This window comes from Acinonyx jubatus, chromosome B3 (assembly GCF_027475565.1).
Source record: "Acinonyx jubatus isolate Ajub_Pintada_27869175 chromosome B3, VMU_Ajub_asm_v1.0, whole genome shotgun sequence".
Lineage (NCBI taxonomy): Eukaryota > Metazoa > Chordata > Mammalia > Carnivora > Felidae > Acinonyx > Acinonyx jubatus.
Genome location: NC_069386.1, coordinates 30301037 through 30432073, shown reverse-complemented (window position 1 = coordinate 30432073; position 131037 = coordinate 30301037). Strand labels below are relative to the sequence as shown.

The window sequence follows — 131037 nt, the reverse complement described above, 5'->3', positions numbered from 1 at the left end:
CCTGGGTGGCTCAGTCAGTTAAGCTTCCGACTCTTGATTTCAGTTCAGGTCATGATCTCACAGGCATGAGATCAAGCCCTGATCTCTTGAGCTCTAAGCTGAGCATGGAGCCTGCTTAAGATTCTCTCTCTCTGTGGCGCAAAAACAGGCAGATCAAAGGAGATCCCAGAAATGGACCCACAAACGTATGGCCAACTAATCTTTTACAAAGCAGGAAAGAATATCCAGTGGAATTGAGACAGTCTCTTTAGCAAGTGGTGCTGGGAAAACTGGACAGCGACATGCAGAAAAAAATGAACCCGGACCATTTTCTTACACCGTACACAAAAATAAACTCAAAATGGATGAAAGACCTCAATGTAAGACAGGAAGCCATCAAAATCCTCGAGGGGAAAGCAGGCAAAAACCTCTTTGATCTTGTCCGCAGCAGCTTCTTACTCAACACGTCTCCGGAGGCAAGGGAAACAAAAGCAAAAATGAACTCTTGGGACCTCATCAAAATAAAAAGCTTCTGCACAGCCAAGGAAACAATCAGCAAAACTAAAAGGCAACCGATGGAATGGGGAAGATATTTGCAAACGACATATCAGATAAAGGGTCAGTATCCAAAATCTATAAAAAACTTACCAAACTCAACACCCAAAAAACAAATAATCCAGTGAAGAAATGGGCAGAAGACATGAATAGACACTTCTCCAAAGAAGACATCCACATGGCCAACCGACACATGAAAAAAATGCTCCACATCACTCATCATCAGGGAAATACAAATCAAAACCACAATGAGATACCACCTCACGCCTGTCAGAATGGCTAACATTAACAACTCGGGCAACAACAGATGTTGGCGAGGATGCGGAGAAAGAGGATCTCTTTTGCATTGTTGGTGGGAATGCAAACTGGTGCAGCCACTCTGGAAAACAGTATGGAGGTTCCTCAAAAAATTATAACAAGAACTACCCGGGGCGCCTGGGTGGCTCAGTCGGTTAAGCGTCCGACTTCGGCTCAGGTCACGATCTCGCGGTATGTGAGTTCGAGCCCCGCATCGGGCTCTGTGCTGACTGCTCAGAGCCTGGAGCCTGTTTCAGATTCTGTGTCTCCCTCTCTCTCTGACCCTCCCCCGTTCATGCTGTGTCTCTCTCTGTCTCAAAAATAAATAAACGTTAAAAAAAAATTAAAAAAAAAAAACAAAAAAACAAGAACTACCCTACGACCCAGCAATTGCACTACTAGGTATTTATCCAAGGGATACAGGTGTGCTGTTTCGAAGGGACACATGCACCCCCGTGTTTATAGCAGCACTATTGACAATAGCCAAGGTATGGAAAGAGCCCAAATGTCCATCGATGGATGAATGGATAAAGAAGACGTGGTATATATATACACAATGGAGTATCACTCGGCAATCAAAAAGAATGAAATCTTGCCATTTGCAACTACATGGATGGAACTAGAGGGTATTATGCTGAGCAAAATTAATCAGAGAAAGACAAATATCATGTGACTTCACTCATATGAGGACTTTAAGATACAAAACAGGTGAACATAAGGGAAGGGAAGCAAAAATAATGTAAAAACAGGGAGGGGGACAAAAACATAAGAGACTCTTAAATATGGATAACAAACTGCAGGTTACTGGAGGGGTTGTGGGGGGGAGGGGCTAAACGGGTAAGGGGCATTAAGGAATCTACTGAAATCATTGTTGCGCTATATGCTAACTAACTTGGATGTAAATTTTTAAAAAATACATTAAATAAAAATTTTAAAAAAATTTACAAGGTATACAAAGAGACAGGAAAGCATAACCCATTCAAAAGAAAAGATAAATGGAGAACCTGGGTGGCTCACTTGGTTGGGCATCTGACTCTTGACTTTTAGCTTAAGTCATGGTCCCCCAATGCAGGGCTCAAATTCATGACAGGATTGAAGTTGGCACTGGCACCATGAAACTCACAATGCCATCACGGCCCTCCATTGAGAGTGGACCTGTAGAGGGCTGGTAATAAGTGAAGCCCTGGGCGAGGTCAATCTCATAGTGGATCTAAGGGAATCATAGCTCCACCTTGTTGTCACCTTTCTTCTTTCTAAACAATTGAGATAAGTATGCCTAGAACTAAGAGTGCTCCCTTTTATTCTCTGACCTGTGGGTGGGAGCCATTATAGTAGGATGGGCCAAGTTAAAGTCTGGGAAACTGTCCCCTCCCCACTGCCAAGAGCAAGACGGTATTCCAGGTGGGACTGCAGAGATTACTGCCACCCTCAGCAGTGATCCCTACTTTACGCAGCATACTTCCATTTCCCTGCTCCTGTCCTTTATACTATCCTTGCCACTGCTTTACTTCTACGCTTGTTACGTAAATGTAAAACCCACAGCATATTGTTATTACTTTTGCTTTAAACTGTCAATGTTTTTTAGAGATCAAAAATGAGAAAATGTTATCTTTTACATTCTTCCATGTATTTGTAATTTCAGTGCCCTTCATTCTTTTGTGTAGATTTCCATCTGGTATCATTTTACTTGTGACTGAAGAACATTCCTTATATGCAGGTCTGCTGGTGATTATCTCTGCTTTTGTGTGAAAAACTTTGTTTTGCTTTCATCACTATTTTTTATTTATTTTTAAACTATTTTTTAATGATGATTTATTGATTTTTTTTTGAGAGAGAGAAAGAGATAAAGAATGAGTGGGGGAGGGGTAGAGAGAGAAGGAGAGAGAGAATCCCAAACAGGTGCACACTCAGCATAGAGCCCAATATGACCTGAGCCGATCAAGAGTCAGGTGCTTAACCGACTGAGCCACCCAGGCGCCCCTTGCCTTCATCTTTATGTTTTTTAATATTTTTTAGAAAGAGAGAGTGTGCTAGTGGGGGAGAGAGGCAGAGGGAGGGGAAAAGAGAAAGAGAACATTCTCTCTGAATGTTGAGCAGGCTCCACACTCAGCGCAGAGCCCGACATAGGTCTCAATCCCACAACCTGAGCTGAAACCAAGAGTCAGACACTTAATCAACTGAGCCACCCAGGCACCCCTTGCCTTCATCTTTAAAACATTTTTTTTTTGTGGAGGTGCTTGAGTGGCTCAGCTGGTTAAGCGTCCAACTTCAGCTCAGGTCACGATCTCTCAGTTTGTGAGTTCAAGCCCCATGTCAGGCTCCGTGCTGACAGCTCAGAGCCTGCAGCCTGCTTCAGATTCTGTGTCTTCCTCTCTCTCTGCCCCTCCCCTGCTCGTGCTCCATCTCTCTCGCTCTCTCTCTCACTCACAAAAAAACAAACACTGAAAAAAAAATTTAACATTTTTTTCTGACTATAGAATTCTAAGAAGATTTTTTTTTTTTTTGCAGCACATTAAAGATAACATTAAACTATCTTTTAGCTTACGTAGTTTCTGAGGGGAAGTTTAATGTCATTTTCATTCATCTGTGCATTATAGGCCTTTACTCTCTACCTTGTATAACGAGATTTATTACTTTTTTTCTAAGCAATTTTACCATAATATGCCTTGGTATGTTTCTCTTCTCCTTGCAGTTTATTGAGGATCTTGGATCTGTGTGATTACAGTTTTCATCAATTTGGGGAAATTTTGGCTATTTCTTTAAATACTTTTCTCTGCACTCCCTCTTTCTTTCTTGGATTCCAATTCAATGTATGTTAGTCCACTTGATATTGTCTCACAAACCACTGGTGTTGTCTTCATCATTTTCAGTCTTTTTTTTTTTCTATCTTTCATTTTGGAAAGCTTCTATTCAAGTTCACTGTCTTCAGCTTCATTGACTTTTTTTTTTTTTTTGCAGTATGAATCCGTTAATCCCATGTACTGTTGGGGCACCTGGGTGGCTCAGCCGGTTAAGTGTCCAACTTCGGCTCAGGTCATGATCTCGCTGTTCGTGAGTTCGAGCCCCACGTCACACTCTATGCTGACATCTCAGAACCTGGAGCCTGCTTTCAATTCTGTGTCTCCCTCTCTCTCTCTGCCCCTCCCCTACTTTCAATCTGTTTCTCACTCTCTCTCAAAAATAAATAAACATTAAAACATTTTTTTTAATCCTGTGCACTGTTGACTTTTTTGTCTCTAGAAAACCCTTTTTTAAAATGTATTTTTATTTTTATTTTTATTTGAGAGAGAGAAAGTGCAATCAGGGGAGATGGTACAGAGGGAGGGAGGGAGAAAGAGAGAGAGGAGAATCCCAAGCAGACTCCATGCTCAGTGCACAGCCTAATGCAGGGCTCGATCTCACAACCCCTGGGATCATTACCTGAGCTGAAATCAAGAGTTGGACGTCTGCTTACCTGACTGAGCCACTCAGGAGCCCTAGAAATTCCTTTTTAAAATATCTTCCATTTATCTCTTCTCATCATGTGTAGGTTTTTCTCTACCTTCTTGAACACATGGCATATATTTATAACCACTACTAAAATTTTTTTAATGTTTATTTATTTTTAAGAGACAGAGTGCGAGTGAGGGAGGGGCAGAGAGAGGGAGACACAGAATCCAAAGCAGTCTCCAGACTCTGGGCTGTCAGCACAGAGCCAGACACGGGACTCAAACTCACGACTGTGAGATCATGACCTGAGCCAAAGTCAGATGCTTAACCGACTGAGCCACCCACGCGCCCCAATATAACCACTATTTTTGAATGTCCTGTTAATTACATCTCAAACATTTCAGGGCCTATTTCCATGGACAGATTTTTCTCCTGGCTGTAGGTCGTATTTTATTCCTTCTTTGCATTCCTGGTAATTTTTGACTAGATGATAGATGTGATTTTGATGTTGTGGATGCTGAATTTAGTACTTTTCTTTTAAATAGTTTTGGACTTTGTTCCCACATCATTGAAGTTACTTAACATTAGGTCTATTCAAAGCTTACTTTCAAGCTTTGTTAGGACAGTTTCAGAGCAGCCTTTATCCTCCTGTAAACTAAAGTTAATTAAAGTTCTCCTTTATCCTCCAAGCATTCCTGTTAAGATAAAACTTCTGTTCAGTGTCCTGTGTATTAGGAGGTGTTTCTATTCTGGTTAGTGAAAATAGGAATTATTTCTAGTCTCTTGTAAGCTCTGGGAATTGCTTGGGCTTCTGCTTTCTAGTTTTTTAATCTTACACTTGTTTCCTCTCACATGTGTATATGTCAGTACTGAGCCAAATACTTCAAGAATCTTTGTATTTTTCCAGAATATACTCACTCATGCTATCTTTCTGAAGCACTGTTCTCTCTGGTATTCTGCCTCACAAATTCTATATTTGTTGACCTTCCTAACCTCTAGTCTCCCATCTGAACTCAGCAAGAGAGTTGGGCATTACTTGGATTCCCTCTCCCTGGGTGGGAGCCTGTTAGTTGCTTTCAGCAATAAACTGAGGAAGCTGTAAGTTTCACCTTCTTTTAGAAATCACAATTCTGATCTATCTATTGTCTAATGTCTAAAAGTTGTTGTTTTATATATTTTGTCCAGTTTTCCTCATTGCTCAAGAAGGGAGGGAGTCCTAGTACCTGTTACACCATAATGGCCATAAGTAGAAGTTTCTCCATTTAGTTTTTTTTCAATTTTTTATTTTTTAATTTTATTTTTAAATTTTACATCCAAGTTAGCATATAGCGCAACAATGATTTCAGGAGTAGATTCCTTAATGCCCCTTACCCGTTTAGCCCCTCCCCCCCCACAACCCCTCCAGTAACCCGCAGTTTGTTATCCATATTTAAGAGTCTCTTATGTTTTTGTCCCCCTCCCTGTTTTTACATTATTTTTGCTTCCCTTCCCTTATGTTCACCTGTTTTGTATCTTAAAGTCCTCATATGAGTGAAGTCACATGATATTTGTCTTTCTCTGATTAATTTTGCTCAGCATAATACCCTCTAGTTCCATCCATGTAGTTGCAAATGGCAAGATTTCATTCTTTTTGATTGCCGAGTGATACTCCATTGTGTATATATATACCACGTCTTCTTTATCCATTCATCCATCGATGGACATTTGGGCTCTTTCCATACCTTGGCTATTGTCAATAGTGCTGCTATAAACACGGGGGTGCATGTGTCCCTTCGAAACAGCACACCTGTATCCCTTGGATAAATACCTAGTAGTGCAATTGCTGGGTCGTAGGGTAGTTCTTGTTTTTTTGTTTTTTTTTTTTAATTTTTTTTTAACGTTTATTTATTTTTGAGACAGAGAGAGACACAGCATGAACGGGGGAGGGTCAGAGAGAGAGGGAGACACAGAATCTGAAACAGGCTCCAGGCTCTGAGCAGTCAGCACAGAGCCCGATGCGGGGCTCGAACTCACATACCGCGAGATCGTGACCTGAGCCGAAGTCGGACGCTTAACCGACTGAGCCACCCAGGCGCCCCGGGTAGTTCTTGTTATAATTTTTTGAGGAACCTCCATACTGTTTTCCAGAGTGGCTGCACCAGTTTGCATTCCCACCAACAATGCAAAAGAGATCCTCTTTCTCCGCATCCTCGCCAACATCTGTTGTTGCCCGAGTTGTTAATGTTAGCCATTCTGACAGGCGTGAGGTGGTATCTCATTGTGGTTTTGATTTGTATTTCCCTGATGATGAGTGATGTGGAGCATTTTTTTCATGTGTCGGTTGGCCATGTGGATGTCTTCTTTGGAGAAGTGTCTATTCATGTCTTCTGCCCATTTCTTCACTGGATTATTTGTTTTTTGGGTGTTGAGTTTGGTAAGTTTTTTATAGATTTTGGATACTGACCCTTTATCTGATATGTCGTTTGCAAATATCTTCTCCCATTCCATCGGTTGCCTTTTAGTTTTGCTGATTGTTTCCTTGGCTGTGCAGAAGCTTTTTATTTTGATGAGGTCCCAAGAGTTCATTTTTGCTTTTGTTTCCCTTGCCTCCGGAGACGTGTTGAGTAAGAAGCTGCTGCGGACAAGATCAAAGAGGTTTTTGCCTGCTTTCCCCTCGAGGATTTTGATGGCTTCCTGTCTTACATTGAGGTCTTTCATCCATTTTGAGTTTATTTTTGTGTACGGTGTAAGAAAATGGTCCGGGTTCATTTTTTTCTGCATGTCGCTGTCCAGTTTTCCCAGCACCACTTGCTGAAGAGACTGTTTCAATTCCACTGGATATTCTTTCCTGCTTTGTCAAAGATTAGTTGGCCATACGTTTGTGGGTCCATTTATGGGTTCTCTATTCTGTTCCATTCATCTGAGTGTCTGTTTTTGTGCCAGTACCATACTGTCTCGATGATTACACCTTTGTAGTATAGCTTGAAGTCCAGGATTATGATGCCTCCTGCTTTGGTTTTCTTTTTCAAGATTGCTTTGGCTATTCAGGGTCTTTTCTGGTTCCATACAAATTTTAGGATTATTTTTTTCTAGCTCTGTGAAGAATGCTGGTGTTATTTTGATAGGGATTGCATTGAATATGTAGAATGCTTTGGGTAGTATCAACATTTTAATAATATTTGTTCTTCCTATCCAGGAGCGTGGAATCTTTTCCCATTTTTTTTTTTTTGTGTCTTCTTCAATTTCTTTCATAAGCTGTCTGTAGTTTTCAGTGTATAGATTTTTCACTTCTTTGGTTAGATTTATTCCTAGGTATTTTATGGGTTTTGGTGCAATTGTAAATGGGATTGATTCCTTGATTTCTCTTTCTGTTGCTTCATTGTTGGTGTATATGAATGCAACCAATTTCTGTGTGTTGATTTTATACCCTGCAACTTTGCTGAATTCATGAATCAGTTCTAGAAGTTTTTTGGTGGAATCTTTTGGGTTTCCCATATAGAGTATCATGTCATCTGTGAAGAGTGAAAGTTTGACCTCCTCCTGGCTGATTTGAATGCCTTTTATTTCTTTGTGTTGTCTTATTGCAGAGGCTAAGATTTCCAATACTATGTTGAATAACAGTGGCAAGAGTGGACATCCCTGTCTTGTTCCTGACCTTAGGGGGAAAGCTCTCAGTTTTCCCCATTGAGGATGATATTGGGTCTTTCGTATGTGGCTTTTATGATCTTGAGGTATGATCCTTCCATCCCTACTTTCATGAGGATTTTTATCAAGAAAGGATGCTGTATTTTGTCAAATATTTTCTCTACATCTATTGAGAGAATCATATGGTTCTTGTCCTTTCTTTTATTGAGGTGATGAATCACATTGATTGTTTTGCGGATATTGAACCAGCCCAGCATCCCAGGTACAAATCCCACTTGATCGTGGTGAATACTTTTTTTAATGTATTGTTGAATCCAGTTGACTAATATCTTGTTGAGGATTTTTGCATCCATGTTCATCATGGAAATTGGTCTGTAGTTCTCCTTTTTAGTGGGGTCTCTGTCTGGTTTTGGAATCAAGGTAATTCTGGCTTCATAGAAAGAGTTTGGAAGTTTTCCTTCCATTTCTATTTTTTGGAACAGCTTCAAGAGAATAGGTGTTAACTCTTCCTTAGGTGTTTGGTAGAATTCCCCTGGAAAGCCATCTGGCCCTGGACTCTGGTTTTGGGGGAGATTTTTTATTATTAATTCAATTTCTTTACTGGGTCTGTTCAAATTTTCTATTTCTTCCTGTTTTAGTTTTGATAGTGTATATGTTTCTAGGAATTTGTCCATTTCTTCCAGATTGCCCATTTTATTTGCATATAATTGCTCATAATATTCTCTTATTATTGTTTTTATTTCTGCTGTGTTGGTTGTGATCTCTCCTCTTTTATTCTTGATTTTGTTTATTTGGGTCCTTTCCTTTTTCTTTTTGATCAAACTGGCTAGTGGTTTATCAATTTTGTTAATTCTTTCAAAGAACCAGCTTCTGGTTTCATCGATCTGTTCTACTGTTTTTTTGGTTTTTTTGTTTTTTTTGGTTTTGATAGCATTAATTTCTGCTCTAATCTTTATTATTTCCTGTCTTCTGCTGGTTTTGGGTTTTGTTTGCTGTTCTTTTTCCAGCTATTAAGGCGTAAGGTTAGGTTGTGTATCTGAGATCTTTCTTCGTTCTTTAGGAAGACCTGGATTGCTATATACTTTCCTCTCATGACCACCTTTCCTGCATCCCAGAGGTTTTGGGTTGTGGTGTTATCATTATCATTGGCTTCCACGAACTTTTTAACTTTCCCTTTAACTTCTTGGTTAGCCCATTCATTCTTTAGTAGGATGTTCTTTAGCCTCCAAGTATTTGTTACCTTTCCAAAATTTTTCTTGTGGTTGATTTTGAGTTTCATAGCATTATAGTCTGAAAATATACACGGTATGATCTCTATCTTTTTGTACTTGTTGAGGGCTGATTTGTGTCCCAGTATGTGGTCTATTCTGGAGAACGTTCCATGTGCACTGGAGAAGAATGTATAGTCCACTGCTTTAGGATAAAATGTTCTGAATATATCTATTAAGTCCACCTGGTCCAGTGTGTCATTCAAAGCCATTGTTTCCTTGTTGACTTTTGACTAGATGATCTGTCCATTACTGTGAGTGGGGTGTTGAAGTCCCCTACTATTATGGTATTACTATCAGTGAGTTTCTTTATGTTTGTGATTAATTGATTTATATATTTGAGTGCTTTCACATTTGGTGCATAAATGTTCACAATTGTTAGGTCTTCTTGGTGGATAGACCCCTTAATTATGATATAATGCCCTTCTTCATCTCTTGATACAGTCTTTAAAGTATAGATTGTCTGATATAAGTATGGCTACTCTGACTTCTTTTGTTGACCATTAGCATGATAGATGGTTCTCCCTCCCTTTATTTTCAATCTGTAGGTGTCTTTAGGTCTAAAGTGGGTCTCTTGTAAATAGCATATAGATGGATCTTGTTTTCTTATCCATTCCATTACCCTGTTTTTTGATTGGAGCATTGAGTCCATTGACGTTTAGAGTAAGTACTGAAAGATATGAATTTATTGCCATTATGTTGCTTGTAGAGTTGGAGTTTCTGATGGTGTTCTCTGGTCCTTTCTAGTCTTTGTTGCTTTTGGTCTTTATTTGTTTGTTTGTTTTTTCATCTTTTCTCCCCTCAAAGAGTCCCCCTTAAAATTTCTGGCAGGGCTGGTTTAGTGGTCACAAACTCCTTTAATTTTTGTTCGCCTGGGAAACTTTTTATCTCTCCTTCTATTTTGAATGACAGCCTTGCTGGATAAAGAATTCTTGGCTGCAGGGGCGCCTGGATGGCTCAGTCAGTTAAGCATCCGACTTCAGCTCAGGTCATGATCTCGTGGTCCATGAGTTCGAGCCCTGTGTCGGGCTCTGTGCTGACCGCTCAGAGGCTGGAGCCTGTTTCAGATTCTGTGTCTCCCTCTCTCTCTGCCCCTCCCCCGTTCATGCTCTGTCTCTCTCTGTCTCAAAAATAAATAAACATTAAAAAATTTTTTTAAAAAAGAATTATTCGCTGCATATTTTTCTGATTCAGCACATTGAATATATCCTGCCACTTCTTTCTGGCTTGCCAAGTTTCTGTGGATGGGTCTGCTGTGAACCTGATCTGTTTTCCCTTGTAGGTTAAGGACTTTTTTTCCCTTGCTGCTTTCATGATTCTCTTCTTGCCTGAGTATTTTGTGAGCTTGACTATGATATACCTTGTTGATGGTCAGTTTTTGTTGAATCTAATGGGACTCCTCTGTGCTTCCTGGATTTTGATGTCTGTGTCTTTCCCCAGGTTAGGACTTTTCTGCTACGATTTGCTCATATAACCCTTCTACCCCTATTTCTCTCTCTTCCTCTTCTGGGACCCCTATGATTCTGATGTTCCTTTTTAATGAGTCACTGATTTCTCTAAGTCTTAAATCGTGCCTTTTTGCCTTAATTGCCCTCTTTTCTTTTTCTGCTTCATTATTCTCCATAAGTTTGTCCTCTATATCACTGATTCTCTGTTCTGTCTCATCCATTCTTCCTGCCGTGGCATCCATTAGAGATTGCAGCTCAGTTATAGCATTTTTAAATTTCATCCTGACTAGCTTTTACTTCTTTTATCTCCGCAGAAAGGGATTCTAATCTATTTTCGACTCCAGCTGGTATTCTTACTGTTGTGATTCAGTTCAGACATCTTGCTTGTATCTGTGTTGGTTAAGTCCTTGGCTGTCATTTCTCCCAGCTCTTTCATTTGGGGTGAATTCCTTTGTTTCATCATTTTGAAGGGAGAAAAGGAATTTTGAGGTAAAAAAATTAAAATTAAAAAAATATTAAAATTAAAAATTAAACACGCACACACACAAAATAGAATAAATGAAGCTAGATGGTAGGTATGTTTTGGTCTGGGTGTTGAAGGGGGCTTGATAGATTAGAGAAAAAAGGGGAAGAAAAAAAAAGGAAATCATTTAAAATTTTGAAAAAATGAATACACTGAAGTAGACTAAAATGAAATGATGGAAGTAAAATAAAATTTGAAAAAGTTTACACAAAAGTAAAAAATATAGTAGAAAAAATTAAAGAAAATATTTTTAATGTTTTTTATTTATTTTTTTGAGACACAGAGAGACAGATAATGAGCGGGGGAGAGGCAGAGAGAAAGGGAGGCACAGAAGCAGGCTCCAGGCTCTGAGCTGTCAGCACAGAGCCTGACGTGGGGCACGAACTCATGGACTGTGAGATCATGACCTGAACTGAAGTCAGATGCTTAGCCGACTGAGCCACCCAGGCACCCCTAAAGAAAATATTTTTAATAAAAATTGAAAATAAAAATGAATTTTTTCTCTTTCTATATTCAAGAAAAAGAAAAGAAACAAAAAAGAAAAAAGAAAAAAGAAAGGAAAAAAATTGAATAGATCGACTGGTGAACAGACTGAAATACTACTGAAATTACTTCCTTTTCCCCTAGAAGTCTAACTATGAAGCACTTTATAGTCCATAAACTAAGCAGGCAGAGGGACTTGTGTTTCTGAAGAGCGGGGTTGGCCCACTTGGGTGGGGTTTAGTGTAATGGCTCCATTTTCCAGTAGATGGTGCTGCTTAGCTTACTGGGGTGGATTGTTGTGACACTTGTAGGTGCATATGCGCATGTGCGGGAGCGGTGAAAATGGCCATCACCCAGCTACCCAGTCTCTAGTATTGGAACTCTGTTCTCCCCGATCAGCAATTGTGCACCCATCCTTTGTCTTTGGCTTCCTTCTATTCCCCGCTTTTACACAGTCCATGACCAAGCCCCAGGCAGCACCTCCCTACTGAGTTTTATCTCAGATGCAGCTGTTTTTCTGACCCCTTACTTCTGAGGGACTGTGGCTTTGACCCGTTATTCCCCTCTGCAGGTGGGTCTCAGCAAGCAATGGCCAGGTGTCAGCCACACCCAAGAACGTTTGCAGGACTGTGCTGCTGCTGATGCCCAGAGACTGTGGCCGGGTGCCAGCCCACCCCAGGAAAATTTCATGAGATAGTGTAGCAACAGCATTTCAGGGATTATGGAAAATCACAACACACATCTGGCACCAGGCTTCACCCTTAATGACCTTGTTTCAGCACCAGTGAATGTGGTTGTTCTCCCAGGTCCACTGGGGCCTTGCCTTTGGGGGACCCACACAGCCTCTACCAGGTGTTCTCCCAGCAGGGGAGCTGCCTCTCCCTGTGTGGCCTGAAGAACATTGGACTCCACTCTGCTCCTGGGAATTCTCCCTTCCCACCAGAGCACCAGCAGGTATCGAGCTGCAGAGTTGCAGACTCTGTGCTCCCCCTGTTTATAGTCTTTTTTTTAATTTTTTTTAACGTTTATTTATTTTTGAGACAGAGAGAGACAGAGCATGAACAGGGGAGGGGCAGAGAGAGAGGGAGACACAGAATCTGAAACAGGCTCCAGGCTCTGAGCTGTCAGCACAGAGCCCGACGCAGGGTTCGAACTCACAGACCGTGAGATCATGACCTGAGCCGAAGTCGGACGCTTAACCGACCAAGCCACCCAAGTGCTGCCCCCCCACCCATTTATAGTCTTAATGGAATTTAAACCCTCTTCTTTCTCCTTTCTCCTTTCTCCCTTTTTAGTTCAGTCCCTGTGGCTGCTTCCACTTTTCCACTTTCTCTCCAGCTGTTTTGGGGGGGGATGACTTTTCCTGTATTCTCCCCCAACACCCATACCCCTGTTGCTGTCCTCTCTCCACCTGCAAAAGTGGCTCTCTGCCCTCTAAAGCTTCTCTCTCCCCCAGTTCACCTTTCTGCACCATGTACATCCTGAATTCTGTGGTTCAGGTTGTGCAGATTGTTGTATTAATTCTCTGATCAGTTTTCTAGGTGTGTAGGATGGTTTAGTGTTGGTTTGGCTGTATTTCATGGATGCAAGACACACAAAAAACTTCCATGATGTTCCGCCATCTTGGTTTCTCCCTCCATTTAGTTTTAATCTGTGTCTTTCTTGTCAGTGAATTTGAACATTTTTTTTTTATGTGTCAGGAGAATTTGCATTTCTTTTTCTTTGAAGTTTTATATGTCTTTCCAGTTTTTCTTAGAATTATTCGTCTTTCTTTTCTTTTTTTAGCATGGAATGAATAATAGCACTCCTACTGTGACCAAGATGGAATATTGATTATAGCCTCCCATCATAAAACTAAAAAGCTGAACAAAATATATACAGAAATTATCTTCAGGCATTGGGCAACAGACAGTGCAAGTTTACAATCTCTGAGAGAAGGGAATAATATGAAGTGAATTTTACATCTTTCTGCCTGGAAGACATTTCCAAGCCCCAAATGATGGCATAGGGAAGTGGAGTTCAGGTAGAGAGCATCAGAGTTCAGGGCTGCTAAAATGCATATGGTAGAGTAGCAGAAAGGAGTTACAGAGAAGGGGCCCCAGAAATCTTACAGAGCTTCTCCTCAGGTCCTTGGTCAAATCCTAAACTCTGAATGTGTGGACTCAGACTCTGCAAGGGCTAGCAGAAAACAGCTGCCAGGGCGCCAAGGGCAAAACAGATACTTCCGAGGTCACAGGATACTAGAGACACAATGGAGCTCTGACCCAACCAGAGTGGAGAGGTCTTCATAACCATCCCAGACAGTCACATGAGGGCCTAGAAAGTTATGCTTTTGGAGTAAGGAAACTTCTTTAGGAATCAAGGAAAAATGGAAAAAGATGCACACTAACAAAACCTAAAACCAAGCCTTGACATATATGATCAAGTTAATCCATCAGTAATTTAATTGCCTTCCGGAACAAAATTCAACACTATTTAGAGTGAGATAATAGAATCCAAATTTTGGGGCACCTGGGTGGCTCGGTCGGTTAAGCATCCGACTTTGGCTCAGGTCATGATCTCACGGTCCGTGAGTTCAAGCCCCGTGTCGGGCTCTGTGCTGACAGCTCAGAGCCTGGAGCCTGTTTCAGATTCTGTGTCTCCTTTTCTCTCTGATCCTCCCCCGTTCATGCTCTGTCTCTCCCTGTCTCAAAAAGAAATAAACGTTAATATAATCCAAATTTCTACAATGTACATTCACAATGTTCAGCATATCAAAAAATATTTACTAGACATGAAGAAGAAAGGATATTCAAAAATTAAGAGAAAAACCAGCCAACACATGCAGACTTGTAAATGGTCCAGATATTAGAATTAGCAGACAAGGGCTTAAAAAGACAACTATTTAAGTACATTAAAGAATTTTCAGGAATAATATTTTAGTATAAGTATATCCCATTAATTATTTGGGATATACTTACACTAAAAATTATTCCTTGTTTATCAGAAATTTAAATATCACTGGGCATCCTGTATTTTACTTGGCAACCCTATCCCAAATGCCAAGCAGAAAGAAGAGTCCGAAGTCCCAGCCTCCTGCAAGTGGTCTGGCCTAGAGCATGGCCTCATGGGGACAATTGTGCATTGGATGGATTAGTGATAGTCATGGGGGCGCCTGGGTGGCTCCGTAGATTGGGCGTCCGACTCTTGGTTTTAGCTCAGGTCATGATCTCATGACTTGTGAGGCTGAGCCCCGCATCGGGCTCTTCAAGCCTGCTTGGAATTTCTCTCTCCCCACTTCTCTCTGCCACTGCCAGACTTGCTCTGTCTGTCTGTCTGTCTCTCTCTCTCTCTCAGTAAATAAACAAACATAAAAAATTATTTTAAAAAAGAGATGCTCAGTCATTTACTATGTCAAAATTGCCAGACCTTCATACTGCCAAGTACTATTTTTTACTAAATCAATTCTTTTTCATCTTGAAATCATTATAGATTCAGGAGAGATTTCAAAGATAGTGCAGGGAGGTTTCATGTATTCTTCACTCCATTTCTTCCAATGGTTACATTCGACAGAAACATAGCTCAATATGAAAACAATGTCAAATGTACAGTTCTACACCATTTTATCCCATGTTTAGGTTCATGTGGCCACCTGTAATCAGGATACAGAACTGTTCCACCACCACAAAGAGTTCCCTCTGCTACTCGTTTGTAATCACACCTCCCTCCTCCCTCCCACCACCCCTTCCCCAGCAACCACTGCTCTGCTTCCCATCTCTATGATTTTGTCATTCCAATACTGTGATATAAATGGAATTATATCCTATGTGACCTTTTGAGATTGGCCTTTCTCCCCTCACTCTGCATAATACCCTTGAGATCTATCCAAGTTGTTGCATATATCTATAGTTTGTCCCTTTTTATTGCTGAGTAGTATTTCATAGAATGGATGTCAAACAGTTTGCTTGACTGTTCACCATTTGAGGGATATTTGGTTGTTTCCAGTTTGAGATTATTACAAATAAATCTGCCATGAACAACTGCATATAGGTTTTTGTGTAGACATAATTTCTCTTTTTTTCCCCTGGGATAATTGCCCAAGAATGTAATTGCTAGGTCATATAGGAGGTATATATTTATTTTTTTATTTTTTTAATGTTTATTCATTTTTGAGAGTGAGAGAGAGACAGTGTGAGAGGGGGAAGGGCAGAGAGATGGGGAGACACAGAATCTGAAGCAGGATCCAGGCTCTGAGCTGTCAGCACAGAGCCCGACACAGGGCTTGAACTCACAGACCAAGAGATCATGACCTGAGCTGGAGACAGATGACCAACTGACTGAGCCACCCAGGCACCCCAAGGAGGTATATATTTACCTTTTTTTTAAAGTGTATTTATTTATTTTGAGAGACAGCGAGCAAGCACAAGCAGGGGAGGGGCAGAGAGAGAGGGAGGAGAGAAAAAAACCCAAGCAGACTCTGCACCATCAGCACAGAGCCCTACTCGATGTTGGAACCCTTGAAGTGCAAGATCATGACCTGAGCCAGTCAAGAGTCAGTCGCTCAACCAGCTGAGCCACCCAGGCGACCCCAGGTACATATTTAAAGAAACTGCCGAACTATTTCCTAGAGTATCTGCACCAATTTACATTTCCAACAGAGATCCATTTTTTAAGTTTATTTATTTATTTATTTTGAGACAGAGAGAGAGAGAGAGAGAGAGCATGAGCAGGAGAGGGGCAGAAAGAGAGAGCGAGAATCCAAAGCAGGCTCCCTGTTGCCAGCACAGAGCCCGAGGTGGGGCTCGAACTCAGGAACTGTGAGATCTTGACCTGAGCCAAAATCAAGAGTTGGCTCCTTAACCAACTGAACCACCTGGGTGCCCCCAGAGATCCAGTTTTAATGGCATCTGCACCAGGATTTGGTATTATCACGACTTTTTAGTTCAGCTGTTCTGATAGGTATGTAGTAATATCTTACCATGGTCTTAATTTGTATTTCCCTAAAAGCTAGTGATGTTGGACATCTATTTGTGTACTTTAAATCAACTCATTTCTAACACCTAAACCAATGTATTTAAAAGGCAACCAAATTTGTGGTTCTCCATGTGTGGTCTCTGAGCTGCCAGCATGGCAGTTTGCTTGACTATCATTTACTATATATAGAAGGTATCATTTACTATATATAGAAGGTAACTGTAAATATCAATTATTTATGGTATACCACCTGAAACCATCTTGCGAACCTACAGGTTCACACACCACATTCAGGGCAGGACACGTTCATTGCCCAGTTCTGGGGGTTCCATGCCCACAGATTATGATGTGAATTCCCCTCCCCCTGGAATTGTGCAGTACACAGCCTATACAGCCTTATGTGACAATTCTGACTCACAGACACTGATCTAGTCCTACTCACACCTCTTCCAGCCCTTAATTTGACACACACACACACACACACACACACATGGTAAGACTCCTCTTCCAGTGCTCTCACCCCTGCTAGGACTCAGGGCAGGGCTAGCACAATTCCTAGTGTGTTCAAAGCCTGCCCCTAGTCATTGCTGAGTGAAAAATCAGGTTCCAAAACAGAATACAGGGTAAGATACCATTATGAAATTTATATTAATAGTTGATAAAACAGACAATACACTGACATCAAAGGTGTTCCTCCACCAATCAATTCTCCAACACTGGCTGAATGCCCTACAATTCAATTCAATTCAATTCTGACACTGTCTACCTAGAGTTAGCATCAGAGCCCACAGGTTAAGGGCTCAGTCCCACAAGACTGCCCGCACTTCAGACAGCAATTGGAAGCAGTGGGTTCTCTGGTTACCCCCACTTCTGTCTGGTTTGGCAACAAATCAGGGTTTTCACAACCCTCTCAAGTTAATTTGCTACAACATGTAACAGAAATTAGGGAAACATGCCCACCAGTTTACTACATAATAAAGGGTACAAATGAACCGTCCTATGAAGAGATACTCAAGGCAAGACCTGAAAGGGTCCCGAGTGCACGACTTCTGTCTCCATTGAGTTGAGACATGCTACTTCCCAGCACATGGATGTGATCACAACCCGGAAGCTCTCTGCAGTTCAGAGGTTTTTATGGAAGCTTCATCATGTAGACATGATCAGTCATTAACTCAGTCTGTAGCTCTTCTCCAAGCTTCCAATCATGGCTTGGTCTTCCTGGTGACCAGCCCCATCCTGAAGCTATCCAGGAGCCCACCAAGAGTCAAGGGACTCCTATTACTAGGAAACTCCAAGGGATTTAGGAGCTCTGTGTCAGGAACTGAGGGCAGAGACCAAATATATATTTCTTATTAGGTCACAGTTGTGTACGTATGGAAAAAAGCCAGAAAGGGCTGTTAGAGAAGTTACCTGGGGAGAGAAGGGCTTTGCTAATTTTTTGTTGCTTTAACTTTTCTGTATTTTGTGATTTATTTACATGCCTTTTTGTGTTTATTTCAAAATGAATTACTATTTTAGGTTTTTATGTTAATCACCCAGTGCTCATCATGACAAGTGCACTCTTTAATCCCCATCACCTGTTTTACCCATTGTCCACCCACCCACCTCCCCTCTGGTAACCATCAGTTTGTTCTCTATAGTTAAGAGTCTGTTTCTTGGTTTGTCTTTCTTTTTTTTCCCTTTGCTCATTTGTTTTGTTTCTTAAGTTCCACATGAGTGAAATCATATGGTATTTGTCTTCCTCTGACTTATTTCACTTAGCATTATACTCTCTAGCTCCATCCATTGTACATTGCAAATGACAAAATTTCGTTATTGTTTATGGCTGAGTAATATTCCACTGTGTATGTGTGTACACACATTTATACACACAAACACACACACACATCCCACATCTTATCTGCTCATCAATCGATGGACACTTGACACTTGGGCTGCTTGCATTTGGATGCTTACAATTTGGCTATTGTAAATAATGCTGCTATAAACATAGGGGTGCATGTATCCCTTTGAATTAGCGTTTTTGTATTCTTTGGGTAAATACCTAGTAACGTGGTAAATTGTAAAGCTAGTTCAAGTAACATTTTGAGGAAAAGTATTTCTAATGTGTGTTGAATTAGAGAGAAACCCTGTCAATGTTTGACAGGGTGATAAAACTGTAATCTTTGGGGTTATTTTTTCTACTAGACGGAAATCTGTAATTTAACATATAACCTTTCAGGTACATTTTCCTACATTAGTGGTTTTCAAAGTATAGTCCCCAAAGGGGAAGCATCAGTATCACTTGGGAACTTGGTGGGAATTGCACATTTTCGGGTCCCATCCCAGACCTGTTTAATTAGAAACTCCGAGGGTGGGAACCACCTCTGTTTGCCCAAGCCCTGCCAGTGGTCCTGATGCACTGTAAAGTTTGAGAACCACTGCTCTAAATAGTCAAATAATCTTTACTTGTGAAAAAAATCCGAGACAGTGCTCCAGTATGACATTAAAAGGACACACCACCCACCTTTTTGCCTTGTTTCCAGATTTAAATAATTTGTCTGGCTGATGCTAAATTTCATATTTGCTCTTTCGTTTTTCAAATACCCTATCAACTTAAGGCAGTTTCCACCTATTCCCAAATTCTCTTTTTAATCAAAACTGGTTTTGATTAAACAGTCTATCAACTGTTTTCTTCTGTAACCTACTGATATGATGAAATAGAAATTGAGCCAGTCTTATAATGCTTAAAATGTAAGTTTTCTTTGACATCGTGTAGTATTTTAAAACACTATTGACTTAAACATGCTGATGTTTATGATTTTCAAAAAGCTCTTTATAAATGAGATCGATTTTAGCATGAATTGGGAAAGCTTTCCATCTTTTTCTATTTATGGAGAGTTTAATTGCGATGGGTTGTCCTTTGAAAGTTTGAAAGGCTGCAACAATAAAACCAGCTGGGCCTGGCTTATGGGGGCGGGATATGTCATTGAAGAGAGCTCTCAAATTGTTCAATTTCTTCTTTGGTTATTAGTCTATTCTCTAGGGTATTTTCGGTGCTGTTGCTGTTTTGTTTTTTGCTTTTACCTCTTTAAGTGAATGTTGGAAACTGTTCCTAGTTCATCCCTTGCTCAAACTCACCAGTAAGCGGACTAATGCAACTTCAAACAACTTATTCTCTTCCCATTAGAAAAACTAAGGTATAACATCTAACGTTGGCGAAGCCACAGGGTAAGTTCTGAGCATATCAATTGTTACAGCCAATTGTAACGAAGGCAACTAAAGGGAATTCATCAAAATGAAATAAAATACGCAGGCACTCGAGGGAGCTGGGAGGGTGCTGGTGACGTGGGCTGTACAGTTTATGAAAATTCATTAAGCTTTATACTTACAGAGTGTACAATTTTCTTTTTTTTTTTTTCAACGTTTATTTATTTTTGGGACAGAGACAGACAGAGCATGAACGGGGGAGGGGCAGAGAGAGAGGGAGACACAGAATCGGAAACAGGCTCCAGGCTCTGAGCCATCAGCCCAGAGCCTGACGCGGGGCTCGAACTCACGGACCGCGAGATCGTGACCTGGCTGAAGTCGGACGCTTAACCGACTGCGCCACCCAGGCGCCCCACAATTTTCTTTATGTGTATCTTATTTCAGTGAAGTTTTTAAACTGTCTTTTGCCGCAGCCCACAGCTACCTATAACGGCACGGCTTACTGGCGGCATACACGGAACGACCTGAACCCCCCCCCCCTTCTCAAGAGTATCATCGCAAGTGCCAAAAAGGGCTCCCGGACTCCTGGTCTCTTAAGTTGAACACATTCAATGGCTCCCTGTCCCTCTCTTCTAGCTAAACTGGGGGCCGGCGCCGGCAGTTCCGGGAAGAGGTTCCGGGGAGACACGGAACTCATCGCCAGCCACCTGCAGCTCCGGACGCGCACACGCGCGCCCGTCCCCGTCCCCGTCCCCGCCCGCAGAGGCCCCGCCCCGCGTCACGTGAGCGCCAAGTCAGCTGACCAGGCGCGCAGGGAGGAGAAAGGCCGGGCGGCTTTCTGGCGCGATGGTGAGGGCCGCGGGGTGTCGGGAGGCGGGGCCCCGGGGCGGGCCCCCGAGTCTTGTGGCTGCGGCCGCGGGCGGACGTCGGGACGGGCAGGTGGAGACGGTCCCGGCCCCTCGGCAGACACCTGGGTGCGGTCGTGAGGGCCGAGCGTCCGGCTGGCAGGGCGGGCGGGCGGGCGCCCTGCGGCCTTGGTGTCCAGGGTGCTTCCTCGGCGGAAAGGAAGGGCCCGCACCCCCCGGACAGGAACTGGGCTTGCCTGCGGCGGGAGGTGCCCGCTTCCCGGCCCTCCTGTGAGACCTGGAGAATAATTTGCTTGGAATTAGGCTGAGTCTTCCGCACTGTTAGGAAGCCCCTTCGCCCTTCCCAGAACCAGACAGGACTAGACGTGGGATTGAGGCTTCTCCACTCCTCCATCCATTCATTCCTTCGACAGCTTCGAGTGACTACTCTGTACCAGGCAGGGTGCCAGGCGCTGGGACTTCAGCTACAGGGGGCCTGAATTGGCGGTCATAGTTAGGACTTGAGGGGACGGGACCTAACGTGTGTAGTGTTAGGAAGGCTTCCTGAGCCTGACAGCAACCTGAGGAGGCGGGGGCAGGGAAGAAAGCTGGCTGGCTGCAGTGCAGTTTGTGTACCAGAGGTTTGGAAGCTTTGCGGGTGGGGGCTGTATCTTCAGACAGAGAACAGCATGTTTAAAGACTTCAGGGGAGAGAGAGCAGGGCTCCCTAGGTAGATGCACTTCACCTATCTGGAAGGGGACCAACTGGAGGTTAGTGAAACATGAGGCTCAACAGGTAAGCAAAGACCATATCTTGCTGGGTCTTGAGAGCTGGGAAAGGAGTTTACTTTAAGAAGAGAGCACTGAGAAGCTAGGAAGATCCTTTCCAGCAGAAATTAGAGATATTTTCCTATTTTCGGCTGACTTGTGGTGGGAGCAGGAGGGGCGCAGAGGGCCCCAGTTAGGGCAGCAGAACCCCCAGGAAATGGTGGTAACCTGAGTTAGAGCGGAGAGAGTGGAGAAATCATCAGGGCCTAAGGACCAGAGGCTTGAGGGAAAAGGGAGAGGCAGGTGTCTGGGCTTGGTTCCCAGGTGGCTGTGCTCAGATGGGAAACCCAGGAAGGGGAGCAGGCTTCAGTGGGAAGAGCACATTTTGCCAAGCGCTGTGGGAGGTGTCTGTGGGCCACCAGGTGCAGCTGGGAGAAGACCGTCTAGATTTCAGGGGCTAAAGCTCAGAAGAGAATCTACAGTGCAGTTATAAATTTAGGACTCATCAGCACCAAGGTGATCACGGTAACCCTAAAAACAAGTAACCTGAGTGATGTGAGTTGGGAAGAGAGGACCTAGAGCAGAACCTTGAGAAATGCCAGCATTTTAAGAAACGAACACAAGAAACACATTCTTGTAGTAAAAAAATGTAAATAATACAGAGATGGTGGAAGACTTCTGTGGGTAGAAGTCAGGGGCCCATGAACTTAGGAGAAATCTCACATCTTAATTTTCACTAACTTCAAACTGAAATTCAGCATGGCCTTCAATCATGAAGGTCGGCAATAAGCCCCAATATTAGCACCTCTGACTTTGTCACCAATAGAAATGAGAGATATCTGCCTATCACATTACAGTTGTTGACATTGTTCATGTATTTATGTTCATTTGTAAATTACAGTGGATATCAGACTTGAAACATACACCACATCACCAATTTATTTGAAGATTTTGATAACTTAGTTTCCTTTGCAATCCTATGTATTTTATGCATTTAAAAACATTGTTTTGAGGGGCACCTGGGTGGCTCAGTCGGTTAAGCCTCCAACTTCGGCTCAGGTCATGATCTCACAGTTCATGGGTTCACGGGTCCAAGCCCCATGTCAGGCTCTGTGCTGACAGCTCAGCCTGGAGCCTGCTTTGGATTCAGTGTCTCCCTCTCTCTCTGCCCCTCCCCGCTCATGCTCTGTCTCTCTCTCTCAAAAATTAATAAACATTTAAAAAATTAAAGTAAAAATAAAAACACTGTTTTGAGAAAGGCCTGTAGGTTTTGGCAGATGCCAAATGAGTCTATGGCACCAAAATGTTAAAAACCCCTGAAATAGAGACGAGTGCAAGCCTGTCACTGTCCTTAACACCCCATCACTTCACCAACTGGTCCAGGCTCCTGCCCCAGAGTAATGGCAGCAGGTGATGTGCAGAGATCACTATTTGGGGGTGGGGGGAGGAGGGTGAGCCAGCGAATGAGACCAAGGCCAGGACCGGGAGAAGTCCAGAAGAGTATGCTGTTTCACCAGGAAGGACGGGTTTGTGTCAGATGTCACTGAGGAGTTGAGGAAGAGGAAGGCCAGATTTAGTGACAGTCATTTGTGACCACGGCTATGGGACTTCACTGGAGGCCCATATAGAAGCATCAGTGCAGTAGGGTCAGGTGAAGAGGAGTAAGAGGGTTGGAGGTTGAAGGGTCGTGGAGCAGGTCTGAAGTGTCTGAGAAGGTGACTGGGGGGGCCAAGTAGAGGACATGGTGTTTCCAGGCTGCCTGAGGGTCCAGTGGGATCAGGAGAGCATGGGTTTGCGGTGTCCTCAGTTTATGCGGTTTTGTTCCCAGCAGCAGGAAGCTGCCAACAGGTAAGAGGCATGGAAGGATGGACGTGGATGTTGCTGTGCACTAGAGTCCTGCCAGGCAGACAGGAGCTGGTCTGGGGAATGGAGGGTATGGGCAAGATGTGGTTGACAGAGTGGGTTTGCATTCTAGCAGGAGACAGACCTCAAATAGGTAATAAAACCTGTCTGCTGTGATAAATGCTGTGGAGATCAAGAAAGAAGGATAGAGCAATGCCTTGGGTGGCTCAGTTGGTTAAGCGCCTGACTTGATTTTGGCTCAGGTCATGATCTCACAGTTCCTGAGTTTGAGCCCCACGTCGGGCTCCATGCTGAGAGCGCAAAGCCTGCTTGGGATTCTCTGTCTCCCTGTCTGCCCCTCCCCCACTTGTGCCCCCCCCTTCACAAAAATAAATAAATATTAAAACAAAATAATAAAAAGGATAGGGGCTAGAGTATGATGGAGAAGAGGTATTTTATTTATTTGTTTGTTTTAAGTTTATTTATTTTGAGAGAGAGAGCACGAGCAGGAAGGGGCAAGAGAGAGAGGGAGACAGAATTCCAAGCAGGCTCCACAATGCCACAGAGCCTGAGGGGGGGCTCCAACTCAGAAACCATGAGATCATGACCTGAGCCGAAATCAAGAGTCAGACACTTAACTGACTGAGCTACCTGGGAGCCCCAACTATTTTATTAACAGCTTAACTGAAGTAAAGTCAGTAATATACATCTGTAAATGTACAGTTCAATAAGTTTCAACAAGTATATGTTCCTGAAAACTTTACCACAATCAAGATCACTGGGGCACTGGCCCCCAGAATTGCCTTGTGTAAGGGGCTGTTTTAGAAAGTATGGTCAGAGAATGCCCATTTGAGCAGAGACCTGAATGAAAGATGAGAGAGCAGGGTGCGCAGAGGGGGTGGCAAGGACACGGGAGAGCGCCCGTTGTAACAGGAGTAGCAGGGAGGACAGCGTGGCTGGAGCTGGAGAAGGGAAGGAGGAGGAAGTGAGAGGTCATGACGCCCTGACAAGGACTTTTTCTATGCTGTACCCCCAGCACTTAGAGCAGGATCTGCCACAGAGAAGTTTGCCACAGTCACTGCTGAGCACATGAACACCCAGGACAGGCATCAGAACTAGGCTTGGTGGCGGGTGGGGTCAGTGAGAGGGTTCCCTAAATGGCCTGGTAATCGGAGAGAACAAGTGGCCAGACGGCCTCCATCTTGGACAGGGAGCAGGGGTCCCTAAAGAACAGAATGTGGGAGACACCTGGCCACACCTCGGCACCCCACCCCCACCCCCTGCCCCAGCCTGACCACCTGCCTCACTCTTGTGCAGAGGTTCCGGTTCTGCGGTGATCTGGACTGTCCTGACTGGGTCCTGGCGGAGATCAGCACGCTGGCCAAGATTGTTGAGTGCATGGGATCTTTTTGAGGGTGGGAGGAGCAGGGATGGGGGATGGGGGCTTTGGGGATGAAGGGTGGTGAGGTCACTCAGAGGTTGGGGCCTCAGTGCCCTCAGCTTCTCCTAGCCTGCTGTATGACTCTGATCATGTGGCCAGCCCTCTCTGAGCCCGCCCCCCCAGCATGGAGGGGTGAGGTGGGACACTTTGACTAATGCAAGGCCTTCCCCTCCAGTCCTCTGTGAAGCTGAGGCTGCTGTGTAGCCAGGTGCTGAAAGAACTCCTGGGACAGGGGATTGACGTGAGTGCCGGGCCCAGCACCCCACTGTCCCATGAGCCTGTGACCTCTACTGCCCTGAAAGTGCACCAGACCCAGGGAGGCGGGTGATCAGGACCCTGGCTGGGGTGCAAGAGGCTGGTGAGCAGGGGTCTGGCACCCCCTGAGGGCCTCCTTTCCCCATAGTACGAGAAGATCCTGAAGCTCACTGCCGATGCCAGGTTTGGTGAGTACCCCACTGAGTCCACAGATGTTTGGGCCACTCTAGGTACTAGGCCTGGGGGTTAGCACAGAGGCCCCTCCTCCCAGCAGTCTGCCCTGATGCACTTGCCTCAGTAGAGGCGCATGAGGGGAAGAAAGGTGTTGACATCCTCCCCCCCCCCCCCCCCCCCCCGCTCGCCAGTGTCCTCTTCCACTTCCTGGTGAAGCAGTAACAGTGCTCATGGGCTCAAGCAGGCCCAGGGGCTCTGAGCTGAAGATAGTAGGGCAACAAGGAGCTGGCCGAGGCCACAGTGACACCCCCTACCCCACCCATGGGTCCTCCCAGAGTCGGGCGATGTCAAGGCCACGGTGGCAGTGCTGAGTTTCATCCTCTCCAGTGCAGCCAAGCACAGCGTGGATGGCGAGTCCTTGTCCAGCGAACTGCAGCAGCTGGGGCTGCCCAAAGGTATGGGTGTGCAGGCAGCGGGCAGGTAACCTGTGTGCCAGAGGCTGCTGGGCAGCAGGCAGGGCCGGGTGGCCCTGAGAGGTTCCCTGTGAGCAGTCTGAGCCCCTACCTGCTACTTCAGGGGACCTCTATTCTGCCCCCAGAGCACGCAGCCAGCCTCTGTCGCTGTTATGAGGAGAAGCAGAGTCCTCTACAAGAGCACCTGCGGGCCTGCAGCCTGCGTGGTGAGTGTGGGGGGTGGGGTCTGGCTTCCACTCTAGAAGGTGCCTGCTGCCCGAGAGGTGCTTGACCTCAGGAAGGAGACTTGACCCTGGTCACATGTGGAGGAGTTACAGAGCCCAGGACTCCTGACTCCAGCCCAGATTTCTTTCCTCTGAGATCTGTGGATAATCTATCTAGCTTCTGATTGTGGTGTGTCTGCCCTGGATCAGAGGGATGAGAGCTTCTCAGAGATCACGCAGCTTTGAAGGGTTGAGAGCTGACCCAGGTGTGGGCTAAGGGCTGTGTGGCTCACCAGCCTGTGATCCTGAGAGCCCCACCCCACCCCGCAGTGAATAGGCTGGCGGGCGTGGGCTGGCGCGTGGACTACACCCTGAGCTCCAGCCTGCTTCGGTCCGTGGAAGAGCCCATGGTGCATCTGAGGCTGGAGGTGGCAGCTGCCTCGGGTGCCCCGGCCCAGCCTGTGGCCATGTCCCTCTCAGCAGACAAGTTCCAGGTCCTCCTGGCAGGTGAGACTCAGCTGTACCCAGAGGGGTAAGGGCCCCTCCCAGACCCCACCCCAGTGCTGCCCACCTACCCCCGCCTCTTCCTCCCGCAGAACTGAAGCAGGCTCAGACCCTGATGAGCTCCCTAGGCTGAGGAGAATGGTGTTTGGGGCCCCTGTGGAGCCGCCTTGCCCGTGTCGAGTTGCTGCCCCCCAAACTCTTGAGGGGTGGCTCCAGCTCCAGGACCCTGGAGGCCTGGCCTCCCAGATCTCTGGCTTGCCAGGTTACCACTTGAGAATTCAGCATAAGGATTCTGAGGATTTTTCCAGCATTGCCCTCCCTCCCCCACGAGAGGCACTTGTCAACAGTTTTCACAAGCAGGAAGAATAAACAGAAGTGTAAAGGAGTGTGTGCACAGGTTTCTTTTTGGGTTCAAATGAAAGGTTTTTGTGAGAGAAGCCAAGCAACATACAGATGTCCCCGGCCCATCACTCTTTTTCTCTTTCTATCTGCTGGTTGAGGCAGGTCAGGGGTGAGGCGGAACAAGGACCAAAATGAAACAGCTTGTCGGTAGACCAGAAAATCAGGGTTCTGGTTCCTAGTCCCGTGACACTCGTGGCACTGCCCTCTCAGGCTGGCAGCAAGCACGTGGCCATAGTGCCAGATGCCCCAAAGAGAGAAAGGAGAGAGCCCTGCTCTTCCTGCTGTGTCCATTTAGAAGAGAGGAAGCCTGCACCCCCTCAAACCACTCATTGTCAAGAGGAGTGGGGTAGGGACTGAATGTATGTGTCCTCCCCCCCCACCCCAGATGAAGCCTTAACTGCCCAATTAGATGGTTTTAGGAGATGGGGCCTTTGTAGAGTGATTAGGTTTAGATGAGGTCATGAGGGTGGGACCTTCATGATGGGATTAGGAAAGACAGAGGGACTCTCTCCACGAACATGTACTGAGAAAAGGCCACATGAGAACAGCAAAGCAGGAGAAGGCCCACCAAGAACCAAATCTTCTGGCTCCTTGATCTCAGACTTCCCAGCCTCTGGAACATGAGAAATAAATGTGGTTTGAGCCACCCAGTTTGTATTTTATTACAGCACCTTAAGCCTAAAACATCTTAGGGTGCAGGAAAGCCATCAAAGAATATTCCTGTCAAAAGGATCCAGCATGTCCCACTGGCCAAAGATGGTTCCATTTAAGCATCAGAAAGTTTAAGGACCGACCACTCCTGACTTCTGCTTCTGGGAAAATGGAGCATTTTTTCCTCCCACTAAGTAGAGCTGAAAACCTTGGACATTACTTACGAAACAAACATAAGACTCTAAAAGGTGAAGAGAAGGCAGACTGGCTAGGATCCTCAGGAACTGAAGGATCACAGCAGAGTAGATCTTAGATTTCCTTTTGCTTTGTGTGTCCCGGCCTGGAGGCGGGAGACTGGCAGCCTGGGACACACCAGCACACAGAAAACCCTGACAAGCATCCTCTCTTGAGCCAAAGGACCAGGAAAGGGGCCAACCAACAAGACGGGAAACTACAGATACTCACTGTTGGCCTCCAGTCACAGCACAGAGAAACTGCAGTCCCTTTTCCACCCCTGCGCCAACCCCCCCCCGCCCCTGCAAAGGCTGAGTGGGTGCCTAGATTCCCACCCCACATGGCAACAAGGAAGTGGCATTCCCTCCTCCTTTCCTCACTGGTGCTGTGTCTGGGAAGCCCTGCTAAAAAAGAGGATCTAAATAAGATCCAGAGTCTCAATACCCCAAATGTCCAGGATTTAAAAAAAAAGCCAAGAACCAAGAAACTTTCAGTTTGAATGAGAAAAGACAACAGATGCCAACACCAAGAAAATACAGACTTGTGTGCCAAAGATTTTATTTTTTTTTTAATGTTTTTATTTATTTATTTTGAGAGAGCATGTGAACAGAGGGAGGGCCAGAGAGAGAATCCCAAGCAGGCTCCATGCTGGCAGCACAGAGCCCAACACGGTCATGAGATCATGACCTGAGCCAAAATCAAGAGTCTGACACCCAACCACCTGAGCCACCCAGGTGCCTCTATGCCAAGAACTTAAATTTTTTATTTTTTTATTTAAAAAATTATTAACACATCCATTTTTTTTTTGACAGAGACAAGAGTGTCAGTGGGGGAGGGGCAGAGAGTGAGGGAGACACAAAATCTGAAGCAGGCTCCAGGCTCTGAGCTGTCAGCACAGAGCCTGACGTGGGGCTCAAATTCACAAACCTGAACCAAAGTCAGCCCCTTAACCAACTGAGCCACCCAGGTGCGCCTCTGCCAAGGATTTTAAAGCAGCCAATGTAAAAATGCCTCAAGTCTTAATAGAAGATACAAGGAAGCAGATAATAAGTTTTAGAACTGAAATCTGTAGTAATCAAAGTGAGAAATCAATAGATGGACTTATTAGAAGAAAGAATCCATGGATTTAAAGATAAATCCTAGAAATTATCCAATCTGAACAACAGCAGATAATTTGGAAAATAAGCACACAGAAACCAATAAAACAGAGTCTCGGACCTGCAGGACTGTAACATAAGCTCTAATATTCATGCCTTCAGAGTCTCAGAACGTGAGGAGAAAGAGGCTAGGACAGAAAAAAAATATGCAAAGAAATAATAGCTGAAAATCTCCCCAACATGGCAAAAGTTCCCTAAACCTGCAGAGTCCAGAAGCTGAATGAATCCCATGTGGGTCGGACCCAAAGAAATCCATGTTGAGCTACATCATACAATCAAACCGCAAGCTAAACAAGAGAAAAAAAAAAATCTTGAAAGCAGCAAGAGAGCAATGACACTTTACCTTATGGGGGGAGAAACTGTTCGAATGATCGTGGACTTCTCACCAGAAACCATAGAGGCCAAGTGGAAGAAGCACATTTTTCAGGCCCTGAAAGAAAATTTCAACCGAGAAGTCTATATTCAGCAAAAATCACCTCGAGAGTAAAGGGGGAAATCAAGATATTCTCCGATGAAGGGTAACTAATATAAGTTGTCACCAGCAGACCTAAAAATAAAAAGGCGAAAGGAGGATCTCTAATCAGAAGGGAAATGATGAAGGAATCTTGGAACATCGGGGAGTAAGAGCAATGGAAGGAGTAAAACTATGGATACGGTTAGACTTGAGCATTTTCGGTTCCGTTTGACAGTTGAAGCAAAACGTGGAACACTGATGGATGTGGTTTTCAGAGTATTTAGAGGGAATATTTCAGGTTATTATAAACAGGAGAGGGTAAGGGGAGGTAAGGTTTCTACACGGCACTTAGACAAAGCGTCGATACCAGTGAACCATGACAAATACGTGTATCGTATCTAGAACAACTAGTTCAGAGGCTGTGCAAATGTAATACACTCAAAAGCAACACCAAGTCAAAGTGGAATTCGAAACATTCAGGTGGCCCACGGGGGAGCAAGAAGACAAAAATGGAGAAATCGAATAAACAAAAATAAGGTGGCAAAAAGTCACAAGGAAGTTCAAAGTCTCCTCAAACGTTTAATATAAGCTTGATTTCCCAGGTAGCATTCCATCCTCAGTGGGGTCACAGAATCCCACAGGTACTTCTCTCATGGCCTTATAACATGGATTGTAATTTTGTGTTTAGTCATTTGCCTCTTTTATCATTCTGAGTTTGTTAAGGATGGGAATTGTATTCCCATGTTTGTATAGCCCCAGTGCCTAATAAAGTACTCCTCCAATAGATGGGGGAAAAGATAAAGACTTGAACAGATTTAAAGATGTTGAATGTAAAAAAATCCTTGGGGCGCCTAGGTGGCGTAGTCGGTTAGGCGTCCGACTTCAGCCAGGTCACGATCTCGCAGTCCGTGAGTTCGAGCCCCACGTCGGGCTCTGGGCTGATGGCTCAGAGCCTGGAGCCTGTTTCCGATTCTGTGTCTCCCTCTCTCTCTGCCCCTCCCCCGTTCATGTTCTGTCTCTCTCTGTCCCAAAAATAAATAAACGTTGAAAAAAAAATTTAAAAAAAAAACAAAAAAAATCCTTGAGTCTGTAATAGAAGAGTCTATAAAAGATGCAGTCCATCCCCCCAAAAGCCAAATCAGTCCTGATTTGTCACCATTGGATGTTATTGGACCAAATTTTTAGCCTGAAAATTGATAGTTAAAGGGAAAGAATTCAGATCTCTCCTGTGTTTTTAGCATTTCAGGATAACCAGATAACCTTAGTCAATGAGGTCCAGCTCTTCTTTACAGGAGATTTCTAGCTGAGGTAGAAGGAATGACAGAAAAACACCATTTTGTGACTTCCAGTTAAATACTTGATTGAAGCAAGGATCATCAAGGATAATAAAGCCATAAAGTGAAATGTTTATGTGATGTGAAACTGGTTATTTTGTGGTGCTAAAGAATCCCCTCCCATAAACAACCCAACCTCCTCAGTTGGTAAATGGTTGAAAACACTGGCCCAGCTACACAGTGGAATACTACTCAGAAAAGAAAAGAAAAGAAAAGAACTGATAATCATAATGACACAGATGGATCTCAAATGTACTATGCTAAGGGGCACCTCGCTGGCTCAGTTGGTGGACCTTGTGACTCTTGACCTCAGGGTAGTGAGTTCCAGCCCCACGTTGCACGTAGAGCCTACTTAAAAATGAAGTAAAAATATTTTAAAAATGCATTATGCTAAAAAACCAGACTCAAAAGACTACCTACTGAAGATTCCATTTATATGGTGTTATGGAGAAGGCAAAAACTATAGGGACAGAAAACAGATCAGTGGTTGCCAGCAGATGGGGTGGAAGTGTTGACCAATAAGGTGTATAGGCAAATTTTGGGTGATGGAAATGTGTTATCTTTTGACTGTCGTGATGGTTATGTGAGTGTATGTATTTGTCAAAACTCACACTTTAATAGGGTGAATTTTACTATATATAAATTATACCTTAATTTAAACAAAACAACCAACAAATAAATCACCCCGTAGATTGCTTAGTGGGCACAAGGTGTGAAACATACCTTTACAAAGCAGAGGTCTGGTGACCACCTCACCTGTGATCAATTTCAGCTGCACTAAAGTGGGACAACCAGATGTTGGGTGCCTCCTAATGTGAAGCAATTTTGGAGTACAGAGCAACACCTAAGAGAGATCTATCTAAGAAAACGTTCAGACAAATCCAGAATATGATGGGGCATCTCAACTGGCTTAGACTCCAGGAAGATCAAAAAAGAAAAAGAAAAAAGGGTGAGGTGGGTGGAAGAGGGTGGTTCAGTCCAGATCAAAAATGATTAAAGCTGGCCGCCTGGGTGGCTCAGTCAGTTAAGCGTCCAACTCTTGTTTTCCGCTCAGGTCATGATCTCGAAGATCGTGAGTTTGAGTCCTGCCTTGGGCTTTGTGCTGACAGCACAGAGCCTGCTTGGAATTCTCCTTTCCCCCTCCCCTCCCAGCCCTTCCCCCACTCCTCTCTCTCCTTTTCTCTCTCAAAATAAATAAATAAACCTTAAAAATGATTAAAGAGTCATATAATCCTTGATCGGACTCTGCTTTAAACAAACTAGCTATACAAGTCATTTTGGGGACAATTAGGGAAATCTGAATGTGGACTAGGTATTAGATGGTACTAATTTTATTAGGTATAGTAAACGTATTGTGGCTTTGTAGGATATTGCTTTTTAGAGATGCCTGTTGAGGTATTAGGGATGAAATGTCGTATTTTCCCCAGTTTACCTCAAAATACTTCCACCAAAATAAATGAGTAGATGGAGGAGGAGGAAGCAGAAGTAATAGGCAGGGGCAAATCAGGGCTATGGGTCAGGCACCTGTGCCTGCTCCACTGACGATGGAACGCAGGCTCCTTACAGAGGCCTCTTGAGACCAGACCTGACCTGACCTCACCTTGCTGTGTGTCTGTCCTCACCTCCCAGCCCTCCCCCCAGCCCCACCCCAGCCACACATGCCTTCTTTCAATGGGCCAATCCCTTTTCTGCCTGCAGGCCTTTGCAATGGCCTTTCCTTCCTTCTGGCATATCGTCCTGTCCCCCCCCCAGCCAGCTGTCTCCTGAGGACTCAGCCTAAGCGTCACCTCAGAGAGTCCCTCCCCCACAGAACCATCTGAAGTGGGTTCTGCTTCTCTGCCCGCATTTTGTTGCTCGGCTGCACTTGCCACCGGGCAGGTGGTGATGATGTTTCTGTTTATGTGTTCTGTCTGTACGTTGGCATTTAGAGGCCACCACCGGGTCCCCAGGGTCTGCGTTTATCACGCACGGGTGCGCGCCCAGCGCCCAGCTGCAGGCGCCTCGGCCTCGGGCCCTTGCTGCTGTTTCCTGCTGGCAGTGTCGACCCAGTCCGGGACTAGCCGGGTGACTCTCCCCGCCCCCGCCGGCCACGGAGACAGCTGCAACCCGAGACATCAGACCTGACCCCGCTGCTCGGCGCCGGCGGGAAGCCAGTTTTCCTCCTCCACCTCCCAGCCAGGTGACTGCCCCCAAACCTTTCCCGCACCCGGGGCCCCCAGCCCACCCCGCCCAGCCTCTGCCCTTCCCGAGAAACTACACTTCCCAGCAGGCGCGGGAGCGGAGACCTCAGCTCCCAGCGTGCTCTTAGGCGCGGCCCGGCCCCCGCGTTAACCCCTCAGTGGCCGCGGGCTGGCGGGAGCGGCGCGGGGCGCAGGTGTCCGGGGGCGTGGGGAAAAGCGGAGCTGAGGAGGGGATGAGATTAGAGGCCCTTGGGAAGGAAGGGACCTGGGGTTAGCCGAGGACGGGCAGCGAGGAGGAGGGTGAAGGGGAGGCGAACACTGCGGAAATTAGGAATCTGGACATTCACCTTTTCCCGAAAAACGAAACTTTTCTTTTCGGGTGCCAGCCCCCGACGGCGCTGAGGAGGTAAGGGAGTCTGCCCTAGCTAAACGGCCGCCTCTGTCCCACACACAACTTCGCCTTGATCTCGGCACGTCCAGAAAGAGGAGAGTGGCCATCTCCACTCCCTCGGCCCGGCAGGAGGGGGCGAGGGTGGGCGGGTGGAGTTTGCGTCCCTCCGCCCCGGGAGCTGACCTGGGCGTTTTCCTGTGACCCTCCTGGACCATGGCCTGGAGCTCGGGAGCCCTTCTTGTCACCCCTGTCCTCCCTCTGAGTCGTGGGGACCTGGTTCCAGCGCAGATGTGCCTGGAGATTCCTGCCTTCCCTCCTCCTTGTCCTCGCTCTGGTCCTGACCAGTAGGTGGTGGCAGGCTGGCCAAGCCCTGCCGGGGGGGGGGGGGGGGGGGGGGGTGGGGGGGGGGTGGGGGGGTGGAGTCTCTGGGGCCTCTTTATCCCAGCCCTGGCCTCCCAGGAAGGGTCAGGTTCACTCCCTCAGTAGTTGTGGACCAGATGCAGGCCAGGTCCTAAGAAGCGGAGTCATGGGCGAGTAGAGCTTGCACTCTGGGGTGGGAGTGGAGGTAGAGCCAGACAACAAGCAAGATAACTTCATATTCTGGGAGTGCCATGAAGAAGAGAACACTCTTAAGTGTCCCAGACAGAAGGGCCAGCAGAGGCAAAGACATGGGGATGGGAAGACAGTGTGCTTGGAGCAAACGAGTGAGGGGGAGTCTGGGAGGAAGTGACATGACCGTGTGGGCCCAGGAAAGATCCGGACTTTATTCTAAAAGCAGTGGCAGCTCATGAGAGCCCCAGGAGAGTGTTAAATAAGGCAGAGTCGCGCTTCCCCAGCCTGAGCTCCACAGTGCCCAGGGCTTCCCCAGCGCTTTCGGGTGGGACCCCGGGCCAGTCCTCGCTGGCCGCCTCCCGCTCTGACCCCCACGGCTCTCCTTTGCAAAATGGGCTGAGAATTTCCACCTCACAGGGGGACACTTGACCCAACCTGCTGTCATCTTCCCCCACCCACAGGGCCCAGCCACCCCTCCCACAGAATGCCTGAGGGCCCCGAGCTGCATCTGGCCAGCCGCTTCGTGAACGACGCGTGCAGGGGGTTGGTGTTCGGCGGGTGTGTGGAGAAGTCACCCGTCAGCCGCAACCCCGAGGTGCCCTTTGAGAGCAGCGCCTACTGCATCTCATCCTCAGCCCGTGGCAAAGAGCTGCGCCTGACCCTGAGCCCCCTGCCTGGGGCCCAGCCCCCACGGGAGCCACTGGCCCTGGTCTTCCGATTTGGCATGTCCGGCTCCTTCCAGCTGGCGCCCAGCGAGGCACTGCCTGCCCACGCCCACCTGCGCTTCTATACAGCCCCACCTGGCCCCCGACTCGCCCTCTGCTTCGTGGACATCCGCCGCTTCGGCCACTGGGACATCGGGGGCGAGTGGCAGCCAGGCCGCGGGCCTTGTGTCTTGCTGGAGTATGAGCAGTTCAGGTAGGCCCAGCACCAGGTGTGATGAAGTCTTGGGCTCCGGGCCTGGCTCTCTAATTAGCGCCTCGCTGGCCCGTGAGGGGCGAGTGTAGCCCCCTCTGGCCCTCAGTCCCTTCCTGTGTAGACCAAGACGGCGTCCTTTCCTGGGACAGCTCTCTGAGCTAATGGATGTGGAACCCCCAAACTGGTATGGGGGTGGGCAAGAGGATGGCTAGGCATACCCTGCGGACATATGGCCAGTTCGAGTCAGAGCTGGGGATCAGCATCCCACTCTTGTTTCTTGGTGCTCTCAGGAGGCTAAGAAGAAAGGTGAAGGGGCTTTAACAACCTGGTAAGAAGGGAGGCTGAGAAGGAAGGAATGGCTTCAAGGGGGTGGGCAGGGGACTGCCTAATGACATGGTTTCTGCATCAGGTTTTGTGGTCTCCCACATTCTGCCTGCCCACTGGTCTGTGACAGCCCATGGTCTCCTCTGTGGGAGGGGTAACACCAGGATGTAATGCATGTCACAGAGGATGACATGGTGGCAGCCCTTCCCTTCCTCTAAAGGTGAACTGTGTATGGGTTTCTGTTTCATGCCAAGCTCTCTTCTAGGCATTGGGCGTACAGCAATGATCAAGATGGATGTGGCCCCTGCTCCCACAGAGCTAAAGTTCAGATGGGCCAGGGGGGACAGGAGACAAAGTAGATGAATTCACATAGGTACACGCCTGAAGAAAAATCCAAGAGGTAGAGAATGACTCTAGGCTGGGTATGCGGGGGGGCGGAGGGGTGGCGGGGGTTGGCCACTCTAGGTGACATTTGAGCTGAGGCCTGCCTGATAAAAAGGAAGGAGCCGGGCTTGCAGAGTTCTAGAGGAAGAGCAATATAACAGACAAGCACCACAGACACGAAGGCCCACAGTGGACCTGGCAAGTCCTCCCTTCCTTGGGGACGGCGTGCTTTCTGTTGGCCCTCAGACTTGGTTGCCCGTGGGTCAGGGCGTCTCTAGCACCACAGAAGCCACTTGACTCCTGGCCTTTCCAGGCATGACCCCCAGTGCTCCCCAGGGAAGTGTCTGTCCTGGTCCTGGATTCCTCCCATCTTATCTTTCCTGGGAAGTCATGACACAAGTTAACTCTTTGCCAGCTGGCTCTGAAGTTCCTGTCACACGAGGAGGCATATTGGCCGTTTCTTTGGTCTCACAGCTGGGGAGCCTGCAGGGATCTGCTCCTCTCAGTGATCTGACCACCTAGGCTAATGTCCACTCTTACCTTCACCCCACACTCTGTCTTCTGGCCCCTACTTCATATGCTCCTCATGCCCATTACTGAGTCAGTCTTGCCATGGTCCTTCCCCACAAAGAAACAAGATGCATTTCCTCTTCGTGGTGGTGAGAAAGGATCCATGACCCCTGGAGGTGGGGTGGGGGCTGCTGGGACACTCACTAGCCAGGACTTGCCTTACACACCTGCTACACAGAACCAGTCCCAGCTTCCTTGGAGATCTTCAGGGTCTTGAGAAAAGTTGACCCCACCAAAGTCAAATCCTCAGAGCTAACCAATCAGAAGTTCTAGACAGGGAGTTTCAGACTGCAGGCAGAGTCTTGAATCTGAGGACTTTGGTGATATACCCACAACATATACAGACTCGTGTATTTCCTTGAACACATTGCTTTTGATTGGTACTTTTCACCTTTCATTGTGAATTACAGTCTTATTCTGATGTTCCCATTTAACGGATAGGAAAATGGAGGTTCCTGCTGCCAAACTAGCACTGAGGTTGGGGAAAGGGGAACGGGGACTCCCGTGTTCCTTCCTCTTGCACCCAGGAATAGACACTCCCAGCCCCTCTCCCCTATCCTGCAGCAAGGCATTAGGGATGGGGGTAGAGAATGGGTCTCACGGGCCCAGGCTGTGTTCCTCCAGGGAGAATGTGTTGCGAAACCTAGCGGACAAGGTCTTTGACAAGCCCATCTGTGAGGCCCTCTTGGACCAGAGGTTCTTCAACGGCATTGGCAACTATCTTCGGGCAGAGATCCTGTACCGGTCAGCAGGCAAGCCACGAGGACTAGGGAGGGCTGGGTGCACCCACATTCCCTACTACTTAGCCTGGCTCCCTCTCCACCCCACTTCAGATTGAAGATACCCCCCTTCGAGAAAGCCCGCGAGGTTCTGGAGGCGCTGCAGCAGCACAGGCCGGTGAGAGTGCAGGAAGGAATGTGCATGTACCTATCAGAGCAGGCCAACAAGTGTATGGCTGGGTCAGGTGTCTCCAGCTTAGCTCAAGTACATCCTTTCTTGGCTTTGGGTCCATTTCCCTTTCCCTGCAGTGTGGGGGGTAGGGGGTTGGGCGGGGGGTTGCTGCTAAGGCATGGTCTCTGAGTCCTGTCAAGCTCAGGGGTTCTGCTCCCCGGGACTCAGCTGCCTTCTCAGTGGTCCTGCGTCAAGCTGACAGCCAGGTCCTGCCCTGCCCCTTCTCCAGAGCCCGGAGCTAACCCTGAGCCAGAAGATCAGGGCGAAGCTGCAGAACCCAGACCTGCTGGAACTGTGTCACTCAGTGCCCAAGGAAGTGGTCCAGCTGGGTGAGGCCTGGGAGGCAACGATGGCTAACTACCTGTGCTTCAGCATGTTGTGTAACCTCAGGGCAATTCCTGCCCCACCTGGGGCATGGATGTTTGTAGATCTAGTTGTTGCTGAATGGACTAGGCCTACTCACTTGTCAGGTATCTGTATCCTCTGAGGTGCCCATGAGGCAGGCAGGACAAGGATTACCAACCCCACTCCAGGTTGGGAAAGCCATGGCCCAGAGTGGGGAAGACACCAGCCCGAGGGCATGCACAGCTGGAGGAGGGAGAGCCTCGGCCCTCTGACTCAGCCCATCAGCTATATAGCTGAGGTCTGGGCCAAGTTGACCAGGCTCCCCCTTCTCTCAGCCCGAGTCAGCCCTCTGACTTCCGCCTGGTTCCTCTGTCCCACAGGGGGCAAAGGTTACGGGCCGGAGAGCGGAGAGGAGGACTTCGCTGCCTTTCGGGCATGGCTACAGTGCTATGGCATGCCGGGCATGAGCTCCCTGCAGGACGGGCGTGGCCGCACCATCTGGTTCCAGGTTTGGGCCCTAATCTCACACAGTCAAATGGAGATCCCAAGGAAGCTAGTGGGGCAGACAGATCTGGGGTCACAGTGGGGCAGGAGCTGGGGTCTCCGAAGTGGAGATGCCCAGGGCCTGTCATGACCCCCAAGGATCACATTGTTCTGCATGGTCTATGTCTTCCCTGTGTTATGCCCCTCCCCTCCTCAATCCAAGGTCCCAGCTAGTACAGCAGCCCAAGGCACGGTGGCCTTGTTGGTGTCCTTCACCTGGGGAAGAGGGGGTGGTCAGAGAGGATTCTCACCTGAGGAGAAGCTCCACCGATCTGGAAGGATGGTGAGCTCTGCCTCTCCAAGAGAAGGTACCCCTGCCCCAACCAGGTTGATTCCTCAATTCTCCTCATTCCATTTCAGGGGGATCCCGGACCCCTGGCACCCAAAGGTAGGCTACTCCTATTGTAACAAGCTAGGACAGCACAAAGAACTAGATGGCCTGCAAGAACTACCTCACCCTTCTCCACCCCAGTCCCCACTCCACTCCCAGAGTGGGAGAGTCTGCAGAAAGGGGGCTGAGGCCGCAGGTCCCTCCAAGTCCAGTGTCAATGTCCTGCAGGGGGCAAGTCCCGCAAGAAGAAATCCAAGGGAGCACAGCAGGGTCCTGAGCACGGATCAGAGGTATGGCTCTCTCCTCTGCCGTGGTAGCAGCTCCCAGGTGCCCTCCCTTGACAATGGGGGGCAGTGGTGGGTCCTCATCAACCTCTGAACTGCTCACTGAGCCCCTTGAGGACCTGGCTGTCCTCTACTCAGGACCCTCTCCTTCCAAGCACGGCCCCTTCCAGAACACGTGGGGCACAGAGAGGCCTTTCTGAGCAAACTACAGCCTGGCAGCCCGAGGGGACCAGCCTCTCGCAGGACCCAGAAGTCCCCCTAGTCCCTAAGAAAGGAAGAAGGAGGGGGAGACCAACAACCTCAGGTGGGCAACAGGCCTTCCTCAGCATTGTCCTCTGGGGAGAGGAGGGGCACCACCAAATGGGCTGTACAGGAGGCAGGGGCGGGGGGGGTTGGGGGGAGTCCTCAGCCTGTGGTCTGAGCTGCCATCTCACCTGTCCTCCTCCCAGGCCCCCGCAGACCCCAAAAGATCAAAGCTGAGAATGGGGGGACCTGAGCCTCTTAGCAGGAGGGTCTCCCTGCTTGCATCCACCCCTTCCCTTTGCCTTGCCCTGGATCGAGGGGCCTGTGTAGCTTGCTGGAAGCAGGCTGGAGCTGAAGGTGCCTGGATGCCCCTGTGGCTGTTCCCTGCACAGCTATGATGTTTTACTGTACCCCACCTTCCCCATTTTTTAAGCCCATGTGAAAGATACTGTAATTTTTTTATAAACTAATAAACTTGAGCTTCTTGGCACTTCTTGGGCTGGCTGCAGAAGGCCAAGTTGGGAGGACCTGCTGCCTGACCCTGGAGACAGGAGAGCCACTGGGGCAAGGCAGACTGAGCCCCATCCCCGTCCTCAGGGCCCTGGCCCTCACGCAATAGTCTGCCTCTGCAGGTACAACCTGTCAGAGGTAGCACAGAGATCCCGGCCCTCAGCAGGCCCTCCAGTCCAGAATTCCCAGCACTGACATTGGTCAGTGCTCCTCTCCTAGTGGGTGGCTCATCAGAAGCCCTGGCTTCCTCCCCAGGGGAGGAACTTCTTCTCACAGATCCCCTAGCCACCCTGTGGCCACTGAAATCCCAAATCTCTCCCAGGGGCTGCAACCCAGACCCTGTAGATCTTGCCCTTGCCCCCAAATGCCTGGGGAAAAGTCTTCCTCCCTTGGGAGTCTGGGGATAGGCCCTTTGGGAGTGCAGGGACTATAGCAGGGTTCCTGAGTCAAGGGTTTATTGTTCAAGAGGTGATGAATCAGGCTGGGGAGGTGGAAGTGAGCACCGCCCCCCCAGGCCTTCCACAAACAAAACCCCACCCTCAAGAGGCTCAGTTTGGTGGGGGTTGCAGCACCAGCAACAGGGACTGCACTTGGAAGGGAGAAAAGGTGAGCTTCAGGCGGTCGTCCTGAAGGGGCAGGTGGCCAGCGGGGTCGCGCCGCTCCAGGAGGTCGCAGCTGGAGAACAGGAGGGGTCACGAGGTCCCCGCGAGGGCAGGACTCCTACCCCCACCCCACGCCCCCACTCACAGGACGGCCTCCTGAACCGGCAGCGACGTGTGCAGCCAGCAGTCGACGTGGCTGCCGTGGGCCTCGTACAGCCGGAGGACCAGCGAGCGGCCCTGGGGGCTGGTCTCCGCCTGCGGAGGGAGGCGGGCGGTGGGCGGGGCCGAGGGTGGACCCAGCCGGGGACCCCGCCCCCGGCGCCACGCGGCCCCTTGCCTGTTTGACCGTCTCCAACACTACCGCAGGCGAGGACACCGAGAAGGCGCTCCAGGCGGCAGCGGGTGCCGGGCCCGGGGCAGGCAGCGCCAACAGGGGGAAGTTGAGGCTGTAGGCAGCGGGGATAACGCCAGCGTCCTGGAATGAGCCTGGAGATGGGGGTACGGGCGTGAGTGTGCTGGCGTTTTCCTCACCGGCCGCTGCGAGAAACCGGCTCAGAGAAGGGCAGAGAAGCGCCCGGCAGCAGCCCTCACCTTTGTGCGGCATCAGCGCATAGGTGAACTCGTGGCGTCCCATGTCAGCGGTGGCGTCGGGGGCCTTAGGTGCCCGCAAGCTGGGGTGGAGAGGGTGGGTATGGGCCGGGCTGGAGCTGCTTCAGCTAGGAAGACCTGCGCCCCCACACCAGCACCCCGGGCCTGGCGGGCACTCCACTCACAGTGAGAGGCTGAGGACGTTGCCTCGGACTGAGGCGCCATACTTGCAGTCATTGAGCAGGGCCAGCCCGAAGCCGTGCTCCGACAGATCCATCCAGCGGTGGGCCCACACCTGGAGGGCAGACCCCAGACTCACTTGGTGGCCCTGCCTCCTCGTGCTCCAGAGCTCCTGTCACTACCCTGAGGGCCAGCCCTGGGGACCACAGGATTGAATTCCAGCTCTCACTACGGGAGACCCTGGGCACACCACCCAACCTGTCCGGGCCTCAGTTCTTCCTCTGCGAAATGGGCCTACCAGAATTTACCCCACCAAATGCGCATGAGTGTCAAACTAAACAAAGCATTTAGCAACAATGCCTAGCACAAAGTAGGAGCCAGCAAATCTTGATCACGGTTTGCTGACCCTACACCACACAACCACGCCCTCCCCAGCCGGGCAGGATTCAAACCCCCACCCCACCCCATGTCAGACCTCAAATCGAGCCCAGTCCCAGGAGGTGTTGTGGTGGGTGGGCCGCTGCAGATGCCCGAACTGGACCTCATAGGTGGCCTGGGGGCTCCGCACACGGGCGGGGAACTCCACCTTCAGGAACTTGTGGGCCTCGTGCCAGTGCACCTGGAGTGGGAGGCCAGACGCACACAGGCCTGGGCGGCTCCCCCCTCACCAGCCACACTGGGGGAGGACGCCCACCATGCTGCCCTCTGCTACCTCGGTGTGGAAGCGGACGTAGGGGCAGCCAACATCCAGCACAACCTCCTGGCTGAGCCGACTGTTGGGGCCGATCTGCAGCAGGAACCAGGCACTGCCCCGCATGCCACCCTCGATGCCCACTGCCAAGGTCCCTGCCTGGCCCCGCACTGGCTTCCTGTGGGGCGGTGTGGCAGACCTGAGCCAGGGCAGGCTGATGGAGGGGGCCCACCACCGCCCGGGTCCTGCCCATGCCGTACCGTGTCTCCAAATGGTAGTCCATGACATCCCATGCATCCCAGTACAGGGGGACATCATCGAACAGCACAAACTGATTCCCCACGGTGCCCTCAGCAATGGCTTCCCTAGAAGGACACGGGGTTGGTGCTTTCGAACTTTATGATCTTGGTCTCTCCAGCTGCTTAAAGTGGGGTGGGGGCAGGGAGAGTAGGCCCAAAGGACAAGGGGATTCCTAGCCCAGTCTGCCCTGCTTCATGTGTGGGTTGCAGTCCAGACCCACTGAAGGGCTGCCGTGGGTAGTGCTGTGGCCAGGAGACAGAGGGAACAGGGTCTGGGGTCTACTTGTCAGGCACTGGAAGAGGGCAATAGGAGTTGGCACCTGCCAGAGGCCACCAGCACCAGGGACGTCAGGCAGCCGGTTGGGTCCAGCCTCACCCGGATGATGCCGTTGTCCAGAGTCACAGAACCGTCAGTCTTGGTGGGAGGGGTCCTTGAAGCTGAGTCTGCAGGGGCTTCCCACAACCAACAGCACCCCCAGCCCAGCCCCACCTCACCACTTGCTCCAGGCTGGGGAGCTCAGCATCCCCATGTTGTTAGGGACGGCCCAGGACGGGCCCTGCCCACCAGGACGTGCCTACACTTACCTCTTGCACTACAAACACGGGCTGCTGGGGCGGCAGGGGCTGCAATGAGGTGGGGGCAGGAGCATAGCCCATGCTGGGCACTGTCACCAGGGCTGGGGATGAGGCGCAGGTATCAGTGCAGCCTCCCTGCCCTTCTACGAGCCTTGTTCAGGGGGGCGGGAGGAGGGGCAGATACTTCCACTACTATTCTCCAGCCTGGGGCACCCCAGGGCAGTGACCCCCAGGGCAGCGTCCCCAACTCTGGGTCGGGCCTCGGTCCCTCCTACTGCAGTGGCAGCTTTTCTCTCCAGCTCATACCTAGGCTGTGGGCCCCACCAGGCCTGGGCAGGGCCAACACTTCAGTGCGCTTCCAAGGCAGCGTGTTGACAATGAGGAGGCCCTCAGGACCTGGCTCCCCAGCACACAGGGCTGTGGCTGCAGCACTGAGCAGTGTGTTGCCATGGGCACGGATGTCTGAGGAGAGACTGGCTGGTCACGGGTGGGCAGTGGGTCTGAGACGACCCCTGAGTATCCCATAGGACACCCTCAGGGCTCCACCCTTGGCATCGGGGACAGCGGCGGGAATGTCATCAGCCTCACCTTCATAGTGGCACATGGCTTCCTCTGCCACCAGCTCGATGCAGCTGCCGGTCACCACATCATGGAACTGGTTCAGGAGCAGGAGCCTGCAGGAGCCAAGGACAGGGATGGGGAAGGCCGGGAAGGGTGGCCACAGAGGTGTCGGGGAGGAGGTCAGGTTGGTGGCAGGGGCCAGAAGCCAGGCTGACCTCCAGAGGTCCTGCAGCTGGGCTGCCGGGTACAGGAACTGGGCGCTGCGGGCCACGGCCAGGCTGCTGAGCAGCTCCACGTCATGCAGGATCCGCTCACACTCCCGGTTTCCCTTCTTGATCTGAGCAGGGATGGGGGGGATCTGTCCCAGGACACCTTCCAAGCCCTCCCCTGCTCAGAACCTGAGGCTCCCCAGGGCCTTCCGGATAAAGCCTCTTGTGGCTGACCTGCCCCGCATGCCTTCATCCTCTCCCCTCAGCCCACACCCACCCTTCTTCAGGGACACCCAGCCCTGTCTCTCCTCCAGGCCCCTGACCCATTCAGCTCCGGTACTTTTCTCCCCTCAGCGCCTCCCTGGAACACAAACCTCCTCCCCCAGGTCTAGACTAGACTCTATCCCCCACTTCCTCCTCTAACCCTCTGCAGACCCTCCCCGCTGGGCTCAATGACCAGCTCCTGACCTGGGCATGGGTGGTGTAGGTGCCATTATGTAACTCCAGAAAGAGCTCCCCAACCCATGTGCACAGCTGCCCTGAGTCGGTCTCCAGTGCCGAGAAGAGTCTCCCCGGAGAAGACAGCTGCACCCTGAGGGGGACCACAGCCTGGGTCTCCCAGTCTTGGGGCTACTACGTGGCTCACCCTTCCTCCACGCCAGAGTGGACAAGAGATCCAGCCCCAACAGAAAGGAGCCACCCCCAGAAAGTTCCCTGTCCACACAAAGCCAGTTCTGGACACGCCAGGAGAGTTCTCTCTCTGGTAGGTTTAAGCTCCTTCCCACCATCAGCTTTTTCCCCACCTCTCCCCCAGGGTGGGAGCTGGGAAGGGCCAGTGGTCTGGGATTGGAGCAGGATAAGGTTCAGTGGAGGAGTTGGACCCAACGTTTGAGCAGAAAGCAGGGCTGCGCAAGGGTAGAGTGAACAGTGAGGGCTGCCGGAGGGCCAGGTCCAACCTGGGCAGCCCATCTGTGTTGTGCAGCCGCTTCAAGCGGTCCACCATCATCTGGGTGGGGCCACCACCCCCATCCCCAAAGCCGAAGAGGAAGGCACTGTGGTTGGTCCGCCCCTTGTCCCTGTTTTTGACCACGGTCTTCAGCACCTGGACAGGTGGGGATAGGTCAACATGGGTCAGCTGAGAACAGGACACCCAGCCCTCTCCGGCCTGCCGCCCCCGCCCCCCCCCCAACCTCAGCCACTAGGTGCCCTCTCACCTCCTCCACACTGCCCTGCATCCCATATGAGTCGCCAGGTGGGAAGTGGGCCAGCACACGGGAGCCATCCAGCCCCTCCCAGAAAAAAGTATGGTGCTGCGGGTAGGGAGATAGGAGAGCGGCCAGAGTCAGGGCATTCTGGACCTGTCCTACCTTTGTGTAACCCTGGGGAGGCACGGCCTCTCTGGGTGGGGGTTGGGTGGTCTGTCCAGGACCCCTTAATGAGGGCGAGATGAACGTTCCATGTGGGGCCCCTGGCCCCTGAGGTCTGCTCACCGGGAAGGAGTTCACCAAGTTCCAGCTCAGTTTTTGGGTCAGGAAGTGCCGGATGCCACAGCTGCGCATGATCTGGGGGAGCTGTGCCGAGTAGCCAAACGTGTCTGGCAGCCAGAACTGCGGGGAAGAGGGCCTCTGGGACAGGGGAACCAGGGCTCTTGGTGGAACAGCCCCAGCCTCAGCCTCTCAAGGTCAAGCTCCAACCCCATCTGCCCGCAGGTGCAGCAGCTCCCAGCCTACCTCAGAGCACATTTTCCCAAACTCCTGCAGGAAGAAGTTCTGGCCCTGTAGGAACTGCCTCACCATGGCCTCTCCACTGGGAAGGTTCCCATCCTGGCAGTGAGTGAAGACGGAGGTAGCCAGCGTCAGCATAGATGGGGAATAGGCCGGAGATCTGGCCACCCCCACCTCACGTGTAAGAGAAACCGCGGCTGACATAGGGGTTACAGCCAGTGCCCAGAGGGGTCCATCTCCTCCCATCAGGCGCAACTGTCTGCCTGCTGGAAGGGGAGGTATCCAGGGTGGAGTCACGAAGACAGCCCGCCACAGTACTTGAGGCCCTCCTCCCCCTTGGGGTCCCGGGCCTTGGGATTCCGTGGACTAGTAAGTGCTGCCACAGAGGGGGTATGAAGGGCATGCAGAAAGCCACCTACCGGCAAGGCCGAGTGGGGAAGGCTATTTTGACAGGGTGGCCTGAGGTGGAGGGGGCGCAGATGGTACTTACCATCTCCACCCAGGTGCCCCCCACAGGCACAAACTGCCCGCGGCAGGCGAACTCCTGGAGTCGGGCATGCAGGCCAGGATAGTGGCTCTTTACCCACTCGAGCTGCTGCGCCTGTGGGCAGATGGAGCCCGAGCCGGTCTGAAGTGACCAGGACACCACCCGGGCCTGAGCGTCTGGAGCCAGTGGGCAGCTGAAGGTGGGGAAGAGTCCTCCTCCTCAGAAGCCCTCAGAACCTCACCCTTGGCCCTACTGGGCTCCAGGTGCCCCCACACGGCTGTCCCTCTGACCTGGGAGCAGGCAAAGATGAATTCAGGGTTCTGCTCCATGAGCTGCACAGCTGTCACCCAGCTCCGGGCACATTTTCGCACAGTCTCCTTGAAGGGCCAAAGCCAGGCTGGACAGGAGGGGAGGGGCGCAGAGGTGGAGGGAGAGCAGCAAGGTCCACAACTCCTCACAGATCTCCAGCCTCATCCCTGGCTCCCAGCACCAGACCAGGCCCAGCCTGGGCCTCCGGAGGGCTGTCCCCCCACCACCCCAGGCCCCTTTCCCTGCAAGGCCCTGTGGCACCCCTCCTGAGCTCTCAGTTCAAAACACACCAGCAAGGTGCAAGTAGGGGGTGGGGAAAGGAGGCTGTCAGCTTTATAGGTCAGGAAATGGAGGCCCCACACCCTGAAATAGCCTCACTCTGAGGCTGAGACCCCACCCCACCCCTGAAAGGATTCTATAAAAGGTGGCAGGGTGTTAACACATTGAGGGATATCCCAGAACAGGGGGCCACAGCATCCCGAGATGGACCTGCTGGGACCAGCTATCCTGCATGAAGCCCTCCAGCCTCCTGGCCTCTAGGCCTCAGATCCTTCCTTACCAGCCCAGAACCCCCACACTCCACTGCAAACCTTGGCACAGCAGAGAAAGCCCTTGTTCTGTGGTTCAGAAATGTTAGCTGCATCGGAATCAGTACCTTGGGGAGCTTGTAAAAATGTAGATTTCCCACAAGCCTCACAGATGCTGCAAACTCATCAAGTCCAAAGCTAGAAGCCTGCCCCTGCGCTTGAGCCCCTATCTTAATTACTTCTAGGCCAGTCCTGTCTGAGTACTTGGACACTCTTGTCAAACTTACTCATTCTCACTCAGTTCCAAGATCACCTCCTACAGGGAGCCTCTCTTGAGTTCTCCTGACCTTCCTCCGTTATGGCCCCATCTCTGTCTGCCTATTTTATAGTCACCAGTCTCTATAATCCTACCTCCCACTATCTGGCAGGGGGCCACATGGGGCATCAGATTTTGTCGAAAGAATAAATGAAGCGACACAGTCCAGGCCCCTGACCCCATTTTACAAACGGGGAAAACTGAGGTCCAATAGGGGTAAGAATTTGCTGGGGATGACACAGTGCTTCCAGCGCACATCCAGGGCTTCAAGGGCACTCCTGCTTCCCCCACCAACCTGGCCAGCTGCTGCCCTACCTGTATCAATGTGGCAATGCCCCATGGCATGGATGGTATGTTGACTTTCTCCTCCACGTTGGCCAAAGAACCTGGAGGCCAGGGCCTGCGCCACTGGGAAGGTCTCAGGCTGGGCAGGGTCACACACGTTCACCATCTGGTTGGCTGTGTACAGGGCCTGGAAGCTGCGCTGGTTGTCCTCCCCAAGGCCCTGCAGCAGGGTTCGGTCCCTTAATCCCAGTCTCAACCAAGTTGAGTCTCCAGAATTAGGCCCTGGCTGACCTCTCAATGGCTCTCAGCACAGCTCCTCCCTACCTCTGACCCTTTGCTCCTTCTGGTTTCCCCTGCTTAGCACTGTCTCCCTCCTCCCCTTTACATAGGGAAATCCTTTCAATACTCAAGCAGGCAGAAACACTCTCCCTAATCTGGATTCCCAGACTCCCAACTATCTGACACAAGAAATAACCTGCTCCTGGGGGCCAGGAAGGGCTCTAGAGTGACTAGGTGAGACAGGGGTGTCGATTACCTTGGCTATGCCCAGTAGCAGCTCTAGATCCACCAGGAGCCTGTGGACATCCCGGCGGAACACAGCCAGCTCAGCCCGGCTCACCTGGAACATCTTCTCTGGGTCAGGGGCTGCGATCATGCTTCCTTTCCCGGCCCCCAGGAGCCCATTGCAGGCTACTTCCACGTAGAGGGTCAGGCTACGAATGTGGACAGGCAACCTCAGGCCAAGGGACTAGCAGAAGATCCTGGGGGCTTGGGGAGCCAGAACCAAGGGAGCATCCATCTGGCCTCTCCCTGTTCGCCTCCAGGATCCACTACCCAGATCCCACAGTATCTGAGGTGTGTGGACAAGAAGGTCATGTTCTGCTGATGAGGGTCCTGCTTTAGGCAGGGACAATGAGTAGCCAAGTTCGGAACTGTGTGAATTATGCTGCTGCTTAGCCTTTTGTTTCCATTTCCACAGCTGTCTTTACAATACACGCCCTTGGTCTCAGAACCCTCTTTGCCGATTAAAAACGTGTTTGGATCCTCCAGGTCCAATCCTTCAGAGCAAAGAGCCAGCAGCCAACATGGGGCAGGGCCATTCTTTGGAGTGACACAGTAGTCTGTGTTGTGGTTCTACTTAGACTTCAGTGAACAAACACGACTTCCTTGGGGAAGCCTACCCTAATCCACCTCCCACCCCTCTCCTAAATCTGGAACAGCTTTCCCATATTGAGCTCCCAGTATTTGCATTCAGAGCCGCCATTGGTTTTGTAATTTTGTAAGTATCTGTGAGTCCCCCTTGCTGTCAAGGACCAGATTACTCGCTAACCCTGTCCTAGTATCTGGAAGCATCAGATACAGTGTTCAGTAAACATTAGAGGGGCACCTGGGTGGCTCAGTTAGTTAAGCATCCAACTCTTGACTGTGGCTCAGGTCATGATCTCATGGTTCGTGAGTTCAAGTCCTGTGTCAGGCTCTGCTCTGACAGCACCCTGCTTGGGATTCTCTCTCCCTCTCTCTCTGCCCTTCCCTCATTAGACGCATATGTGTGCGCACACTCTCTCTCTCAAAATAAATGAACATATTAAAAAAAAAACAAACATAAAATAAATAAAAATAGGGGCACCTGGGTGGCTCAGCCAGTTAAGCATCCAACTTTGGCTCAGGTCATGATCTCCCTGGTTCGTGGGTTAGAGCCCTGTGTCAGGCTCTGTGCTTATAGCTCAGAGCCTGGAGCCTGCTTGGGATTCTGTCTCCCTTTCTCTCTGCCCCTCCCCCACTCACCCTCAGTCTCTCTCTTTCTCTAAAAAATAAATAAAAATAAAACAATAAAAATAAATATTAGAAAATATAATAATATTATGTTGGAGTTTTTAATGGTGACATAAAATGCCCATGTTATAATATGGGATGGAAAAAATCAGAATGCAAAATATCAAAGAAATACAACCTTAACTAGTAAGAACTATGCCTGAATGAGTTCCTGTGGTGAAGGCTGAAATGTTAATAACGGTCATCTCTAGGTGATGGGATAATGGGAGTCATTTACTTCTTTGTGCTTTCCTGTATTTACCACAAGAAGGCAGATATTATCTTTCTAGGCAGGAAAAAAAATCCTATTCTTTAAAAACTGTGAGATTTGAGGATGCTTGTGTTGGAGGTTGGCGTTTCTGGGTCACGCTGGACTTCAGCTCTTCCTCAACCACTGGTGGTCAACTAGAGCACAGGAACTCACTCACCTCCGGGGGTCTCCTTCTTCCAGCCTGTCAGTCAGGACATAGCTGGTCTTCTCTCCCTCTTTGGTCAAACCCTTATGGGGAATGAAGTGAGAGACAGGGCCTGAGGCTTTTGAACAGTTCAGGTGAAGTTTAAGCTGAGGGAGGCCAGGCCTCTCTGCCTAGTCCTCAGCCCTGGCTCCTCTCTCCCATGCAAGGCCAGGATTGACAAATTGGGGACCCCTGATAGCCAGTGCCCAACCTCTACAGAAGCTGGAGTGCCATGAGCACGAATGGCACCCGTTTACCAGCAGAAAAACCCCTGGTCTTATGGGAAGAGTCCTGGGCAGGTATTAGGATGTCTGGGTATGGCTTCTGGTGGCCTCTGTACCACTGAATAAGTATCTGAAGGGGAACTCTATGAAGTCAGATGCAGGGTTGCCTCATTCCTTGCTAAATCCCCAGTGCTTAGTACAGGGCCTGGCCCAGAGAGGGCACTCAGGAGACATCTGCTGAGCCAATGGAAGGAGAGAGAGAGGGAGGGAGGGGTTTGCCATCTTTCCATACAAAAACAACAAGAGTCCTAACCTGAGACAGGAAGTTAGTCTAATTGGAATGGAGGCTGAGCAAGTGAACTGACCGCTAGATCTCAGTTTCTTCATCTGTAAATGGGCATAAAGACCCACCACATAGGACTGTAAAGATTAAACCTGATATGGGTGGATGCATAAACAAGACAGTCAATAGTTATATCTGGGGAACTGGGAATGGTGTGGCAGGGAGAGAGCCATTACTTCAGGGGAAGAGGACTTGCATTTATACTTTATACCATCGAGAACCATTTGAAAGTCTCCCCTCGTAAGTATATGCTACATATAATAAAAACTAGGTTATGAAAAACTTAAAAGTGTTATGGTCTGCAAAGCCAACAGTCTTGGCACCTGGCACCTAGTAGAGGGTTAATAAATGGATCTGCTGTATTTATTATTATTGTACTTGATTAGCAACTATATTCAGCCCAGAATGGGAAGGTGGCCAGTCAGTGGCAGCTGTTGGTTTAGCACTAATTGTGTTAGGACCTAAAACCATCCACTGAACTTCCCACTATGAGAGGGACCAATTACACTGGGGCCCAAGTGGCAACTTCCCCAATCCTGATATCCTGATACCACCCTGCAGGCAGAGCCACTAAGCTGTGGCTTCTTCACAGACAAGGGCTGAAATGGGGCCCTACCTATCCCTAGGGCAGGGCTCCTCACCTGGACAGGCTCTCCATCTCTCCACACCAGGCCTTCTCCATCACTTTCCCAGCGAAGGTGAACTTCCTGACCCACCCATGCCTCCGGAATGGTCAGCTCCACCCGAAACCAACAGGTCCACCATCTGCAAGACAGCCATTGAGATGGGCCTAGGGGGTCGAAGCCCTGTCCTTTTGCCACACTTCCTCGGATTAAGGGTCAGCAGGGACTGGAGACTGTCTCCAAGCATCTGCAGCGTCACAAGGTAGTCAGCTTTGATCCACAAGAAAGGAGCAACAAGGTGTGCAGCAAGGTGAGGGGAAAAGGCAGAAGTCAGGGGTCTGTAATCCGTGCTAGAGTGCCTTTCCTAACGGGTAGGCTCTAGGTACTGGGAGGAGGGAGGGGCGGGGGATGAAAACTCTCCCACGGAAACTGAGAGACCAGGGAGCTGTTTCCAGCAGAGGGCGCTGCTCCTCCCCAAGCGGCTGTCTAGGACCTAGGGCCGCAATGGAGGTGTGGCCCTTAGAGGGGGTGAGCGAGAGGGGAGGGGCGCTGCCCACTGGCCCCACCCTGCCCCCGGGCGTTACCCACGTGGGTCCAAAGCTGTCGCCGATCTGCGCTGGGCGGAACTCCTGCCGGACCGCCTCCTGGTACGGTAGCCTCTCGGGCGTCTGGAAGCTGGAGAGCGCGGCCACCGGGCAGCTGTCCCCGAAGAGCCTGGGCGGGAGGGACGGGTGGGCGCGGGCTCGAGGCCGCCCCTTGCCGCCCGTGGGCCAGTCGGCGGATGGGGACGCGCGTTCCCTTGACCCGTCGCCGAGAAGGCTGCCCCACAGCACAGCGTCTCCCGACCCCTCCTCCCGGGCCCTTGCCCAGTCGGCGGCGGGCACTTCATCCCTCGGCCCCGGTGGCCGCAGCTTGAGTTTCCCCCCGGAAGGGAAGGCTGAGGCGCGCGGCCGCGGCCGGCCGGCGCCCTGGGCGGGAGGAACCCCACCTGCCATGGAGGTTACAGTCGGTAAAGTAGAGCGGCGACACGAATTTCTCCACCCGCTCCAGCGTAGTGCGCCAGTGCTTCAGGGCCGGCGCCGCCATCGTCGCGCGCCCACTCCTCTCCCCGGAAGGCCCCTGTCGTTGCCGGCGCGGCCCACGGTCGGGAACCAAAGGTTCCGGGGCCGAAGGGCGCCTTCCAGCCCCGGGCAGCTTTTCTTGGAACACTGGCGGCTCTCGGAAGTCCCGCTACACTGAATCTTGAACGTGCAGCTGAGAGCCAAGCAGCGGCTTCCGAGGCTATCTCGTCTGAACCGGCAGGCCACTGGGCAAATCCCTCAATAAAACGCAAGTTTGACGCCGCTTAGATTCTCCGAAAGAACCGAGACAGAGACCGGGGATTTTAGGCACGACGGGTGGGAGCCTCGGCTGTTGCAGACGCAGGTCACCAGGGCTTAGAAGCAGCGAGTGGGAACTGGCTAGTTCTCCACGCCTAGCCCGACTTCTGGCTCTGTCTTCGAAAACCTGTTGTCTGCTTAACGTGTGAAGAGCCAGGAGCCAGGGCTGGTGCTTTGACGCTAATTGGCAGACATCTGTTTAAATAGGGAGGGCTTTGCACCCCCAGTAACCTGAGCTTCCTCTCCTACATGTTTTGTGCATATAGCTGTCAGTTATCACCAGAAACCCTGGGAGTATTTTGATGTGAGATGGCAGATCAGTCATAGCATTCAAAATCCTAATTGAATAACGTATTTCACCACACAGGACTGGAGAGTTCAGAAAAGCCTGATCCAAGAAACACCTCCAGTTTCATCCTTACCTTAGTAGCCCACTGGTATTTTTTTTTTCCTTCTAGAATTGCCAGGCAGTGCTTGTCTATAAAATCATTACTAAGAAAAATTACATACACACTAGCCCTGATATTTTTTAATGGAGATACTGACCAAGTTCACATTTCAAGTGTAGGTCACAGGGAAAAGTGACTAGGTGCAGAGTACCAAACGTGATTTAAAATAAAGACAACTCACTGCTACAATACAGGCTGGGTTTAGAGTTTGGAGCTCAATTTTCAGAAGGCAGGAGGGATAAAGATGGGGCTTGTGAAAACCCTGGGTGTAGGTGAGGCTCCCTCCTTTTTTGGTTGCACTGGTGGGTTGGGTTTTCTCCTGAACTGACCCTGAAACCCTATCCTGACCTGTAAGCAGTGCAGGGACAGCAACAGCTGGGGCTACCCCTGGTCAGACCCCATCAATTTCCTCCACAATTCCAGGTTAACACAATCTTTCTTGAGTGAGCAGAGGGTGACAGGTGAGCTATTGCTGGAAAAAGCTGGAAGAGCCTTCCCCTCAGTATGTGCCTGTATGTGCCTCCAGGTTTGGCATTGGCTCAGCTTCATCCTAGAATCTGCTGCCACAAGGCTCTTTGACCACCCCCTACACTTCCGGGTTCAGAGTCTCCTGTTACCTCTGCAACAAAAAAGTCTAAAAGCAGAGAAATCTATACCATGTGTTTTTAAAGTTCAGAAGCCAAAAAATTTGTAGTTTGTGGTGGTGGTGGTTTTAATTAAGCAAACAAGTCCACACAAAACATGTTGGTTACTTTATAACTAAGACTAGGGTAATGGTTGATGGAGAAAAATCTACCAGACTACTGGGAGGGGTTCAGTATGTCTTTGTTCATAAACTCCAGGCTGAAGACAGAAAAATCCTAATCAGTTTATCTGGTTTGCTAGTCTAAATTTATGCAATTATATATATATAATATATAAAAGTCCATTTGCAGTTGCTAATAATGTAGCAAATTTTTTCTCTCCCAACCCTATTTAGGCCATACACCTTGTACATATTTCTTTTAAATACTGGTTTTGTGTTTAAGTTGTTCACTCCCATTTCCAATTAAGGAATATATATATATATATATATATATATATATATATATATATATATAGACACACACATACACACAGAGAAATGCAAATAGCTGGACAACTTGCCGAAATACAAAATATTTCCAAACAGTTGAAATAAGGGGAAAAACATGTACTAAAAGAATTAAGTATTCTATTTGAAAATTTTGGAATATTTTGATTTGGGACAAGTGCAATGAATCGCTATTTAAAGCAAATTCTTGTTTGTGCTGAGGATAAGGAACTGAAGCCCAAATCCCTACTCCACAATAGTTCTCTGGTGAGGACAAGGGACTTGGGTTGAGAGTTCATTCCTTAAGTAAGAACCAAGCTTTATTTATTTACAAAAAAACCAAAAAACAAAAAACCCAAGAAAGAAAAAAAGAAAGACAAAGAAAAAAGAAAGAAAAAAAAAAGTTGGGGCAAGAGGGAAGACAAGTTTTACACAAAAGTACTACAACGGTAACTCCCTTTGGTAAAAAGTGTAATAAATGTCTTGTACATCTGTTCATAGGTACTAAATCTGAAGCCACATAGAACTATGGTACACAAGAAGCTAGAGCAGTTATGCTAGCACATCAAAGCATATTTCTTTTAATAAAAAATCGACAGTATGTACATTATTTACAAAAAAAAAAGAAAAACCAAGTTAAAATTGTGTGTGTGTGTGTGTGTGTGTGTGTGTGTGTGTGTGTGTGTCAGAGAGTAAAGCTGGTGGATGGCACTAGGGTAGACTAGTAAAGAAGCAGGTACAAAACAGTTCCACGGGAGCTAAAAAGGACGACGGATTTGAACTTGCTGAGGTTGAGAACCAGAGGAGAGAGTAAAGGGTGGGCAGCGAGGGATTCGTCAGGAAAAACCCACAAGATGATCAATCCCAAAGCCAAACTGCAGGTCCCAGATAAAATCTAATGGGTGATCTAGATGTGCTCGAGTGACCAGGAAAAAAAAAAAAAAAAAATCAAATCCAGTTTTTTTTTCCTTTTGGGGGGAGGGGAGAGGAGCAGTGACCATCAGAGTTACAATCCATCTGAGCGGTGAGTCCTTCCCCAGTCTGTCAGTGCATGCCCATCCAGTCAAGGTGTGAACAGCATCTGGCTCCTTCATCGAAGGTCAGGCCCCAGGAGACTCCAGTCTTAGCTCTGCTGGTGTGTGCAAGCAAGCTGCATGTCTCTGTGCTTGCATGGATTTCCTTCCCCTCCAGAGCAGGGTGATACCCCAAACCCCTTGGGAAAAGTTCCAGCTCCGGCTTTGTAAGGTATCCACGTTCCTTATATGTAGCCCACTTGGTGCCAGGTTGCACCAGCCACACACTGATCAGGTGGCCATGTCCCAGAGAGGCCCAGTGAGGCTTGAAAGGCATCTTCCTTGTTTCTTCAGTGTGTGTGAGTGCAAGTGCTCCCCACACACACCCCCCTCAAGTTATCTGCTCTGGCTTTGCAGTTATGGGGCTTTGAACACTGTGCCATATTTGACACGGTACTTGTTAATGCTCACAAAGTGCAGGGTCTCTGTGTCACAGGTGGTGGTACAGGGCACCAGGCCCTCCAGCCCCTCACCCATGAGCCACTTGCTGGTCTCTGCTGCCATTTCACGGGGCACATGCTCCTTGGTCCATTTATCTACCCAGGCCTGGAACCTCTGATGTAGCCGCTTGCTTACACGCTCATGGGACTGCAAAACAGAACAACGAAAAAAAACCATGAACTAAGACAAACAAAACAAAACAAAAAACAAAACAAAAAACCTCTTCAAATACAAAGCCTAATTTTTTTCTAAAGTAGCAGAGGAAAAGGTGTGGGGTCAAGCCTTGATACCTCTGGTTAGTGAGGAGTCCCTGTTTAAAGAAGAAAATTGAAAGAGATTAAGAACATGGAGTATATAAAGAGTTGGAATCCATAAAGCCCCTAAAGAAATGCCAACATGGGGTCTGAGCAGAACTAGCTCAGCACTTCTCGCTTTTAGCATTCATCAGGATCAACTAGGGAACCTGATAAAAACACAGATTTCCTTGTTTCCATCAATCTGCATTGAAAAAAAAAAAAAAAACTGAGAGGGCACGTAAACAGGGGAGGGGTAGAGAGGGAAAGCGAGAATCCCAAACAAGCTCTGTGCTGTCAGTGCAGAGCCTGACACAGGGTTCGATCTCACGATCAAGAGTTAGACGCCTGGGACACCTGGATGGCTCAGTTGGTTAAGCGTCTGACTCTTGGTTTCAGCTTAGGTCATGATCTTGCAGTTTCGTGGGTTTGAGCTCCACACTGGGCTCTGTGCTGACAGTTGCAAAGCCTGCTTGGCATTCATTCTCATTCTCTCTCATTCTCTCTCTCTCCCCTCCCTCGCTCCCTCCCTCTCTTTCTCTCTCTCTCTCCCCTCTCTGTCCCTCCCCCCACTTGCACTGTCTCTCTCTCAAACTTTTAAAAAGGAGGGGCGCCTGAGTGGCCCAGTCAGTTAAGCGTCCAAATTTGGCTTTGGTTAGGGTGTTATGGTTCACAAGTTTGAGCCCTGCATCGGGCTCTGGGATAGTTCAGAGCCTGAAACCTGCTTCAGATTCTGTGTGTCCCTCTCTCTCTGTCCCTCCCCCACTTGTGCTCTCTCTCTCAAAAAGAAACAAAGATGCTTAACTGACTGAGCCACCCAGGCGCCCCCCGCCCCCCATTTTGAAACTAGCATCACAGGTGCTTCTAGCATACCCTGAATGAGACCCTATGAGTTGCAGCTGTTAGGTCACCCTGGCAGTGTGACCATCCACTTCTAAGTAAAGCAGTGCAAAGGCAAAGGGCTTAAAACCCACTTTCTCTTCACAGTATTACCCCACCCTGCCCAGCAGAGCATGAGGACACAGCAGATCTTCAGGGGAGGTTTATGCTTTCACCTACCCATCTAGTAAATATTTATTGGGGCCTATGTGCAAGGCAGAGTAGGGGATACGAAGATGAATTAGGTGTTACTTAGCTCCCCAAATAATCTGGCATCAAACATACAACACACAGCATCATGAGAGAAGTCCACTAAAACACCCATCCAACATTCTCCTGCTTGAACTGTAGTCCTTTCAAAAAAAATTTTTTTTTAACATTTATCTTTGAGAGACAGAGAGTGACAGGGCACAAGCAGGGGAGGGGCAGAGAGAGAGAGAGACACAGAATCCGAAGCAGGCTCTAGGCTCTGAGCTGTCAGCACAGGGCCTGACACGGGGGCAAACCCACGAACCATGACATCACGACCTGAGCTGAAGCTGGATGCTTAACCGACTGAGCCACCCAGGCACCCCTGTAGTCCTTTCAAACATAACCAGTTCAGGGGCGCTTGGGTGGCTCAGTCGGTTAAGCATTAGACTCTTGGTTTCAGCTCAAGTCATGGTCTTGGCGGTTAGTGAGACTGAGCCCCACGTTGGGGTTGACAGCACGGACCCTGCTTGGGATTCTCTCTCTCCCTCTCTCTCTCTCTCTCTGCCCCTCCCCTGCTCTCTCTTTCAAAATAAATAAATAAACATTAAAAAAAAAAACCAAAACCAGTTCAAAACACAGTGCCTTATATGCCCCCTAACCCACCTCCGTATTAACAGATTGTATCCCTAAACTTCTGATTTACTCAAGCAAAAACAAAAACCAAAAAAACAAAAACCACCAGGCATCATCCTTGATGTTCTCTTTTCTCTTACCTTCTCACATCCAATCATGACCACATCCTGACAATTACATCTCCAAACTGATCTAATTCTTACAATTCCACTGCCACCCTGATAGCCCAGGTCACCATCACATCTCATTTGGACAAGAGCAGTCTTTCAAGCAGTCTCTGCCTTTCCAGCATCATGCCTCAAGTCACCCCACTGTCCTCACAGCAGTTCGAGCCATCTTTGTCAACAATGTCCCCATGTACCACAAACAAAATCCCAACCATGGTCTATGAGACTAGCAATGATGTCTTCCCCCACCCTTCGACCTCAAACATGCCACTCTCCCTATGGCTCAAGGCACACTGATGCTTCTAGCTTCTCAAACATGCCGAGTCCTTTCCTCCCTTCCAGCGTTGCATTTGCCTGTTTCCTTTGCCTGGAAACTACCAACCTCTGACTCTTCCCCAGGCTGGATCCTTGTCATTGTTCAGGCCTCAAGCGTTTCCTCTTTAGAGAGGTCTCCCCCAACAAAAACAGGGCCTGTGTGCCAGTTACCCACGATCACTTCACCCAGTTTCTTTCTCTCATAGTGCATATATGCTCTACTCCTTGGTTGTGTCCCAGGGCCTAGCACAATACCCGGTATATAACTGCATCAGGAAGCTTCACAATTGAGACAGCATGTGAAAACGGATAGAATTCAAATAAGCAATACCACTTGAAATATAAATGCTGGGAGTAGCTTCATTTCACTGAGGTGCCACCAGCTGTTATGGGGTGAACTGTGTTCCCTGCAAGTCACTGTGTTAAAGTCTTCACCCCAGTATCTGAGAATGTGACCTGAGAAATAAGGTTGTTGCAGATGTAATTAGTTAGGACAGGTCACACTATAGCAGGGTGAACCCATAGTCCAGTATGACTGGTACCCTTTAAAAAGGGTAAATTGGGTTCGTGGGTTCGAGCCCCGCGTTGGGCTCTGTGCTGACAGCTCAGAGCCAGGAGCCTGCTTCAGATTCTGTGTCTCCCTCTTTCCCTGCCCCTTCCCCACTCATGCTGTATCTCTCAAAAATGAATGAACGTTAACAAAAAAAAAATTTTTTTAAGGGTAAATTGGAGGCACCAGGGTGGCTCAGTCAGTTGAGTGTCTGACTCGATTTCTGCTCAAGTCACAATCCCAGAGTTGCGGGATCAAGCCCGACGTCCACACTCAGCATGGAGCCTACTTGGGATTCTCCCACCCCCCCCCCGCGCCCCTCTCCCCAGCTTGCACTCTAACCATAAAAATTTAAATAAGTAAATAAATAAATAAATAAATAGGGTGAATTGGACACAGGCACATAGGAAAAACACCATGTGAAGATGAAGGCAGAGGCCTGAAAGCCAGGAAGGCCAAAGACTGCCAGCAAAACACCAGGGGCTAGGAGAGGAGGCAGGGAGCAGATTCTCCTTCACAGCCCTGGTTCAGAGCAACTCTGCCAAACGCTTCAATTTTTGACTTCTAGCCTCCAGAACTGTAGGACAAAAAATTTCTGTTGTTTAAGGCGCAGTCTGTGGTTCTTTGTTTGGACATTTTTTTTAAGTTTATTTGTTTACTTTTAAGAGAGCAAGCAAGTCAGCAAGTGGGGGTGGGGGGTGGGGCAGAGAGAGAAGGAAAGAGAGAATCACAAGCAGGGTCTGTGCTGTCAGCATAGAGTCCAAAGTGGAGCTAGACCTCAGGAACTGTGAGAACAGGACTTGAGCCAATTACCAAGAGTTAGACACTTAACTGACTGAGCTACCCCGGTGCCCCCTGATATCTTTAATAGACTAATACACCTGCTTACTCAACAATTCTCAAATCTGCGAGGTGGTTTTCATAAAGGGAGAGAAGCAGTCAGAAGCCTCTGGGGTAGGTCTGGGCCTGGCTGGGGAAGGAGGGGTGTGGAGAAATTCAGTTACTCGTTCTTACCTGGTGAGCCCGGAGCAAGGCAGTTCTCCGATACATGTAGTCCTCTGACTTGATCACATACACCATCTTGTAGGAATTCAACTTGAATCTACACTCCAGTTTATCCAGGCTATCCACATTCTCCATGGTCTTCTTGCTGTTTCCTTCCTTCCCTTCCTTTTCCTGCTGTTCTCGACCACGCTGACATTTCCGGATCCGCCTCAGATTCCTACAATGCAGAGAAGCCATGCCGGATGAGAGCTCATCCAGACGCAGATTCCCAGAAGTCCCCTCAGAGGGGTTTTCCTTATCATATATATGTCTTCATAGCACTTACCAGGATTTTACATATAATGCCCAATGGTTTCATTGTAAAAAAAAAAAAAAAAAAAAAGTTCAAATGCAGAGATACATAGAATAAAAACCAGGAATCTGTAACCATCTCCTACCCCTGATTTTCCAAATCCCACGTGCCTTGGCAGAGATAGCCACGGATAGCAGTTTTTGATTTAAAAACTTCTAGGTCTCTCTGAATCAGTAACATATGTAATCACTTGCTATAGTTCCGTTTTGGGATTTGTTTTTTAAGACAAAACATGATCATACTATAAATATTATTCTCAACTTTTCACTTAATGTGAAGATATCGTCAATTCATCACACAAAGATTTGTCACATTTTCTTGAACTGCTGCAGAGAACATGCCTTAACCATTCCTTAACAAAAATCAATTAGGGCTCCTCACCTGAACCACAGACCAAAGAAAATTATTTGAATGCCTATTTTTTCAATTACCGCAAAGAGAGTACTTAATTCCTGCTATTCTACACGCATAGTTAAGAAGACAATTCATATCAGTGGATGTCTTGGCAGGTATTTAGTGCTGAATCCTCTCTGCCAGTAAGCAGAAAGACTATCAGCTAGACAATTCTATTGTTTCCAATACTATGCTATGAAAAACACTGCTTCAGTGAGTATCTTTGTATACATGTATTTCTGCAGGATGGCAGTTCTTTGGTCCAAGGACCTCTGCGGGTTCCAAGACACTTTTTAGGAGGTCTAGGAGATCAAAACTATTTTCATAATAATACTAAAATGTACTAACACGGAAACATGTATAAGAAAACCTTTTTTTTCCTAGGGCACGTGGGTGGCTCAGTCATTTAAGTGTCCAACTTTTGATTTCGGCTCGGGTTGTGATCTCACAGGTGTGAGATGGAGCCCCGCTTTGGGCTCCACCCTTGGCATGGAGCCTGCTTAAGATTCTCTCTATCCCTCTCCCTCTCTCAAAAAAATGAAACTTTTTTTTTTCCTGTGTTAACATTTGCACTGGCAGTGAAAAAGGTAATGGTGAATAAAAATGCTGGTGGCACTAAACTGTCTTCAGGAATCTTTGTGTTCTCACTGGCCATGCTCTGGCAGTTGAAAGATTCCCATCTTTTTCATACGCTGTGCAATAAAATGGGAACTACACATAAAGCACCCTAGTGTGCCAAAACACAATGGGATTCTTACAGAAAAGCACTCGACCACTGCTTGAGTCGCAAATGGATCACTATTTTTACCTGAAAGAACAATGGGCTAGCCAGCCTGGAGTATCTGGTAGCTATTTTCTCAAAAAACATACAATGAGGTCTGGCACTTCCAAGAAAACAACTGAAAATGTTGGCTGCCAGTGAGAAGGTTTAACCTTTCAAGTAAAACTTTAAAATTTGGTAAACTAGCATTGGCCACCACAAGCTGACAGCTTCCTACTACTTACAAATGTGTTTGATGAGGTCAAGGGTGATATTAATAAACATGAGGTTTTTATGGGGGGAGGAGGAGATGGTAAAATGAACATGTGTCAACATCTGGTAGGTCTGCATCACTTAGTGAATTAATATTTTCCAAATAACCAATCGCATGAACTTACAAAAAATCATGCATGAAAAAAAGATTCATTCAAAGTACAAGGTAAACCCACAGATTCTGACCTAACTGTATGAAAAACTCATTGATATTTTCACTGATACTGCAACAAACCTTTAAGAAACTACCACTTGGAAGAGTTTTGATGTCATGTCAAAGAATATCCACAATTACCTGAAAGCATATGAAAATACTTTTTTCCAGCTACATATCTGAGTAAGGCCACATTTTCTTCACATATTTCAACCTAACATACTGCAACAGATTGAATATAAAAGCAGAGATGAGAAACCAGCTGTTTTTTTATTAAATCTGACATGAAACAGATTTGGAAAAATGGAAAGCAATGCCACTATTTGTACTAATTTTTGTTTTAAAATCGCTTTTCATTAAAATATATTTTTTTAATTTTTAAAAATTATTTATTTCTGAGAGAGAACGAATTCTTTATTTCAGCTCATGCACGAGCTGGGGAGGGGCAGAGAGAGAGAGAGAGAGAGAGAGAGAGAGAGAGAGAGAGAGAGAGAATCTGAAGCAGGCTCCAGGTTCTGAGCTGTCAGCACAGAGCCCGACACTGGGCTTAAACCCACAAACTGTGAGATCATGACCTAAGCCTAAGTTGGACATTCAATCGACTGAGCCACCCAGGTGCCCCATCATTAAAATATTTATGATAATATATAATGGATTTAATATTTTTCAAATAACATTTTAAATATTTCTGTTCTAATTTTGAACATAAATATTACTAAATATAATCCACATAAACAAAAGATTTTTGGGATATTCCTTTTCTAAGAATATAGGTCTCACTGAAAACCTTAGCTAGAATAGCTGTAAGGCAAATTATTAGAAACCAAAGTTATAGGGTAAAGGTCCCATACAATCTATCTGCCCTGACCCTAGAATGATTCTATCAATTCATATTCCACCCCCCACCCCGCCCACAGTATATGAAAGTGCTTTCCTTCCACATACCCTCTACTATACAGGTTACAAATATTTAAAAAATTTGGCTGACCTGTGAGAAATACATGATATGTTTATTGTACTATTTCATAAACATGGAAACTAAGTCTGTTTTGTTGAAGAGTGGCCTGGCACAGAACAGCTGCTCGAAGTCTGCTGAATGAATCAAGGAATGGAAGAGCCTGGCGGGGCCCTTCTGCTCACACCCTTTTCCATGTTTTATTTAGGACTAAGTCTAATAACACACATCTTCCTGGACTTAGGGGCTACATCCTGATAAGTAGTTGAAAATACTGTATGTCAAAAATGCATTTTATAAGCCTAAACCTACTAAACATCATAATTTGGCCTAGCCCACTTTAAAGTGCTCAGAACACTTACTTTAGCCTACATTTGGGCAAGATCATCTAACACAAAGCCTATTTTATAATGAAGTGTTACATAACTCATGTAATTTATTGACTACTGTAAAGAAAATGAAAACAGGGGCGCCTGGGTGGCTCAGTTGGTTGAGTGTCCGACTTTGGCTCAGGTCACGATCTCATGATTCTTGAGTTAGAGCCCTGCACTGGGCTCTCTGCTGTCAGCACAGAGTCTCCTTCACATCCTCTGTCTCCCTCTCTCTCTACCCCCTCCCCCACTCACATTTTCTCTTTCAAAACTGAACAAACATTAAAAAGAAAGAAAATGAAAACAAAGTGATTGTATGGGTACAGAAAGATTGTATCAATTCTTGACCCTCCTCCCAGTCATCATGAAGCGGACTGGGAGCTGCAGCCCCTGCCCAGCATCTTGAGAGGGTCGTACCACAGATCACTAGCCTGGGAAAAGACCCAAATTCAAAATTTGAAGTATGGTTTCTATTGAGTGTGTATCGCTTTCACATCATTGTAAAGTCCTATCATTTAAGACAAACTATCATAAGTCGGGGATCGTCTGTATTGGGATAATACATTTCTGGAAATGTAAGATGTGAGATTTCAATTCCAAGCTCTTGGGAAGGAAGAGAGTCACTCTACTACAGCAAAACCTCTTTCCTACTTCTGAAACTCCACTTTCATCCTCAGAAAGAAGACCAACAATATGCTTTGCCCATAAATAGGGAGATTTTTAAAAATTCTGGAGTGAATGCAGCAGGCCTAAGACTTCTATCTTTGAGTTTTTTCCTATCATCATCAGAAGAGAGCTCTAGTTTCTTACTATTTTTCAACCTTAATTCTGGTATAGGTAACATACAGGGTTGTATTAGCTGCAGGTGTACTGCAACTAATAGTTCACTATTAGTGAACTAATCACTAATAGCGCATCACTAACAGTGACTCAACAATTCCATATAACACTCTGTGCGCATCATGACAAGTGTACTCCTTAATCCCTATCACCTGTTTCACCCAATCCACCCACCCCTCCCCACTCACATAACCATCAGTTTGTTCTCTATATTTGAGAGTTTATTTCTTGGTTTGTCTTTTTTTTTTCCTTTGGTCATTTGTTCCTTAAATTCCACATGAGTGAAATCCTATGGTATCTGTCTTTCTCTGAACGACGTCCTTCACTTAGGGTAATACTTTCTAGCTCCATCCATATCATTGAAAATGGCAGGATTTCACTCTTTCTTGTGGCTAAATAATAATCTGTTGTACATTTATACCACATCTTTTCTTTATCCACTCATTTATCAATGGGCAATTGGGCTGCTTCCAGATCTTGGCTCTTGTAAATAATGCTGCAATAAACATAGGGCTGCATGTACTCCTTTGATTGTTTTTGCATTCTTTGGGTAAATACCTAGTAGCACAATTACTGGATTGTAAAGTAGTTCTATTTTTAACTTTTAGAGGTACCTTCATACTGTTTTCCATAGTGGCTGCACCAGTTTGCATTCCTACCAACACTGCATGAGGGTTCTTTTTTCTCCACATCCTGGCCAATACCTGTTGTTTCTTGTGTTGTTGATTTTAGCCATTCTGACAGATGTGAGGTGATATGTCATTGTAATTTTAACGTGCATTTCCCTGATGATCAGTGATGTTGAGCATCTTTTCATGTGTCTGTTGGCCTTCTGTATGTCTTCTCTGGAGAAATGTCTATTCATGTCTTCTGCTCATTTTTAACTGGATTATTTGTAGGTTTATTTTAAGTTTATTTATTTTGAGTGAGAGAGAGAGAGAGAGAGAGAGCGCGCGGCGTGCAAGCAGAAGAGAAGCAGAGAGAATCCCAAGCAGGCTCCATGCTATCAGTGCAGAGACCGACACGGGCCTCGATCTCACAAACTGTGAGATCATGATCTGAGTCCATATCAAGAGTTGGATGCTTAACCAACTGAGTCACTCAGGCACCCCTGAATTATTTGTTTTTTAGGTGCTGAGTTATGCAAGTTCCTAATATACTCTCGATACTAATCCTTTATCAGATATGTCCTTTGCAAATATCTTCTCCCATTCTGTAGGTTGCCTTTGAGTTTTGTGGATTATTTCCTTCACTGTGCAGAAGCTTTTTATTTTGGTATAGTCCCAATAGTTTTTCTTTTTATTTCCCTTGCCTCATGAGACATATCTAGAAAAATGTTGCTATGGTCCATGCCAGAGAATTTACTGCCTGTGTTCTCTTATAGGATTTTTATGGTTTCAGGTCTCAGGGTTAGGTCTGAAATCCATTTCAAATTTGCTTTTGTATATAGTGTAAGAAAGTGGTCCAGTTTCATTCTTTGTCATGTTGCTGTCCAATTTTCAACACCACTTGTTGAAGAGACTTTTTCCCATTGTGCATTCTTTCTTTGTCGAAGATTAATTGACCATATAATCATGGATTTATTACTGGGTTTTCTATTCTGTCCCACTGAGCTATTTGTCTATTTTTGTGCCAGTACCATACTATTTTGATGCCTATAGCTTTGTAATAGAACTTGAAGTCTGGAATTACGAGGCCTCTAGCTTTGCTTTTCTTTTTCAAAACTGCTTTGGCTACTTGGGTCTTTTGTGATTCTGTACAAATTCAAGCATTTTTTTTTGTTCTAGTTCTGTGAAAAATGCTGGTAGTAGTTTGACAGAGGTTGCATTAAATCTGTAGACTGCTGCAGTATAGACACTTTAACAATATTTGTCCTTCCAATCTGTGAGCATGGAATATCTTTCCATTTCTTTGTGTCTTCTTCAATTTCTTTCATCAGTGTTTTATAGTTTTCAGAATACAGCTCTTTCACCTATTTAGTTACATGTATTCCTAGGTATTTTACTATTTTTGGTAAGACTGCTATCTTTTGAAAGCCCCACTTTCAAGGTTGTCCCTTGCTTGGGTTCTGGAATCTTGAATCTGGGGAGAGCTTCCGCTATTCCCTAAACAATAAAAGTGGTTCACTGTACCCCAGCTGTTTCGTTTATGCTGAAAACCTGCTTTCTTTCTGGGAGTCTGGCCTATATGACTAGCACCCAATAAAAAACCTTGGCACTGAGTCTCCTAATGAGCCTCCGCTGGTAGACAGCGTTTCAAACATATCGTCATAATTTGCTGCTGGAGGAATTAAGAGCGTCCCGTGTGGCTACAATGGAAGAGGACTCTTGGAAGCTTGCGCCTGGCTTCCTTGAATTTTGTCACAGACGCCTTTCCCCCTTGCTGATTTAGCTCTGCATGCTTTTGCCATGATAAATCATCACTGGGAATATGACTACACGTGGAGTCCTTGAGTCTTTCTAGTGAATCATCAAAACTTGGAGACTCCGACACACAGTCCTATCCGACATAGGCAAATTACTGCTACATCTCTAAAACTCTCACTTCTCTGATGCTTCTTTGGCACATGCTCCAGGTAAGCTCATGGTGTAACAGCCATAGAAACCTTGAATTAGTGTCCTCAGTGTCCCCGCTGTCCAGCAGACAGAGCAATGAAGTGAGTGAAAACCAAGGATCTGAAAGCCATTTCACTCTCTGTTCCTCAGCCGTGTACCAGTACATATTGCCAACCTGTGACTTCGTTCACTCACCTCGGGAGAAATACTGGTTTCCGTGCCAGATGCTCACGCAGCTCAGGAGAGGTAGTATCAGAGTTCATGTATCGCTCCACATAGTCTGACCAACGCTAGGATTATAAACACAAAATGGGGGTGGAGAGAGAGCACAAAAACTGGACTCCACCCTCCTCAGGTATTCTAGCAAATTCTACGACTAACATGTCAGAAATCCTTAAGTTTTAAGATCAAAAAAATCTTGCCATAGTGACATGCTGGTACGTATTGACACACAGCTTCAAAATTCTGGTACATAACAAACCCAAAGTTTGTCTGAGATGCTTAAAAGTTACCAGAAGTCATAAATGGGTAGAAACTGGCTCACTGACAAGTTTTATTTCACCACAGAGGGTTTTGTTAAAGAACAAAATACACAGTGGCAAATGTTTGAAAATCGGGATCTTTCACATTACAACCTGGCCTTCCGGCATCTCAAATTTTTTTTTCCCCAAAGATTTGGCACCCAGGAACCAATATTCCCACAGAACAACAATCTCCCCTCCCTATCTCAACATCATACGCATGGCTTGCATCTCTCATTAACATTACCTGCCAGGCCCAGCTAGGATAACCAACTCACTCTACCCACTCTGCAGGCTTGAGAGCTCCTGGCTTCACCTAGCCCAATAAAAAGTAAACATGACACAGAGTCAGGATGATACCAGGCAGATGGCACCTCATTTGTTGTTTCTTATACTTTAAAAGAAAAACAGGAAAGCTGCCAAACAGGACATTTCCTGAGAGATGGATTTACTGAGAGCTAGATGAGACTGCCATCAACCCTAAGTATCTACCACCAGGCAGCCCCCTTCTCTTCTGCTGAACTGGCCTATACTTCAGGCATCAGGTTCTGACCCTTAACAGGTCTGAGGCTGTCTTGGCCTTCTAGAAGATCATCCCTAGGCAGAGCCTCAGGACATGACGGCCCTCTAAGCACACGGTTTCTGTAATATACTTGTCCATACCTCTGCTTCTACAGGGTCATCCGAGTTCTCCTCTTCTGTGTCCAGGAGCTCAATGGTCAGCTGAACCTGGCCTTGGCTCTGAATAAACATAAGCTGCAAATAAGAAACCAGGGTGTAAACAAAAGACCATCTCCAAAGCTGTAATAATCTAGCTGCTCAAGGGTTGGGAGGTAGGGAGGCAATAAACTTATAAAACTTTGCTCTGATTGAAGGGATGAGGCAGACACTCCAAAGCTTAGGAGGCAGATGATAAAAAAGGCAAAAGTCCAATCTTGCTACCAGCAAAATGAAAGGTTAGAGCAAAAAGTATCATTCCACGTTTCATACTTCTTATATTAGCTAAAACAATAGTCAATGTCAAGAATGCTTTAAAATTATTTTGTTCGTTAGAAAGAAATATAGCATAAAGCCAGATCCGTAAAACATCAATGCCATTTCACCTGATAATCCCATTTCTGGAACACAATACAAAGATGTTAATGACCCTCTAGCATTAAAGAAAGAGAAGAAAAGAAAAATGAAACAGAAAGGAAGGAAGGGAGGGAGAGAGGGAAACTTCTAACAGAAAGTGAAGTGGAAAACATCAAACCCAACAGAGAGCAGCAATCACATTTTTACAGCAGTAAAGACTCCCCAAGGAGGTGCCTGGCTGGCTCAGTCAGTGGAGCATGTGACTCTTGATCTTGGGATTGTGAGTTTGAGCCCCACGTTGGGTGTAGAGATTACTTAAAAATAAAATCTAAGAAAAAAATAAAAAGACCACCCAAAGCATCACAAACTCTGTGGTGTAAGGAACACAAAACATCAACATATTAATAAGTGATCTGCTGTAATGGTATCAATCATATTTGAGGTTCTTAATATTTTGAGTTCTGCGAACTTTATTTCTGAGAGAGAGAACACATGAGCATGAATCTGGGAAAGGCAGAGAGAGAGAGAGACAGAATCTGAAGCAGGCTCCACACTGTCAGCATAGAGCCCGCTGCAGGACTCAAACTCACAAACCATGAGATCATGATCTGAGCCAAAGTCATAGATGCTTAACCGACGGAGTCACTCAGGTGCCCCTTAAAAATTCATATTTAAAAGCAATACACTGACAGGGGCAAAAAAAAAGTCATATTTTGCACAAAAGAACTATGAAATGGTGGTGGCACATGGGATCTCCCCGTCAGAATCCCAAGACTCTCAATGCCCTTACCCTAAAGGCTTGCTGCAGACAAGCTCACTGTCCAAATCACAAGGAGAAGAGCAGAGCATATAAAGAAGCTTGAGAATCATTTATTTCAACCTTCTTCATTTTACACAGGGAAAAACCTAAAGTTCAGAGTTCTGACTTCTCAAGGCCACACAGCCAGTAAACAAACAGGACCAGAAGCCAGTTCTGATTCCCAGTGCTCTTCCAAAGCAGCTTTAAAAACTCCTATCTGTGGAGCACCCAGGGGGCTCAGTTGGTTAAGTGTCTGACTTTTTTTTTTTTCTTTTTTAAGGTCTATTTTGAGAGAGAGAGAGAGAGTGTATGTGCGCACACAAGAGAGAGAGAAGAAAGAGCACAGGTGAGCACTCTCTCTCGCAAAATAGATTAAAAAAAAAAAAGCCCTATCAGGGGCACCTGCGTGGCTCAGTCAGTTAAGCCCCTGACTTCGGCTCAGGTCATGGCCTCATGGGTCGTGAGTTCGAACCCCACGTAGGGCTCTGTGCTGACAGCTCAGAGCCTGGAGCCTGCTTCAGACTCTGTCCTTCTCTCTCTGCCCCTCCCCTGCTCATGCTCTCTCTCTCTCTCTCTCTCAAGAATAAATAAACATTAAAAAAAAAAAATTCCTATCCACTAGTAAAATTTAGAACATGGCAGAAACATAATACACGCAACATAAATATAAAACCACAGTTATCTCTAAAACATTTCAAAAACACTGCCCCTAGGAGTTTGCTCCCCACCAACACCCCAATCTAGGATGACCTAGAGTATCAAGATTTGTTCTACTTCTTAACGAACTCACCCTTTGAAACAATACTAAAACCATCTCCTCTCTACTTGAAACTGAACTTCATTTCACCTCAACAGGCTCCTCCACCTGCCACCTGTCTTCTTAGGCCCTTTACCAGGTGTTTACCCTGGCTCTCTGCACTCTGCAACCACTCCCCAGTTCTTGACTAGCTTTATTATCTGACTGCCCACATCCATAACCCAAACGGTAACTACCTACAGTTGTAAACATACCTCTGGTTTCTCCACTCCTCCTTTCTCAGGGCTACCATACTGATCTTCCTGAAAGCTCAAATCCAGTGGGACATTTAGTCCCTAAAAATGCTTTACCGCTTACCAACCACAAGAAACTTCACACCTTTTACTTAGTATGGCCGAGGATCCTCATTTGGACCCTCGTTCTACACACCTCCTTCACCAATATTCTATACTTCAGTCACTCAACATGTGGTCATTTAATGTGTATCCTCAGGCACCTATAGAAGAGAACACAGTTTCTAGCTTGGAGGAGCCCAATTTAGTAAAGGAAACAGGAATATAAAGAGCTATATTTATGGGGCACCTGGGTGGCTCAGCTGGTTAAGCATCTAACCGGCTCAGGTCACAATCTCTCGGTTTGTGGGTTTGAGCCTGGCATCAGGCTCTGTGCTGACAGCTCGAAGCCTGGAGCCTGTTTCAGATTCTGTGTCTCCCTCCCCTCTCCCTCTCCGTGGATCTCTCTCTCTCAAAAATAAACATTAAAAAAATATTAAAAAAAAATAAAAGAGCTATTATTTACATTAAAACTAAGGTAACTACTGGGGCACCTGGGTGGCTCAGTCGGTTTAGGCATATGACTTCGGCTCAGGTTATCATCTCATGGTTTGTGGATTCGAACCCCTCGTTGGGCTCTGTGATTACAGGACGGAGCCTGCTTCAGATCCTCTGTCTCCCCCCTCTCTCTCAAAAAAAAAGAAAGGAAAAAAAAAAAACTAAGGTAACTACCAAGGTACTATTCTAGAGACATGGGCAATACCCCGTGAGAATAAACAATTTCTCCTCAGTGAGCTGAAAAAGATTTCACATCACTGAAATGGCACTCAGGTGGTCACTGAAGGATAGGGGAATACCAATCCATTTCAGAAAAACTACAACAGAGAAAACCCTATTTTTAAAAGTACATAAAAAGAGGGGAGGGCTGCCATGTTTGGCTCAGTCAGTTAAATGGCCCACTCTTGATTTTGGCTCAGATCATGATCTCATGGTTCATGAGTTCGAGCCCCGAGTAGGGCTCTGCACTGGGTGTGTGCAGCCTGCTTGGGATTCTCTCTCTCTGCCCCTCCCTCATGTTCTCCCTCTTTCTCTCTCTCCCTCTCAAAATATATAAATAAAACTTAAATAACTTTACACCCCTTCCAAAACCAGGGTGAAGGATATGAACATGCAATACACAGAAAAAGAAATGGGCAATGGCAGAAAACAGGAAAATATGAATTAAAATAATTTTCTGGGGCTCCTGGGTGGCTCAGTTGGTTAACCATCTGACTCCTGATTTTGGTTCAGGTCGTGATCTCACGGTTTGTGAACTTGAGCCCCTTGTCAGGCTCCATGCTAACAGCACGGAGCCTGCTTGGATATTCTCTGTCTCCCTCTTTCTCTGTCCCTCCTCTGCTCGTGTTCTCTCCCTCCCTCTGTCTCTCTTTCTCTGCCTCTCAAAAATAACATTAAAATATGTATATGTGTATATATATATATATATGTATATATATGTGTATATATGTATATATGTATATGTATATATATGTGTGTGTATATATATATGTATATGTGTGTATATATATATATATATATATAAATTATATATAAATTTCTAACCATCCAAATGGCCAAAATAAAGAAGTTTGATAATACCCAGAGTTGACTAAGGATGGGAAAATAAATGCTCTTATGAAACTGTACCCTAGTATATATAGCTTGTTGCTGTGGAGAATAAAATGGTGATATCCATTAAAATTTAACATTTAGGGGTGCCTGGCTTGTTCAGCTGGTAGAGTATGAGACTCTTGATCTCAGGTTCGTGAGTTCAGGCCCCATGTTGGGTGTAGAGCCTACTTAAAATACGTATAATATATGTACATTTTTAATTTTTTTAAATATGCACATCCTTTGACCCAGTAATTTCATTTCTTTGTCCCTACCTTAGACAAAGACTAACACATGCACAGTAGGATATAAGCACTAGGATGCAGCACTATTTGAGACAGTAAAAAATGGAAATAGTTTAAATGTTCGCCCTGAAGGGAATATCTTTTAAAACTATGATACATTTTTACTCTTAGGTATGACAAAGCAGTTGTAAAATTGAGCTAGACTTCTATAAACCAAAACAGAGAAATTCTAAGCCAGACTAAGTGAAAAAAGCATGATGCAGAATAAGCAGTGTAATATGTATTTCCACATATACACACACACATATGCATGTAAAGGCACAGAAGACGGTCTGAACAGGTACACAGAGAGCTACACATGGCTGAGTTTTTGAAAAGCAGTGTACAGAGGCAGCTGGATGGCTCAGTCGGTTAAGTGTTTGACTCTTGAGTTTGGCTCACGTCATGATCTCACAGTCGTGAGACCAAGCCCCGAGTCAGGCTCCATGCTCAGTGTGGAGCCTGCCTGAGATTCTCTCTTTTCCTCTTTGTCCCTCCTCTGCTCACACGTCCAAGTGCGTGTTCTCTCTCTCTCTCTCAAAATAAACTTAAATAAATAAATAAATAGATAGATAGATAGATAGATAGATAGATAAATAAAGGCAGTGTACAATGCACACAGAAACAAAATGGAGAGGAGGCTGGGGGTTAGAGGTGGGCAGGAGATCTGATGGGCTGCTTGTGCTTAGCTTAATGTTAATGCTATCCACTTTTATTTTCTGTGTGAACATTTTAAAGGATCACTGTCATGGCATAATTTTTCTGGTTACGAAGCCTTCGTTCCCGCTGTTCCCTCTGCCACTCTGACAACTGTTCTTATCCGTAGGGTGACTCTACCTATTCCTTCGTAGGCCTTCACCACACAATTTAATCCATTGTTAACTCACGGTGGGTGGGGATGGCAATTCTGTTCACCAGGAAACAACACACTAAACTCCTACTAAACATTTATAGATTTAAAACGTTGGAAAACAAACAAACCAATCCTGAAAAGCTTAGGAAATTTCTTCTGTACTGCAAACAGTACAGGTGACAGATTAGAAACTAAAGAAATAGCTGAAAGTAGAAGCAGACAACTAGGTGGAAGATTTGGGGTCAGATCCTAAAAGTACATGGAATATATCCATGGGGTGCCCGAGTGGCTCAGTGGGTTGTGTCTGACTCTTGGTTTCGGCTCAGGTCACAATCTGATGCTTCATGAGTTCAAGCCCCATGTAGGGCTCTGTGCTGCCAGTGTGGAGCCTGCTTTGGATTCTCATTCTCTCTCTCTCTCTCTCTGCCCCTCCCCCACTCACATGGGCTTCCTCTCTCTCAAACTAAATAGATAAACTTCAAAACAATAAATGGCGGTGGGGGGGGGGGTGGCAGGGAGCACCTGGGTAGCTCAGTCTGTTAAGTGTCCAACTTTGGCTCAGGTCATGATCTCACAGTTCATGAGTTCGAGCCCCTCCTCGGGCTCTGTGCTGACAGCTCAGAGCCTGGAGCCTTCTTTTGATTCTGTGTCTCCCTCTCTCTCTGCCCCTCCCCTGCTTGTTCTCTCTCTCAAAAATAAATAAATAAACTTTAAATAAATAAGTAAAATAAAAGCACATGTAACACATCCAACAAGGATATGTTAGCTCTCTCTGCTCAGCCAACTACAAACCTTATTCTGGGCCACCAAAACCATCCTTCTTATGTAAATACATACAAGTTTTGTTCAGCCATACTATATTCATTACATAGCTGCAATCATAATACACATACTTTTGTCTCCTTTTATTTGCTTCGGTATTTTTATAATTTATAATTAACTTTTAAGGGCTGCAAAATGTGCCACCCAGCATTCACAAAATAGGCTGCCATTATCCATTCCCACAGTGGGTTGGACATCAAGGCTGTTTCCAACTATTTGCTTTCTTAACTAGCAACAACAGTGGAGTAACGGAAAAATGGGAACCACCTAAATGCCCGACGAGGCAGGCATAATTCTCTGTAAGATGAAATATCAACGTCATGAAAAGATGCTAAAGAGCCAAGTGTTGCTAAGTGAGCAAAATAAGTTACAGATTATTTTGCCCAGTATACTCTCTTTTAAATCCAAGCATAGTGTCTAGAAATGTCATCAGTAATTATTTCTGGGAAGCACTCCAGGTGACAACTTTTTTCTTTTCTCTACATTTCCTATCTTTTCTATAATGATCATAGATTACATGTATTAACATATTTATTTATTTATTAAATTTATTTTCTTTTTAGTAATCTCTACCCCCAACATGGGGCTACAACTCACGACCCTGAGATCAAGAGTTGTGTGCTCTGAGGAGCCTGGGTGGCTCAGTCGGTTAAGTTTCCAACTTCGGCTCAGGTCATGATCTCGTGATTCTTGAGTTCAAAGCCCTGAGTCCAGCTCTGTGCAGAAAGCTCAGAGCCTGGAGCCTACTTCAGATTCTGTGTCTTCCTCTCTCTCTGCCCTCCCCTGTTCGCACACTCTCTATAAAAAATAAACAAACATTAAGAGCTACATGGTTTTCAGACTGAGCCAGCCAGGTGCCCCTTTGTATTAACATTTTTATTTTTTATTTTTTTTTTTTTAAGGTTTATTTATTTATTTTGAGAGAGACAGAGACAGCACGAACTGGGGACGGGCAGAGAGAAGGGAGACAGAGAATCCCAACCAGGCTCCGCACCATCAGCACAGAGCCCGACGTGGGGCTCAAACTCACGAAACTGTGAGATCATGACCTGAGATGAAACGAATAGTCAGATGGTTAAACCAACTAAACCACCCAGGCGCCACTGTGTTAACATTTTTAAACAGAATATTGTAATATTTATAAAGCATTATACTACGAAAAAATATTCACAAGAGAAAAACGCAGAATACAAAACTGTAAAAATCACACACAACAACTAATGTTTTTGTTTTGTTTTGTTTTTGAGCAGGCTTCACTCCCAGGTTGGAGCCCAATGTGGGGTTTGAACTCATGACCCTGAGATCAAGACCTGAGCTGAAATCAAGAGTTGGATGGGGCGCCGGGGTGGCTCAGTTGATTAAGCACCCGACTTTGGCTCAGGTCATCATCTCGTGGTTTCTGAGTTTGAGACCTGGATTGGGCTCTGTGCTGACAGCTCAGAGCCTGGAGCCTGTTTGGATTTTGCGTCTCCCTCTCTCTCTCAAAAAATAAATAAACATTAAAAAAAAAAAATTAGAGTTGGATGCTTAACTGACTGGGCCACCCAGGCACCCCCAACTAATTTTTTTTTTTTTAAGGCAGGGAAGTAACAGACTATCCAAGGAGACTTTACCTTCTTCTTTTTTTTTTTTTTTTTAATTCCCTCCAGTGAGCTCATAGGAACTCTAAGGAGTTCTAGGAGTAGAATCACTGGATCAGAGTACCCTGGCATGGCTTTTATTTCTGGTGGAGACAGTTCCAACAATGTCTGCTGTCACCAGCATGGTCCTTGACTCCATGAGTAACTCTCACCTTAAAGCAATTCTCATCTGACATGAGTTGCTCAGCCTTCCGCTGATACGTTGACTCCAGGAGACTCCTGGAGGTCTGTGTGTTCAGCTGGCCTCCTGTGGCCCCATTATTGTTTTCTGCCAGGTAAAGGTCAGTCACCTGTACACAGATCTCGTCACTCACAATGTGCTGCAGCTGAAATCAAGCAAAGGCAAGCTGTCAGTGAACCAAGAAAATATTTCTCCTTGTCATACAGTCAACCTTCCTCTGATGGTTCCAGTCAGTCAGCTTAAAAAGACTTCTGGTTGGTAATTTTAGAAAATTAATCACACAGAACCAGTATTTTATATTCTTGGAGAATAACTAAGCCTAAACCTTCAAGAGTAACACTGGGCCATGAAAAAAGCTTTTCTATGTATTTAAAAGCAAAGCATAGGCAGTTCATGTTAATATGCTGCTTATTTAAAGTTCTAAGGAAATGTAAAAATAAAAAAAAATTGTTACATGAAAGAGAAATCTCATGGCTTTCTGTTTTTATGGTGCTTCTTTACGGTTTACAACTTGGTTTCACGCACATTCTCATTTGCTCTATGCAACCAGCCCGGGGAGCAGGCTGAAGAGGGACACCCAGTTACAGTGGAGACAAATGTCCATTTTAGATGAGAAAACTCACTGTGTGCCAAGGTGAGGTCAGGGGCCTTGGTAAACCATGAAAGCTAGACCCCTGTCTATATGTTCCCAGCCCTAGCACAAAGTCGGAAACTCATTAGGTAGTTGAGAATTGGTTGCTGAATCAATTACCCAAGGGCACTCAGTTGAAGGAGCACAGTTAGGACTAATATTCAAGATTCCTGACCCTTATGCTGATATTCTAATACGTTACTTCTGCTTCTACATCTGATAAAAAATACAGTCCTTAAATTGTAAACACTATTAATTAACTCAATTTCAACACAGGTCAATCATGAGTGATTACTGGTAATTATTGTGATTACATTCTTAAACTATCTAATGACTAGAAAATTGAACCTTTCAGAGTTTCCATTCTCATAGGTCATGATGATCTTTCTATTGTGAAATAAAAATTCCCCTCAAATGAAACTTTACCCATAAAAATGCCAGAGAATGTGAAAAACCTACAAGCAGAGAAAAGCAAGATGTTAACTGCACTATCATTTTGTCTATTTTACTTTAAAATTCTCAAAAACCACTAAGCCATTCTATTTTTAGGAAGATACATCCTTTTTGAAGCACTAGTAACTATGACAACTACTTATTTTTAACATTTAAAAAAGTCTTAAGTGACAAGTATGTGTATTTGTAGATAAATGGACACAGCGTAAGGTCAGAAGGGTGACTGATTTGACAGTGGTTGAAAGGCCAGCAACTGGAGATGGCTGAATTACAATTAGCCCAGACAATGGATTCTAATGTGACCATTAAAATAATGTCTATGATAACCTGATAACAGAGAGAGCAGCTTAAGATATAGTGTTTAAGGGGGCAGGTGGAGGGGGAAAGCAGTGTAATAAAAGTGTATCTAAAGCATGGTGCATACCACGTAGACACTTCCGCTCAAGACCTTCTTACTAAAGTAAACTCACTGACTCCCTATTCACACCCTCTTCTTGGATATTTGGCCCCTCCTAGAGTTTTTGGAAAGGGCAGACCTATAAAATCAGGGACAACTGGACAGCTTACACTCCCAAGCTAGGTTGCTCAGATTCTCTCTCCTGCTAATTTGAAATGACACAATGAACATGTTTGGTAGACATTTTACAGAGGAGCATCTACATGGAAAGGTCAATGCTAGGGCCAGAGGCACTGGCATAGCAAGCCAAAGCTCCAGGGGAGCTGGAGAAGCCTTGAGTACGTGGCCAAATATCTATTTGCAGAGAAAAGCATGAGAATGAAGTAGATGTTCAGAAAGAAGGCATGCAGGAGAGAAAAAAAAAAAAAAAAGATTCCCAGCCCAATCCCTACATTGGCCATTTTCTGAGTTCTCTACTAGCTATCTGTGAGACCGCCTGTTGTGTTCAGACAAATCCCTATTAAACCATAGTAGATCCTTGAACAACGTGAGGGTTAGGGGCACCAACCCTCCATGCAGTGGAAAATCCACATATAACTTCTGACTCCCCCAAACCTAACTACTAATAGTCTACTAGTGACCAATAAGCCTTACCAATAACCTAAATAGTTAATAAACAAGTATTTTTTGTTAGATGTATTATACACTATACATCTTTACAAAAAAGTAAGTTAGAGAAAAAGTATTATTAAGAAAATCATAAGGAAGAGAAAATGCATTTACAGTATTATGCTGTGTTTATTGAAAACAATCTGCATGGAAGTGGACCAGCGCAGTTCAAATTCAAAGCCCTGTTGTTCAAGCATCAACTGTAGTCTGGAAAAGATAAATGTATGGCCTGACCTTGAAATATATGTTCTGCCTCCAGTCAGGAATAATCTCTGGGAGAACATCAAACAAGATGGGGAGAATGAGAGAAGATATGCCTCCAACTGAGGAGTTAAGATGAGAAGCATGAACATATGTTTTAAAAACACTGGATTTGGGTATCTGGACAAAACCTGTTTCTTAAAAAGATTAGACATTATGTGTTACTGACTCAAAATTGCAACCAGGTGCTTCTAATGTATGGATTAATTATATCTATTGTTTCAAAAACCAAGCTCGGGTTTATAAAAAGTTAATTTTCCTGGATTTCTAAAATTGCTGTGCTGGCAGTGTGGGAGACCTTACTTCCAGCCGTAGCAGCAATACGCAGCAGCAGAAGCACATGACAACTGGAGGCTTTATTTTACATACGTTCAGAAGGTGTTAACAAAGATCAGTCTCTCAAAATTAGGATCAGAGCTGTTGGCACCCATGTAATGATTTCGCTCAGTCACCATACAGACTCCTTATGGGAAGGCCTATTAACATCTTTGACTTTCAGGAAAAAACCTGTATACCTGACAACCTTCCTGAAGATGCCAAGATTCAGTTACGTGAAGTGTTCTTCCTTGACCCTGAGCAGATCCTGCGAAAGGGTGCAGAACCTTTCCAACATGTCCTTCCGACGTCAAGGCAAAGGCATGGGTACTTTGCAAAGGATTCCACATTTCACTCCAAGAAAGTACCGAGCCACACAAGCTTTCCACCCCGCCCTCCCCATAGTGGCAGTGAGGACTCCAGAATGTTCTTTGTACAAGTTTTCACTTTAAAGAAAGTAGTGCACCAACAACAGATTCTGAGCCCTTCACAATGCAGATCTTAAGCCAAAAGAGTGGAAACCTGACTACCCAATTGCTATAAAATTATCACTGCTGTGAAGAACAACATATTTACAAAGTTCCAGGGTGCCACAGGAACAAACCACAAAACCAACCACAAATTCAACTCAAATGGAACCTCAGATAGTGAGGTGGGCACAGTATTATAGAAGATGTTGTATGAAACCCTTCCCACAAAAGGAACTTTAAATCTTAAAAGGAGGAAAGTACACAGAATTAAACCAACACCTACAGAAGAGGAAGAGTTACCCACTGAGAGCCCCCCACTGGGAGCCAAGGTAAGAGCCGGGCCAGTACCAACACTCACTCTATAGGCAGGCAGTGAGAACAGGGCAAAACATCGGGTCTGCTGTAGACTCATTCAACTGTGAGGGCATACTGAGCAAAGCGAAGGAGTCAATTTAGCGGCTGAAGTACTCCCACTCTGTTAACACGAGAGATCGGTAATCACATTAACCTCCCCCTTTCCTCTAGAGAACCAGACATTTGTAAACATCATTACATGAGCAAACTGCCCTTTTAATTCCAACCGAAATCTTGCCTTTCCTCTTTGCCTCATCCATCTTTAGGTAAGGACTTCTTCCCTCACCAAACCTAGCCTCCACCGTGCCCTCACCTGTCTGACAATGCTCTGGATTAGTTTGTCCATGGTGAAGGCAATGTAGGCGTGAATGGTGAACATCTCTCTCAGCGAATCTTCGTACTGTGACGAGTCTATGTTGCCATCTAGCAGGCTCCGCACCATGTCCAGGAAAGCTGGGTAATAATCTTCTACATCAACATCCACTGTGGGAGAGATGGGAGAGGTGAGGCCTTACCCTGCTACGAAAAGATTGGGAGAGAGGGCAAGGCAAATCCCACAGCTGGCCTAAAGAGCATTTGAAAGAACGAACCCTAGGTATTCAGACATACCCTCTCAATCTGCTGCAGGCAGAGATGAGATCTGACAGGTGGCTACAATGGCCAGCGCTGGCTATCAGAGGACAGTGACCCTGCAACTTTAACAGGGGCTCTGACACTCTGTCCATGCTAGAAAGACACTAAATTACAGTACGACTGGGCTCTGCCTCAGGAGAGCAGAATATCCCAGGGAAGAAGTTTCTTCAACAGTTGTTGGCTCTCCTTCTGAGAGAGAAATCTACTCTCCCGGCCTGCACAGAGCATTCCTCACACGGGTCACTTGCTCATAAAGCTATTTCAATGAAGCATCAAGTGCAGATGAGAAAAGGCAGACAGCGCCACACTCAAGTCCTGGGAAACCTCTCGGGAACAGAAAAATAGAAGTGCAAATCAAATCCCCTATGAATAATGAAGTAATCTGCATTTGTCAAAGTCCTTTTGTTTAAAAATGGATTCCCAACGTTGTACTTCACAAATTGCATTAAATGATCTGTACTTGCTGCACATGAATCACTTCAACCAGCAGCTGGAATCTTATCAGTTGTCACAGAGACATTTGGCAACTTGCAGAGTACAAAAGGAAGCATGAAAGTACTCTGCCTTTAGCTTGTTTAAGACCCATTTACTGATCTCCAGTGCTAGCAATCAAGACAGTGGCATGAGGGGGCCACTGGGGTATCGGTCATGTTGTTTCCTGACCCAGGTGCTGGTTATACAGGTGTGTTCACTTTGTAAAAATTCACTATTCAATTTGGATTTGTAGATTTTCCTGTACATATGTTGCACTTCAACAAAAAGTTCACTAAAATGAAAAAAAATTCACAAGAACTCTTTGTCACTGACATCTGGTTACCCATTTGTAAAGTTTATACAGAGAAAACAGGTGCAGAGCAAAAACCTAAATCCTTCCCCATTTATCTGAAGTGTGATGGCTCACTGAAGACCATGCAAAACAGAACAATTAACTGTTGAAAAGAAGCAACTGGCTAGACTTTCATCACAGAATATCACCTTGTTCAGACCCACAGCACAGGCACAGGCTGTGCTACTGCTGTGCAGGTGCTTTTATGCCAGAATAAAGCTAGGGGCACAGGCGACACTTGTGCCCACAAGCTATGATCAGTGTGAGGCTTGGCGTTACCACTCAAGACACAATGTAAGCTTCAAACCAGGTTAAGTCAGTGGTCAAGCCAGGATTAGGCCATTTGCTTTCTCATTTCTACCCAAGCAGATGGAATTCACCACACTGAGGTCCAAAAGCGATCTCTCTCAAGCTAGGATTAATCCAGACAAAGGCTTTTAAAATTAATATCTCTATGAGCTCTTCAACAGAAAGTTAGGGCCACACATGGGCTACTTACATCAGCAACAGCTAAAAAAAATTTAAGATAATTCACTCCATTAAAAAAAAAAAGTCTTAAAAAAAAGAGCCTGTGTGGCTCAGTCGGTTAAGCATCGGACTTCGGCTCAGGTCACGATCTCACGGTTCGTGAATTCAAGCCCCACAACAGGCTCTCTGCTGTCAGCACGGAGCCCACTTTGGATCCTCTGTCCCCCTCTCTCCCTGCCTCTCTCCCACTTGTGCACTCTTCTCTCTCTCAAAAATAAACATTAAAAAAAGTCTTAAAGATAATTCATTCCACAAACTGGCTATTTCTTCAAGGGCACAGAAGAAAAGCTCCACGGAAAAGTTTTTGGCTTACAGCTCAAGAACCTAATTACGACAGGACAGTTATCTAGAAGCAGGCAACAGAGAATTCCGTAAAGCACACGGAGGCTTCCTTAGCCCATGTTTATTTTCCTTTTCCTGTGATCTCTAACTGCACTCCTGTTCTTCATGGTCTGCTGCCTCACACCATCTCTTGACTTCCAATCTCCTTTCCATAAAGTATTTCTATTCATTAGGAATGAGCCATGAACCCTACTGGCTAAAGAGAAGTCTAGCCCAAACATATCTGAGAAAATTCACATCTGGCTCAGGCATGAACAACTAGGAATTTATGTTCCGTCATGCAGCAGAACCGACTGTGACGTTTTAGTCCCACCCTGTCCTTTAAAACATTCTGCAATACCCCAGAGAGCTGCCATTTGGGAAACTGATGGCAACTGACACCCCCTGCCCAGGTGTCCACAGTAGGAACCACTGAGAGCATCCGTGATCCAAGCCCTGCAGAGGGTGCTTTGCATATTCTCCCCGATTCTCCCAACAACTCCACAAGGTATTAAGGAGTGCCTCCATTTTACAGGTAAACAGGTAAGGGGAGTTGAAGTAAGGTCACACGACCAGTAAATTGCAGACCTAGGATCTGAACCCTGGTCAGGCTCTGAGGCTGTATGTATAAAAGAAAGCGGTCCCAAATCTAATTTGGCTCTGAGGCCCCCAACCCCTCACACCATCCAGAAACCAACAGTCTAAGCACTCACTAGGTTCTTTGAGACGCAACTGGATAGCAGGACTGTCACTCTTGTCTCGCTTTATGCCCAACACTTCCCGTTCCCACTCTCTCTCTCGGTTTTCTTCTTCAATTTGTCTTTCAGCTTGGGAACAAATCCGCAGCAGCCGCAAGCAGAGAATCTGGTGCAGTCGCATAAAGATATACCAGTTGTTATTAACATAGAAGAGGTTGTATACTTCATCCATCCCTCTTAACTTCTGAGCTGCTGTGTTACTAAACAGTAGCTTAGACTTAGGGGGACTGCCCCCAACACCATTGTGCTTCTTAGCTGCCCCTGTGGCTTCATCTACATCCATCTCTTCTTCTTCCTCTTCCTCCACATCCGAGAGATCACCTCTCTGAGCAAAGAGCAGATCTGGAATGAAATGATGCATGATTTGCTTGATTTTATACTTGTCCTCCTTTTGAATGCCCGTCTGCCTCTTCACATGGTGGATAATCAAAGCAGCGGCATCTTCCAGGATCTGTTTGTCTTCATAGGCAAGCGAGAGGTGTGGGCCGACAGGTACACCGGCATTTTCTTCTGTAGCCTGCTCCTGCCTCTGACAGGAGAGAGATGCAAAGTATTACCACAACAACAGTCAACAGAGCTGTGCGACTGTGCCAGCAGTACATGCCATTATCAACCACAGTGTCTGTTCTTTTCCAACCGGACACTTCCAGAAACAGAAAGATAAGGTGAGAGATGTGGTCTGACACCAAGGTATCGGTATCTTCTAGACTGCGAAGACTTACTGGGACAATGGGACAAAACGGACCATCTTTTAAAATTCTGTAGTAGTGTTTATGGATATGGAGGATACAACATGAGGTCTAGGACTAGAGGTCTACAATCTGGGGTGGGAGTGTGGAAGGTGACAGATGTGATAAAACTGGCAAAACAGGGATGCTTTTTTTTTTTTTTTTATTTTTTAAAATGCTTATTTATTTTTAAGAGACAGAGAGAGACAGAATGTGAGTGGGGGAGGGCAGAAAGAGAGGAGACACAGAATCTGAAGCAGGCTCCAGGCTCGGAGCTGTCAGCACAGAGCCTGATGTGGGGCTTTAGCTCACCAGCTGTGAGATCATGACCCAAACCAAAGTCAGATGCTCAACCGACTGAGCCACGCAGGCACCCAACAGGGGTGCTAATTTAAGAGCTCGTTTTACCACTCTTTCCCCCTTTTCATGTACTTTAACATGTTCCTAATAAAACGTTTTTTTAAAATTCAAGATCATACAACTTTTAGGAATGCTCAATCACACTGTATTTATGTTTCTATCCATCCCCCATGACTGTAAGCTCCAAGAAAGCAGGATTAATTTCTTAATCATCTCTGTATCCTGGCTCCCAGTACTATATACACTCCTGGTAAGTATGCTGAGTAAACACAGATTAGAAAGCGTCTGGGGATTAAGGCTCAGTGTTTCACCTGTGGAAAGTTGAGAAGGGTTACATGAATGAAGACAAGGTATCATTTGGAGGGAGAGAGACAGGAAGACAAGTGGAAGAGGGAGGTGGCAGGCACAGACTGAAGTCAGGATGTTAAACTGGGAAACCAGTAAAGCCACTTAGTCATAAAGGTGAGGCTTAGATTTAAAATGACAGAATCAAGGGGCACCTGGGTGGCTCAGTCACTTAAGCTTCTTGGCTCTCAACCTTGGCTCAGGTCATGATCTCAACAGTTGTGAGACTAAGCCCCGAACTGGGCTCCACCGGGCATGGAACCTGCTTAAGATTCTCTCTCTTCTCCCTCTGCCCCTCCCCGCTCTCACTCATTCTCAAAAATGAACGAATGAATGAATTAATTAAATGGCAAAATCAGGAACAGAGAAGTCTGTGACAGTTACGAAGCAAGAATCAACATGTCTTGGAGGGTCTCACTTTCATGTAACAAATGTAATTTCCAGGAATCAAAGCCATGCTCTCACAGATGTAGAAACCTCCAGCTCACCTCATCATAGATACTCTCAATCTCGTTGAGTAAACTCTTAGACCTCAGGACCTTGGTGTCATTCTGTTTAAAGTTGATGCCCTGGTGGTCCAGAGACTTCAAGTAGTACTTCTCATTCTGCTCTCTCCACACCTTGTTAAAGCCTCTCTGAGCTTCCCGCCATTCTTCCTCTTTCATCTTCAACCTGGGGGGTGAGGGGGGAGAAACAACCAGACATGGGAATTATAAGGGAGAGACTTTAACTCTTTGGCTTTGAATCCTGGCTCTGCTCTACTAGACTCTGTTTTCTTACCGGTAAAACAGAGATAACGAGACCTACTCTCTAAAGGTTTAGAGATGAGAAATATGACAGACTTACTTTATTTCAAAAGTCAGAAGATACAATAGGTCTGTCATAATTATTGGCAACTTGGGATATTGTTATTCAAATTGTTATATTGTTATTCAAACCAGGCTTGAACTGTTACACGAGGAAATTACTCATCCAGGACTTATTTTGAAGAAGTAATTTGTCCCAAACTCAGAAATCTTACCTAGAATTTATTTCTCAACAGCATTCCATAGAATACCCTTGAAAGGGGGGGTGCTCTTTCTTGGCCAGCTAAAATAAGCTATAGGACTTCTGCAAACATTTGCTATGCTAACATAAATGCAGAAGTGCAGAGCAGAGAACTTGCATTTGCACTGGAAGGCTCCTCTGCACATGGTCTGGGAATTTCTGATGGCAACGACTGATCCGAGCACTCCAGTAGAGAGGAGAAGAAAATTAAAACCAGCATTAGAGAGGAATACCCTACATCTCAAAGCCAAAAGTTAAATGCTATGGGCATGGCAAGAAGAGGAACACCTAGGCTGGCTCCTGAGGAGAGGGCTAGGGAGGCACAATAAAATCTGGGCATTTGCACACTGTGCAGCAGACAAGAATCCCTTCCCACTGTTTCAGGTGATACTAAGAGAGGACCCGTCTGTTAGCTGGGATTCACACTGTGGTCCAGAGTGCCATGGACTTGAAGGAGCCCGGGCTCAGCCCTGGCCCTGGCCTCCTCCTTGATGCCTGGTCTAGGTGAGTACAATAGCCCTCAACACTTGAGGCTGAAGGCTTTTCAGGAGAAAAAAAGTAAGACATTCTTGGTAAAAGTGGTGAGCTAGTGGGGCGCCTGGGTGGCTCAGTTGGTTGAGCATCCGCTTCAGTTAGGGACATGATCTCACGGTTCGTGAGTTCGAGCCCCGTGTCAGGCTCCGTGCTGACAGCTCAGAGCCTGGAGCCTGCTCTGGATTTTGTGTCTCCCTCTCTCTCTCTGCCCCTCCCTAGCTTGTACTCTGTCTCTCCCTCTCTCAAAAGTAAATAAACATTTAAAAAAAAAAAAAAGTGGTGAGCTAGTAAGTCTTTTTAAATAAAATATAAATTTTACAAGAAGTGATTTTCCTTACTAAAAACAAAGGTGTTAACAAATGGTTAGTACTGAGTGGCAGGAAGGTGGGTGGTTGTTTTCTTTGTCCTTTTCTGTATTTCAAAATATTCCCTTAAACACACAGAGCATTCCACTATGGACTTTCAAGGTCTGTTCTCTACTGCTGGTCTCACAGAAGTTCCACTATCCCAAGCTGCACCTGACTTCCAACAACCAGGGTTGGGGAGATATGGAGGTCTCATGGGATAATACCCAGGTCGAAAATGAGGGCCTTATTTAATGGGACACTGAATCTGTCATCAAGCACACTAAAGCACAAAGGGCACATTCTGTCAGTTACCTTTTAAGGACAATTGGGACAGCGATGGAGGGGTTCTTCCTCAGACCGTCAATGATGTCAGCTGCTTTATCAGCATATATCCTCTGGAGTGCTTTTCGATGAATAACTTCCGACGTGCCCCCAAGGGTGTTGTCCAAGCGAAATTTGGCTTGTTCCTCAGCAGACAAGCGAGAGAGTTTCTTCTGAATTGCTTCCAGAACCCGGATCGTTGCCAGATTGGTCTCTAAAACTACATCAAGCTAAAGCAAAAGACAAAGTGTGCTCAGGACCCAAACCAGAACAGAATAGCGGTCAGGAGTGTGAAGTAAGGAGTCAAGTTCCTTGGATGTGAATCCTAAGCTCTGCTGTAGCAGCCACACAAAAGTCTATTTCCTTACCAATAAAATAGGGATAACACCACCTACTCTCATAAGGTGGTTTTCTAGATTAAACAATACAATCCACATAAAGGATTTAGTGCAAGGTCTGGCACATAACATGCAACAAATGATAGATAAGTGGTAGTTGTTACTTCTAACACCATCGGTGCACTTTCCTTAGGACTACTGACCCCAGACCAGAGGAATCACACAGGGGGGCAACCTTACCGACACTTCCATCCCTCTGAACTTTCCTGGATTGCTAAGATCGGTTACAAATGATAAAACAAAACAAAACAAACAAAATACAACAATCCCCAGAAGACCATTCAAGATGATAAATCAGTCTTAGGTGTAAGGTTTTTCAGGGTTCAAATGTTTAATAGCTTTGCTCTACATCCAGTAAGAGCAGTGACTATCATTCCTTAAGGACTTCGATGTTGGGGTACCTGGGTGGCTCAGTCAGTTGAGCATCTGACTTTGGCTCAGGTCGTGATCCCGTGGGTTGTGACTTTGAGCCCCACACTGGGCTCTGTGCTAACAGCTCAGAGCCTGGAGCCTGCTTCGGATTCTGTCTCCCTCTCTCTCTCCCCTCCCTGACTTGTGCTCTGTCTCTCTCTTTCTCTCAAAGATAAGTCAACATTAAAAAGGGGGGAGGGGAAGGGTGGCGCGTGGGTGGCTCAGTTGGGTGAAGCTTCCAGCTTTGGCTCAGGTCTCATGGTTTGTATGTTTGCGCCCTGCATCGGGCCCTAGGCTGACAGCTCAGAGCCTGAAGCTTTCTTCGGATTCTGTGTCTCCCTCTCTCTCTGCCCTGCCCCACTTGTGCTCTGTCTCTCTCTCAAAAATAAATGTTACACAAAAAAAATTTTTTTAAAAAGGACTTCAATGTTGTATCTGTAGGTAACCATCTAAATTCTAACGGAATTCCTGGAACTTACTTTGTGGCAAGGGCCTAGCCAGACCTGGTTAAGGATAGGACTGGCAACCTTTGAGCTAACTTTTTTCCTAGGCTTAACACAAGATTCTCTAAATGAGAAACAGAAAATGAAGTAAACGAGCAATCTTAGGGCCCTATGACCAAATGTCTATAGAAGTACTCCCTAAATTTTCTAGTTTAGGGACTGTGGTAGTAATTTTGTACAAAATTTCTGGTCCCTCTTCTGATTATGGACAAATGATGAACTGAACCTCCCGGCTCCCTTGTGAAAAGACAGGGCCATCTAACTAGTTCTAGCAAATGAGTATGGGCAGGTAAATTGAAGCAGTGTTTGCTACTTCTGAGCAAGACCCTCCTGAGCTCTTTTCCCTCTAGTGATTGGCAATATTCAAGATGGTAGCACTTGGTCAGCCTAGTTCCCTGAAGTAATTCTGATGAGCAGGATCCCCTACTAAACATTAATGCAATGTAGCATGATCAAGAAATAAATCTGTTTTTTCAAGCCACTGAACTTTGGGGGTTGTCTACACTACACGATCACTAACGTATCCTGAGGTATAAAGGAATGCTCCATCAAACTAGCCCCCAATCCTTCATCATCATGCCTATAATCAGAAATGGGAAATGAGGATGTTGCCTTTTTCAGGCATACCATTTGAGAATAGGAACACCCTGTCAGAAGAAGATGCCAATCTCTGCTTTCTAACTCATCATGTACCCTTACTCAACACAGGTAACAAAGAAATGCTTTCTTCAGCCTGATATAACTTTCCATGGCATCTGTCATGATTTCACTTTATGCAAAAGGTTGAAACTCCTCATGAACACTGGGGCCAGTCACCTGCCAGAGGCCAAGCAACATGTAGCTCTTCATTCAAAATATGCCAGAAACAGCTAAATCAAGCATGAAGAGGGATGACCGGCAGAGTGAAATCATATGGATTTTAAAAAAGAGCAAGCTATCTTCTATCTATATGAATAAGCAGAGACAGTCACTTTTTAAGTAATAAATGCATTAAATAGGATACACATCATTTTACCTCTTTAAACACAATGAACAGTCCCTTTTCTATTGATGAGATCAGCGAACTAGCCATTTTTACACTCTCAGTACTCCTACTTGCTGGTACAGAGGCTCTATCAGCTCACTTATTCACTCGGGCTCTTCCCTTCCCAAGTACTTTAAAATGAAGCCCTAATTTGCTTTCTTTCATAAGGAGCCAAATCAATCTGATATAGATAGGAGAGAAGAATTCCAGTTCTCACAGGAAAGCTGCTTTGCTAATAACCGTATCAAGATACCTGCTAAGAATAACAATACAATACACACTTCAAAATAAATAATTCAACCTCTTTACGACAACCCAGACAGCCTTAAACGATACTGTTTTAGATACCCTGTAAAACGCAGTAACTTTTAAAAGGCCGTTAAAAATTCAAGGGATTATTACACAGCCATCAATGGATAACTTTACTCAAAAGGTTAAAGTGGCCTAGATAGCTCACATTCGCCATAAAACATTACTAATATATTTGACGAACTTGTAAAGCATGGTAAATACGACAATAAGCATTTACTACTGAAGGATACAAGCCTCTGGCTCTTCCGTCTTAAAAGCCAAGCCTCACAGACATTTAAGATAGCTTAGCATTCAGCACCTCCCATTTCCCCAACCTCCAAATGATAAAGGAGCTTGTACCTCAAAGCGTTCATCTTCACAACGATAGATATGTTCTTCATACTGGGTTTTCTTGGAACTAACAAAGGTGGAGTCCTCAGACCAGGAAGGGAAGGAAACCCACGTATCATTTAAAACCTTGGAGTAAAGGAAGAGAAATTGAAGGCAAGCCTAAAAGCTTCCTGGTGATTAAGCATTCTCAACAAAAAGACACAACTCTAGGGGATGGAAGAAACCATCAACATTGCCAACTTTCACCTCTAGTAAGTTTGCAAAAGATGGAAAATATGGATATAAGTATAAAACAATTTCTTCTGAAAAAAGAGAAGGATCTTGATTTCCTCATTTATATAAATTCTTGATCCCTGGTACCACTCCCTCTGGAGGAAGCTGAGTCGTCAGGACTGATCCTTTCCAGAGGAAGCCTTACCTCTTTACAGAGAGGAGTCCGTCCTGTACACTTGGGCTGCTGGTAACTCTTTGGTAGGGCCCGATAGCTGGAGCCCAACCGTTTACAAGAGGCATAATCTATCTCCATGGCAATGCCCTCTGTGGCTCGTTCCTTTGGAAAGGTTTCCAGATGTACAGACTCCTTATAGCCCAGAAAGTTTTTAAACCAATTAAACAATTCAGGGAATTTCCTGAAGAATCAAAACCAAAAACTGGTGAGCAATTTAGAAGCATGATGTAGTTACCCTGAGGTATGGCTATTTGGTGTTGGGTCAGAATTCTGCTACTAGGGACAAATTCCAATGACAATTATTATTTCCTGCCTAAGAAGCACTGCTTCTGAGCATCTGGCTTCCCCTTTTCTTATCGAGTATTCCAAGACTAGTTAGGGTGCTGATGGAGGAGCTGCACTGAAATTAAGCAATACCCAGCTGTTCTCCTAATCAAGAAGACCACTTTAATGTTCAGATAATTCTTAGGTTGTCAAATACAGTCAAGATTCTAGAACCCTGGAAGAGACTGGTCTCTACAAACATCCAACATTGGTCAGGGGATCAAGAGACCCCCTAGTCTTAGCCAATGCCCTATTTTTCCATCTCTAGAGTTAAACTAGAAGAACTCCCAGAGGATTCTTGTGACTCTGACATTATATGAGTCAACAGACCCATTGTGATCAAATTATTTTTGCCTATCATATACCCTCACCTCCATACCACACATCAGGGCTAAGCCCCTCTCTCCACTTACCCCAGGAAAGGAGAGACTAACTGGACAAGCTCAGCCCGAGAGATCACCTCCTGGTTAAAGATAACAAGACAGCGCAGGAAATTTTCATAGGCCTCAGCACTCCGCAGAGCCTTTCGGACCTTATGGAGACACCAGAAGAGAAACAGTTAAATGGGGAATTAGGAGATCCTGGATTGCTTTTAGAAGATTTGGGAAATTTGGGGGTGTCTGGGTGACTTGGCTGAGCATCTGACACTTGATCTTGATTCAGGTCATGATACCAGGGTCATGGGATCGAGCCCTGAGTCAGGCTCTGTGCTGACAGCTCAGAGCCAGCTTGAGATTCTCTCTCTCTCCCTCTCTCTGTTCCCTTCCCCTGCTCACACACTCTTTCTCTCTCAAAAAAATTAATAAATAATACTTTTAAAAAAAGGAAACTTGGTAAAATATTTATGTATGAAATAATATAATGGGATTTGTCTCCAAATAACCCAGGGTAGGTTAGAGTACATATGAAACAAGTACACTGGCTAGGAGGTGGAAACTGCTGAAGCTGGATGATGGGTACATCTTACTCCTCTCCTTAATTTCACACGTTTAAAATTTTCTATAATAAAAAAATTTTAATCAAGATCCTAGAGTATATAGTACATTTATCTACTTATATGCTTGATTCTCCAACCATATCAGAGTTACCCAAGTTTTTGCCACTGCTCCTAACAGATGTTTATGGCGAGAATCTTTGTCAGTACTGTTTTTAAACTCTGGTAATCTCAAATAATGATTTTCTAAATAAGACACGTCTGTCCTCTGAGCTGATCCTTTCCCTTCCTCCACCTACTATGCTGAACACTTCAACATCCGAAAACCTAAAAACGTTCAATGGTATACACACAGTAAAACCAGCCTGACTAGATGAGCAATTTGGAGTTTCAATTCCAAAAGTGAATATTTAGCACTGTGGTACTTTAGTGAGGACTGCAAACAGATCCTCACCAAACCAAGTAGTTTAGCAACAACCTCTTCTTCAGGCTCCTGTATATTTTTATAACGATTTGTCAGTAGACATTATATGGCATATGCATTTTCAAAGCCAAAGATGAAAGAGAACCGTATTTCTTGTACTATACACCAGATTCACTTACTTTTAACTTTTTATTAGCCTTTAAACATGCACAAAAGTAGACAGAATAGTCTAATGAACCCCCTGTACTTACCTAGCCTCAATGATCAATATAAAGTAAATTCTATTTCATCAATAACCATTTTCCCCACCAATGAATTTTAAAGCAATTTTAGGGGTGCCTGGGTGGCTGAGTCGGTTAAGCATCCAACTTCGGCTCAGGTCATGATCTCACAGTTCATGAGTTCTAGCCCCACCAGGCTCTATGCTGAAAGCTCAGAGCCTGAAGCCTGATTCGGATTCTGTGTCTCCCTCCCTCTCTCTCTCTGCCCCTTCCCAGCTTGCGTGCATGTTTTCTCTCTCAAAAATGAACATTAAAAAAAAAAAAAATTAAAGCAAATTTCAGACACTTCATCTGTACAGCTGACCCTTGAACAACATGGGTTTGAACTGCACCGGTCCATTTATATGCAGATTTTGATAATACAGTACTGTAAATGTATGTTCCCTTTCTTATGATTTTAAGTAATTTCTCTACCTTATTATTAGCATATCATACATACAGCATAAAAAATATGTATTAACCCATGGTTTACATTATTGGTAAGGCTTTTCTGGTCAAAAGGAAATTTTGGGGGAGTCACAAGTTATACTCAGATTTTCAATCCACAGTGTTTAACGGTCAACTGTATATCAGTATATATCTCTAAGAAATAAGTGCTCCAAAATTTTTTTTTAAAAATACAAAAAACAAAAAACTGACATCACTCATTAAAAAATTAACTTATTCACACCCTACCCTCTACTCTTTCATTGTCATGTAATGGTTGTGACCTGGACTTCCAAATTTCCCTTAGAAGTACCAAGTGCCCAGGCAGCCCTCAGAAATTGCTCAAGTCAGAGCCAGGGACTTGGCTGTCAGACAGGACAGCTCACACAGGCACAGCAGGCTAGAGAGATCAGGAGGCACCAATCATGGGGATGCTAAAACACCTGCCCTTTTGCAAAAACCCAAAGGTGCAAGACAGGGTAAATCTGTACCAGACCAATCCAGGCTGGCTCCTGCCAGTGAGAAGTCTGACAGCTGCCAATTACCTTGATAAAAACAGCCCGCTAATCATCAAGTTGACTCCAAGGAGGAAGTCAGACACAGGAGGAAGTCAAACTAATACACCACACAACACGGTTGACACCAGTAAGCTCAACCCTGGCAGCTTATCAGGATCACCTGGGGAACTTTGACAACAAATCAGAATTCCCACAAACCCTATATTCGATACTGCAAATAAGTACCACAAGCAATGAGAAGATTATAAGTCATCTTAAGTCCTCGACAACTGGTACAGACCTGGAAGTCTACAACAGGAGCTCCAAACATCTTCCAAGAGTAACATCATGCATTTTTCTTTCTTTCTTTCTCTCTTTTTTTTGTTGATGCTTATTTATTTTTGAGAGAGAGCGAGCGCACCCACTAGCAGGGGAGGAGCAGAAAATCTGAAGCGGGCTCTGTGCTGACAGCAGACAGCCTGATGTGAGGCTCGAACTCAGGAACTGCGAGACCATGACCTGAGCTGAAGTTGGACACTTAACCAACTCAGCCACATAGGCGTCCCATGAGTAACCTCATGTATTTTTCAAAAGCATCTTCCACCATGGAAAGTGCTGTAAACTACTTCACAAAAGTAACACAGACAATGCTACTATTTCTCAGCTGTGCTAATGGTTCCAGTAGTCTGAAAGGACCTACAACTTAGAAACTATGTTAATAAGCAGAAAGTCTTCATCAGCTTGATGCAACTCAAAACAAAATCCTCTTGAGGACAGGGTAATTTGCTTGTGGCATTAATAACCAATATTAAATATAATTCAACAATTACCTTATCAAAAAATAACGACTCGGTTCCTACACCATGTTTACTGGCATCTGCCATAGAAGAATCCTTTAGGCTGAGCAGTTTAGGTTTCTTCTGCAAAAAAGAAAAAATACAAATACGTAAGATTCAGAGTTCTCAGAGTCTGATTTTCATCTGTGTTCAATGGGTCCATCACTGACCACTGCTAATGAATAATTTGCAACAAATGAGAGAATTCAAATCACTCACTCGCTTTATACCCCCAAAAGATTTCCACCCATCTTCTCTATCTCTTTGCCTGTCAGGTTTTTCCCCCCCCAGAGATTCACAGATATTCTCTCTACAAATGGTCTCAGCATTACTGTGATAACAGAATATCCTTACTTTTTCCATTAGCCAAAAGTAACTTTATTTGGAATCCAGTGCCACTACCTCATCTCCCTAGCTGTGGAGGCAAAGAGAGCACAATGCCAGACCTAGATAGAAATCAATCTTTAACCTTTAATTATAGTTCAATTTAAAGATCCCTGAAAAAAAGCACAGTTTATTTCCCTAAGAGAAGGAATGACTATCTTGTCAGCAATATCCACTCAGACCAATTTAACATTGCTTCTTCAAAGGGAATAAACAAGCCATGACATAACTGTCAGCAAGAATTCACTTTTCAAAAGCCATCTCTCAACTACCTGTGAAGAAATGTACAAACTTTGGGAGAAAGTATGCACACTTACCCTGATCACCTCAGAGTACACCCTCTCAAGAGCCAAAGTTGCTTACAATGCCTAAGGAGAAAACAGGTAGGGAGTTCTAATCCCTCTTTCTAGTGTTTCCATCTGAGGGTAATCAAGTGTGGGAGGAGACCAACGCAAGAGTGGGGCTTAACTGCCAACCTGATTCTGGTTACCCATATAACCAACACTCTTTCCTCAAGTGAATATAAACTATTACTACATTCAACTTGCCTTCAAAAGGAAAAACCATTACAAGCACTAAAAAACAGTCCTTCTAAAGTGTGAGCAACACCTAACGTTGCTAGTCCTTGTAGGCATCTGCTTGTTCACCAGTCACTTTCTACTGTTAAAAATTCCACTAGCTTTTTATTCTTTAGATCCTGCAGACATGGCCACCTCTTCCACATTACATACTGCTTTAGAAATCACTGAAGCAACATCCAGTACATACACCTAACTCTCTCCCCAGCACAGCTGCACTACATCCGAGAGGAAGGGAGCAGGCTTAGCTCTCTGCAGGCAGACCATCAGCATTTACTGTAACAAGAAGCATTGTATGACAGGTCACTAACAGAAGTTTAAGATCTCTCTCTGCTATAGCCCAAAGGTCCTGCCTTAGAGATTAGGATGATACAGATAAGATCTGGCAACCCAACAAAGAATCCTGGGCAGGCTGGGTGTCTCAACCAAAGAGATCTCACAATGTATAGACACTTTACTCACAGGAGGACTTAGAGATCACGGACTTAGTTGTGAAACAATTATCAAGCTTAATAACCATCCTTCTCAGCACAAGGCAGGCTGAAGATCAAATCAGAAGGGAAAAATCAGTGTAAGTCTCAAACTTCTGGCAGCAAACAAAAAGAGACATGACAGCGAATAGCAAAGAAAAGAGAAAATACTAAAAACCCAAAAAGTAATCTGTGCAATTAGTGATACTCTAACATTCTTTTGCAAAGCCAGATAAGAAGCTTTGCATCAAGTTTCTGTGACATATACCAACTCACTGAGTTTCCAGGATCCAACTTTCAACACACTTAGGATAAGATCAACCCTCGAATACTTGTCCATGAAAACTTCTCCCAGAAGTCAAAATGCACAGGTGCCACCCTTTCTCACCTTCACCGGAGGGGTGGCTCCCGTTCCAGAGTGCCTTCGAATCTGGCAGCCATTCTGGTTGGGCCTCTGTGGCTTGTTGTTCAGCTGGGGCTTCTTCACAGTGCCTCCATGGTCATTTCTCACAGAATCAACCTTCTCAGCTGTGGTTTTGCTTAAAAGCTAATTAAGACAGATGAAAGAGATTAATTCTCTTACCAAAGCAAGTATATCATTTAGAGGAAGTCCCCTCCTATTTCCAGCTTCCTAACTTATTTAAGATGATAATTCTAAATAGTACAGTTCTTTCTAAATAAAACTTACCACAGAGCTGTTGGCATCTGGTAGGAACTGTCCAAACTCTGACAACAGATCTTCCTGATTTTTAAAAAGACGAGCCACCTGGGCATACACCTCCTGCTCGGTCAATGCTGGAGTGTAGTTTCCTCCAGCTTCCTTGGCATTTCGCTGCTCTTTCTGACAGGAAATTGCAAATAGGAAGATACCATATTAGAGGGCCACTGTTTCGAATGACTCCCCTTTGCACACTTTCTGGGATGTCTGAGAGGAGCTCTGTATGTTATCTACTTGGGCTGTAGTTAAGAAAAAAGTCTATGTTCTTAGCACTGTTTTAACTGCAAGCTTTTAAGTTGAGAAATGAGTAGAAGGTGGTGATGACTGACAATTTTTAAAACTACAACGGGGGCGGGGCACCTGGGTAGCTCAGTCAGTTAAGTGTGTGACTCTTGATTTCAGCTCAGGTCATGATCTCATGGTTCATGGGTTTGAGCCCTGCATGGAGCTCTGTGCTGACAGTGGGGAGGCTGCTTGGGATTCTCTCTCTCCCTCTCTCTGCCACTTTCCCCTCCATCTATCTCAAAACAAATTAAAAAAACTTAAAAAAAAAACAAAAACAAAATCTAGGACAGGGCACCTGGCTGGCTAGATCAGAAGAGCATGCAACTCTTGATCTCAGGGTCATGAGTTTGATCCCCATGCTGAGTGTAGAGATTACTTAAATACATAAATAAACTTAAAAAAACAAAAAAACTAGGACAGTATATGTGAATGCTCAGGGGACCACTACCAACCAATAAAACACAAAACCTTAGAGAAATGTCTCCTACTACAGATGAACTACACTATGTAAACCACCCTCTTACTGTCCAGATAATAAGCATCCCTTTCATAGTGCAGTAACTTAAAAATCCTGTCTTGCTGTTACAAGGCAATTAAAGTCAGGCACATCAAATTGGCTTTATAAACACACATCAGTTTCTAACCTGTTGACTTCCAGTAGTAATTAGGGGACATAATAATGGGTATTCAAGTTCTTCTCAGCCCAGATGCCCTCGGCACGTGACCTGGTTAAGAAAGGCTGAAAGGGCAACACTCATACCTGATATGTGTGCAAAATCTCCAGGAACGCTTTGTAGATGTCTGGTTGGCCCTGGAACCTGTTCTTGATTTTATTAACATAGTTGATGGCGTGATTAAACTCCACAGGCTGATTGTTCTGCAAGGATGGGGCCGTTCCCAATGAGATTGTCACTGGTGTATGAGGCTGGACAGGTGGAGAACGCGGGGATGCATATGGTGGGAGAGGGGGAGTCTGCTGACTGGCTGGAGTATGTGCTTGTAGTTGGGAAGGCTAAAAAGAAGAAAGTCATTATTCTCCTCAGGAACACAGATGGTCTGACATAGGAAAGAAAAGGTCAAACTAAAGAGAAACAAAGTGTCTAATCAACATATGTCCTTTATTTACTCTGGCCAGGCCATTTAGCCCAACTGAAATCACACTGGGCAGGGGTGGGGAGAGTAGAGAGTTCACACATTTTAATACAGATATTTCAGTCTCAAATTTTCTAAATGCAACCTTAAAAATGGCGACATCTCCAATTACAGGGGAGAATATTTTCTAATGCAGTGTTTAAGCTCACTCAACAGGTGCAAACAGAATAGGAAAAAAAAAAACCAACCTCACTCTCCATAAATCTTTAATGTCAAAAGACAATTGTTGCAGAAGCTCCACATAAAAACCTTCTAAACCACCTCTGTCCAGTAGAACTGAGATGATGGAAGTGTTCTTTATTTGCACTGTCCTGTACAATAGCCACCAAGCCACATGAGGCTACTGAGTACTTAAAATGTAGCTGGTACAACTGAGAAACTGAATTTATTTTATATTTTAATTAGTTTAAATTTAAACAGTCACATGTGGCTAGTGGCTACTATATCAGACAATACAGATGCAGACCAAGAACATACCCCCGCCATCATCACCTCCATCAATAGGATCTTCTGCTTAGCCTGATATGACCTAATTTGATAAATGGAGTGACTTTTATAAAAATGAGGACCATAAGGGCAGTAGCATAATCTGATCACAGGATGACCATTTCTGCCTGTGCTGTCAAAGTACTACTGTACAAATAAAGTTGCTATCTGTTGGGATGCTCATGGGTTCACTATGCAGGAGGTGGGGACAAAAAGAATCCTTGTAGGTTGCTAATGTGTTGATTTAAACAGATATCGAAGTATGTGGAAGGTAAATGTGAACCATCTTCTAGGGATGTGACTACAGCATCTTCTCTAATAAAATCACTGCAACTGATGTCTCTGAGACTTAAATAAAGGGGAAATGTCCAAGGAGGGTGCTTTCTAGGGATCTATTTTATATGAGGTAAAGTTCCCAAGTGCTCACCTTGCTGACTTTGGCAGGTGGGGGCTGAGGAGCTGGCTGGGCAGGAGCTGGGGCTGACTGGGCTGAAGGCTGGGAAGGATGTTGGGGTGGTGGCTGAGGCTGGGGCTGGATGCCATGGGTAGGGATCTGATGAACCTGGCCAGGAGTTGTCACGTTCACCATGTCATTGGTTTGCACCTCAATCTTGTAGCCAGGGGGCAAGAAGGTATTGAAGCCCATAATCAGGTCGGGGTGGCCTTTGAACAGCTGGGACACACGACTAATCACTCCTGGAGTGTCAATGCTGATTAAAAACAAAACAAAACAAAACAAAACAAAACAACAACAAAACACATATACACACATGGAAAAAAAAAAAAAACCCACAAAAATTAAAGTGGCAAGCTTGACCAACACCATAGTAAGAAAAAAATTCACATTCCACTAGGTTCTCTGAACAGTAAGACAGGTAAAAATCAACCTGTGTATTACAAAATCAACAAAACACAAAGAACTCTCAAATTCCAAAGCCATTTTAGCCTCATATTCAATGAGACTTGGTCACAATTTTGAACAGAATATACATTCATGATAATGGTCCTATCTAAAGCTGCTATTCCCATACAAGATCCACCCTCTGACACACCAGTATCAATCATTATGTGTCTACATTTTTCATGGGTTACTCTAACAGTGAACCATGCCAGAATATTAGTGTATCCTAAAATGACTCAAAGAGCTGGTAGCCTAATCATTACCAGTCTACTTCCCTAGACTGAGAAAAATTTTAGTTATGAAAAATTTACCAATATGGAGGCTACAAAGGTCTGGAGCCCATCGTTTTCATCAATAAAGCAATCCATAAATAAAAGCATGACTCTAAAAATTAACCCCCCCCAAAGGAGGCATCCTTTATCTTTCAGCATATGAGAATAAGCCATATCCTCCCTCCAAAATTAACATTTCAAGTGCAAAGCTTGAATACAACCACATGTATCTTTTACCTCTGAGATTTAAATTCCTTCATGATGTCAAGGAAATCATTGTAGACCTGAGGCTGACTACCAAACTGCAGCTTCACCTGGTCAAGATAGGACAGCGCATCCTCCACCTGAGGCAGGGATAAATCTCAAGGTTATGAAAAGAAAATAAGCCAAGAATTTTTAAAAAAACAAATGATTTATGCCTAAATAAAATTAACGCAGTAAATGAAAGAAAAATATCTAGTAAATGTACATGAAAATATTAAAAGTTAGCATGGACGCCAATAATAAAACCTGAGCCTAAAATAAAAATCAACTCATAAAGTCTGTAGCCTTGTGTTAAATAATTCTGGGGAGGGTGATTAGTGAAAAATCATCACGTTAATATTATTCACTTATTCATTCGTTTATTCATTTCACAAATATCTACTAAGCTAAAAACATACCACGCCAGGCCCACCATGAGACACTAATGAGTCAATGACAAACAGGCCACAAGTCTCTGCTCTATAGAAGTTCATTCTCATCTAGTTGGGAATCCTAATACACTGGGGTAGGTAGGTGGTCACCGAATGCCCAGAGAGCACATGGGGAGGGCACCTCTGCACTAAGAAAAACCCACGGGGACAGAAGGGAAGGCGGCCCCAAGAAGTGATGCCTAAACTGAGTCCTAAGAATGAGTACAAGCCAGCAAAAGTGAAGACAGTGAAGATCTACAAAGAGAGTCAGAGAAAGCAGCATGAGCAATATCCCAGACAGGACATCATCTGGTACACTGGGAAAACTGAAAACACTTTAGTTTGGCTGAAGGATCTGTGCTGAAGAGGAGCAATGGTGGCAGCAAGAGGTGACAAAAGAGGACACAAGAGAGGAAGCAGGACCTAGATCCCAAAAGGCCTTGTAAATCTTATTGAAAAGCAGTTTAGATTTTAACATCTGCATGTTAGTGTACTCAATTTGGCTACAGAGTTGACAGTGAATTGGCGTAAAGGAAGGATATATTGAAAGGAGGCAGAACAACCAATTGTGTGAACGACAGTGGCTTGAATTATAGTACCAACCAAAGGAATAGAGAACAGGACAAACTCAAAAGCTTTTTAGGAGGTAGAAGTGACAGGGTTGGGGGACTGACTGGATATGGGAGATAAGGGAGAGGGAATATTCACTAAATTATAAATTATTTGGCCATTCACAAAGAGGAAAAAAGACTGAAGGTCTTTCTAGTTAGGAGTCTGATTTAGGACAACTTAATTTTTAGTTACTCAGGAGACATCCAAGGAAACTACTTACTAGGTGTTTCCTATATACTCTGGGGATTATTTAAATTGTACAAAATATCGAGTTTGGGGAAGTTTCAGAAATAAACATGATTTGGTAAGTCCTACTCTTGTGATATATTGTAAAATAGAACATTTATGTTCAAATAAGCCACTAAATGGTATTTCAAGAGTTGCCCAAACTTCCATTATGGGAAGCTCCATTATGGGTACCATTATGCCATGGTTAATCAGAGTATTTCAGTGTTGCTAGAGCACAATTTGTATACTTTGTCAATGCCCACTCATTTTATGGTTGGTTTTTCTGTACCTTAGAAATAACACAACAATTTTTGTTGAAATTCAATGGACTATTTAATTCATATTCAGAACATTCCATATTGAAATGTTACCTTAAGGACCAAACTGATCAACATAAAACTCATTAAGTTTGCAAAAGAAACAAAGACTGTGGGTGGCTCAGTAAACTGAGCGCCCAGCTTCAGCTCAGGTCATGATCTCAGAGTTTGTGGGTTCGAGCCCCATGTCAGGCTCTGTGCTGACAGCTTAGAGCCTGGAGCCTGCTTTTGATTCTGTGTCTCCCTCTCTGCTCCTCCCCCGCTCATGCTCTGTCTCTGTCTCTCTCTCCTTTAAAAATGAATAAAAACATTTAAAAAAAGAAAAGAAAAGAAACAAAGACTTTGGAAGATATGTACAAATAGCATTCACCACATGACAAAGGAGAAATTATCAAAAATAGCATGACCGGGCACCTGGGTGTCTCAGTCCATTAAGCGTCCCACTCTTGATTTAGAGTCAGGTCATGATCTCACGGTAGTGAGTTTGAGCCCTGCGTTGGGCTCTGCACTGACAGCGTGGAGCCTGCTTAAGATTCTCTCTCTCCCGGGGCGCCTCAGTGGCTCGGTTGGTCAAGCATCCGACTTCAGCTCAGGTCATGATCTCACGGTTTGTGAGTTCAAGCCCCACGTCGGGGTCTGTGCTGACAGCTCAGAGACTGGAGCCTGCTTCGGATTCTGTGTCTCCTCCTCTCTCTGCCCCTCCCATGCTCATGCTCTGTCTCTCAATAATAAATAAATGTTGTTGTTTTTTTTTTTAACGTTTACTTATTTTTGAGACAGAGAGAGACAGAGCATGAATGGGGGAGGGTCAGAGAGAGGGAGACACAGAATCTGAAACAGGCTCCAGGCTCCGAGCTGTCAGCACAGAGCCCGACGCAGGACTCGAACTCACGGACCGCGAGATCATGACCTGAGCTGAAGTCGGCTGCCTAACCAACTGAGCCACCCAGGCACCCCAATAAATAAATGTTTAAAAAAATTTAAAAAAAAAAAAAAAAGATACTCTCTCTCCCTCTGCCCCTCTCCTGCTCACACTCTCTCTCAAAAAATAAAAATAAACACAAAATTTTGAATAAAAAAATAAACAAGCACGCTATGGCATAATAATAATTACTATAGAGAGAAAAACTGCAAAACCTGAATGAAAGAAATTATATGTGATGTGTTTATGTCTGGTCACAGTGAACCGGTGTGAACTAATTTACTGTTTAAATTAGTTATAATTCTATGCTTAAAAACATCCAGCAGGATGGGGCACCTGGGTGGCTCAGTCGGTTAAACGTCCAACTCTTGATTTCGGCTCAGGTCACGATCTCACGGTTCGCGAGATCGAATCCTGCACGCTGAGCTCTTTGCTGACAGTGCAGAGCCTGCTTGAGACTCTCTCTCTCCCTCTCTCTTCCCCTTCCCTGGCTCGCACTTGCTCTCTCAAAATAAATAAATGAACGTTAAAAAACAAAAAACATCCAGCATGACAATCACATTATAAATGAACTATTTGCATGTAAGAATAGTGAGGAAATTGTCTCATTGCCTAGAAGTATAGATCAACTCTTTATAATATGCGGCTCTGGGAACCACAACTTAGAAGAAAACAACCCAGAGGTAGCCCTTCAGAAGCTACAGATTTAGGAAAGCACTTAGGGAGGCTTCCAGGCTGTGGATGCATTTTCTTGGCTCACTTCCACAGGCATTTATCATTGAGGTCCCTACCCTCTGGAAGTTCACAATCTTGGAGAAGACAAACACAAACAATTGTAAAGAGAACTTGCTAGAGATGTGCCAAACATCTATGCTGCTAACATTCAACAAGTAGCTAAATCACACCAAATATGCCTCAAATTATTCAAATCCTCCTTGTCATCAACCTGCCAAAGACAGACAAGAAAGTATAGACAATGCTGATGCTTGAAATAACCTAAGTATTTTCACTGAACACTTCCTTATTATAGAATATAAACGGTTTATTGAAGTTCATTCGAATGCTTGTAAAGCATTTTAAGACTTATCCAAAAATGGCAGGCAATGTGGGAATACTGAATGAAGCTACATGGAGGCACAGAAGGCATTTTACCTCTCCTCGTCAGAAGGGAAATTCAACAAGTTATTGCGCACAGGAATTATACCCAAGAGCAAGAAGAGAAAGAGCACAAAGTCCTGCTTCTTGTCTGCCCATGACTCACTCTATCTATAACCCCAACTCCAAAGCCCTTTCTTGCTTTCTTGACAGTTTCTGTAAAACAGACAAAGCACAATCTATATACTTATACCCAAGTGAGGGAGGTGAGTAAAATCAGTGTTGTGCTTTGACAGGATTGGCTGAAAAAGGATATACAAATATATATTTTTGTTAGTTTCATAGCACGTTTGGAAGCTCTTTTGCAACATTAGGATATTAACTGCTGAACACAGTATTAATATGGAATTAAATCATACCAATACAACTTTAAAAAATATTTTCAGGACTTTGTGAAGTGCGGAATTCACAGCAATAATACAGTTTGGTACACAGCCATCACTCTACAAGCAGTCAACCATCAATATATTACACAAATTTTCCCAAAGACAGAGCCGAGAGTGAAGTTTCAGGCCCAAATAATTTGTACTCTCTTTAAAGACTATGCTTAAGTATGGTCAACTCTTCATTACTTAAGCTAATACAGACAAAGTAAATTTTACAAAATCCCTCTATATAGCTTAACTTTGGTATGCTTTATATTTATGTAGCATTTAATTTCCTTAGGCCAATATTAAACAAGTTCCTGAGGACCCAAACAAATGAGGGCAGGAATCGGGGAGAACTAGATAAAGTACCAAGGAAAACAGAAGGCTGAAATGTTTGCTACACATGGGTGTGTTCTTCAAGGGCATAGTGTTCATTCCTACCTGGAAGCTATTTAATTATGCTAATATGACCACATAAAGACCCAACATCTTATCTCTTTATAGTTCTTCAATTCTGTATTTCCTGCACTTGATTTTAAATTTTATGTAAATGTAAAATTAGAAAAATTGAAATCTGGAACATTTGCTGCAACAATCACATACTTTGAAAAGTAACACTCAAGGAAGCACAGAGAGAGGGTTAGCTGGGAACACAAGCTTCACTTCTCCACAGATGCCTCATGAATTTCAAAAGCACTGAAAACCTACAGCACATACTCAGCAGAACAGATGAAAACACTGACACTTCATTCACAATTCTAGTCTTCCCCAATCTTTATAAAGGTTCCCAAAAAAGGAGCATGTGTTTTACTAACGATGGACTTGAAGATGACAGCCCATTCAGCTATTTATAAACAGGGATAAAAAGATTAAATCCTAAGATAATACTGGACCCAGTTACCGTACAGTACGGCAGCCAACCATGTGTATGCTCAATAAAACCTTATGCCATGCTAAGAACTAAGAGTTCAAAAGGAGGTATCTAAAAAATGGACTTTGTTTATTTCGTATGAAAACAGCCCCTCAATCCTGGACACGTCTGAGTACTACGCATTCATACATTCCAAAAACATTTCTTGAATATATTCTCTGGATGAGGCACTGATCCTAAGATGGGAAATCTAAGTAGGTCTCAAAACAGAAACAAAGTAAAACTTCTTGTAATTCAATCCCTCATCTAGCATGTTAAAAGTTATAATGTCACTACTAATAGGCTGAAGCCAGTGCTTCCTGCTGAGAGAGAAAACTTTTTAATGGAAGAAGAGGAGCTGAATATCACCTTAAGCCTCTGAAACTGCTGCTGTCCCTGCACTGGTGCAACTGGTGGGGCTGGATGAGCATGACTCTGGACCACCTGGCCTCCGTGGGGCTGCACAGCTGTTGGGTGATGATGGCTGCTGTGAACCGCTGCGATGGCGGGCCCGTGACTGCCAGAGCTCTGTGGCACTGCTGAAACCTGGGGTGGACAAAATGCAGACAAGAAACTTCAAGGCTTCTGCATTCTTCCCCAGATGCATCTAAAAGTCATGCATGCATATCTTTGCACACACAAAGATAATTACAGATCTTCCTTGACTAAATCCATTTTAAGTTGAAAATATCCTAAGTTGAAAATGCATTTAATACACCTACCCTATTGAACGTCACAGCTTAGCCTACTACCTTAAATGTGCTCAGAACACTGACGGTAGCCACAGTTGGGCAAAATCATCTCACACAAAGTCTGTTTTATAGGAAAGTTTTGAGTATCTCATGTGATAAGTTGAATACTATACTAAAAGTGAAAAGCAGAATGCAATGGTCATAAGGGTATAAGCATCTGACTCTTGGATTTCAGCTCAGGTCATGATCTCACAGGTTCGTGAGTTTGAGCCCCACATGGGACTCTTGGGCTGACAGCACGGAAGCTGCTTGGGATTCTCTGTCTCCCTCTCTCTCTCTGCCCTTCCCCTGCCTGTGTGTGTGCATGTGCTCTCACTCTCAAAATAAATAAACTTTTTTTAAAAAATCCAGATTTAAAATTCCAAGTATGGTTTCTACTGCACATCACTTTTACACTACCATAAAGTCAAAAAATTGGAAGTCACGCTATCCTAAATAGTGAACTATCTGTAATTAGAAACCCAAAGTTCCCACAAAAGGGAACTGGTGAAATAAATTATAGCCCACCCATATTATAACAGAATTCTCTGCCAAAAATTATATGGCTCAATACTTCTCAAACTATCTATGGCAAAGGACCAGTTTTTTCTTAAATTCCAATCCATCATGGGGCACTACTTTTAATAAAATACTATAAAAATGAATTACTAGAGAAGTGAAATAAAAAAATACATAAGCTCAAAATTTTCATTACATTTTACAGATATATTACAAAATTACTGTGTCCAAATCGCTAAGTTTCTAAACATTCTCAATTTCTATACTTATGTCATTATAGACTAGTAAGAAAGTATACACATCAACCATCTGTGGACCACACTTGGAACAGCACTGATACAGATGCATAGATTTTAACATTATAAAATGTTCACAATCCATAAGTTGAATGTATTCATGTGTTGTACACAGTCTTAAACTTAAATATTTCTTAGAAAGCACATTAAAAAGCAGTATCTAAAAATCAATAAAAAGATTTTAAACCTTAGATGATGAACATACAGCAAAACGTTAGCATTTTATCTTGTGGTGGGATTAGAGAAGATTTTTACTTTGTTTTATTTTGCTTATCCTTATTTGCTACTTTTATCCCTATTTGTTTATTTTGTTTATCCTCATTTGCTAAACAAAACTTTCTTCCAAACTGTTAGTGGTTTGGCCTCAAACATAATTATTTTCTATTCTTTCTCTCATCCTCTTGTAAGATCAGAGTGAAATAAAGCCCAAGCTCCTTTCCTTCCATTTCTATTGCAGAAAATGCTACATAAAATTTCCAAAGCTTTTTTCATTTTCCTATTTCAGAACTGTTAATCACCACAGAAGACAACTAAGGACAAGATACCTGATTTGCCATGTCTCCACAATAAGGAGTCTAAACAACCTGAGACTTCGTCTAAACAATGGAAGTTGTATACCACAACTTAAGAGAGGATGTTTCCCCCCTCACCCAGACCCCATAAATTTATAAGGATTCCCCTAGACAGAGGGGAGGGTGGGAGACAGACGACTACTTACAAATCCACACAAACAATACAATACACATTAGGAGTAAAAAGACACTATTTAGACAATTCTAAATGCTCTAATATGTCTCCTGCAAGAAGGGTTATTATTCTGAGCTTCTATATTCCAACATGCATGTTTTGAACAGTTTTTTAAAAGACTATTAATTGGAGCTTATAAACACTTGAGATGACAGGTTTTATGTGAGCACATTATAGTTTCTAGCATGTGAATATATGTGATCATCCCAAGTGTAGGAAATAGTCCCAAGGAAAACAAGCAGCCTTTCTTTCTTCTAAGACCAAACCTAAAGATTCGATTTGTAGCAGTCCTCTGACTGCAGTCCTCAGCCCCATATGAGGGCATGACACTGCTTCAAGGGGGACTCCTGAGAAAGAATGACACCTGAGGACTCACCATCACCTACTTCACCTGGATTTCCATCTTCTTTGTTTTCTTATACTAAATTCTGAGAAATTTATGGAATTATGAATTGTTAGGTCAAAATGGAATTAAAGATTCTGACACAAACTGTCAAATTGCTCTCAAGAAAGATTACACCAATTTATGTTCCCCGTACCAGCCATATTGTTCTAAAAGTCACTAATGAGTTAGGCTGAATAACACCTCTCTCTCCAGACCATAAATAAATTATGGTTCAGACTGACCTAGAATGGAGGAATATAAATGCAGTGATTTTTTAAAAAATTACTTAAATCTATACATATGTATTCAAGTGGAAAGTTGTCCACTATATATTAAATGAAAAGAGCAAATAGCAGAACAATGTATACTGTATCATACAAATTATGTAAAAAGAAGTGTATCCAGATAGGTAGGCAGGTAAATACAGATACGCTTGTATATGCATACAGTTTTGGACACCCAAGAAATGCACAAATCGGTTAAAGCCTGAAAAGTCAGAGGAAGAAGTCATCTTATATCTTCAAAAAAAATAAATAAATAACCACGGTGATATTTACTTTCATAATTAAAAAGGGCAAAACCCAAATTCCTTCCATTTCCACAAAACAGAGTAAACACAGAAGAGATGAAAGATCATCATCGGCCAGGACATGGACGAAAGGAATATACAATGCTGGTGGAAATATAAATTGGTACAACTCTGAAAAACAATTTGACATTACCTGCTAAAGGTGAAGTCGCTCACAATCTATGACCCAGCAATCCCTCTCTCTCCTAGATACCCAAGAAAGTCTTCTTCATGTGCCCTCAAACCTACTGAGCGGTCTGCAAGATAAGAAGGAGTTTGCACCAGAATGTAAACCAACTATTTCACTAATAAGTACACTGTTTAATTCAGCTGTCTTTTTTTCCCCCATGGCAAGGGTTTTTTTAATTAAAAAAAAGTAGCACATTGATTTAAATTCTGATGCAAGCTTATCTTGTCATGGATTGCCACCATGAGCACCACTGCACTAGGAGAAATACCTAAAATCAGCCATACAGCACCTTTAAAACAATGAAAATCTGGAACAGCCTGATTGTGCAGCAACAGAAAAATGGATAAATGGAATATATTCATGTAATTAATAACAGTAAAAATGACTCAATTATTTACACACAGAAATACAGGTAAGTCTTGGGAACCACACTGAGAGAAAAAAAGTGAGTTAAAGAATATAGGGGCGCCTGTCTGGCTCAGTGGAAAGGGTATGTGACTCTTGATCTCAGGGTTGTGAGTTCGAATCCCAAGTTGGGTGTGGAGATTACTTAAAAATAAAACCTTAAAAAAAAAAGAAGAAAAAAATATATGTTTTCATTTATATAACATTCAAAAATACCAAACTAAACAATTTTATTGTCTAGCAGTATAAACAAAAGGATTTAGGGGCACTTAGCTGGCTTAGTCAGTGGTGCATGCAACTCTTGATCTTGGGGTTGTGAGTTTAAGCCCCAGGTAGGGTACAGAGATTACTTAAAAACACTTAAAAAATAAAAATAATTTTAAAAAGTCTGTGAGGTAGGTACACAAGTATACATTATTTTTGTTATTTGTTACATCTTACTTACACATATACCATAAATATAATTTTACATGTAACTGAATGCTTGGTAAACAATTTTTTTAATTGGATGAAATCACCAATGCTCCTCCCTTACACCTAGTCCCTTGGTAGGCTCCAGTTTACCTGATAGCTGGGTGTCACAGAGTACTGAATTCCCGTGGCTGACTGCATGGTCTCAGACACTGCTTCATATACAGGAGGGGCAGGGGCAAGTACCCGGTGCTGGTGAGGAAAAGCCTCTGTGCTACCAGGGATCCGACGCTGCTGGGCCGCATACACCGGTGACTCCTGGTCATCCAAACGTCGCTTCATTCTGTGCTCATGCTCAGTGATGCACTACAAAACCTGCAGAAACCAAAAACATTGACATGCAAACCAAATTCACACTCCAATGTGATGTACACAACTTAGATGGAGAGTCAGATGCTCTTCCGGCTGAGCCACCCAGGTGCCCCTGATGTGTACAACTTAGGACAAGTCGCCCAAATTTATTATAAGCTCAACTCCCAGAACCAACTGTCTATTCCATGCTGGAGATGTGATCACTGGCTAGTTTAAGTGCACGACTGCACACACAGCCCCCACAGTAGATAGTGTTCCATAACCAAAAGACAGAAATGTAAATAATCACATAGTCTGAATTTGGGACTACACAGTTGAAAAATAACCTCCAATTTAAAAAGACAAAAGTATACCTTTCTTTTCTTTATTCTCTAGTTTTCTCCTCAAATGCCATCATTCCTAATATTAATTACACGTTTACATGCTACAAAAACATTCAAGTGCTTCTTCGTAACTCCACTCAAAACCTAGTACTATAATTGTGGTCTAATTTTTAAAATATCATTTGTTTAACAATTAAATGGTATCATGAGAGAGCACCAGGCCAGGAGTAAGAGGACAATGGTGCTAGACTTGCTAATTTAAGGGGCTATGTACATTTCAACAACTTCCTCATTCCATGTGAGTTTGTTTCTCCAACTACAAAATGAGAAGGTTGGAAAAGATCATTTCTAAGATTTCTTCTGACTCTAACAATCCTTAACACTGAGGAGATTCCAGAGTCCCTTGTTAATATTCCTCTGTGGAAGGACCCTTTCTTTCCTACAGGATACAAACAGTCTAATAATATTCTGGCTGGGAATCCAGTCTGTTCTTCTCAGGGCTTTCCCAACATCTATAAGCTTCTTCTAGGTAGGGTCCTTTCAACTTTGTCTGCACTGCCCACAGTCCTCTCACAGACACTCAAATACTGACCATGCAGAGGGAAAGAATAACAGTAATAGTTAACATAATAATAGCATATCTGGATTGCCTGGGTGGCTCAGTCGGTTAAGAGTCCAATTCTTGGCTTCAGTTTGGGTCATGATCTCACAAGCCACAGAACTAAGCTCCTCATCAGGCTCTGCACCAACAGCACAGAGCCTGCTTGAGATTCTCTCTCCCCCTCTCTCTGCCCCTGCCCTGCTCATGTTCTCTCTCTCCCAAAGTAAATAAACTTAAAAAAATAGCATATAATGAAACCCAAGGACCATTCTACACAGTTTACAAATATTATCATAATCCCCACAACAACCCTATAAGCAAGGTGCTATTATTCTCTATTTTGTGAAAGAAGAAACTGAAATACAAAGATTAAGTAAACTGCTCAAGGCTGCACAGCTAACAGGCAAAGCTGGAATAGCAATTTGCCAAATCTGCCTCCAGAGCCTGAATTCTTACCCACTTCACTATCTCCTATCTCTCACAGAAGAAGAAATAAAGGAGGAAGAGTCCCCTTACTTATTTAAGACACACATGCACTGAGCAACTTCAGCTTTCTTTAACCTCTCGCACACTAGGCTCATTCATCCTTTTTTTTCAGCCTCAACCCAACAGAGTAAGAAAGCTTTTGCGGCATTCATTTATTCAATTAGCAAATTCAGGGAGCATATATGAAGGTGTTAGGTGCCCTATAAAAGCTTAGAAACTAGTTGGGAAGACCACATACAGCCTCACTAGTAATCAAAGAAATATAAAGTAAAATGATAACTTACCCCAAAGCAACAGGCAAAAATTAAAAGAAAATGATGATACTGAGTGTGGGTAAGGGTATAGGGAAATACTACTGGTAGAAGTTTTAAAATTGGACTGTTTGGTTGGCAACTTGCGGCATTCACTAAATTTTTAAATTAAATTTAAAATGGGCAGGGAAACATGGGTGGCTCAGTCGGTTAAGTGCCCAACTTTGGCCCAGGTCATGCTCTAACGGTGTGAGTTCAAACCCCGCATTGGGCTCTGTGCTGACAGATCAGAGCCTGGCGTCTGCTTCGGATTCTGTGTCTGTCTGTCTGTCTCTCTCTCTCTCTCTCTCTGCCCCTCCCCAGCTCACACTCTGTTTCTCTCTCTCTCTCTCTCAAAAATAAACATTAAAAAAAAACATTAAATTTAAAATGGGCATACCCTCTCACCTAGCAATTCTACTTCTAAGTATCTTATACATCTGCCAAGTATATTTACTAGAGCAAAGTAAGAAAAATCTAAATATCTATCAATACTGAATAAACTTGATACATTGATATTAGGAAAACTATGTAGCAATTAGAAAGACTGGGGTTCCTCTATAAAGAAAACCCTCCAAAACATACTATTAAGTGAAAAGAACAAGCTACAGAATATATACAGTGTGATCTCAACACCCACACACTATGTACTCTTAAGATTTGTGCATTTTATTGCAAATTTCGCATCAGAAGGAAAAAGCTATAAACAAATACTAAACTCTAGATAAGGACACGCATATTCCAGTAATTAGGTAAAAATGTACTAATGTTTGAAACTTACTTTGAAATACATCAAGAAATTAGTTTGGATTAATAGATGGAGGACTGGACAGATGGCTTTATGGCAAAGTAAGTACTGTAAAAACAGTAATGTAAAATCTAAGCAGTGTGTACATGGGTGTTCCCTATAAAATTCTATCAACTTTGCTGTATATTTGAAATTGTTCTTAATACGATGTTAGGAGAAAAGGCTAACAATACAAACCAACTCATAAGTGCTACAAGTAAGTACTACAAATTTGGAAAGGAGTAGACATGTGTATACTCGGAAAAAAAAACCCAACTCTACAGAGAAGGTAAATATTTGGTTATGTCTTGAAAATTAAGGATGAATTGAGGCATAGCAGGTATACAGGATGAGATTAAAATATTACAGTAATTTGGTACTTACAAGTATAAAGAGCTATTTACAGTCTTTGCCAATTCATTTATTCCACAAATAATTCCTGACAATCTACACGTGCCAGACCCTTTGCTTCCTGCTGGGGCACCAGCACTGAATAGGGCAGATTTCCCTGCCCCACAACAACCAAGTCTTCCAAACAGGACTGGTACAAGTTACTGTGCTCCTCCCCACAGTCCTGTCAGATGGGTATACCCAGAACACGATTTAGAAGGAAACTGATACGCAAAGAAATTAAGTGATTTGTTCAAGGTCACACGGCAAGAGGCTAGACTTTCCTTGGAATACGTGACCAATCTGGAGTAGAAATACTGGACAGACAATAGTAACCTGCTTGCAGAGAGGGACAGTGAAATTCCAGACTATAAAGTATTCGAATGCCAATAATGGAGCCACAAGAGTCAGACACAAAGCTACTTTCAAGCCCTGCTTCAGCTGACATGATTTTCATCTGCCACTTTGGTCTCCAACTGTTCCAGATTTGGGGCTTACACTGTTATCAGAACTCCAGTCTATGAAGACAGAATTTAAACAAGGAAAAGCACTTTGAGAGATAGAAACTAGTGAAGACAGACTAATGTGAACAAACAATGGCAGCAGAACACTAAAAAGTCATCTGGCCATGTGTTACAATAAAAAGTGGGAATAGCTCCATATCATCACGCAAAGAAATCGTAACACCCAAATAAAGCAAGGAGAGCAGGGTAACTGTGATACTGCAAGGCGGTCTTCTGGGAAAGGGTAGAACAACTGGGGAGAGCGAATGTGTCACATTTTAGACAAATTTAAGAAAGGCAGAGGTAAAAGCTAACCCTTTCTGAATGATAAAAATAAAAAAACATTTTTCCAGTTCTACAACCAAAAATGTCTTCATTCACAGTAAAAGTTGGCCTCCTAGAAACCCAGACAGTTCTCCATGATTATTTAAATCCAAATGAAAAATCCAACTTTAAAGAATCTTATCTTTTCATTTAGATTAAATTTCACAAATTAGTTTAAAGAGAAACAACAGAATTATTTTAGCCAAGATAAGCTCAAAGTAGGAAAGTGTATGGAACAAACCAAACTACCCTATTCCGGAGGCTTTTAAGTATACAAAACTTTCTTTTTGAAATTTTTAAATATATGGTTGACCCTTTAGTGTCTCTTAATTTTGTATTGTTATCTTGAATTAGACACATTTTTAAGTTCCTTTATTTATGTAATAATGAAAAAAATCCCCTGAAATTATTCTCTTATTGATGGTCAGCATCACGTAAAATCACATTAAAATGTGATGGTCAGCATCATGTAAAATCACATTAAAATGTAAAATTTATTTACATCAATAAATACTGTGGAAAAATGTAAAGTTTCTTTTTAAAAGCAAAGAAATTTGTATCAAAGCATAAAGTGAAATGTAATTACACTCTTCGATCTCCTGCAATTGCCCCCAGTCTACTTCAAAACCTATCTGAATCCAGTTCTGGATTTAAATCTGCTGGGAAATAAAAAGTATCCCAGAATAAATGAAAAAGGCAACCTATTTAGATTTCCCATTTTACACAGAAATTAACAACCCATCCTTTTTTTTTAAATTTTTTTTTAATGTTTATTTATTTTTGACAGAGAGAGAGAGAGAGAGAGACATAGCATGAGTGGGGAGGGGCAGAGAGAGAGGGAGACACAGAATCTGAAGCAGGCTTCAGGCTCTGAGCTGTCAGCACAGAGCCCGAGGTGGGGCTTGAACTCACAGACCGCAAGATCATGACCTGAGCCGAAGTCGGACACTCAACTGACTGAGCCACTCAGGCACCCCAACAACCCATTCTTAACACACTACACATCTAATACCCAAGCCTCCCCAAACTCAGTCTTACATTCTTCTTCTAATGATGTGGGCCTCAACCAGGAGAGTTTGCCCCTGGGGCACATTTGGCAATGTCAGAAGACATTTTTGGTTGTCACAGTTAAGGCATCTCATGAATTCCCAAACATGCTACAATGCACAGGATAACCCTCCACAACAAAGAATTATTCGGCCAAAATATTAATAGTGCCAAGTTGAGAAACCTGGATCTAATTAATGACAACATCATTTGGCACATACCTTTTATGAGCTTTGGTGGAATTATGTCATACTGTGGTATGACAATTTTTACCAAGGTAGCTCAGGATAGTCATCTTGGTTGTGCAAAAGATATCGTTGCTTTTATGACACGTGATTCGCCTTGAACCCTCGGGTGTATCAGAAAAAACGTATCATTTACCATTTGAATGAAAAGCAACTTTATTAGAAACCTCAGTAAGAATTTAAATAGCAAATCCAAATTTTTATTCCCTATTTTCCTGGTTTTGAAGATATAAATATCTCAACTAGGCAATATCCTTTAAAGTGCAACTGATTAGTCATCAACTATCATGCATGAAGTTGGAACACAGTCATTCTGTAAATCTGTAAATTTTGATTCCAGATACATCTCTAATAAAGTTCTAGCTTATCATCACTAATGCTACAGAATGACATCTTTTTTCTTTCATCACCAAACATAATACTTTGAAAATTAAAATTTTTAATTTTGTTGAAGAGGGGACAATCATGTTTTTTGTTCCATAACTGCAAGCATTCTCAGTTTTAGGCTACTAAATACCAATTAGAATGATCAATCCAGAGGTGCCTGAGTGGCTCAGTTGGTTAAGCACTGGACTCTTGATTTCAGCTCAGGTTCTCACAGTTCATGAGTTCAAGCCCCACGCTGGGCTCTGCGCTGACAGTGTGGACTCTGCTTGGGATTCGCTTTCTCTCTCTCAAAATAAATAACATTAAAAAAAAAAAAAAGGGCACCTGGGTGGCTCAGTTGGTTAAATGTCTAACTCTCAATTTTGGCTTGGGTCATGATCTCATGGTTCATGAGTCTGAGCCCAGCACTGAGCTCTGCACTGACGGTGCGGAGCCTGCTTGGGATTCTCTTTCCCTCTGTCTCTGCCCGTTCTCCCCACACCTCTCTCTCTTTAAAATAAATTAAAAAAAAATTTTTCATGCTCAATCCAATGATGTGTTTTCATTTCTATATCCTGTTTCCTTCCAATCACCTCTGTATACCTGCCTTTAGCATGTGTCCACTTACAAGTTAGTTTTGGTGCATGAACATCCTAGAAGAATACACTTGTATACCCTTTAAGCAGACTGAAATAGCTTCGATTCATGTTGAAATGCTGTGTTTCAAAGTCCTTCCTGCTGAACTACCTGGATGAGGACATCATTATTTATTCCCCCCCCTCAAAAATACATTGTGCACTCATAAGGTCTTCAGTCTGAGAAAATTCATCATATTGTCATCTAAAGACTACGCAGTTTGCAAACTGGCTCCCAATCAATTTCACCATCATCATCCCAGTCTAGCCTGCTGTCTGCTGGACTGTATCTATCCACTAGCTCCTCCAGTTGCTGCGTAATATCTTCCTCTGTTAGTTTTCCTCTCTTTGCCATTACGGGGGGGGGGGGGGGGGGGGGATTCTGAACTACCAAATATATTTACCAAAAGCTTTAAAAAGTTGTAAAATAGTATAAGAAATGGTTGTATATCCTTCACTCAGATTCTCCAAATGCTAACATCTTACAGAATGTTTAAGATGGCATCTCCCAATTCTTGTAGACTTTCTTGAAAGATGCTGTAATGCTTCAGGCAGAGCAGTAAGAAAACTGAAGTGTAATAGTGATGATTTATTTTACCACTGCATTATCTTTCTAGGCAATGCTATCAGTCTTCCCTTTTCTTATCATTTTAATCTTTTTTTTTTTTTAACTTTTAAGGTTTATTTATTTTTGAGAGAGAGATTGAGAATGAGAGGCAGAGAGACACAGAATCCGAAGCAGGCTCCAGGCTCTGAGCTGTTAGCACAGAGCCTGACATGGGGCTCGAACTCAGAGCACAAGATCATGACCCGAGCTGAAGTCAGAGGCCCAACTGACTGAGCCACCCAGGCGCCCCTTAGTCTTTTTAAGCATAGTTAGGAATATCTGATGAGCAATGATGAAATACTTCCTAAGATGATGTAATACCAAAATGTCTCAAGCTATAGAAAAATGAAGATCATTAAGATCCCATAATATAGGTTGGAATTATAAATGGTAATAGCTAAAATGAGTTTATTACATTAAAAAGAAAGTAAGTAAATTCTGTTGTTTGTTTGCTTATGTTGACGTTTATTCACTTTTGGGGAGAGAGACAGAGCATTAACAGGGAGGGGCAGAGAGAGAGGGAGACACAGAATCTGAAGCAGGTTCCAGGCTCTGAGCTGTCAGCACAAAGCTCAACACAAACCAGGAACCATGAGACCATGACCTGAGCTGAAGCTGGATGCCCAACCAACAGAGCCACCCAGGTGCCCCTCTCTTTCTTCTTTTAAAGACCTATATAATAAAGAATAAAACTCATGAAATATAAATCTTTACAAGCAGTTAGCACTGCTCAAAAAGAAACTCAAAGGGGCACCTGGGTAGCTACGTTGGTTAAGCATCTGACTTCGGCTCAGGTCATTATCTCATGGTTTGTGAATTCAAGCCCCATGTTGGGCTCTGTGCTGACAGCCCAGAGCCTGGAGCCTGTTTCGGATTCTGTGTCTCCCTCTCTCTCTGCCCTCCCCCCACCCCCACCACTTGCACTCTGTCTCTCTCTCAAATATAAATACATATTTTTAATTTTTTTTAATGTTTATTTTGAGAGAGAGACAGACAGACAGACAGATTCTGTAGGCAAAAAATGACCAGGAAACTTTAGTTCAACTCAAAATGTATTAAAAACTGCATCAATGTTAACTTTTTGATCTAGCTCACTGTACTAGTTTTGTAAGATGCATTAGGTAGATCTGGATGAACGCTACATGACAACTTTTTTTTTTTTTTAGTGCTTATTTATTTTTGAGAGAGAGAGAGAATGAGAATGAGCAGGGGAAGGGCAGAGAGAGATGGAGACAGAATCTGAAGCAGAGTCCAGGAGCTGAGCTGTCAGCACAGAGCCCAACGTGGGGCTCAAACTCAAAAGCTGTGACATCATGACCTAACCAAAGTTCAAGACACTTAATGGGCTGAGCCACCAAGGCACCCCTATACAATTCTTTGTATTACTTTTGCAACTTCTTTTGAAGTCTAAAATTATTTCAAAATAAAAAGTTTAAAAAAATTTAAGCATTAACAGTAGAATATGAAAGAAGGAAATCATCCTGTGTCTCTGTTTAAAGGACACATTTAGTTTATGTGACAAGTTTTGTATAAATTAGCTGAGAATGGTATAAAACAACAGATTGAGTTTAACAGAAGGTAACTAGCTAAAGAAAGCATTGCAGGGGCACCTAGGTGGCTCAACTGGTTAAGTGTCCAACTGTGGCTCAGGTCATATTCTCACGGTTCATGGGTTTGGGCCCCACGTCGGGCTCTGTGCTAACAGCTCAGAGCCTGTTTCAGATTCTGTGCCTCCCCCTCTATCTGCCCCTTGTGCTCTCTCTCCTTCTCAAGAACAAATAAACATTTAAAAAAAAAAAAAGGAAGCACTGTAAAGAATAGGACTGGAGACAGTTAAAGGGATAAGTAGGGGTAGGTAGATGTGTCACTTACCTCATCCTTCCTTTATCCTATTAGCTATAGGTGTGCCCCCACACAAGCACGGGCACATATACACCTTTAACCAGCTTTGTATCCTCCACTGTGCGTAGCATACGGTCTTGTCTATGGCGGAAATCAAATCATTCACTCATTCATTCATGCATGCACCCTCTAATATTTGAGTACATACTATGTGTCAGGTGTTGCTCTAGAGGCTGGGGATATAGCAGTAAACCAAACAAAAATCTCCTCCCTCACAAAATTTATATTTTAGTGGCAGAAAAGACAATATACCAAGTGCTCAGAATACTAGACAGTGGCAAGCACTAAGAAGAAAAAGAAGAGAAGGGTTTTTGAAATTTTACATACAAATGACCAAAGAATACCTCACTGATAAGGTAACTTTTGAGTAAAGGAAATGAAGACCTAGCCATGTAGAAATCAGCGAGGAAGCATTGTATGTGGAAGGAACAGGAAATGCAAAGACCCTGATGCATACATGTGCTTGATAGTTTCCAAGAACAGCAAAAAGGCTGTGTAACTGGAGCAGAATGGAGGAAAGATAGACTGGTAGCAAATGAATCAGAGAGGTAATGGGCGGTGGGGAGGACAGTAGGTAGGGAGCATTTGTATTTGTTCTCAGAGGTCATAAGGACTCGAGCTTAATAATCAGACTGAAATGGGAAGCCATTGGTGGCTTTGAAGCAGAAAAATGTCATGGTCTGAGTTAAAAGAAGTTTTAAAAGACTCACTTGGGGAGCACCTGTGTGGCTCAGTTGGTTAAGTGTCCAACTCTTCCACTCAGGTCATGATCTCACGGTTCGTTATTTCGAGCCCCCAGTCCGACTCTGAGCTGACAGTACGGAGCCTCCTTGGGATTCATTCTCTCTCTCTCTCTCTCTCTCTCTCTCTCTCTCTCTCCTCTCCCCTCCCCTCCCCTGCTTACATTCTCTCTCAAAAGAAAAAAATAAACTTTAAAAAGTAAATAAATAAAAGACTCACTTGGATTGCTGTGCTAAGACCAGACTGAAGAGAGGCAATAACTAAGCAAGAGAGAACAATTAAGGTAACTGAAATAATTCAAGCTAGAGATGTAGTTGCATTCACTGCCATAGTTGGGAGTAGGGTGGTAGTGGTGGTGGCATTACATGATCAATACAGAGCAAATAGGGGGATTTGTTGAAGACCAAATATGAAAAAGACAGAGAAAGAGAAGTCGCGATGCCTATTAAATATCCAAGAGGAAATATGAAGTGGGCCGCTGGTTATGCTTATCTATAGTACAGGGGAGAGGTCCCCAGTTAAAGAAATTTGGGAGGTACCAGCATGGTTTGGATTTTAGGAAGGTAATTCTCCTTAATTAAGTGCATTCAGATTTCTGCACCAAGTACGACAGCCTAAAACCAGGTTGTGGCCCTTAATTAGTTGTGGAACCAAGTTTATTTAGTTGTGGAACCAAATTTATCAAAAACCAAAACAAAAATTCTTGCATTTCAGAGCTGCAGGTTAGGGATTATGGGCCTGTATATCCTTCAATAGCCCACATGTCAGCAAGCCTCGCCCTGGAGGATGGAAGAAGTGCCCTCAGCCATGATGCTCTAAGCACAAACACGCAGACACACAAGACAGGCGTGGGTAACAGGAAAGCAAAAGAAGGGAGGGGCAAAAAAGAGAGGTTTGCCTTAGAAACTGCTACTCATAAATGCCTAACTTTGAAGCCAATTGCAACTAAACAGAAGTAGCCTCTAGTTAACAAACTTTAAAATGCAATTAGAGTTCAGTTTGTATACTTTTTATCACCTACTGTGTGCCAATCTTATCCTAGGCACTGAGGCCACCACAAAAAGTTAAGTTCCAGTCTAGATGGACTGTTATTGGCACAGCTCTCGCTGAGGAAAGCCAGTTAGTTGCCCCACAAATGTTTAAGAACAAAAACCTCTATGCACTTGGTTATGAATGACAATGAATCTCACTAGGTACGTCTTTTGGAGAAAAAGGACCAAAAAGAAAATTACAAAATTAAAGGAAGCCAAGGTTTTTTGGTATTTTTAATGTCTTGTTAAAAGACAAGACAGGTACCTGTTGGGGCACCTGGGTGGCGCAGTCGGTTAAATGCCAACTCTTGATCTTAGCTCAGGTCATGATCTCACAGTTCATGAGTTTGAGCCCCACATTGGGCTCTGTGGTGACAGCACAGCATCTGCTTGGGATTCTGTCCCCCTCTCTCTGTGCCCCTCCTCCGCCTCTCAAAAATAAATAAACATTTAAAAAGAAAAAAAAAGGTTAATTTTCTAAAGATAATTAGAATTCACATTTAAAAAGAGGGCCAACTGGGTGGCTCAGTCATTTGAGCATCGATCGGACTCTTGGACCCTTGATTTCCGCTGGGATCATGGTCCCAGGGTCGTGGAACTGAGCTGTGTGCACTGGGCTCCATGCTGAGTATGGAGCCTGCTTGGGATTCTCTCCTTCCCTCTCTCTCTGCCCCTCTCCTCCACTTATGCACACACACTCGAAAGAAAGAAAGAAAGAAAGAAAGAAAGAAAGAAGAAGAAAGAAGAAAGAAGGGAGGGAGGGAGGGAGGGAGGGAGGGAGGAGGGAGGAGGGAGAGGGGAGAGGGAGAGGGAGGGAGGGAGGGAGGGAGGGAGGGAGAAAGAAAGAAAGAAAGAAAAGAAAGAAAAGAAAGAAAGAAAGGAAGAAAGAGAAAGAAAGAAAGAAAGAAAGAAAGAAAGAAAGAAAGAAAGAAAGAAAGAGAAAGAAAGAAAGAAAGAAAGAAAGAAAGAAAGAAAGAAAGAAAGAAAGAAAGAAAGATGGCATGAAAACAAAATTCCTTGAAATACTGGAAAAGAATAGACGTAATAAATGACAGAATGACAGACTACCCAAGTATGCTGTCGGCTAATCTTATCCTCAACAAAAAACAAACATCCAGAATTATTTACTAAATCTGTAACAAGATAAAAATCCTTAAGACATTACTTCTACTACTCACTTATTGAAGTAGAAACAAGAAGACATGTGAAGGAAAAGTATTAGGAAACAACAGTTGACCATATTAATATATCTTGAGCTTGACAGGGTAGCAGTAACATATGTGCCAAGTCCATAATTTCTTCACTATCATTCTTAAATACCTTCCAAAGCAGCAGAAGCAATCAGGTCTGCAAACTGAAGAGAACAGGATTCACAAACTCTGGAAGAGACTACAATTCATGTGCTAATTTCAACATAATGCCACCCCTTCTAACACCCCCAAAGCACTTTCTGGGAGTACTCTGAGATGTCTAAGGCCATTCATTCAACAACCACTTCAACTGGATCTATGATTTCAGACTTCACCCTCCTGTTGCTCATTCAGTGTCCTCTCTTCCTCCACCCCTAAGGCAGGCTCTCCCTCCTCTGAATTCCTTTCAGCTCTTTGTACTTGACTCTTATGGCACTCAACCTAAACTAATATGTAGTAAAATTTACCATGTGTATATTTGCCTTTCCTTCTAAGAACATAAACTTTTCCGGGACAAACTCTTCCTGTGTCAGCCCAGAGCTGTTTAAGAAGGTGGTCAATAAACGGGTGTTGACTCTATTTCCCTTTAGAATCTGAGTCCCAATTTTTTCCCTATTGAGGGAAAAAGCACACTGCTGGTTCCTCAAAAAATTAAACAGAATTACCATATGATCTAGTAATTCCATTTCTGGGTATATATCCAAAAGAATTCAAAGCAGGTACTTGGAGAGATATTTAATAATATAATAATGCAGCATTATTCACAATAGCCAGTAGGTGGAAACAACCCAAATGTCCATCGACACATGAATAAAACAAAAGATACATACATGTAATGGAATATTATACACCATTAAAAAGGAAAGTAAGTCTGACACATGCTGCAACATGAATGAACCCTGAAGACATCATTCTAAGTTAAACAAGCCAGACACAAAAGGACAAATATGGCATGATTCCACTTACATAAGATACCTAGAGTAGTCAAACACACGGGTTGTTGCTAGGGGCTGGGTAGAGATTTAAAGGGCCTATTGTTTAATGGGTAGAGTTTCAGTTTGGGAAGATGAAAAAGTTCTGGAGACAGATGGTGGCAATGGCTGCACAACAAAGCGAGTGTACTGAATGCCACTGAATTGTACACGTAAAAATGGTTAAAATGGGGGCACCTGGGTGGCTCAGTTGTTCGAGTGTCCGACTTCGGCTCAGGTCATGTTCTCACAGGTCATCAGTTCGAGCCCCACACAGGGCTCACTGCTGTCAGTGCAGAGCCCACTTCAGATCTTTGTCCCTCCCCGCTTCTGCCCCCTCCCAATTGTGCTCTCTCAAAAATAAATATTTAAAAAAAGTAAAAAAAAATAAATAAAAATGGTTAAAATGGTAAGTTTTGTTATATATATTTTACCACAATTGTTTTTAAAAGCACACTGCTCCTTCTGTTTACTATCCTTAGATGAGACACAGAGTTAAGAACATGGACTCTGGAACCAGAACACCAGGATTCACACCCTAGTGTAGCTACTTACTCTCTGTGTCACTGTTTCTGGATCTTTAAAACATGGATTTCATAGTACCCACTAGACAGGGTTATGAAGAGTAAGTGGATTACTAAATGAACAGTACCCAACTCCGCACATGGGACATAATAAGGGCTCAATAAATGAAAGTTATAACTCAAGGAGACAGAAGATATAGTTTTAAAAAGCATGTTAACTTTCATTTTTAGAAGAAATCGACAGAAAGTAAAGCTTAACAAACTCTTAATAATGGCATTATTCAGAAGAGTGAGAAAGCCTTTTAAAGCACTTCACTAGATTACTGAACGCCATGGACGTAATCTTTTAATTCCGACTAAAATTCACAGCCATTAACATCTGCTTTGCAAAGATCTCCAGTTATCGTTTGCGCTGAAGATGTCAACAGGACTATGTTTTGCCAGGAATCTTATCAAATTACTACATACCTCTTTCCTTAAAAAAAAGAAAAAAAAATCTTACTCTTTAGGTAAAATCTTCTTAATTACAAAATGCCAACAATCTATCTGGGGTCTTTAACTCTGGCAAACCTATAGGGTGTGGAGATTACATATATACATATACATACACACATACATACACATATATATCCCAGATATTTGAAGAGATAAGAAGCATTTACGAAAACTCTCCTAACATACATAGTATATCCAGGTTCTTACTTGAATCCTTACAGTCATCGTGGGACTTCCGATCCTGGTGCACCAACAGACAACATATTCTTTAAAGGCATGAATTAGGTCTCCCATGTTTCCCAACAGACAACATCACAAATGGTGGAAACAACTATGTTGACCAAACCTTCCTCCATGGTAAATTCTCCACTGCCTTCCATATCTTTGTCAGTTTATGCACCAGAAAAAAACACCCAGGTTTTTTTTGTCTCCACAGCAATTCTAATACAGTCACCATTACTCAAATGGAAAAGCTACCTTTGCCATTGCTACTGCCTTAACTGAGATTGAGACTCTCTTCACATGCGTATAGCACAGGGCCAAGCTCTCAGTCCCAAATGAGCAAAGCACAAATCCAGAGTTTAACTTCAGTTCAGATTATCAGCCAGAGGGCTTGCTCAGATATTAGTCCATAAATACATATTCCTTCCATTTTTATTTTCTCATGAAAAATATAAAAAATACATAAGTAATTTCTCTTAAGAAAAGAGAATGTACCAAGTCAGAGCAAAAACTTAATGTAAAATTAAAATAGTTCATTAAAAATGAAATGCCCCAGGACAACTCCCCGAAATGCCCTAGGGCAACTCCCCAATACAGGTCGGAGAGCACTGCTACCAAAGTCACATACACAAAGCTACACTAGTCCTCGACTACACCCTCTCTGTAATAAAACAGGACAAGAGCACTGTATTTTATAGAATATAAACAGAAAGTGATCTAGATGTTCTAACAGAATTGCATTAAAGCCAGAAGAGATTTTTTAAGAACACCTATAGTTACCTAAATTGCAACTTATTTCTTTGTGAAATTAAGCTTACATTGCAGAAACATCTGTACAATGAAAACATTCAAAAATGCAAGAATCGAAGAAATCAGAGTATTTTATTCAGTCTGAGGGTTTTTTAAAATTACTATCTTTCATAAACAGGTCATTTTAAATAGTAAAATGTAAACCCAACCCTCCCTTTTCTAAATTTCAGCCTTGTTAAGACTTCTGGCTAACTCGGTTTGAAGTCCTAAGGCACCTAAACAGTGGCCAAGTCTAACTACCCACCACCCTATTGGCTCCAAGGAAACCCCGCCCCGTACAGCCACAGTAATTGAACATTCAAGGGAACTCCAAGAAAGGTTGTCCCCGGCCACATTTCTAGTCTCTGCTAACTCTCCGCCCCTCCCCCCACCATCACCGCTGCGGAAGCATGGTCACAGCAGGAGCAGCCACTCCACCGCAGACTCCAACGAAAGGACCTTGAGCACCGCGCCCCAATAATTACAATCCGGGGGGAGTGGCGGTGACCATGCTCCCACCCTCCAAGGCTGCATGGTGCCATCTACGCTGCATGGAACTAAGCAGAGACAACAGCTCTGGCACAGGCCCTTCTGCCCTAGGCAAAAGGCATGGCCGAGCCACAAGAGTAAGTCCTGACACCTCCGCAGCTCAGAGTCGGCGGGAGCCCCTCCCACCCCACGGAGACGTAGGGCGGGGCAGATCTGGGCGCCGCGACTCCCAGCCCGACCGGACAGCGGGCTTTCCCGAACCCCGCCTCGTTTGCCAAGGAGGCGGAAACCGGGGGGAGGGGGAGACGGCCAGGAGGAGTGGCATCACGGCTCTGTACGGCCCCTCCGGCCAACCGGATCCCGAGAAGGCGGAGGAAAGCAGACTTCACGCCCCTCCCTGCCGCGCCCCGAAGCCACACGCGGGAGACCCCTTGCCCGTCCCCCAACCCCAGCATGCCAGAGCGCGGCTGCCCAGCCGAGGCCCCGCCCACCTCGGGAGGACAGGCGGGGTGGTCGACCGCAAACAGCACTTAGCCAGGGCCGGCCCCGCCCCTTTCTCCACAATCGCACGCGCGCGCCGGCCCCGCCCCTGAGCGGCGGCGCGAGAGCCCGCCCCCTCCGCGCGCACCGGGACTACGCTCTCCTCCCCCTCCCGCACGAAGATCTACCCCGCTCCGCCCCCCACCCCCCTCACACATCCACACACCTCCCGCCCGCCTGCTCTACGGGAAGCCGAGGAGGTCAGCCCCCCCTAAAAATACACACCCTCGAGTCCGGTGTTACCCGCCACTAGGCTCCCCGCCCCGACCCCGGCCCGGCGTGCTCTCACCGCAAAGCTGCTTCGGCCGCTCCTCACTGCGTGTCCCTCTCGGCGTGAGCCTTGGGCTCAGCAGGGAGGCCCCGAGAACGGAGCAGGGCACAGGCCCGCCGAAGCGGACTGGCAGCCTCCTCTCCGCTAACGAAACGGTCACAGGCCCCGGTGCCCAGACTGGGAAGGAGGGAGGGAGGGAGGGAGGGAAACTCCGAGGGGGGAAGGGGAGGGGGGGAAAGATGGAGAAACCGTCTCCGCCGCCTCTACCGCCGCGGCCGCTTCTCTGTTACCCGGGAAATCCCGCCCACTCCCCCGGCCCGCCCCGCAGAGGGAAGACTCAACTTCGCTCCACCACAGGCCGCATTATCCGCCCGTCAAAGACTTAACCAATCCCAGTACCCTGCTTGCCGGCTGCCCGCCCCTTCCCCCTCTGCTGGGAAGGGGGGGGAGCCGCTCACCTTCTCCACGCCCCTATTGGCGGGGAGCTTCCCTAACTCAACCCCGCCTATTGGAGACGAATTGCTGAATCCCACCCCCAAGCCTCAACACTATTGGAGGAAGCAGGGGAGCTCTTCACGTCTCATTGGAGGACTCCACACATCCCGCCCCGTGCGGGCTCAGCCACAGGCCCAACAAGTCGGCTCCCGCCCTCGCCGGTCATCGCATTGGAAGGCTACCCCTGGCTCTCTCGCTGCCCCAGGAAGGTAAGTAACCGATGTGGGGTAAAATGTCCGTAAGTGAGACAGGCCCCGCCCCCAACTGTCTGATTGGATATCTCGGCGCCGGTAGCAGCCTCCATTGGCCAGGACGTCCGTCTAGGAAGGAGTTGACTCCGCCCCGCGCTAGGAGGCTGAACCTTAGCAGTCCTTTTGTGGAATGTTTACACTAGAGACTGAAGTGCAGAGAGTTCCAGGGCCCGAAACAGGAGGGGACGCGGAGCTCAGCGGCCGGGATCCCATGCCCTGGGACTTGAAAGGGAGAGGCAGAGCACTACCACCGTGGAGGACCCCCTTACCAAAAAAAAAAAAAAAAAAAAAAAAGAGAGAGAAAGAAAGAACCTCATCCTATCGAATTCTTTCTTTACAATTTACATTTCCGCACGCTGCCTCCTTGTAAACACAAATATCCGGAGCAACCGGATCCGTACAGCTTTCAGTACGTACAGAATTAAGCGCTGGAGACCAAAGCCGAAAAATCGCCCCAGTGGTTGCCAGCCCGCAGTTGGGGTGGCTGCACACTTCTAACACCGACAATCCCTAAACTTCAGTATGCAGTTCTAAGAGGGCGGGGATAATCAAAATGAAGGCAGGGCCCTAACAGCCACCGCCCTGGCAAGCCTCCGGAAGGCGGAGCGTGAGGTGTAAGGCATTTGCGATCTCCGGGGTAGATCTTGTAGGCACATTCGGACTCGAACTGAAGGAGACCAAACAGCCCACGACAAAAATGAACCTTCACCCCACACTTCATAGAAAGAATAAAAATTCCAGAGTTAGTGACAAAAGATAAGAACGACCGTTCACCTTACTCCTTTGGCCAACGAGGATTAATGGAAGTTCCTAGGCCGTCTCTGTGTACATTATAATGCTTCAAACACAAAAGGTGCTTGCAACATCTAACTTGCTTTTATTTATTTTACCAAAATCGGGCGGAGAACGGTCGCTGGACCTGCTTTGGGGGGCGCTCAAGGAGCGCCAGGAAAGGAGGGGGCGGGACTAGAGTTTTCCCGCTCTCTAGCAAAAAAGGCTACTCCCCCAAGAGAGCCGTGTCAGTCCCCAAGTGGCAGGCCCCTGGGAACCCATTCCCAGGTCCTATCTTGTCCTCCCTCCGCAACCCAGTGGAGATGGCAAAGAAACCATCGCTGGCAACAGGTGGGCCTGACTCCAAGGATGGCTTCGAATCGCAAGGACAAGGCAGTAAACTGGGAACTCCATGAGTAACTAACAGATGAGATTCAAGCCCTGTAGCAGGTCGGAGCTCTAAAAATAAGTCACACGAACTGAAGCGACCCTCGGGCCAAGCCTCTAGGAGGTTAGGAAGAAGCGGCACTTTTACAGAACTTTCGAGGGTTACCTTTCACTCTAGGCCGTCCCCTGCTCCTTGGAACTGGGTGCCACACGACGCTCCCATCTGCATCTCTAAGGAGGATTGGGCCACCCCCGACTTCTTTGTCAACAGGAGGTGAACTGCCCTGGATCTTGCCTAAAGGCATCCAGGCCAATCTTAGGTTGCTCAGAGTTTTACATAAAGCCAACTAAGGACAGGCTGCCAATGTCCCTTGCGTTCTCAAGCTTAAACTCAGAGCGATCTCCGGGAAATCAAGAGGCGCAGGAATAGCCAAGCCGCAGGGTCAGAACTTAGTATTTGGCCAGGAAGGCCAGATCCTACCCCTCTTTCCAGCCTCTGCAGACCCCTGGAGCCGGGGCCCTCCAAATCCACTCATGCTGTCAAACCAACTTCATCGCAAAGCTACCAGATCTCCAGCTTTAGAGAAATCATTGTGTGCCTTCTCCGCCCTCCTCACCCCCCCTCCCCCCCCCCCGCCCCTTGCCAAGGACTCCAAACCCGGGACTTCCGGGCGGGAGGACAGTTCGAAGGAGCAAGGCGGGACTCACACATGTGCCGAGCGCGCACACAGGCTAGGGGAGGGGGCGGAGAACAGAGGGTGGACTTCCCCCCTCTCCTAGCTCACCCTGCCGGAGGGGGCGGGACTATCCGTCTCACCAATCAGGAGTGGGGGTGGGACCTTGCGCCTCACGTAAGCCGCAGGAATCCTCCCTCCGCCCTTCACGGAAAAAAATCCTAGCAACTTAAACTCCAGCCCGGCCTCCGATAGGCGGAGCTCAAGAGAATGTCATCCAGTCGAGAACCGAGAAGGCAAAAAGGGAGTCTCGCCCAGCCAGTGGAAGACAAGAGAAGGCGGGCCCTCTGGAGGAGCCCGAGGTGGGTGGAAGAGAGAGGGAAAGGCCCCGCCCCTCAGCTCCCCTCCAGGCGGGTTGCACAAGCGGCGGCTGGAGTAGATAGTAAACAGGCTAGGCCAAGGAGTGGAGGCAGGGGCAGCCCGGCGCTCCGTGGGCTCGGGCCCCGGCACCTCCTCTCCCGGCTGCGCCCCGCCCGACCCCGGCGGTTAGCGCCGGCGCCCCGCCTTCCAGCCCGCGGCCGCCATCCCGGCTGACAGGCGCGCCCCCCGCGCCCCTCCCCGCCCGCTGATGCATTTCCTTTTCCCGATTCCGAGCGTGGAGACTGTTTTCCCAGTTTCCGACCTTCACTGCCCCTTTCAGGCCACCCCCTCGTGGGCGCGCTCACACGCCCGCGCCCCCGCCCCCGCACCATCCGCGGGCGAGCGGCACGGCCGGGGGAGGGGAAGGGAGCCGCCGCCGCCTTGGGGTGGGCGGGGAAGGAGGCAGCTCCATGTTTGCAAGGGGATCAGCTGGGGCCGCGGGTCGAAGCCGCCGCCGAGTTCCTGGAGGTTTTCCACACCCCCGGGCCGAGTTCCGCGCGGGCTCGCGGCCTGGTGGGTTCCGGCGCCGAATGCTGGCTCTACTGCCACGGCCCGGGAGTTCGGAGAACACAGACCAACACGCGAGGCTAGTGCCCAGGCGCCAGGGGCTCTTTCCGGTGGCCTCCTCCCCCGGCCGCCCCTCCCGCAAGTCCGGCGTTGCCCCCGCCCCCAGAGTCCATAACAACCGCGGCCCACGGCGCCCGCGCCTTCCCGAATCGCGCCCACCGCCCCCTCCTACAAGTTTGCGGACCGAAACAAAACCCTCCCCGCGGCTGCCGCCCTCGCCCAGCATGGTTAGCGGGGAAAGCCGCGGGCTCCGGCTCGCTCGCTAACTCCAGCTCTCGACCAACTCCCGGCGCCGCGGGCTCAGTGGGCCTGGCCCGCCGGGCTCAGGCCGCCGCCCCCTGCCGAGCCCGCGCGCCGCAGCCCGGGCTCAGTTCCCATCGGTGTACGGAATATCCCCTATTTTCTTCTTTACAATATGTTTTTTTAAGGCATTCCAGGAGCGAGGTGGGGGGAAATCTCCCCCTGCCCGCCCCTTTACCCAGTCCGCCGCCGAAACCTACCGAAACCGACTGCTCGGTGAAATAAACTAGGCAGCACGGCCGGCGCACTGGCGACCCCAGGCCTGGCCGACCCCCTCCCCACGAATCCGGCCCGGCTTGGAAACACACACACTGGTGAGCGGGCGGCGCCAAGAGCTCTCCTTCCTGGCCTGCCCCGAGCCTCCCTCGGCCGCCGGACTCCGAACCTCCCCTAGCTCCGTCCCGGGGCCCGCGGCGCCCGCACCGTGGCGGACCGGCCAGAGCGACAGGCCAACGAGCTAGCCCCCCAAACGCCTGAGATTGGGGAGACCAAATTAAAAGCAGCTGTTTAACATACCTTCCGAGCCAGGCGAGGAGTCCTGAATGGGGGGGAACGCCCCCCACGGGCCATTGGCTCCCCAGCACTAGCGTCAGTCAGCCTGGGCACGCCTCCTCCCCTCGCTCCACCTCTTCCCCTTCATTGAACGCTCCCTCCCTCCAAAAACACATAAATAAATAAATTAAACTACCCGCGAGTGCGAAGCGCATCCGTGGCAGAGACCCCTATCTCTCCGGTACCAACACTTCGAGTTTGAGACCCTAGGACTGGAAGGGGACCTGAGACTCAGAGATCCGCAGGGTGGACTAGGAGGAGGAGCTAGCGGAGCTACCCGGCCCCACTTCCTTCACACTCACACCCCATTTGGAGCTGGGTAGGGGGAGGTTGGTAGGGACACCCTAGCGACTGGCTGGAAGGTCCCCCGACTCCCCTGGCTGTGCAACCTAACCTTGTCCGGCCCATTCTGTTAGGCGGCTGCCTAAAAATGAATGGTGTAAGCAGGAAGTCCGGCGTTCAGGCAACAGGCGCTTCTCTGAGCACCTACCGTGGGCGAGGCAGACACATTCATACCGCATCTGCTTCTGAGTGCAATTACAGAGGCTGGATGAGATGCTCACTCTACACCCTTCAAGAGTAGACCTAGGCTACTAGGTTGATGCTATGGCAAGAGCTAAGTAAGGCAAGGCAAGGCAGAAATGTATGTATAAATAGACATTTATAAGAACTCAGAGCAGAGAGATTCATCCAGTTGAGGAAAACTGGGACAGTCTTCATGGAGGAGATGGCACTCACGTAGGGTCTTAGAGCTTTCATCAGGCAGAAGTGAAGGGGCAGGTAATTTTCAGCAAAGGGCAGAAAGGGCATTATTAAGGATCTTCGAGTGTGGCTGTGGTCGTGAAAATCATGGTTGGAAAGATGGAAGCAAACAGCATTTTACCTGGTTTTACCTGGTTAAAATTCTTAGACTTGCACAACACAATATCCAAGCAGCACAGTCCCAGGACTGCAGGCCCAGAACTATGGTTTAAGATGGTCACCATCCCAGTAGCTAGACAGGGGCTGAGAATAGTTGAGTGAGAGGTGCCTGTAGGCAGTGAAGGCAGAGCACAAAGGCTGTCATTAATACTGGGTTTGGAGACCAGAGGTACATCTTCTGGTGGGATGCATAGGTGATGGAGCCAAAGGAAAATTGCTTTTCTCTCTCCCAGCCACCCAATGCAGAAAGCTCTGCCTACTTTCAGAAGCCCTCAAGTCAAAAGCTCTGACTCAGATCCTTCCCTGAATCATTTGCAGTGTTTGTCCTAACTTTCAGCCAGAAGTTGAAAGAAGCTACCCTACATATCTGTGCTCAACAGAGCTGAGCCTGGGGTCAGAGCACACAGAGTGAGCAAGAAAGACCTGTTGACTGAGGCATCAAGGAAAGGAAGTTAGTGTGGCCGATGTGGGGTGTGCAGAATGTGAAGGGGTTAGAGTCCTGTGGGCAGAGTGGGGCCTGATGCCAGTTAGGTTGCCCAATAACTCAGGTGAGCTGTAACAAGGACTTGACCAGAGCAGTGGCAATAGGAAGCAAAAAGAATAAAAAAGGAGAGATGTATTTGAGAGAGATTCAAGGGGCCTGAGTGGCTAATTCAATATGGGTGATGGAGGGAGTTAGTGGCCTGGTGTGTGAAGAGGTGGGAGAGTTTGAGGCTAACGGTTGGGTAATCTGGGTTCTAGACTTCGCCTGGCCAGTGACTGGTGATATATCTTTAGGCAAGTACTTCTTCCCCTTTGGGGCTGTTTCCCTCCTGTGAAATGGGGATGGAAATTGAAGTAGAAAGGCCCAAAGGACTCTTCCTCCACTCAGGGTCCATAGGGAAGGGTGTTTTCTGCTGGAGAGGGAAGCTTGCCACTAAGGGGAGAGGACAGATGGGAAGAAATACTGATTTGGAAAGGGCAGTGGTCATCCCAGGTGAAGTGGGGACTAGAATTTGGGAGGTAACTTGGTTGATGAGATCACTGAAGGAAAGGGCGTGGAGGCTGGAAGGCCAGGACATGAGGACTGTGTATTCAGTGGGAGGCCTAGCACCTGGCAGGGCCATGGAGGTTGAAGTTCATTCTCAGACTGGGGGTTCCCTAGGGTGAGAACCAAGTTTTCCTAATTCAGAACAGAGACCCCCTGATGCCTGGAGCCCCATCTCAGATTTCTATTCTATTTCCCAAGAGGTTCCACCCTAGATGAAGGCATAACAGTTACTGTGTGAATGCATCTGTAGACACAGATGAGGCAGAGTGGTAGAGCCGAAATAACACTAGTCTGGAAGTTGAGTCACGTGGTTCTCACTTAGTCTCTTATTATCTGTGGGTTAGCCCCCTGTCCTGCACAAGAGTGTAACAGCAATCCTTGCGTGGTTATGAAGATCCAGTGTGGTGATAAAATGTGCTTTAATACACCTAGTAAAGTTTTGAGCTGCTGTGGAGGCCAAAGGCCCAAGTATTTGTCTGTAAGCCGAAACAGCAAGTGGTATTCTGTGGATGAAGCTACTTATGAACATTTGCAACCACAGTAGTTACTCCCACTCAGAGAAACAGATGTTGCTGACACTCCCTGCCCTCCTTGGTACACCAGCCGGGTGGCAGTCCCCTCCTGAACAGATCTCTCTAGACAAAGCTCCATGAGGGTAGCCACTCTATCCGATTCACCTCTGAGCCCCCAGTGTCCACAGGGATTATTGTTTCTGACTCAGTACACTGATGCCTACATAGGAGAGCCAGTCCCAGACTCTTTGGGAAAGTGTGTATTTGATTTGGTGACATTGGCCCACCAGCTAAATTAAAGGTTACATCCACCCCCACCCCACCCCCACTCTATCAGGACAAAACAGTGAATGGATACAGATGAGGGCCTTCCTTGGAGAAGTCACATTGGGAAGCCAGGTTCTGATTCCCAGGAGGCCTCTTTTGTGTGAGTTAGGGATTATTATCGTAATTATATTTGAGTAAACTGAGGCTCAGAGCAGTAGTAGAATGATTTGTCCAAGTTGAGTCTGTCTGGGCCCAAAGCCTGAGCTTTGTCCACTCCCCCATGTGCTGTCTCTATACACACTAGGGCCCATGATTCACATTGGAACCTTCTGGAGAAAAACAGCCTCCTTCTTGCTGTTCCACCCACCTTACCTCCCTAATTCCAAGAGCATTGTGTCCCCAGATAGTTCTAAATGATTTCTGGCCCTTTCCAAAAAAAAAGTTATCCTCAGAGAAGGAAGATAGTTCTCCCAACCACATACATACGTGCGTCCTTAACTTACACCACTGCTCAAAACTGTCACACCCACTGACATCCTGTCTCACGGGCATCACACGTGTGTGTGCGCAAGCGCGTGCACACACACGCACCCTCATTCACAAAAAGGACTCATTTAGTTCTTTAGGGTGGTAGGTGGTGATTGAGACATTTAGGGCCTGCACTTCAGTGACTCTGCCAAAAAAAATGTCAGTGCCAGTGCCCTGCTGACAAGCTCTGCTAGCTATAGAAGACCACTGCCAGTTTGGGAATATCCAGATGAGGGGCATCTGAGACTTGCTCTCCACTCCCAACCCAAACTGCCATATAGGCTCAAGGGGAAAAAGCTCAAACTATAGGTCAGAATCTCAGTTTAGCCACTTCCTAGCTGCAAGTCTTTTACAAGTTATTTATCTTCTCAATTTCCTTATCTGCAAACTAAGAATAAGAATACCTACTTCAGTGGGCTGTGAGATTAAAAATAAAATATGCCTGGGGCACCTGGCTGAACACGGGAATCTTGATCTTGAGGTTGTGAGTTCAAGCCCCACATTGGGCAGAGAGATTACTTAATAAATAAATAAATAAATAAGTAAGTAAATAAATAAATAAATAAGTATTTAGTCAAGACTGCACAGACATTTTCCCCCTCTATCTCCTCACTCCTCCCTCTTCTCTTGGCCATTCACATGCAAAGTTCCTGGTGCAGCAGTCTGAGGGAAGAGCCCAGGACTGGCCTAAAGGAGCCCACAATCCCATTGTGTGAAGAAACTATTTCCCTGGCAGTCAACTGGGTTAGGTTGAACATATTCCATATTCCTGATTTCTGGGTGGTTTGGAGGCTTGGAATTTTTTAGTGGGTTTTAAGATTGCTACTCACTGCCTTTCACTGAGCATTAATATACCTTTCTGGGTCATTTCCAGCCCAAATCTAGGAAGTAAGTACAACCTGACTTTACATTTTCTCCCTCTTAACTTTATTTTTTAAGTTTATTTATTTATTTTGAGGGGGGAGGGGCAGAGAGAGGGAGAGAGAAAATCCTAAGCAGGCTCTCTGTTCTGCCAGCACAGAGCCCAACGCGGGCCCTATGCGGGCCTCGACCTCATGAACCATGAGGTTGTGGCCTGAGCTGAAACCAAGAGTCAGAAGCTTAACTGCCTGAGCCACCCAGGCCCCCTGGCTTTCCATTTTCAAAATGTTTTCTTTTGTATGTCATTTGTTTGGTGATTTTATTTTTTAAAGTAGCTGTTTCCGGGGTGCCTGGGTGTCTCAGTCGGTTGAGCGTCTGACTTTGGCTCAGGTCATATCTCACAGTTGACGAGTTGGAGCCCCACGTCGGGTTCTCTGCTGACAGCTCAGAGCCTG

At 45.5% G+C, this 131037-nt stretch overlaps 5 protein-coding genes across 7 annotated transcripts; 3 read left to right on the top strand and 2 right to left on the bottom strand.

Annotated features, from left to right (window-relative positions):
• Window positions 1-20522: 20522 nt before the first annotated feature.
• COMMD4 (COMM domain containing 4) lies at window positions 20523-26637 on the top strand. The gene is made up of 8 exons (XM_027067803.2): window positions 20523-20597; window positions 24520-24591; window positions 24819-24884; window positions 25047-25086; window positions 25408-25527; window positions 25671-25751; window positions 26079-26255; window positions 26345-26637. Exons 1-8 carry the CDS (start codon window positions 20595-20597, stop codon window positions 26383-26385), a joined length of 600 nt encoding a protein of 199 aa, XP_026923604.1. The 5' UTR covers window positions 20523-20594; the 3' UTR covers window positions 26386-26637.
• Window positions 26638-32807: 6170 nt separating this feature from the next.
• NEIL1 (nei like DNA glycosylase 1) lies at window positions 32808-38990 on the top strand. The gene is made up of 10 exons (XM_015077271.3): window positions 32808-33070; window positions 34069-34525; window positions 36428-36547; window positions 36637-36700; window positions 36984-37083; window positions 37480-37607; window positions 38003-38030; window positions 38202-38263; window positions 38396-38561; window positions 38707-38990. The coding sequence occupies exons 2-10, from the start codon at window positions 34092-34094 to the stop codon at window positions 38751-38753; spliced, it is 1149 nt and encodes a 382-aa protein (XP_014932757.2). The 5' UTR covers window positions 32808-33070; window positions 34069-34091; the 3' UTR covers window positions 38754-38990.
• On the bottom strand, window positions 38847-51131 carry MAN2C1 (mannosidase alpha class 2C member 1). Of its 2 annotated transcripts, XM_027067807.2 has the most exons (26): window positions 50810-51106; window positions 50410-50535; window positions 49840-49963; window positions 48605-48675; window positions 46900-47077; window positions 46395-46584; window positions 45218-45324; window positions 44931-45041; window positions 44447-44539; window positions 44207-44323; window positions 43931-44026; window positions 43673-43818; window positions 43185-43308; window positions 42723-42844; window positions 42535-42620; window positions 42253-42408; window positions 41956-42047; window positions 41691-41785; window positions 41332-41436; window positions 41093-41249; window positions 40856-40999; window positions 40386-40495; window positions 40204-40283; window positions 39950-40098; window positions 39758-39867; window positions 39449-39685 (listed from the first exon to the last, which is right to left on the bottom strand). In XM_027067807.2, exons 1-26 carry the CDS (start codon window positions 50905-50907, stop codon window positions 39559-39561), a joined length of 3114 nt encoding a protein of 1037 aa, XP_026923608.1. In that variant the 5' UTR covers window positions 50908-51106; the 3' UTR covers window positions 39449-39558. The 2 variants fall into 2 exon arrangements, with proteins under 2 accessions (XP_026923605.1, XP_026923608.1); XM_027067804.2 differs by lacking the exon at window positions 40204-40283 and having other exon boundaries at window positions 38847-39685; window positions 50810-51131.
• Window positions 51132-53008: 1877 nt separating this feature from the next.
• On the bottom strand, window positions 53009-126554 carry SIN3A (SIN3 transcription regulator family member A). Of its 2 annotated transcripts, none has more exons than XM_027067813.2 (21): window positions 126428-126554; window positions 106059-106280; window positions 102023-102199; window positions 96705-96811; window positions 95722-96004; window positions 94417-94668; window positions 93342-93494; window positions 93042-93200; window positions 91216-91305; window positions 88237-88355; window positions 87470-87680; window positions 87061-87177; window positions 84065-84303; window positions 82313-82496; window positions 80347-80920; window positions 77639-77808; window positions 73747-73920; window positions 66107-66199; window positions 65118-65212; window positions 58279-58486; window positions 53009-54382 (listed from the first exon to the last, which is right to left on the bottom strand). In XM_027067813.2, the coding sequence occupies exons 2-21, from the start codon at window positions 106245-106247 to the stop codon at window positions 54152-54154; spliced, it is 3825 nt and encodes a 1274-aa protein (XP_026923614.1). In that variant the 5' UTR covers window positions 106248-106280; window positions 126428-126554; the 3' UTR covers window positions 53009-54151. The 2 variants fall into 2 exon arrangements, with proteins under 2 accessions (XP_026923614.1, XP_026923613.1); XM_027067812.2 differs by lacking the exon at window positions 126428-126554 and adding an exon at window positions 122065-122203.
• Window positions 121298-123100, top strand: LOC128316156 (dapper homolog 3-like). The gene is made up of 3 exons (XM_053225082.1): window positions 121298-121739; window positions 122129-122750; window positions 122936-123100. Exons 1-3 carry the CDS (start codon window positions 121298-121300, stop codon window positions 122940-122942), a joined length of 1071 nt encoding a protein of 356 aa, XP_053081057.1. The 3' UTR covers window positions 122943-123100.
• Window positions 126555-131037: the final 4483 nt, after the last annotated feature.

Bases quoted from the DNA above. Each gene is read 5' to 3' on its own strand.
- SIN3A (XM_027067813.2), bottom strand. From the start codon at position 106,247: ATGAAGCGACGTTTGGATGACCAGGAGTCACCGGTGTATGCGGCCCAG. The intron at 93,201-93,341 runs GTAAGTTTTATT...TGTCTTAATTAG, and splicing joins CAGATGCCAACAGCTCTGTG to CTTTTAAGCAAAACCACAGC. The intron at 91,306-93,041 runs GTGAGAAAGGGT...TCTTTTTTGCAG, and splicing joins GAGCCACCCCTCCGGTGAAG to AAGAAACCTAAACTGCTCAG.
- MAN2C1 (XM_027067804.2), bottom strand. From the start codon at position 50,907: ATGGCGGCGCCGGCCCTGAAGCACTGGCGCACTACGCTGGAGCGGGTG. The intron at 43,309-43,672 runs GTTGGACCTGGC...GGTCCCCCTCAG, and splicing joins AACACAGATGGGCTGCCCAG to GGTGCAGCTGTCTTCTCCGG. The intron at 42,048-42,252 runs GTATGAGCTGGA...CCTCATCCCCAG, and splicing joins TGGTGGGGCCCACAGCCTAG to CCCTGGTGACAGTGCCCAGC.
- NEIL1 (XM_015077271.3), top strand. From the start codon at position 34,092: ATGCCTGAGGGCCCCGAGCTGCATCTGGCCAGCCGCTTCGTGAACGAC. The intron at 34,526-36,427 runs GTAGGCCCAGCA...GTGTTCCTCCAG, and splicing joins CTGGAGTATGAGCAGTTCAG to GGAGAATGTGTTGCGAAACC. The intron at 38,264-38,395 runs GTATGGCTCTCT...TCCTCTACTCAG, and splicing joins GTCCTGAGCACGGATCAGAG to GACCCTCTCCTTCCAAGCAC.
- COMMD4 (XM_027067803.2), top strand. The intron at 24,885-25,046 runs GTGAGTGCCGGG...CTTTCCCCATAG, and splicing joins TCCTGGGACAGGGGATTGAC to TACGAGAAGATCCTGAAGCT. The intron at 26,256-26,344 runs GTGAGACTCAGC...TTCCTCCCGCAG, and splicing joins GTTCCAGGTCCTCCTGGCAG to AACTGAAGCAGGCTCAGACC.
- LOC128316156 (XM_053225082.1), top strand. From the start codon at position 121,298: ATGGAACTAAGCAGAGACAACAGCTCTGGCACAGGCCCTTCTGCCCTA. The intron at 121,740-122,128 runs GCGGGGTGGTCG...TGGGCTCAGCAG, and splicing joins CGCCCACCTCGGGAGGACAG to GGAGGCCCCGAGAACGGAGC.